This window comes from Taudactylus pleione, unplaced genomic scaffold (assembly GCF_031769625.1).
Source record: "Taudactylus pleione unplaced genomic scaffold, aTauple2 ptg000333l, whole genome shotgun sequence".
NCBI lineage: Eukaryota > Metazoa > Chordata > Amphibia > Anura > Myobatrachidae > Taudactylus > Taudactylus pleione.
In genome coordinates this window covers 2,201,160-2,323,562 of record NW_028284734.1, presented here as the reverse complement: position 1 = coordinate 2,323,562, position 122,403 = coordinate 2,201,160, and the positions used below count along the sequence as shown (strand labels likewise).

The 122,403-nt window shown below is 44.4% G+C and overlaps 1 protein-coding gene across 5 annotated transcripts; it reads right to left on the bottom strand.

The window, feature by feature from the left end:
- Nucleotides 1-4,177: 4,177 nt before the first annotated feature.
- Nucleotides 4,178-69,162, bottom strand: POC5 (POC5 centriolar protein). 5 transcript variants are annotated; one of them, XM_088443685.1, is made up of 13 exons: nucleotides 69,096-69,162; nucleotides 65,726-65,809; nucleotides 53,675-53,819; nucleotides 50,080-50,193; nucleotides 47,206-47,414; nucleotides 44,220-44,396; nucleotides 20,180-20,284; nucleotides 17,737-17,916; nucleotides 17,232-17,394; nucleotides 14,173-14,318; nucleotides 11,699-11,812; nucleotides 6,016-6,195; nucleotides 4,178-4,639 (listed from the first exon to the last, which is right to left on the bottom strand). In XM_088443685.1, the coding sequence occupies exons 2-13, from the start codon at nucleotides 65,807-65,809 to the stop codon at nucleotides 4,496-4,498; spliced, it is 1,761 nt and encodes a 586-aa protein (XP_088299811.1). In that variant the 5' UTR covers nucleotides 69,096-69,162; the 3' UTR covers nucleotides 4,178-4,495. The 5 variants fall into 5 exon arrangements, with proteins under 5 accessions (XP_088299811.1, XP_088299813.1, XP_088299812.1 ...); XM_088443687.1 differs by having other exon boundaries at nucleotides 14,173-14,315; XM_088443686.1 differs by having other exon boundaries at nucleotides 47,206-47,411.
- Nucleotides 69,163-122,403: the final 53,241 nt, after the last annotated feature.

The window sequence follows — 122,403 nt, the reverse complement described above, 5'->3', positions numbered from 1 at the left end:
CCCAGAATTGTACTTCTCAACAACTTTGTCCCTGACTTGTTTGGAGAGCTCCTTGGTCTTCATGGTGTGATGCCTCTTGCTTAGTGATGTTGCAGCCTCTGGGGCCTTTCAGAAAAGGTGTTTATACTGACCGATCTTGTGACACTTAGATTTCACACAGGTGGACTTCATTTCACTAATTGTGACTTCTGAAGGTAATTGGTTACACCAGAACTTTTGAGGGGCTTCATAGCAAAGGGGGTGATTACATATGCACATGCCAATTTTCGGAATTTTATTTATAAAGATTCTTTTTTTATATATATTTTTCTCATTTCACTTCACCAAATTAGACTATTTTGTGCAGATCCATCACATAAAATTCATAAAAATAATAATAAAAATTACAGGTTGTAATGCAACAAAAAAGGTAAAAAGCCAATGGGGGGTGAATACTTTTGCTGTCACACAGCAGGCAGCAGCTGCCCGTTAGATTTGTTACGAGGGAAAAGCTTTGATATATATTATTTTGATACCTAGGCCCTCCCTTCCTCTTATCTCCATTTTTTTTTATTATTTATGCATTATTTTTCTCAGCTGATTTCTTGATACCATTAATCTCTACTGTAGATATTTAAAACATATACGTACTGTATGTCTGAATGCCGGTGATCCATACTATATGTGTCACATTGCAGTTATGAACAGTATGTGAAATATTTTCAACCTACCCATCACTTCTTCTGTGACCTATATTTGGTATACTTCCCATACTCTGTGACATATACCCACATTGTCAGTGCTGGTGACACTTCCAACTCTCTTTTTGGGACCATATATGTCACACATATTTGATCTTGAGAACTGAGCGCTTTATCAATGTTATTGAACACCGGTGGAAATCGGCAGATGATTGGAGATTGCTTAATGAAAAACACACAGTACAGGATGATTTGTTGCTCCTTCTTGTACAAGGTTTACAATTTTCTTTTTTTGATCCTTAGCAGGCAAGACATGAAGAAAATGGAGGGAAAACTACCTGTACCCTCCATATGATCGACAATGGATCAATCTTCTTTCTCTGTAACTTGCTGTAGAAAGAAGCATGTTGGTACTTTGGCATTCTGGTCTGTTGCCTTAATGTCCATCTGTGGCAAACCAATTCTTTCTATCAGCAACTGGAAGACTTCCTAATGTAGAGCCCATTATCCTGCATTCATTTGCCTGCTGGTTAGGAAATCTGACAGACCATTTTCCTTGCCAGCGACATGGAATACTTTTCAAGTATATTCCTTTTACTGCTTTCAATGTCACAATTCTGCTTCAGGAGTCTACCTGGTGACTTGTGAAGACCACCACTGGTATTCTCTGCTGATGAGAATACCAGCCTTATAGGTTTACACAGCTTTCTCTTTGGGAAGATGAGCTTCTTGGCCGGTAGCATTGGAGGCTGCTGTCAGAGTATGTCGCTCTCCGATCCAGAATGGATAATACAGAGTCCTCAATGCTGATTCTGACACCACATTGACATTTCTTGGTAATTCTTGACAGGATGATGTTGTAATATAGTGAACCCTGTATGTGATCCCATAGAGAAAACATTTCTAGCTGGAGACTGCGCATGTGTGATCTTGCTCAGGGAACTATTCCTATGGTGGAGAATATTCCCAACAATTGAATGACTCTCCACACTGCTGACCAGCATTGAGTCTGTACTCGATGCACCAAGTGCTGTTTTTTTTCTTTTTAATTGGAGTATTCAAGAAAACTGGAGAAAATAAAACCAAAACTCAGCAATCAATGGTAAGGACAGTGGTCACGGTAGAGAATTGTAAAATAGTAATATAAGAGTGAGCAGTGCAATATAGAAATGGACAACACTCCATTACAGGCCCAGGTGTGGCCAACATATCTGCAGTAGAAGAGAGGAGAAGCAGGTGGAGTGTTTAAAAGTTGACAATAACTAAAAGAAGAAAGCAAGCTTCTGGGGTTGTGTCAGCCTCACTACAGGAGACACATCAGGCCCAACTATGACTGGAGGACTGTATAGAAATGAAGTTTCAAAAACATAAATAGAATTTACATTTTAAGAGTAATTGATAACATATCCATAATGCTTTTCCAAACTGCTTCTGTGTGAGATTCTTTATACAAAAAGCATTCTATCCAATCCAAGGCATAAAACACCTTGAAAGAGATGGTGGCACCTGGAGGGTTGAATAAATTACAGTGCTCACTAGGTGCATTTCTTCTCTTACCTGGTGCCTTTTGTCCCTAACAGATGACTTGTGCACCCTGACTGTACATAAAGATGGGATTTCCCCTTCATGCTTACTGGAGAAAATGAATCGTTGATTCTACTGTATTCAGAACCTCGCTGATGGTTCTCCTTCCAATAGTCTATTAATGTGGAGGTTGTTCCAATCTACACATGTGCCTCTGCTTCACGTCCTAATAAGTCTAACTGGGAGATCATGAGACAACTGGGCAATGTGATGCTGTGGTATTATGGACCAGATTCACTATTATCAGGAATCTGTGCGTGCGCTGGACCCATTCTGCGAGGGTATGCAGTCGAGAAGCCGGCGGACGTAGGTGGCAGGGAAGGGGGGGTTAGGTTTAGGCACTTAGAGGGGGGATTAGGGTTAGGCACTGGGGAGAAGGTTAGGGTTAGGCACCCCTAAGGAGGGTTAGGGGGGGAGGTTAGGTTAGTAAATACTTACCTGGGGACGATCGGAATTTTCACCCATGTCGGGCAGCCGCTGTCGAGATTTGAACCGATTCATTTCATACCGATTCCTTCTGCAAGTGTGTAGAATGAATCCTGTGTAATTGCACGCAGACCCTTCTATGCCTCTGTCTGATTGACAGGCAGAGGCATTTAAGTGGCGGTGTGGGGGCGGCCGGTGTTCCCGGAAACGGTGGTGTGTCCGCCTAGTTTTCCGGCAGTGGTAAGAACAGGGACTGCATCAACGCAATCTCCTGGGCTCCCGAGCCGGCCAGCCTGAATAAGCTTTGGCTTACTCAGCTGGCTGGTGGCCCGGCACCGTCCACCTTCGCGTGTCATACACCTCCTGCTGCAATTGCATAATAGCTAGAACTTAATTGCAAAGCTGCCTGCGTGCATATATCATATACTGTATCTATAGCCTGTGTGCATATATCATATACTGTATCTATAGCCTGTGTGCATATATCATATACTGTATCTATAGCCTGTGTGCATATATCATATACTGTATCTATAGCCTATGTGCATATATCATATACTATCTATAGCCTGTGTGCATATATCATATACTGTATCTATAGCCTATGTGCATATATCATATACTGTATCTATAACCTGCGTGCATATATCATATATTGTATCTATAGCCTATGTGCATATATCATATACTGTATCTATAGCCTGCGTGCAGCTTTGTAATTACGGTCCTTGCTGAATCACTCCCTATGAGATTTCTCTTCTGATGATCAGTTCTGGTATATTTTATTCCTCTGAATGTACTTTTGCAGCGCTAGTTGTGCAAGTATTTTTCTTTCCAGAAATTAAATTGGAAGCAGATTTTCATACTATAAAAGGCACATGTGTTAAGGGTTAACTTTGATACCTACTGTTTCATAAATGTAATTCGTGTTTTCTCTCAGCCCTACACTTATACTTATCCATAACTGTGAGAACATCCACTACGGTAACACTGGAGGGCACATTAATGATAATTGTTATTAGCAGTTATAATGCATAAAATATATTTTATGGTTAATGCTGTTTGTAATATTATAACCTGGCTCGTAGATTTTTCACCAAAGTGTTATACTTTAGATTGTGTGATCATATAGTGTAGCTATAAAAGGTAACAGATATACGTATAAACCGACTATATAACTCATAGTCTAAAAAAAAAAAATGTATTATGGTGCTAACTAAACCAAACCCACTTCTTGTGTATAAACATACATTATGGAAGATGCAGAACAAAAACCATAATGATGTTAATAGTATAGAGTACAAAGAAGCATATTCCTCCTAAATACGGGACATGGCAATGTTCCCCCTTGTTGTAGACTATCCCTAGAAAATGAATAAGGACTTTAACTGTATTTACCAAGCAACCACCATTTGTCCCACATTCATGTTAGCCTTTCAATTTAATGAAAACAAACCTTTTTGAGTATATAATTGTTTTTATTCTGTAAAACATGTAAAAAGGTGTACAAAAAAGTTTATAAAAATAAAATCAATGATAAATACTATACAACCCATACAAAACACATTAAGGCTTTTTTTTCCACTGCACTCTATGGCAACATGAAAACTCTCTTCCACAGTTTAGGATCAGCACACGTCCAAAAGGTTTTGTTGTACTAAAAATCTGATTCAGACGTAGATAAGTTCCATCTAGAATCAAGGCTTTAAATGATCCCAAAATGGTATAACTTGCATTGCATTGTGCTGAGAACCCCTCTTCTTGCTGACTTGGCTGTGAGTTTATAACAAATCAACCAGAGCAGATCAGTCGACAACTTTTATTGAATGGATGCCGGTGTGAGCATGTGATGTTCTAGCGTTCTGTCCGGTGCCCCTGCCACTGTGGGAGCTGGCACTTGGTTGTACTGAACGAGGGTATTTTGCAGCTGTGGCTTGAGAGATTGTTTGCTTTAAAGACATAATATATGTATTAATGAAACAGTGAAGAGGAATGAAATACAATGCTCTTCTTGACCCTTTTTAAATAGCACAAACAACTTATATTAATTAAAAAGACAAGTCTTATTACTGTATGTTAGAGGAAGAATACAGTAAGGACAAGTCCAGGCATTTCAAAGTCTGTAGCATCCCTCCTTCCTCCGGAGAAAAGCTCTGTAGCATCCCTGCCTCCTCCAGGGAGAGGCTCTGTAGCATCCCTGCCTCCTCCAGGGAAGAGGCTCTGTAGCATCCCTGCCTCCTCCAGGGAAGAGGCTCTGTAGCATCCCTGCCTCCTCCAGGGAAGAGGCTACTGTAGTATCCCTCCCTCCTCCGGGGAGAGGCTCTGTAGCATCCCTCCCTCCTCTGGGGAGAGGCTCTGTAGCATCCCTCCCTCCTCCGGGGAAGAGGCTACTGTAGTATCCCTCCCTCCTCTGTGCGTGGCTCTGTAGCATCCCTCCCTCCTCCGGGGAGAGGCTCTGTAGCATCCCTCCCTCCTCTGGGGAAGAGGCTACTGTAGTATCCCTCCCTCCTCTGGGGAGAGGCTCTGTAGCATCCCTCCCTCCTTTGGGGAAGAGAAAACTGTAGCATCCCTGCCTCCGCCGGGGAGAGGCTCTGTAGCATCCCTCCCTCCTCCGGGGAAGAGGCTACTGTAGTATCCCTCCCTCCTCTGGGGAGAGGCTCTGTAGCATCCCTCCCTCCTCCGGGAAGAAGCTCTATAGCATCCCTCCCTCCTTTGGGGAAGAGAAAACTGTAGCATCCCTGCCTCCACCAGGGAGAGGCTCTGTAGCATCCTTCTCACCTCTGCGGATAGGCTACTGTAGCATCCCTGCCTCTGCCGGGAGAAGGAACTGTTGCTTGGATGATCAGCATATTAATTGACCCATCTAACAGAAAAGCAGTCACTGCCACCGCTGCCTCCTGCTTCACACCAATGAGAAGTACTACTGAGTATCAGGGAGGAAGTAGGGGAGAGACTCTGCTTATCTCAGCATGCTGTTAGGCTACTGAGAGCCGATGGAGGATGACTGCACACAGGCCAATAGTCACCATCTTCCAACTACATTCATCAATATGATCAATGATCTTAGCAAAATGGTCAGGATTTGTATTATTAGACAATGTTGTTGTTTTGGGGCCACATACACGGCTATAACAGGCCAACTGCTGCCGAGGGAGTTGCTAACATTACACTTTGCCCTTAGCAGCTAGGTTGTATACAGGTAGGGCTTACATTCCCAGCTTTGGCAGCAGAATAGTTCAGGCTGTTAAATCAGCATTTTTAAATATTGCTGGGTATTTCTGACACCCACATGTATCACAACATTACTGAGCAAATAGACAGTTACCTGAGTTACTGGATGATGTTTTTCAACCACAATGGAACTCATTGGTGGTGAAACCCCCATGGAGCCAATGTTACCACCAGTCTTACTGATCTTCTGCGCTAGATCAGAGCGCGCTGTGACGCGGGCGGTTATAGTCCTCCCAGCCTTCTGCTGACCTGATGTTAAAACTCTTGTCATTGGCTGCAAAATAAAGAAAATATGAAATGTATCTGCTAAACAGTGAGAACGTCTGACACATTACAAGTAGAGTGAATGCTGTTCAGCATTTATAGAATCGTGTAATGTAACTAATCTGACTGCACTCACATATACAAATAAAAAATGGTCTTTTTAACTTTCATACTAGTAGTGTATACGAGATGTTTCTGACTTACCAAGGGAAGAGCAAGAACACTTTGCCATGCACAGCAGACGTTCCAGAGCTCCGCTAAGTAATATTCTGCTAGAATGTATAACTTATAGATTTCCACCCTAAACTTGCAAAATGTTTGATTTTCTAATACTTGTGCAATAATTTAATAAAGTTTTATATATTTAACAATCATATATAACTAATCAGTGGATATAGCGGAAACACAGTTTCCTGAGGCTGCAGCATACAGTATACTGTACAACCTTGTGACTGGAATGACAAATATCGTCACATTACAGGACTAGATTAATTTGGCCTAAAGTTGAGTCCATTGTCAAACCTAGTCCATTCCATATGGCTCACAATGACCCTGCTCCCGGCATATACCACCCTCCCGTCACAGCAGGGCACAGGTCCTGCCTCCCTTACTCATCTACTAAAGTACTTTCCTAATACTCGGATTGGCTACGGTAGGTCTGTCCTTACCCAATTCATACTGGGAACACACAGATTGTGTCTGATGCTAGGCAATGACACTTAGAAGTTTAGTTACAAACATCCTGTACACAATATTGCTCATACAATGAATGGGATGCAGTTGGTCTAAATCCCGACGAGGGGAAGCCCGACACGGGACTTAAGATAGGCGTCAGTATTTCGACGCCTAACTTAACTCCCGACGCCGGAATCCAGAAGGTCCCATCCCGAAACAGGTAAATCCAGGGCATCTTATCTGTCAGCAGCCATTGGGGGAGTTATGGTTTAGGTAGTGGGGTTAGGTACCCCTAGGGGGGAGAGTTAGGCACCACTGGGGGGGGGGGAGGGTTAGGCAATAAGGGGGGGGAAGGGTTAGGTTTAGCCACTAACGGGGAGGGTCAGGGTGCGGGGTCGAGAGGATTAGGTTTAGGCTACAAGAAGGGAGGGTTAGTATATTTACCCGACCCCTGTCGGGATACCGACCATCGGGATGCTGCTGTCGGTATTTTGACAGGAGGCACCCAGACTGTCAGGATTACATACAGATTCCCAATGAATATAGTTTTAGATCACAGTTGTGATTGTATTAGTGTAAATCTCAGTTTCAGGCCATATATGTGTACGTACTAAGATGCAATACTGAGGAAAATGTAAGCAGCATAGCAATTGATACTTGTGGGTCACAGCAGGCATCTCACGCCATATTGCACAAAATTAATAGGTGTATGATGACATGTGTACATCAAGAAAAATAGGTAAAGTAGAATAAATTTAAAGATAAAATGAAAATAATTATGGTTAACAAAACAAATCTATTACACTCACTCAAATCTACATATAGTATCTGTTCTCTAGGGCTGCGAGTACAGGACACCCTCTTTAGAGCTCTAGTGCATACAATATTGTGTAAAAGGTAACTGAATCTAGGGTTGCCAGAGTTATTGCCTAGTGAAGAAATCTTGCTGAAATACAATTTGTTATTCTTTTAACATGTATTTATATAGCACCAGCATAGTCTGCAGAGCTTTACACTTTGGAACAATAAAGTTGCACTAATATCACCACCAGGCTGGGTATTTATGTAATAATAGTTAGATACATGAGGTTAAGACCAAACACTGCATATTAGTCAGGTCAGACAGCAATGAGAGAAAGTTCTTAGTGGGTCTATAGCAGGGTCTATAGCAATGAGAGAAAGTTCTTAGTGGGTCTATAGCAGGGTCTATAGCAATGAGAGAAAGTTCTTAGTGGGTCTATAGCAGGGTCTATAGCAATGAGAGAAAGTTCTTAGTGGGTCTATAGCAGGGTCTATAGCAATGAGAGAAAGTTCTTAGTGGGTCTATAGCAGGGTCTATAGCAATGAGAGAAAGTTCTTAGTGGGTCTATAGCAGGGTATATAGCAATGAGAGAAAGTTCTTAGTGGGTCTATAGCAGGGTCTATAGCAATGAGAGAAAGTTCTTAGTGGGTCTATAGCAGGGTATATAGCAATGAGAGAAAGTTCTTAGTGGGTCTATAGCAGGGTATATAGCAATGAGAGAAAGTTCTTAGTGGGTCTATAGCAATGAGAGAAAGTTCTTAGTGGGTCTATAGCAGGGTATATAGCAATGAGAGAAAGTTCTTAGTGGGTCTATAGCAGGGTCTATAGCAATGAGAGAAAGTTCTTAGTGGGTATATAGCAGGGTATATAGCAATGAGAGAAAGTTCTTAGTGGGTCTATAGCAGGGTCTATAGCAATGAGAGAAAGTTCTTAGTGGGTCTATAGCAGGGTCTATAGCAATGAGAGAAAGTTCTTAGTGGGTCTATAGCAGGGTCTATAGCAATGAGAGAAAGTTCTTAGTGGGTCTATAGCAAGGTCTATAGCAATGAGAGAAAGTTCTTAGTGGGTCTATAGCAGGGTCTATAGCAATGAGAGAAAGTTCTTAGTGGGTCTATAGCAGGGTCTATAGCAATGAGAGAAAGTTCTTAGTGGGTCTATAGCAGGGTCTATAGCAATGAGAGAAAGTTCTTAGTGGGTCTATAGCAGGGTCTATAGCAATGAGAGAAAGTTCTTAGTGGGTCTATAGCAGGGTATATAGCAATGAGAGAAAGTTCTTAGTGGGTCTATAGCAGGGTCTATAGCAATGAGAGAAAGTTCTTAGTGGGTCTATAGCAGGGTATATAGCAATGAGAGAAAGTTCTTAGTGGGTCTATAGCAGGGTCTATAGCAATGAGAGAAAGTTCTTAGTGGGTATATAGCAGGGTCTATAGCAATGAGAGAAAGTTCTTAGTGGGTCTATAGCAGGGTATATAGCAATGTTGGTTTAGGGCTCAGTAGGTGGTTTGGGTACAGACACAGAATAGAGTACAGTGTGTACTATGTAGTGGGGTGGTTATCTGGTAGAATACACTAGTGATGTAAGGAAGATAGTTTGAGAAATGTCATAAACTTGCCTGAAAATGGCTACGGATCCCCAGAGAGGGTGCTGCTTACAAAAAACATTGTACTATAGCTGTAAATAAAATCTATTTAATTCATTACAGTAAAGGAGAAAATGTACTATAGGTACAGGTAAAGCAGAACAACTGTAGGGGAATGTTTTTCAAGAATAAGTAGTCTAGACGCTGTGCAATAGGGGGGATTGTAGGGGTGAAAAAGTCTGATTCGGGGAAGTCAATGCAGATTAGCAAGCACTAAGGGTTTTGCAGTGACTTATAGGAGATGCATGCATAATTTGTGGATGTTGCTTAAACAAATGTAACAGAATTTGGTGCAAGGGCGACACCTAGATTTGTTATTATTACTAACATTTATATAGCGTCACCATATTCCGTTGCGCTTTACAATTGGGAACAAAACAGTAATAAAAAAGACTGGGTAATACAGACAGACAAAGAGGCAAGAAGGCTCAGTTAGCAAGCTTACAGTCTATAGGGAAATAGGAATGTGATACATGAGGATCAGTGCTACATATTGCATATTGGTCCAGCCAGATTGCAAAGGTTCTTAGTGGGCTACATGATCCTGTCAAATAGTAATGTTTGCCTGGGCTCACTGGGATGTACGAGTGTATTTGTAAAGTTGTGTGTGGACTGTGTGTAATAAGTAACATTTTCTAAGCAGCAAGTAAAAGGGGTAGGGGTTCTAGGCAGCCAGCTTGAGGGGTAGGGTTTCTAGGCAGCCAGCTTGAGGGGTAGGGTTTCTAGGCAGCCAGCTTGAGGGGTAGGGTTTCTAGGCAGCCAGCTTGAGGGGTAGGGTTTCTAGGCAGCCAGCTTGAGGGGTAGGGTTTCTAGGCAGCCAGCTTGAGGGGTAGGGTTTCTAGGCAGCCAGCTTGAGGGGTAGGGTTTCTAGGCAGCCAGCTTGAGGGGTAGGGTTTCTAGGCAGCCAGTTTGAGGGGTAGGGTTTCTAGGCAGCCAGCTTGAGGGGTAGGGTTTCTAGTAAGCCAGCTTGAGGGGTAGGGTTTCTAGGCAGCCAGTTTGAGGGGTAGGGTTTCTAGGCAGCCAGCTTGAGGGGTAGGGTTTCTAGGCAGCCAGCTTGAGGGGTAGGGTTTCTAGGCAACCAGCTTGAGGGTTAGGGTTTCTAGGCAACCAGCTTGAGGGTTAGGGTTTCTAGGCAGCCAGCTTGAATTCAATTAATAAGTGACTGTACTTGACAGTTTTATTATATACAATTTACATAATGAAAGTTGAAATGTTGCTAATGAAGTAAAATGGCTGTAATTGAGAATAGCACCAAAGAGAAGGTCAATGTTATAGATCAGGTTTTCAGTCTAACTGAAAAAATAAAGTAACAAAACCCAAATATTATACTCCATAATTACAGGGGTAACAACAGTTCAAAGTGTACTTGAAATGTGCAGTGTATGTTAAATGGTATAACTATTATACATTTTACTATATTAAAAAAAAAACACCACAATTATCCTGTAAGACACGTATACATTTGTTGCATATGCAGTTGTCGCTATATACTGTACTATGCTGCCTGAGATGACAACTGAAGAATATATTGCTCTATAACGCACCATAAAACTCTTCTCATCTCTACAGAGACATAATTCATTTATTTTCTGCAATTTATGTGAAAATGCATTTTATTTTTGAGTCTTCTTTATGCAAAGATAACGTAACCCTTTCAGAACCAGACATTTACTGCATCCCAAAGTATGCGTCCTAATCCCAACAGCCGACTTCCCGACCGTCATATCCCGGCAAGGGCGCCGATATGCCGACGATGGGCGCCAAGCGGAGGGGGAAGGGTGTGTTAGGTTTAGGGTTCCCGGAGGGGACTTAGGGCTAGGCACCCCCCCGGGAGGTTATGTTTAGGCTAGGGGAAGAGGGGAGGGTTAGGTACCCCCCCGGGGGACTTAGAGGGGGATTAGTGTTAGGTACTGGAGGGGAGGTTAGGGTTAGCACCCCTAAGGGAGGGTTAGGGAGTAGAATTAGGTTAGCTAATACCTGAGGACGATCGGGATTTCCACTGCTGCCGGGATTCCAACCGCCGGACATGCGTCCGGTGGTAAATCATACCGATTCCCATCCCAACAACCCTAAATGCTTAATGGATTAGCTTCATCGTATAGATTGGCAGAGGCCTCGACTATTCATGTTGGGGCAGGCAATCCATAATCCTCCCTGTCTGAAGACTTGTTATTGGGCTGCACTCTAATTTCCTATATAAGTACATATAACTGACTGCAGGCCTATACCATGTAGCCCTGTGCTACTTAAAATGTAACTTTTATTTATAATCAGAAGCCCTACTAATCTCTTCTATAGTAATCAAATGGACAAATACTCTTCTACTTCTATACAGGTCTCCTCTCTAATTGAAGTAGTGTAGCAGTCATTATATTACAGATCATGTTAGTAATTACCAGGTTCTGAGTTGATAAAATACTTGATCCTGATGTTGTAGCAGATATTACAACTGGAGTGCTCACATCATCTTTACACTCGGAAGCAGTTGATGGACCAAACTGAAGCTTAAACTAAAAGAAAAAGAAATAATGTATAAAATAAATGGAAACAGATGAAAACATGCACAATGTAATTACCCATGAGGATACGTAAACCTCTGAGGGACAATTAAATAAAAACATACACATTGTCTAAGGCATGTAAATTAATATGTACGAGTTCCAAGTACTTGTGCCCTGCACAAACTGAAAAATAGTATAACCCACCACTAATACCCCCCCACCCCATGGTGTATTCCTAAACCCGGATCTCTCCTTACTTATGGTGACTGTGTTATGACTGTGCTTGCGATGTGGAAGTACTTGACTAAGCTCCATCCATGTAGAAAGAATGAGGCATGAAGTTTTAGTACAAATTGCACCATGCTTCCTCATAGGTGGTGTAGTGTGACAAGAGCCACTTAATGTACAGAAAAGCACAGATGCACCAACATACAAATTATTGTATGTTGTGAGATAATAACTAAATACAGTACACGCCATCTATGCAGGTTGTCCAGGTTTCACTTTCTCCATCCCTGTGACTGGTATTCTCTGTACTATTATTATAGTCATGCATTGCACGCTGATAGGGGGACACACTGACTACACAATACATGCTGGAAATTTGTAATCATCACATTAAGCTCACAATAGAGCCATTGCTTTGCTCTCCCTTATACATTTATTATGCAGCGTTCCTGAGGACAAAAGGTCACTGTTATAATTTAATAATAGCGGCATTTAGCTGCCTATAAATAAATAAATTCCCCAGCTGTGTCTATTTACTACATTTACCTTACATGGTTTAAACGCCCACAAATGTAGGTCAATGTTTGCTAGGTTACAGCATTCAGCTTGCCATGTAAGCCTTCCTGATTTGTGACACTATAGTTGTAAATTATCACTATACGTTTACATAGGCATTGTGGAAAATACTTGTACTATGATAAGGAGCACATTTTATAGCTCTCTGTAATGATAGCAGCATAGCACTATCTCACAATTACTTATTTCAATGTAACATTATCGAGCGTCTTTTTGCCACTTCATCTTGGACGTCATCCCGCCACCTAATCCGCAATCTGGCTGGTCCAATATGCCATAAGTAGCACTATACTAGTGTATCAAAGCCTATTTGCCTACAGAGTGTAATCTTGCGAGCAGGGTCCCTTACCACTCTGATATTATACGTTATTACCGTTTTATTATTGCTTTGTTTCCAGTTGTAAAGTGCAACAGAGTATGCTGTCCCTATATAAGTAACTGTTATATAATAAAAGTAACCTGCAGAGTGAGCAATATGGCAGCTGATCACGGATATGGCGCCAGCTTTCTACGGCAGAACCACCTCACTCACAAAAGCTTATTGAATTAAGTGCAAGCATTCCGAGCAAATGCTGTTCTGGGACATCCTACAAATACAGTCACGTAAAAGGGTAAATGCCTGCGTTACATCAGCAGATTACACCACCTGGTGGGAGGAGCTGGATGGATCGGAGGCTTCATTGCTCAGTGTGGGGTAAGCAGGAGGCGCGCATCTAGTTTTACACCTCAGTGCAAAGACAAAATGGAAATTTTGAGGGATGATTTTATTTATTTGAGCTGGTGGTGGGCATGGAGAATGTGCATTTAGGGAGGTGTTCCCAAATTTCTGAATAAAAGCACAGTTTTGTAGGCCTGTAAGAGTTAAAGTCCTACAAGGGCTGGTCAGAGATGATGGAAACACAACGTAATCTCTGTAGTTATGATGAGAGGCATTTTAAGACCACAGGGAATCTAATTTCTAGACGCCCTTGAAGCAATGCAATAACTGCCTACATGAAAGTGACACAAGTAATAAATACAGTTCCAATGCCCTTAATTATCATCACCATCATTATTTAAGTAGCACAACCAATTAGGCAGTGGTGTACATAGACAGTTCGTCATTCACATCAATCCCTGCACCCCTGGAGCATACATTCTAAATTCCCTACCCCATACACACTACGGTATGCAGCCAATTATCCTGCCAGTGCGTGGGGAAACCGGAGCACCTGGAGAAAGCCACACAAACACGGGGAGAACATACAAACGCCATACAGATAAGGCCCAGGTCAGGGAATTAAACACATGATCCCAGTGCCAAGAGGCAGCATTACTAACCACTCTGCCACCAAGTTTTCCTACTTCAGGATATAAAAGGAGTAGAAATAGGTTGTAGTTTTAGCGACATTCTACAAATATAATGCAAAAATGTGAAGATTAATTATTTACAGGGGTGGTTCCAAAGACTGGGAAGTGGTTGTGGACTTTAGTGCACTTAGAAGACAAATTGGTTCATGTGCGCAAATAGCAGATACAAGCCACTGTTCTACACAAATATATATTATATATTTGTTTTCACTCACATTTTGCTCAGACATGACGGCTGGAGTGTGGACGGACGTCTGAAGATCATGTTGGGAGGAGCTCAGAGGAGCAGAGGTGGTTGGCAACTGCTGAAATGTTACTGATGGGCTAGAACCGTGGTCTTCTCTCCTGGGTGGATGATCTGCTATGGATTATGAGGTGCAATTACTATGTCTGAGCAAACTGCAATCTTCAGCAGTGTGACACAGGAAAAATATCAGTTTATTTAACAATGACAGTTGAAATTACAATATTAAAGAAAATCTACTAATAATCCCTAAAATTCTAAAAAAAAAAAAAAAAAAGTCTCCCATATTCACATTATATCTAAATAAAAGGACTGAATGAATCATATTTTCAGTGAATAGGAGAATGGGTTAATAGACTTGGAAACAAGATAGTAATATGTAACTGAATCTTCCTCCAGTAGCTACAGTCAGAATGAAATATGAATTCAATGTTACAGTGCCATCTTGTGGTCAGTTTGGTATCACACGCCCACCATCACCTATATAAAAGGTACATTTTTTTAAACAAACTATTAGGGAAAATATCAGGTCCTGTAACCTAACAACAAGGCAGGTGTCACCATCCATTTGGTCTGGCAATATAAAACTAGTAAAAGCTGATGTGTTTGTTATAGACTCATCTGGTTTCTTGTTTTGTATTCCAAATGGAGAAAACCATCAGATAAATAGTATTGAACTCTACTCTACTGTCCACGAGGTAGACACAGCAATACATGCGTGTGGATGAGCCCTATGTGATAGAGCACACTATTACCTTTGCTAATAAATACACTACATTTCAAAACATACAGTGCTGCCGATATAAACAAAAGCTAAATATACAGGGGACACTAATAAAGAAATTGTTTATAGCCTAATGCAGTGGTTCCCAAATGTTCTATGACCGTGCACCCTTATTGTCTCAGAATTTTTTACAGCACCTGTAAGCCAAGGGGTACATTCATTAGCATTGAGTAGGGATGGGAATCATTTGATGCTTCATCTGAACCATCGGTCGGATGATTTACGATGTTTGATGTTTAACCCTGCAATGGTGAGGATACAATGTTTCCTCGCCATCACTAGATTTCTCCCCCGATGTTTTACACTATGTGGCTGTGGGCAGCTGCAGTTACGGTGTGTGTTATGCTTTGGGTTGCTGGCTGGCTCTCTGACTGACTGTTCAATACACAGTTTACACACAATGCTGCTGTGTGGTGCATGCTGCTGAGGGATGTGGCTGGCAGTGAAAGACACTCTGGACAGCCAATCAGCAGCAGCACATAGAATAGTCCTGCCCCCAGCTCATTGCCATTGGTGCTGTTCATAGTGAGACACTGGCTGCATGTGTGCTGCTGGGGGTGGTGGCTGACAGTGAAAGACACTCTGGACAGCCAATCAGCAGCAGCACATAGAATAGTCCCGCCCCCAGCTCATTGCCATTGGTGCTGTTCATAGTGAGACACCGTGTGCTGCTGGGGGTGGTGGCTGACAGTGAAAGACACTATAGTCAGCCAATCAGCAGCTATTGATAAATGAACAGTGAGTGACACTGTCCCTCACTGCATGTGCAGTATATATATATAGGGTTAGGCACCGGGTAGGGAGTGTTAGGTTTAGGGTGCGGGGAGGGGAAGGCAAGGGGGGGGAGGTTAGGGTTAGAAAAATACTTACCTGTCTTCCCTATGGGTGTCGGAATGCTGCTGTCGGTATTCTGACCAGCGGCATCACGACAGCTGGCATTTCATACTCAACCCATAATATATATATATAAGAACACACGAGGCGGCACTCAGAGACGATCCACATAAAGGTAAACAAACGATGTGGTTTATTGTGTAGTCATCGTTCATATACCTTACGTGGATTGTCCCTGAGTGCCGCCTTGTGTGTTCTTATATGGTGGGGACGCCGTTCCCTGTAAGGAGGGCACCGGAGCAAGCAGTACACATTCACAGATAGTGCGTGCCGGATCACTGTTTTTATATAATTTATATATATATATATATATATATATATATATATATAGATATAGTGTCCACTCTAGCTCCGGCGGCATACAGGGCGCCAGAGCTAGGGAAGGTACTTACACGTGCGCCGAAGGTGGGCGTGGCCACTGAAAGGGGGCATGTCTATAAGACATGTCACCTTTTCATCACTCTTGGGGGCGTGCCCGGCAGCCCCCAAGCGCTGCTGACAGGGAGAATAGATGCTGGGTGCATGCGCCCAGCGTCTATTCACCAGCGATGACCGGGTCACCGCACATTTCCCCACCCGCAGGACACTGCAACCCGCAGGTGAAGACGGCAGGGCGTAGCACCATGCTAAAACAGCTTAGTGGGATAGATATATATATATATACATGCACATACATACATACACATACACACACACACAGAATCAAATGGTCCGGCACTCCCAACAACGAGCCACATAGATTCCATACAATATGACAAAGGTGCGGCACTCGTCTATAACAAACCACTCGGCAAATCAGATGATTATCATCAGCCCCAGCAGTTAGTGGATTTTCTTACAAGGCACTATAAGCATATATTTCTTCAGTCATTCCTTTGTATTTGTCTAATACACTTTTCACTGGGACATTATTCCCTCTAGTAACTCTTCTGCCAATCCTACTGAAGGGCTTGGGTATATGGCCTAATGGCATGGCATATGTGTGATGTCATTGGGAGGGAGTGTGAGGGGAGGGCACTCATTGGATCCACATAAGGGATAACATGGCCGAGTCCTGACAGATGTGACTATATGACAGAGAGCAGACAGAGACAGCAGACTGAGAAGACAAATACACACAATTTCTTCAGACCTTTTCAATGTAACTTCTTACATGGACAGCTTTGAGCATCTCTTCCCACAATAGAAGTATTGAATACTGCTAAAGTGATACAATATTACTCAGTAGCAGCTACTCTGACACACAGGACACTACTAATAGCCAGCACAGGGGCATCCGATGTCTAGTATATACTGTGCATTCTTCTGTGCTAAGCCCATTTATATAATTAGTGGTCCTTTACGTTACCAACCTTGATCCATCCGGCTCTCTCTCCCCTGAAACATAGACATTGCCTCCATATTTAATGCACAGACACCACGCATGAACGCTTTCTTCATGGAGCCCTCAAACTGTCCTCTCTCCGCATGAAGTATTTGCACTTCTGCTCTGGCTTCTTCCAGGGCTCCTTTCAGCTACAAAGGACATGAAAAAGTCAGAGTACGAGTAACAAGAAAGCAAAGTTATCTCCTAATAATCAATGGAAGTAAAGGAAGCATGTGCACTGCTGCTGTAGCTTAGAACCGTGTGTCTCAAACGGTTTTCTGCCGTGACACACTGAAGAGTGACATCTACATACATGACACCAAATGTTATAGATATAAAAGGACAAATAGATGCAATGATTACACAATCATATCCTGGCTAGACACACCCGATGGAAGACACAATATTACATTAGGTTCACTGATCATTAGAGTATAACTAAGTATTCTGCCATACATAGCTATGGTTACACCACAGATGAGGGACTGTACCTGGGCAACCTTAGATTCATAGTCATTAGACAGCTCAGTACACACTTCCTCAGCTCTGGCTCGGCAGGCCTGCTCCACCTTATCCTTCCAGTTTAATTCGATAGCTGAGTGCCACGTTCTCCACATATTCTTCATCAACATCTTTCTGTAATGTCGATCGGCCAGATTGCACACATAATCCTAAAATGGAAACATTAGATGGTTTACTGAGCGAACAGATTCTGCCTTTATATTATTAAGGGGGCGAATTCAATCAGCTGCGGTAATTCACCGCGTGCTAATAGATCCCCCGGGGCTATTCATCTAGCCCCAAAGGCAGCACTTAACGGGGATTTATTTTTGGGTCTGATCAGAGACGAAAATAAATCACTGATAACTATCGTGTTATCAGGTGCTGAGACCCTGTTAGCGCATAGGTCCATGTACTTTCCATGTACTTATCACGGATTTTATGGGGGGTATCCAATTAGCTCCAAAAATTTTCGGGTGTAAAAACCGTTTTTTTTTTGCGCCGGTGTTCGGGTATTTGTCGCAGATTTTTTTTACCGTGCTATCCAATTAAACCCCGTTTATTACGGCCGATAATGTTCTGTTTTTCTCACGAAAATACATAGGATCCGCGAAAAGTCGTGGACCTATGTATTTTCTCTGCCGCGATCGGCAGAAAAACACCTTCTCATCGGAGATTTAGTTTCTCCTGCCTCCATAATAAGTGCCGGCTTCAGGGCTAACTGGATACCCCCTATGTGTTAATGCCCGTTAACACGTTAATTTAATGGGCGTTAAAAAGGGGCTGGGTAAATTAACGTGGCAAATTGAATTCGACCCTAAGATTGTTTACTAAAGAAATGCGTTTGCCTGAGATTATGCAACTTTATATTACAATAGAACATGAAACAGATCCAAAATGATAATAGAGGGCTGTTCTGGGGATAAGATGCATAGGAGAATGCTGTGCAGTAAGAGCACGGCAGTGTGACTTGTGTCGCCCCAAAACGTTGTGATGTCATGATGTAATGCCAAGTGGATGGGGCCACATGCTCTAGGTAGAGGAGTACTACTCCACAGGCTGCAGGGTGCCTGCAGGCACCATTCCATTCCAGGCACCCTGCAGGCCATATGCAGGTGCCATGGGGCAGCGACAGTGCCACCCCCAGGGCCCTGTGCGACAGCATCTCTCACACACCTCTAGTGCAGCCCTGGGGGAATGTTCTCCACAAGTGGCAAAACTGCAGTAACACTTTTCTAGCACCAACACCACATTTCTGGTGGAAAGCGCCTGGGGCACTGTTACAGGGGCAAAGCGCCTGGGGCACTGTTACAGGGGCAAAGCGCCTGGGGCACTGTTACAGGGGCAAAGCGCCTGGGGCACTGTTACAGGGGCAAAGCGCCTGGGGCACTGTTACAGGGGCAAAGCGCCTGGGGCACTGTTACAGGGGCAAAGCGCCTGGGGCACTGTTACAGGGGCAAAGCGCCTGGGGCACTGTTACAGGGGCAAAGCGCCTGGGGCACTGTTACAGGGGCAAAGCGCCTGGGGCACTGTTACAGGGGCAAAGCGCCTGGGGCACTGTTACAGGGGCAAAGCGCCTGGGGCACTGTTACAGGGGCAAAGCGCCTGGGGCACTGTTACAGGGGCAAAGCGCCTGGGGCACTGTTACAGGGGCAAAGCGCCTGGGGCACTGTTACAGGGGCAAAGCGCCTGGGGCACTGTTACAGGGGCAAAGCGCCTGGGGCACTGTTACAGGGGCAAAGCGCCTGGGGCACTGTTACAGGGGCAAAGCGCCTGGGGCACTGTTACAGGGGCAAAGCGCCTGGGGCACTGTTACAGGGGCAAAGCGCCTGGGGCACTGTTACAGGGGCAAAGCGCCTGGGGCACTGTTACAGGGGCAAAGCGCCTGGGGCACTGTTACAGGGGCAAAGCGCCTGGGGCACTGTTACAGGGGCAAAGCGCCTGGGGCACTGTTACAGGGGCAAAGCGCCTGGGGCACTGTTACAGGGGCAAAGCGCCTGGGGCACTGTTACAGGGGCAAAGCGCCTGGGGCACTGTTACAGGGGCAAAGCGCCTGGGGCACTGTTACAGGGGCAAAGCGCCTGGGACACTGTTACAAGGGTACTTTTAGGACCTTTTTTTTTCCCATATACATTTGAAAGACATTCACCATTCACTAACAAATACACATTAACCAGCGAAGAGGAGAGGAAACGGCTAAAATAAAACGATTACATTTAAAAATGTTGTCAAACTAGTTACCATGTAAATGACGGTTTAGAAATTAATCTTCCCTGTATATTGTAATAACCCAGATTCATCACAGTTTACCTACAACACTAAGGTTTAATCATTCCATTAGAAATCCACATCAAGCAATAAATAGGTCAAAGGGCGCCCTGTCCAAGCGCAGCTCTGGTTGTGGAACAATGAATCACATGTCCTGGTCTTTACCTCTTGACTGGCTTCTATTTGCTGAAGTCGCCAGTGGGTAAATGTCCGCATTAGTTCGATCTTTTCTTTCTGCTTCTCCAGTGCATGGGTCAGGTTAGAAATCACCTGGGGGAGAACATCATATTCTGGCTTTACGGTTATGTCACAGGATCTATTAAAAAACATTGGGCAAGTTTGCTAAACAACTGCTACAGGAATGACGACTAAATGGACATATGACAATGCTTTATGCAAGGAAGTGGACAGACAGATCGCATTATACAAACACACTATATAATATACAAACATATCTGCATATTTATCCCTCGCTCTCTCTATGTCATATACATGCTCATTTCTGTGACCTAGATACATTTACTGGTAGTTCACAAAGTATTCAGCTGTCAGTACATAAATGTGATATAGTTGTACTCTCATTCAGTGTTTGTGTGTCTGCTGTCATTAGGCTGCCTGTAGTCCAGCAGGGCTCGGAAAGATCTATGGCGGAAGGGGGAGGGTGGCAGACAAGGGTGACAGGTACTGCAATAATAAAACTGATATGAATCGCGCCAACCAGGATTAAGTAACTGTCATGTTCATCTCAAACATCTGTAGCTTTCAAATTAGTGCTTCAACAACCAGAGAGTCCATATTGTAAAAAACAATAAAAATACGATTATTCATAAACATATCTAATGAATCAGCGCAGTCTGCTGGTGCGTCCTAGTCGCATCGTGAGTTAGGACGCATTTTATCTGCAAAAAAAAAAATACGCCTGACGCTCGCAAAACGCACTGCGTGGCGTATAAAGGCTAGATGTATGAGGACACATCTGTATTTTACACTATGCAAATAGGGATGTGCAGAACTTAACATGAGCCCTTCAGTCCTTCTACAGTTCATGTCTTTAAAGGGACTCCAGGATGAATGAGTATATCTCAGCTCCATAGCTTACTAAAAAGTGAGGGTAGCTATTCTTTTCACTAGAAGATTACAATTTTGTGTTCTTGAATCTCTTTTAGATTCGGAAAGCATATACATCTTATTACATTTACTTATCACTTATATTCACACTAATATATACATATATGCTACAAAAACACCTAAACACAGGTAGTATGAAGAGTGATCATAATTTATTTTTACGAAAAAAATCACTACAATGATTTGTCAGTGCCATTAGCCGATGGTCAGCTGCCGCATTACATTCACAGGTTTATAAAACCTCTCAACTTGACAACTATGTAGTTTCAAACCAACTTGAAAATGTTTTAAACCGGATGTTTTCCCAAGCTAGACCACATAGACCTGGCCAAACCGTCAGAATGTGGAGCACTAGTTTGACCCATTTGTGTACTGGGAAACATAAAAAGCTCTTTTGCAGAGCAATATCACAGCCCATCAAGCTAAAAATTAGAGATTATTTAGCAAAATAGAATACTTTGCACTTAGATAGGTCCAAAACTTTTGAGGATTATATTGACTAATCATACAGGCATTTCAATATAGTTTTATACAATGCAAGAAAGGCATCTCTTAGAAAGCTTCCTGCTTTCTAATGCCTAAATAAAAGTGGATTACACAAAGAATAGAATTTATAGTTGGTGAATTAAGGCTGAGAAATATGACTAAAATTATACAAAAAGAGAAAGCAACATATCCTAGAGTGACGGGCATTGGAACGAATGTCCGTCAGTGATTGTGCGTTAAACACTGGACGACTTTAATGAACATAACGATCACCATTACATCATTCATTAACAATGCACTGGCCGCTAACAATATACAGGGCCTCATTCAGAGGCGATCGTAGGATGCAAGCGATCGCTCAGAAACAGGGTGGCCGCTTGCATCCTGAATGGCCGCCTCCATGTCGGTCGTTAGGCTGTGGGTTAACACCCACAGCTCTAACGACCGCTAAGGGAGATGGTCGCGATGGTCAAGACCATCGCGACCATCGGGGCTTACGACGAGACCCTAAGGTAGGGTCTCGTCAACCTTAAGCCCCAGGGAGCTTCCTGCTCTGTTTGAGCAGGAAGCTCCCCACTGACATCACTGATGATGTCAGTGGGGACGCCCACAATACAGCAAGCGTTCCGAAAGGAACGTCTCCGTTTGGCCGGGCACGCCCCCTGCCCGCCCAGCAAACGGAGCAAGCTGTCAATCAACATCGACAGCTTGCTCAGTCTGCTTCGAGCCCGCTAGCGACGGGTGATCCGTCGTAAGCGGGGGCTCGCGCATGCGCACGACGGAGCAGTCTCCGTCGTGCGCATGTCCTGTGGACCAACATCGAGTCGGTTGCGAGTGCTCAGCGCTCGCGACCGACTCTGAATAAGGTCCACAGTGCATCCGGAAAGTATTCACAACGCTTCACTTTTTCCACATTTTGTTATGTTACAGCCTTATTCCAAAATGGAATAAATTCATTTGTGTCCTCAAAATTCTACACACAATACCCCATAATGACGTGTTGATTTTTGCTAATTTAATTTAAAAAAAAAAACCCACTAAGAAATCAAATGTACACAAGTATTCACAGCCTGTGCCATGAAGCTCAAAATTTAGCTCAGGTACATCCTGTTTCCACTGATCATCCTTGAGATGTTCCTACAGCTTAATTGGAGTCCACCTGTGGTAAATTCAGTTGATTGGACATTATTTTGAAAGGCATACACCTGTCTAAGGACCCCAACACTTGACAGTGCATGTCAGAGCACAAACCAAGCATGAAGTCCAAGGAATTGTCTGTAGACCTCGGAGACAGGATTGTCTCGAGGCACAAATGTGGGGAAAGGTACAGAAAAATATCTGCTGCTATGAAGGTCCCAATGAGCACAGTGGGGTATTATGGGGTACTGTGTTTAGAATTTTGAGGACAAAAATTAATTTATTCCATTTTGGAATAAGGCTGTAACATAAGAAAAAGTGAAGCGCTGTGAATATTTTCCGGATGCACTGTAAGTATTCACAACCTTTGCTCAATTTGTTGATGCACCTTTGGCAGCAATTATAGCCTCAAGTCTTTTTGAATATGATGCCACAAGCTTGGCACACCTATCGTTGGGCAGTTTTGCCCATTCCTCTTTGCAGCACCTCTCAAGCTCCATCAGGTTGGATGGGAAGCGTCAGTGCACAGCCATTTTCAGATCTCTTCAGAGATGTTCAACTGGATTCAAGTCTGGGCTCTGGTTGGGCCACTCAAGGATATTCACATGGTTGTCCTGAAGCCACTCCTTGATATCTTGGCTGTGTGCTTAGGGTCATTGTCCTGCTGAAAGATGAACCATCGCCCCAGTCTGAGGTCAAGAGCGCTCTGGAGCAGGTTTTCATCCAGAATGTCTCTGTACATTGCTGCAGTCATCTTTCCCTCTATCCTGACTAGTCTCCCAGTTCCTGCCTCTGAAAAATATCCCCACAGCATGATGCTGCCACCACCATCGTTCACTGTAGGGATGGTATTGGCCTGGTGATGAGCGGTGCCTGGGGTCTTCCAAACATAAAGCCTGGCATTCACGCCAAAGAGTTCAATCTTTGTCTCTCATGGTCTGAGAGTCCTTCAGGTGCATTTTGAGAAAGGAGTGGCTTCCGTCTGGCCACGCTACCATACAGGCCTGATTGGTGGATTGCTGCAGAGATGGTTGTCCTTCTGGAAGGTTCTCCTCTCTCCATAGAGGAATGCTGTAGCTCTGATAGAGTGACCATCGAGTTCTTGGTCACCTCCCTGACAAGGGCCCTTCTCCCCCAATCCCTCAGTTTAGAAGGTGGCCAACTCTAGGAAGAGTCCTGGTGGTTCCGAATTTCTTCCTTTTATGGACGATGGAAGCCACTGTGCTCATTGGGACCTTCAAAGCAGCAGATATTTTTCTGCACCCTTCCCCGGATTTGTATCTCGAGACAATCCTGTCTCGGAGGCCTGCAGACAATTCCTTGGACTTCATGCTTGGTTTGTGCTCTGACATACACTGTCAAGTGTGGGGACCTTAGACAGGTGTATGCCTTTCAAAATAATGTCCAATCAACTGAATTTAACACAGGTGGACTTCAATTAAGCTGTAGGAACATCTCAAGGATGATCAGTGGAAACAGGATGTACCTGAGCTAAACTTTGAGCTTCATGGCACAGGCTGTGAATACTTGTGTACATTTGATTTCTTAGTGGCTTTTTTTTTTTAAATTAAATTAGCAAAAATCTAACACGTCATTATGGGGTATTGTGTGTAGAATTTTGAGGACACAAATGAATTTATTCCATTTTGGAATAAGGCTGTAACATAACAAAATGTGGAAAAAGTGAAGTGTTGTGAATACTTTCCGGATGCACTGCAGCTAGGTTTGATATGTAGCACATCAAACTGGCTACCGTTGCTAGCGACCATGGGAGCGTTCAAACATACGTAAACACTGAGCGATGTAGGAGATATGTAGTTACGAAATGGCATATCAGCCAGACATCGCTCCAGTGTGAACCCAGCTTAGTTAATAAATATCAACCAACTAGCGAGAAAAGAATATTATGGCAAAATTCCAAATCTTTTCTGAAAGATTTCTATGCAGATACCTCTTATAACCATTCCTTACTTACACCAACTACCGATGGAAGAGGGGACATTGCCCAACTTAACTTCTGCACAGAGTTAATCTGACTGCAGATATTATCTGATGTTAGCTTTGTGATTCCTGCTTTACACAATAATAAATATTCTGATTCCAACTATTACATAAAGATCAAATCCCATTTCCCAGTTCGTAAAGTACAGAATAGATCATATTTATTTTGAAACCCAAGAAAACCCCTGAACTTTTTGTTTACTTTTGGCCAATAACTTAACCACAATGTCCACCAAGATGTTGACTAAGGTCATTTGCTAACATGTTCCAACACATTTTGCCACAACCTACATACTTCTCCTGAATTTGGACTCACATACGAGAAATATTCTGTGATAGAGGGAAGTAATGTCGTAGCAGTACTACCAAAAGCTTCATTTCAAAAATGGCTCAAGACTAGATGCGGAGAAAGTTTTTCTCTCAGATCCACCTACAAAGGATATTTGATGGAAGGGCATTGGGCCATACCTTTCCACAATATATAGAAATGTTTCTAATGACTAATCCTGTTACAACACTGCCAATCAATGATACATGGGAATCTGTGGTCATCCTGAGTAGTAGAACACAGTTTCTACTTTCTCTATAGTTATTTAATACTAGTAGTTTGGGACCTGTCATAAGTCAGGTCTGGTACCGCCTGGTTATACTTACCCTGTGCCGACGCTGCAAGGTTCTCTTCTCCTGGTGTGTGCCGTCTCCGTTGCTTCGGTGGGAGCCGATGGGAGGGCTCCCACTGCGCATGATGGAGATGGGATAGATTCATTTATTATATAGATAGCTCATGAATACCTCTGCTTTATACTCTACAAACTCAGCAACATTTTACATGTGTACAAGCAGGCAATATCAAAATGAAAATCACTACATTCGCCAATGATCTTATTAAATATTTATTGTGTTGTATCAAGATTCACCATCAATAAATTGCTATGTTACTGGGTATTTGGAAGTCACTTAAATGAAACAATTCTGGGGACAGATCCATGCATTTGCATATGGCTTCTGCCTATTTATATAATTATTATTATTAAAGAATTTCTACTAATCCACTGGGAAAAAAATAAATAAAAAAAAGAGTATAAAGCCAATCTTGATAATACATTTAAAAAGGTTTAGGGGCACACTCTCACATACTTTCAGAAAATAAGCACATGAGAGGTCTACAGGATTTAAGAACATGCACATACTAAGAAAAACAAATAATGAATAATAGAAGTATTTCTATACATCCTCTTACAGACATAGATGGCACCTGACCTTTCCTAATCGCTGGAGGTGATGCCAGTAACCCCTGCAGATAGGTGAAGTGCCATGGGCTTGCTGCTCAGTCACCGTAAAACCAGCAGGTCAGTTGCTCAGTAGCATGATTGCACTGCTGTTATTGAGTAATTATATTTATTATAATGAGAGTGATTGGGTGGGGGTAGGGGGGAGAGCCATACTAAACTGGAATGACGATACCAACAGATAATTACATGCTGCAGGAACATGACTCAGTAAATCAATCATCTCTTTAGCTCTCCTGCAACTGCAATACACAGGTACTGTTCCCACACAGACAGCAGGAGCAACACACAGACACAGAATCATCTTTCCACAGAACAAATAAGATCATTTAGTGTGTATGCACTGAGCCATAGCATAGTACATGAAACTATCATTATATCTATGACTTTATAATCTATTACTTGTGAGGCGTAGTGCATATACATACACAATGCTATTATGTAAATGTGTTATATAATATATACTTGGACCATCTTCTTATGCTATCACAGTTCTACATCTCATGGTGCCTGTCCTAGATTTATGCAGTACAATGGGGGCGAGAAGTCATACTTACTCACTTACTACAGTAACCTGGCACATTAATCACTAACCAGTCTAATGTCTTCAGAATCCAACATATTTTCAGGTCTGATTCGGCAAACTTCTCATTATAGTAACCACCTTTACATCTCAGGGTGCGGTACAAATGTCGACATTCCTAATGCTGACATTGTGAATGTAGACAGTTGGCATAGGGTTTTTTGTCCATTTAAGCCTAACCCTATCATGATCTGTTGACATTCACAATGGTGACATTATGTCAATGTTGACATTTTGACTGTTGACATTCTGGGCCAAATGTAATAGGGTGTTTGTTTTAGTAATAGTACAAGCTCGCACTTTCTCGCACTTTTAAAAAGTGCGAGTTTGTACTGAAACTCGCAAATTCAATAGCCTGCGAACTTTTCAGCTCGAGGCTACTGCATTTGCTAGTTTAGGCCTGACACCTTTTAATGTGAGTAGCATTAAATGGTGCGAGTTTTAGAGAAGCCATCACAGATCAGTGAGATCCGTGATGGCTTCTGTATGTGTTTAAAAAAAAAAAAACGTGCACCCCCTCCCCAAAAGCATAACCAGCCCCGGGCTTTATAAAGCCTGTTCTGGTTCTAAAAATACAGGGGCCAAAATGCGTAGGGGGCCCCTGTATATTAAGAACCAGCACAGGGCTTTGTTGAGCTGGTCCTGGTTCGGGATAATCAGGGTACAAAACGAGTAGGGGTCCCCTGAAAATTCCAGAACCAGCACCAAACTCTTTCTAGCGGGGGGATAATGCCACAGCCAGGGAAAACCTTTCACCGGTTTCCCCGGCCAAAGCATTATCCCCGACCGCTAGTCAGTCCAGGCCGGGGATCCCTGGGGAGTTGGGTACCCCCCCAATAAAGGGGTACCCCTCTCCAGGGCACCCCAGGCCTAGACTGATAGCCCGGGGCTATCCCCGGCACCCTATGGCAGTGGGTGCCGGTTGATAGTGTTAGTGTAAAGTGTAAAAATAAAGTTTCCATATTGTCTTTAGTTGTAGAACCACAAGTACCAGCAAGCCTCCCCTGCATGCTGGTATTTGGAGAACCACAAATACCAGCATTCGGGGCATTACGGGCCCGCTGGCACTTGTAGTTCCACAACTAAAGAAATACGTAAATAAACAAACGTACACCGTGAAAGTAAAATTTTAATACTAAATACATGCACACTCACACATACTCACCTAGTATCCGAAGTAATCCATAGGCGTGTACCTGAAATAAAAAATCCATACTGACCTCTCCTATGCGTTGATCGCGTCCACTTGTCCAAGTAGGCAATAAAGGGGTTAAAATAACAAACACATTAACCTGCCAGCTGACAGCAGCATTAGAGAACCTACTGGCCTGTCGATTGCCGCGAGCATCACCAGCGACTGACAGCCCACTGTGGGACCAGCACCCCCACCACCAGCAGCTGTGACATCACCTGCTGCCCCCTAGCAACCCCTGCAGCAAGCCACACCTGGGAAGGACACTTAACATACCAGGCCAGTCGTAAGCACGATATGCAAGCGGCTAGTGGCGGTGGACAGGGTAAGTGGACCCTTCCCTCACGCGGAGCTGCAGGCATCTAGGTGACTGGCACTCTCGAACCGTCACAGGCTTGTGGAGTTCAGTATCTCACGCACGAGGCCCACCTGACACCAGGGCACGGGACCTACATCGCCATTGTGACGACAGGGCGCACGTCCACGCCAGGATACAGAGACACCTACTCCAGCACAAGGGACTGATCGGCCACAACATAAAATATCCAACACTCCTACCGATAGGTAAGACCTGCTACCCCATACCAGTGCGGGCCGCTTGCAACCCATACACCCATCCAGTGACATTGTGACTCAGACTGCTCATAAGACTGTTGCCCATAGGTCCAGCAGGGAAGACATGCCGGTCAAGAACCGCACGATAAGGAGCCACCTGAAAGGGTCCACAAACATTCCCCCCTGAACAGATCCACCCCACCACACCCGGGCCGACACCGCTCCACATACTATCCATACATTTCCACATAGCCACTAACCACCTGACACCAACCTGGAGCAGCATTGTGACCACTAAAATGGTTTGGCCTCAAAACACGAGTGTCCGTCTTTCATTACCACAACTCGCCTATACAAGACACCTCAACCTCCTTCCCCGCACAACTATAAAGAGCGCACCCGACCCTCCATTTCATTATTAGCAGAGCAAGGTTGACCAAGCTGCAATGACAGACATTCCAATGACAAGCTGACCACACACGTGTAAGGGGACAGATGGTTCATGTGCAGCTACAATTATCAGATTTATAGGCACACTGCCTGTAATATTTATTAGACATTATTGAGCGAGAATTTTCCATCTTATTTAATAATATATTGATTCATTGTATATTCTAAATTTGTCTTTATATATTAAGAAGTAATGTGTCATGTGCATTGTATGCTAGACTCTCTAAGGTGGCGGATTTTATATTAGGGCCGAATTCAATTAGCCACAATAATGTGAAAACGAACGTGTGTTACGTTTTTGCACACTTCAGGACTTTTTGTGAGATCATTTTGTATCTTTTGCCTAAGCGCGCTCCCGTTTTTCGCACAATCCAATTCCAAAAGCCGTGATGCAGCATTCACCCGAAAATTGTACGTGGTGTAACTGGCAAAAAGTACAGCAGACAATGGGGAAATCTGTCTGTACCCCAAAAAAAGGCAAACGGAGATAGGAAAATATTATAGAAGTGTATTAGTGGCCCTAATAAAAGTATTTGGGGGTTCTTAAATTGTGTCAAATGGGTGTTATATGCATTTTGCTATAACAGTGGAAAAATGATAGTAAGCAATTTTCTTGGGGCAAAATAAATACTGCAGTGAAATTAGGGGTACATTAAAATGGGTGCAAGTATGTTTGTGTCATTTTAGGGCACTTTTAAAAATACACCTGGTGCAGCCACCTGCAATGGTTTAAAACACACGTCCCATCCATACAGCTCCCCAAATACCTGACCCACTACTTTAAACCCATTTTCCATCAATTTTTTTTCTTTTACCCCAAAAATGACGTCATTATTGGCCAAATAAAGCTAAATAAAAGCTTTTCTTTTCCCAAATTGGTCATTAAGAGGGGTGTCCAAGGGGTTCTGCACCAAGTCCCGACATTTTTACCTTAAAATAGTTGTTTTGGACAACTTATCACCTGCGGCACTGGAGAAAACTTTTTGCTGCTTTTGGCTATGGAGAATTTGCAGATGGGAAAACAGTGGCTAATAGGATTGCCCAATGAGTATAAATTCACACAATAAACTGTTTTTAGCTGAAAAGCCGCTTATCGCAGTTAATTGAATTCGGGCCTTCTTCAATATTGTTGAAATGACACAAATACAGAAGGACTTGCTAGTTTCAGTTTAGAGGGAAAAAGACAGAAACAACAGATCAGATTAGACTCCACTAGACACCTGTATAATACTCCCTTTGTGGTGGACATAAAATGTCTGCAAGGAGGCGATAAATAGGTGCCACGTCCTAACACGGGTCACCGTTGTGCTTCAGATGCCCACTAGAGCTACACTGAGATGAATGCCCAAATGTAACAACCAGCAAATTGTGGTCACCGCCGTTCTTCTAGCCAGATAGCCGCTAGATTTAAAGTGCCAATTAGATTTAAGACTAAACCAAATTGTTTTTCCTGAAAACCATTATTGTTTTAAATCTAAAGGCAATCTAAATGGAATAGTTTTTGCCTTTGGGCCGATATGTGCCTCCTTCAGGGACAGGAGGGATTTAACTGAACCCTCTTCGTTCTATGGCCCACACATTATACATGGGCATGAACATGTGTGGCAGGGACTTTCTATGAACTATTTAAATAAGAACCTAGAAGTAATTTATGGGGGAAAAAGGATGAATAGATTAACTCCAAAATTAGCCTGCATTTTCTCTGGAGTATGTTGCGGCTCTCAGGTCAGCTTTCCTGCCCCATAAGTGCACACAAAGTAGAGTAACTGGAACACAGGAAGGCCGGGGAGTCAGGTTAAGCTGCCCATCCACCAGGCGATTAAACCGTCGTTATCGTTCAATCGCTTGGCAATCGCCGCAAACCGTGCAGTTTAATGTCTAATACGACCGCTGGTCGTATGGGTCTCCAAAAGGGTGGCATAGGATTTATTAACATCATTTACTTAATAAGTTACAGTAGGAGAATAGAGCAAACATTAATAAAATAGGAGCATAACCTGAAAGAAAGGCAACAGCAGTATTCTCCCCCATGCTATCTTTCTTGAGCAGTCTCCCCAGCAGCCTCTGCTACAATTCATAATTTCATATAAAAAAAAAAATAGGTAAGTTGTAGAAAAGGCCTCAGATGCACGCAGTACGCAATAGCCCAGCAAAGTGTCCAGGTAAATGGGGCAGGGCTTTGGGGAGCTGATAACCCCACAGATAGTCAGGATGAAGTAAGCGAATATAGAGAGGTGTAGTGGAGGTGTTACATACTGTATCTACAGGAGTTCGGGAAATGGGCAGTAAGGTCACAAATAGACTTCGTTACAGAGCACAATTATAGTGCGATACCTTCTGTGGGTATATAGGTGGACCTACAATAAAGAGGCAGTGCCTTTAGGTCAGATTCCCAATTATAAAATAAAACAAACAAAGCAAAAGGAATAAGCTAAATAATAATACTAATAATAATAATTAAATATGTATTGATGAGAAACCAACAACACACGAACAGGAACAAAAGGTGGTGACATATATTATTATTAGTCTGATTAGTCTGGATCTCAGACACATAAAAATGACACATACTGGCTAAATCAAACAGCGTACTGTACATGACACTACCATAGATTTAAAAATACAGAAGAAACAAACAACTGTGACAGATGACGTTACTACAGCCATCAATATGCTACAGGAGACATGTTCTAACAATGAATCACTTTTCGGTCATTTAGTTTGAACATGAGGGACAATCAGCTTCTACTTCTTCAAACTAAAAAACAGAAAGGTACACGCAGAGGGAGTGAGTGATGATTACACACTCTTGTTCCAGTCTCCAACATAAGGGACATTTATATTTTATTGTAGTAATATTTTGATAAAATTATCTAGCAATATGGGCTACAAAATGATACAAACATTCATTCATAGAGATGTGTCCTCCATCTAGCCTCAATACGCCATGTGGCGGGAGCCAGCTGCCAGCTCCTGTGCCACTCAGCTTGCACCGAGAGTCTTTTCCGCCCGAAAAATGCGTCTTACAGCAATCTAATGAGACAATCCGCTGCATGAGACTTCACCATTTCATTTGCTATGTGACACGTTTATATCTGTGTGCTTCTGAGTCTGTATACAAAGCACAATGGGAAAAAGCCGCGGGCGCTGCATCACTGCGCTTTGTATACAGATATACAAGTGTTGCATATCAACTTAATCAGCGCAGTCTCATGTAGCCGTTTGTTGTATCTAATTGTAACAGCTGCATTTTCTGACGAAAAAGATGATGATTCGCGTGGGACATGGCAGGCTGAGGCCTGTTTAGCGCGACTGCAGCAATAGTGGATGAGGACACATCTGTATATTACAAACATTTTTCTTGAGTGCAGCCATTTGTGCTTTGCTAAAGGCAAAAAATGCCTTCTCCACCACGCCAAGTCTCTACACCAACACACAATAGGCCTCACTTATCAATACTGCACTTTGGTTGCAATGGTTAAATGCACGTTTTCCACCAAACACTTGCTTTCATTGTAGAACGTCAACTACATAGCTAAAAGAGAATTGCTGATTGGTTGCTGTGGTTAAGTGGAAATGTTGCCATCAAATAAGCGTGAAAAAGTCCAGACGTGGATGAAACGTGTTGCTATCCTATATTTTTCCTTTCCTGTGTCCAGTTTGCCGAGAAGTTTGTCTACATTAAATATCGGCGAAAGGAATTGAGAGACCTCCACTATAGCCGGCGGGTCTCTCAGTAGAAGTAAGCCACTTAGAGACCGAGGAAACGAACATCCAAAAATCTGACAGCTGCCGCAACGCTACCAATACCCATGGCCAGCAGATCTCCCAACTGATGTAAGCCGCCCAGGGACTGAGGGGACAAGCAGCTTGAAAGCTGACAGCTACCGCAGCGCTATTACTTCCTCTAGCTTAATGAGCACCTTACAGCTCCAGCTTGCTGCGCATACACCGAGTTCCGTAGCAGCCCGGTTCTCTACCATCCATGGCTTAATTCTGGAGAGCAGACAAATCAATTACATATATGGGACCTTTGACTAGTATACGGTCAAAATAATTCTGAAGGACAATTTAATCCTTTGAACATCGGACATAATTAAATACTACTCCTGCTTCCATATTTGATGTTTTTTTTATCTGGACACAGTATACAAATTACAGAAAGGATTTGTACTATTTTGTCAGACACAAATAACCATGACAGTTTAAAGTGTGCATTTATTGTATATTGCCATTTATTCTTGTATGTGTTATATGTTATGAAATAGAATTGATACATTGTATCTATTGTTTTGGCTAGTCTCTTGTTTATGCTGGGCATACACTGCCAGATAAAATGTCTGTCAGACGGACAGACATTTTATCTGGCCGGCTGCCAGCCGCAGATGTCCGCGGCATACACTGTGAGAGAAATCTCACAGTGTATTAGCCCGACATCTGCGCTCCGCCACCGGGGGAGGAGAAATTTCCCTGTTCCTTCCGTAGGAAGGAACACAGGAAATGTCTATCTGTCGGCTGCGCTGGGCATACACTGCCCGATGCGGCCGACAGTTTACCGGGTAATATCGCATCGGACAATCCAGCATGCCCGACCGAGCAATATTTAACCCTCGGTCGCCCCCCCCACGCTACAATTATCGCAGCGATCCGCCGATATCGGGCGGATCGTCCCGATAATTGTAGCGTGTATGGCCAGCATTAGAATGCAGCTATATACAGTAGCTGGAAAATTTAATAAATCTAGATTGTTCTTATGTATTGACTAAACTGTAACTGATCAGCGCAGTTTATTGGTTAGATATATTGTTTGTGGGGTTACCAATTCTCCCCTTTTTAAACTGCAGCAGGTATCCCATTTTTTTACCATAGGTGAGATTCTTGAGTAATGTGGTTTTCTTGCTAAAAAGGTAAAAAAACACCTTCTCTACACCAACACACAATAGGGCTCAATTAGTAATACTGCACTTTGGTTGCAATGGTTAAATGCACATTTTCTACCAATCAACCACTTGCTTTCATTGTATAATTTCCATTATATATCTAAAAGCGAATTGCTGATTGGTTGCTGTGGTTAAGTGGAAATGTTGCTATCAAATTTTGTGGGCAGTATTCAGTAGAATGCGGCCTATCAAGACACCAAAGAACTTGTACATTCTTGAATAATGTTAAAGCCAACAAAACTACATAATGGAATGAATAACTGGCAGTACAGAAAACAAAAAAAACATATCTTTTTAATGGGAACTGTTACAAAAAAGTCTGGCATACTAGGCCCTTGTCCGCAGAGAGCAGGGACTGTCCCATCAGTATTGCTAAATTACAGCACAGTGTTTTTGGGTGCACGTGATGTCAGCTTCTGGCCGAGGGGCTATTTAGCAGTCTAGACCTAACCCTGAGTTTTCAAACTTTTAGACTGTGCTGTGTTATAGGATCACTTCACACAAGCAACTAGTATGCCATACTTTACATTTTTTAAGTGTAGGAATTAATAATATACTCTCTATTTTACAGATATTTAATGTCAAACCCATGAGTCTGTTTATCTGAATGTTCTCCACACTGATCAGAACTGTACTCATCCAGAGACCGATCACAATGTGAGCACATTAATCATAAGTGGTATGTCAAGACAAAGATAAATGAGACACAGCAGAACACCATTAGTACAGCATGTTCTTTTAATTTTAAAGAATGTTCTACCTCATGTCAAAATAATTTGCTTTACATTAATACGTACAGTAGATATACACATTTTTGTGTACACACACTGCTATTACAGAAATCACTGCTACTGAAATCTCAGGAAAATGCCTCAAAAGCTTATGGGGCCCATACATCTAGCCTGTATCCGGGCAATTCCCTGTTCTGCTGACACTGGAGGAATTGGAAAGATCAAACATGCTGGATAATCTCGGTTCCCCGATTCCAACCCGAAAAACGGTCGCTGTGTTACAGCTGTGACAACCACTGACTAGGACGGCTGCCGTACACGGTTCCAGTTTTAAAGATTGAAAAGAGATTGAATCACACGGCAATTACATGACACACGGCACAAAACCGGTGTGTGAGAAAGGGACTGATCGTCTGGACAGAAAAAAGTAATTTTTTTTTTTTCATAACAAAACCGTTTTGTGTGAAAAGAGCCTCTCTCTCCCTGGCGGCGCCTAACCCTAACAGTCGGCATGTCGACATTCTAGTCGACACATTTTACCACATTGACATTCTAGTTTTGACATGGTAGCTATCAAACATGTGACTGGATACCTTCAACAGATGTGTGTCTATTGAGCTGTGTAGAAGAGCTATGGATACATGCACTCTCCAAGCCTTGACCGCTCATGGTTGAACAAGGCTTTTGGTAATGGGCTGTTTTTGGGAAAGTGATCCCCATTTCTTAACTGCTACATATAATAAGTAAGCTATAACCCATATATGATCAGTTTAAGGCCCTTTATTCTTACTTAGATGAAAAGATTAATACTGCTAATGATTCTTCATCAAGAAGATACCTCTCAGATTACAAGTAACTGGCTTGTTGCCAAATACGGGAAGTGGGTTTACATGTGACTTACCATGGGAATGTTATAAAACAAAATGTTACGCCAATAGTAATCTAGTCCCACAGAGGTTAAGGTGACAATAATAATATAGGCCCCCTTGAATTATTTTAGAGGCTATTAGTAGGCAGGATTCATGTTCCAAACACGATGACGGTGCCTTAACCCTTTATTTGGCATTGTTGCTCTAAAGCAACATGAATTTTGTGCTACATTTATGCAAGTGTTTAACTTTGCATGCTGTCTATGACAGCGATGCTCTCTAATTGCATGCTTTTGCACCAGTCAGAAGTTAAGTTAGTGTCTAATGGGGCGATGTATCATTATCAAGTAGTGAAAAGACTGGAGAAGTGGACAAGTTGTCCAATGCAGCCAATCACCTGGAAGCCACTTTTTTTTTTCCCCCTCACATGCCTGCATCACATATCTCACTGATCCGTCGGCTATCATTAGATCTTGCACGATAGTTCTTATGTCAAAATGTGCTGTTGAAGCCCCATATTGTGTCCTGGAGTGCCGGGGAGAGTACAAGGGAAACTGTTCACGATATCGCATCGTGAGCACATCGTTCCGTGTGTAGGGGCCTTAAGAAGCAGTTCAGGGCAGGGACAATTAGCACCAGTGAGCCTCTCTGTCCCCCACTTATGCCCCTGTGCACTGTCCCACTGCCCGGCAGGCCTGCAGCCTGCCCCCTGCAGCAGTCTCTCCCTCTGCAGCCCCGAAACACCTCCTGTGTGCTGTCCCTTACACCACCAGTGCTAGTGTACCATTTTGTTGCCCTTCTCCCCTGCAGGTGGCCCGGTTTGCTGCTCCCATCACTGGTGGTTAATAAATTATAAAAAAGCAATCAAATTTCATAGACCAAAAACCTTACGGTTTCACTTGTCCCATTAAGGCTTCTTAGACATAAACTGAAATTTCACAATATACTAAATTTCTGCCACTCAAACTAAAAAAAGCAATGAAATTTTGATCATTAAGGCTGACGCCTTAATGGATGTGTTCCTTGCGCAATACAGGCATTGCATGTCATCACACCCTGTGGTTAACTGCAGATTCAGCACTCTCAGAGTGAGATTGCTGTCACTCGCAAAATAGTGGAGCTGCTAATTCACAGAATTGTGTGCTCATTCCAATACACACAATTCATTGCTTTTTTAAGTTTGAGTGGCAGAAATTCAGTAGGTTTTGTGAAATTTCAGATTATGTCTAAGAAGCCTTAATGGGACATGTGAAACCGTAAGGTTTTTTGTCTATGGAATATTTTATCTATCTATGTACACTGATCAGCCATAACATTAAAACCAACTGTGCAAGTCCCCCTTAGGGAGTCAAAACAGCTCTGAGCCATGAAGGCATAGACTCCATAAGTCCTCTGAAGGTGTCCTGTGGTATCTGGCACCAAGATGTTACCAGCAGATCCATTAAGTACTATAAGTTGCAAGGTGGGGAGTCCGAGGCTCGGACTTGTTTTTCCAGCAAATCCCAAAGATGTTAGATCGGATTGAGATCTGTGGAATTTTGAGATCAAGTTGACACCTTGAACTCTGTCATGATCCTCAAGTCATTCCTGTACAATTTTTGCAGTGTGGCAGGGCGCATTATCCTGCTGAAAGAGGCCACTGCCATCAGGGAATACCGTTGCCATGAATGGATGCACGTGGATTACAACAATGTTTAGGTAGGTGGTTTGTGTCAAACAACATCCACATGAATGCCAGTACCCAAGGTTTTCCAGCAGAACATTGCCCAGAATATCACACTGCCCCTGCCAGCTTGAACGCAATTCATTAGACCAGGCCAGCTTCCATTGCTCCATAGTCCAGTTCTGATGACCACTGTAGGCGCTTTCGGCGTTGTACAGGGGTCAGCATGGGCACTCTGGCTGGCCTGCGGCTATGTGTATGTAAACTGTGTGTGCTGGATACATTTCTCTTATAGCCAGTATTAACTTTTTCAGCAATTCGTGCTACAGGAGCTCTTCTGTGAGATAGGACCAGATGGGTTAGTCATCGATTTCCATGTGCATCAATGAGCCTTGAGCACCCATGATCCTGTTACCGGTTCACTGGCAGGAACGCCGAGATAAGGGAGGAGTGGGTACTAATTACCCTCGGAGGGTCTCAGCTGTGGCCTGGGTCAGATGCCGCCCCCCCTCCCTCCTACCTGTCAGCAGCCCAGTGCACACTGCTTTGTGCTAGACTGCAGTGGGACCAGGGTGGTTCCGGTTGCTGTGCAGCAGCAGCAGTCCCCTCTCCTCTGCCTGTGCGGGGGGAGCGATCACACTGATCACGCACAGATTAAGGAGCTAAGAAGTATATGCATCTATTACTAGATTAATACATTACTAGAATCATTTACCAAAGTTAAGCCTAGTAGTATTTTTTTTTGTTAATTTTTGTTTTTAGACACATCTAGGGATTGCCCTAAGCTTCACGAGCTGCCCGCTCCCAAGATATGTGCACCCTTGCCCTATTTTTCAGCATGCAAAGTAGGTGGTCACTGACCTACCTTACGACAATGCAATTTGCTCTACAATATAATCTCATTTTCCAGGAATAAAGTAATGATAGATATTCAAATATTCAAAAACATCACTACTATAAAGGCAATAACTATAAAAAAATATGAGCTATGGTAAGAACTTGCCTTTGTTATCTCTATTTCTACGAAGTCCATAGGGTTCCACAGGATACCTTGGGGGTATAGGTGATGACATCAGGCATCGGGCACCATAGAGTTAAGTTTTCAGTCCTCCCAGGATGCACTAGGGTCCCCCTCCTATACCCCGCCCCCGAGCCAAGGCATCTCAGTTAGTTACCAAGCCATAGGCTGGAGGAGGAGAAGAAAGATCTGGACACACACAAGAATCACATTCTCACCAGAGGGAGACGGAAAAACCGGTGACCAGAGTAAAGCCCATCTGCAGCACAGGTGCGACAGGGCGGGAGTCCTGTGGAACCCTATGGACTTCGTAGAAATAGAGATAACAAAGGTAAGTTCTTACCATATCTCATATTTTCTACTTCAGGGTCCATAGGGTATCCACGGGATACCTTGGGGATGTCTCAAAGCAGTATCCTTTAAGGGTGGGGACGCTCCTGTGCTGAAAGGAGAATCCGCTGCCCAAAGGAAGCATCCTGAGAGGCGAAGGTGTCAAACCTGTAATACCTCACGAAGGTATGGACAGAGGACCACGTAGCAGCCTTGCAGATTTGGACTGCAGAGGCACCACGTCGAGCTGCCCACGAAGGACCCACAGACCTAGTGGAATGAGCCTTCACAGAAGGAGGAACCGGCAGACCTTCATGAAGATAAGCTTCAGAAATAGCCATACGGATCCAGGCTGCCAAAGTTTGCTTTGAAGCAGGCCAACCCTTTTTACGGAAGCCATAGAGGACAAACGAGGTGTCCGACTTCCTAAACGAAGAAGTGCGGTCAACATAAGTCCTTAAGGCCCACACAACATCCAAAGTGGCCTCACCCACTGAAAGGCCAGGTGAGTTAAAGGCCGGAACAACTATTTCCTCGTTAACATGAAACTGGGAAACAACTTTGGGAAGAAACTCAGGACGAGTGCGTAGCACTGCCCTGTTGCCATGAAAAATCAAGAAAGGGGGTCTACAAGAAAGAGCCCCTAAATCAGAAACACGTCTGGCCGAAGCTATGGCCAGAAGGAAAACAGTCTTAGCTGTTAGCCATTTAAGATCCACTGAGCCCAGTGGTTCAAACGGCGGTCCCTGGAGAGCCCTCAGGACCACAGCCAAATCCCAAGGCGGCACAGGTGGAACAAAGGGTGGCTGAATGCGTAGAACACCTTGCATAAAGGTGCGCACATCCGGGATTGTAGCAATCCTACGATGGAACCAGACAGACAGGGCCGAAACCTGCACCTTCAAAGAAGCAAGGCGAAGCCCATGGTCTAGTCCTGCTTGCAGGAAGGCGAGAATCCGAGACAGACGAAACTCCCGCGGTGCATAACCTCTCGGCCGACACCACTGGAAGAACGTATGCCACACGCGATGGTATATTCTCGCGGAAGACGGCTTCCGAGCTCGTAACATGGTACGCACTACAGAGCTGGAAAACCCCCTGGACCTTAACATGGCCGTCTCAACAGCCACGCCGTCAAAGACAGCCGAGTCAGGTCCGGGTGAAGACAAGGACCCAGTGACAGAAGGTCCGGACGTATCGGCAACCGCAGAGGACTGTCCACGGACAGACCCTGAATGTCTGAGAACCAGTGCCGTCTGGGCCATGCGGGAGCTATCAACAGGAGCGTCCCTCCTTCTTGTTTGAACTTCCGGATTACCCGTGGAAAAAGGGAAACCGGCGGAAAGAGGTAAGCAAACCGGGCCGTCCACCGGACGGACAGAGCATCCACCAGAGACGCCTCTTCGTCTCTTGTGCGAGACCCGTACACCGGCAACTTGTCGATCTCTGGAAGACCCCACCTGTCCACCAGCAGTTGAAAAACGTCCGGGTGCAGGGACCATTCTCCCGGATGAACGTCCTGGCGACTGAGGAAGTCCGCCTCCCAGTTTAGCACTCCCGGGATGAAGACAGCTGATATGGCCGGAAGATTGCGCTCCGCCCATACCAGGATCGAGACACCTCCACGAGAGCCACCCGACTTCGGGTTCCTCCTTGCCGGTTTATGTAGGCCACGGTGGTAGCATTGTCCGACTGGACCTGCACTGGGTGACCTTGGAGAACCCGACGTGCCTGCTGGAGAGCGTTGAACACCGCTCGGAGTTCCAAGATGTTTATTGGAAGCTCCGCTTCTGCCAGAGTCCACCTGCCCTGGAACAAGTGTGGACCCGAAACTGCTCCCCAGCCCCGAAGACTGGCGTCTGTCGTCAACAGGACCCAATTCGCCACCCAGAACGGACGACCCTTGTTGAGATGGGTCGTCTGTAATCACCAGGCAAGGGACAGGCGAACCTCCGGAGTGAGCACTATCGTCTGGGATTTTAGAGACTGAGGCAGTCCATTCCACTTGGACAGGATCAGGTGCTGCAGAGGTCTGGAGTGAAACTGGGCATATTCCACCATGTCGAATACCGACACCATGGAGCCAAGTAACCTCATCGCCGAGTGTAGAGACACCCGGCGGCTCTGCAGACAACTGCGCACCCTCGACTGTAAGGCAGAGATCTTTTCCCCCCGTCACAAAGATCCTTTGCTGTCCCGAGTCTAATAAGGCTCCGAGGTGCAGAATCCGCTGAGACGGGACCAGGGTGGACTTTGGCCAGTTTATTAACCAGCCGTGCCGTTGCAGTAGCGCAATGGTCAGGTCCAAGTGGCGCAGAAGGAGCTCCGGAGATCCTGCCACTGATAGAAGGTCATCCAAGTATGGCAACATGCGGACCCCCTGCAGCTGCAGGGAAGCCGCCATGACCGCCATCACCTTGGTGAAAACACGTGGTGCTGTCGCCAGGCCAAAAGGTAACGCCCGGAACTGGAAGTGGTCGCTGCGGATTGCAAACCTGAGGAACTGCTGATGGCGCAAAAGAATAGGGACATGCAGGTAAGCGTCCTGTATGTCCAATGACACCATGTAGTCCCCAGGTTTCAGCGCCAGAATGATGGACCGTAGGGTCTCCATCCGAAACTTCGGTACCCGCAAAGATTTGTTGAGAGCTTTGAGGTTGAGAATCGGACGAAACGACCCATTGGGTTTCTGCACCAAAAAGAGATTGGAATAGAAACCCTGGCCCCTCTGGGAGAATGGAACAGGCACTATAACTCCAGCCTGGAGCATAGTGTGCAAAACCTTCCGCAGCTCCGTGGCTTTGTTCCGGTCTGGTGGTAGACCCGTGGTGAAGAATCGAGCCGGGGGTCTGTGCCGGAAGGAGAGGGCATACCAGTGTGAGACCACCTCGAGAACCCAAGTGTCTGTCGTGGTGACCGACCAACACCGGGCGAACTGCAGCATGCGGCCTCCCACTTTGTCATCTGGCTTAGGGACCGGACGTCTGGTACTCCAGGCCTGCTTCCGGGGCTTGGCCGATTTTTTGGGGCCAGCCTGACGGGGAAAAGACTGTGCTTTAGGCCTACCCTGGGCCCTGTAAGCCCGAAAGGACGATGTACCTGAACCAGAAGGAACAGCAGCCGACGGGAGACATGCTGATTTAGCTGCCGCCAGCGTGGCTATAATCTTGTCCAGGTCCGGACCGAAGAGAACCTCTCCGTTAAAAGGCAATGCCTCCAAACCCTTTTTGGAATCAGCATCCGCCTTCCAGGATCGCAACCACAAAGTGCGACGAGCAGCCACCGCTGCCGAAGAAATTTGAGACGCCAGGGTACTAATATCTAAGGCCGCTTTGTTGATATAAGTTGCCTATCAACTCCGCCTGCTCAGCCGAGCAGTCGGGATCGAAGGACGCCTCCAACGTATCAGCCCAGCACTCCATAGCTCTGGCGACCCAGCAAATGGCCATAGCTGGCCGTGCTGCCCCCCCTGCAAGGGAATAGACGGACTTCAGGCAGATCTTTACCTTGCGGCCCGTAGCATCCTTAAGGGAGGACATGGATGGCATGGGTAACGTGGCACTACGGACAAGGCGTGTCACATGAGAATCCACCTGTGAAGGTGATTCCCACTTAGCAAAATAATTGTCCGCAAACGGATACGCCACTGCTAAACGCCTTTGAGGCTGATATCGTTTGCCTGGCTGTTTCCACGCTTCCTCTAGGTGGTCAACTAACTGTCCCGAAAGAGGAAACACTGTGGCATCTCCTTTAACCTCTTTGAAAAAGGCGTATTTGGACTTAGATACCGGAGGTTCCTCATCCTCAATAACTAAAGCAGTCCGGACTGCACGAATAAGGCCAGGTATATACTCCTTAGACTTAGCGTCCGACTCTTTAGGACGGGGAGGTTCCTGGTCAGAAAGATCCAGAATTTCCCCATCATCGGACGTCCCGTCGTCATCCTCATAAGGAGCGGACTGAGACGCCACCGCTTGTGGGGCCGCATCACAGACTCCCCCTGCAACACGTCTGACAACTGCTGTACAGAGCTTGTTAACGAATTAACACACGCAGGCTCATGAGAGACCAGAGGAGGGGAAATAGGGAGACCGTGGGGTACCATTAATTGTCTCGGGAAACCCTGCATGGGTGACGACACCACTGACTGCTGGGACAATCCCATCTGAGTGAATGGAGGCTGCGGAGCTAACTGGCCCACGAGGGTAGTAAGCGCCTTGGCGAAACAAGCCCAGGGCAGCTCCTGTACCGGTGCTGTGACCGTAATAGGTCGCGCCAATAAATAACACGGACGGCATAGCCCTTCCGCGCTACCCTCCCCCTACGCTATAGGTGCATTGCACGTAGCACACCGAAGCTGTACAGGGAAATCACTCTCAGACATAATAATAATATGTGAACCCTCTCAACAATACTTGTTCTTATAGTGAGAGACCACCCTGCAGCACCGCATCACGAGGGCTTTAGCAGAAAGACAGGGACAGTAATAAGGCTGACAGTAATAGAAGTAAAGTACAGGCAGCAGCGCTAGCACAGTCACATACAATGCAAAGAAAAATCAATTCCTGCACTATCAGCGCTGATTCTCAACTACCTAGACACAGAGTCCGGTAGGACACAGCGCTGCATACACAGACCTGACCACAGCGGAGGAGAGGTATGCGGGGGGACCAGACCACGATGCCTCTGATTCCAGGCTTCCAGCAGCGTTCACCATGCGGTTGTGAAGATGGCCGCCGAGGAGCTTAGAGGAGGCTGGCTGGGGGAGGAGCGCTGCCACAGGGCCAGTCGGCGTGTGCAGAGGGCTGTGTGCAGCGGGGGAGGCGCCGGCTGTGAGACAGGGAAGGCGCGCTCCCCTGGCATGCATTTAACCCCCGGGACGCCGCAGCGCTACCGCTCTGCTGCGGTCCGCTGTCCTAGGGGGGTAGTGGAAGCGCAGGTTATATACCTGGCTCCACGCTGCAGCCAGTCCCCAGGGAGCCCCCTGCCTGGGGACTCTGGACCATGTAACAGCGGGGACCCACCGCGGGACCCCGCTGCTTACCTTGCTGTCCCCCTTGATTCCGGCCATGGTCCTGAACATCTGGGGTCACCGCTAGCTGTGACCCCAGATGCCTACCAGCATCCCCGGATCAGTACCGGCGTTCTGGTACCGGCGGGGGTGTAGGGAAGACAGCATGGACGTCAGGACTGACTGTCCATGCTGTACTTCCAGATGTGCAGCCACAGCTGCTTGAAGAAAACTTCAGGGGCTCTTCTTAGCCCCCACTCCAACAGGTGCATCCGACTCCGGCCGGGCACCAAACTAAACTGAGATGCCTTGGCTCGGGGGCGGGGTATAGGAGGGGGACCCTAGTGCATCCTGGGAGGACTGAAAACTTAACTCTATGGTGCCAGATGCCTGACGTCATCACCTATACCCCCAAGGTATCCTGTGGATACCCTATGGACCCTGAAGTAGAAAATAATAGAATCATCAATGCCGGTTATTGCAGAGACTATCGCCAGATTATTAGAGCATATTGTGCATTTTAATACCAGTCTGGATGTGTCACAAACATATAAACTGAATTCATGGTATGCGACTATATGTGAACTGTATTTGCAATGATAAATAATTTATATGGCAAACAAACTAGTACATATGGCAGAGGTTCCCAAACGCAGTCCTCAAGGCATCCTCAGTCCAGGTTTTAAGGATATCCATGTTTGAACACAGGTGACTTAATTACCTCAGTCAATTTGATTTAACCACCTGTGCTCAACCATGGATATCTCTGAACAATTGGGGTGCCTTGAGGACAGAGTTAGGGAATGGTCGGAAACACATTACCTCGTCTTTCCTGTGTATGGAAGTCTCATAGGTCTGTAGTAAGCCCTGAAGGTTGTCTATCTGGTTGCTGAAATGAGTAATGTGCTCTGCATGCTTCTCACTTTGCTTTTTCATCTCCAACTTGTGCTTCTCAATTATTGTCAGTCTCCAATTGTTTAATTCAGCCAGCACATTTGTCTAAAGAAATGTATATAATTAAGTTATAAAAAGACTGAGGCAAATGTACACTGGAATTACAGCTTCAGTCAGAGAGGAGCAGGCTATTTAGAGCCAATAACCACGGTTGGATGATCATGCCCACTACTAGGTGGCAAGGGTGAGCTGACCATCAAGGACTGACATATACACACACTGCGATGGTGCTAATCACTTCATATTATAAATGTGCCAGTCTAAGGGGGACGCTGACAGCTATCATTAAAGATAGATTCATACAAGAAAATAAAACAATTCTCAAACAGATGTCATCAGCCCCCAGACCCCCCCATACCCCGCGCAAATATATCAAGACTCAGAGCTACTCCTGTGTGACGGGTGTTGGATCACGCAGTATGTCAAAATAAATAGTGACCCATGTGTACAAACTGTCTACAAAGGTTTAACTGAAGACGTAGCAAATTTGCTAAAGATACTACGGGGATCCATATTTCTACTAGTCAGGTGCATAAATATTGGGACATTGACAGAATTTTCATATTTTGGCCTCTATTCACCACCACAATGGCTTTGAAATTAAACAAACAAGATGTGCTGTAACTGCAGACTTTCAGATTTACTTTGAGGGTAATTACATCCAAATCAGGTGAACGGTGTAGGAATTACAACGGTTTCTATATGTGCCTCCCACTTTTTAAGGGGCCAAAAGTAATGGGACAAACTAAACAATCCTAAATCTAACTTTCACTTTTTAATACTTTGTTGCAAATCCTTTGCAGGCAATTACAGCCTGAAGTCTGGAACGCATAGACATCACCAGACGCTGGGTTTCATCCCTGGTGATGCTCTGCCAGGCCTCTACTACAAATGTCTTCAGTTCCTGCTTGTTCCTGGGGCATTTTCCCTTCAGTTTTGTCTTCATCAAGTGAAATGCATGGTCAATCGGATTCAGGTCAGGGGATTGACTTGGCCATTGCATAACATTCCACTTTTTAGCCTTAAAAAACTCTTTGGTTGCTTTTGCAGTATGCTTCGGATCATTGTCCATCTGCACTGTGAAGCGCCGTCCAATGAGTTCTGAAGCATTTGATCAAATATGAGTATATAATATTGCCCGAAACACTTCAGAATTCATTCTGCTGCTTTTGTCAGCAGTCACATCATCAATAAATACAAGGGAACCAGTTCCATTGGCAGCCATACATGCCCACGCCATGAAACTACCACCACCATGCTTCACTGATGAGGTGGTATGTTTTGGATCATGAGCAGTTCCTTTCCTTCTCCATACTCTTCTCTTCCCATCACTCTGGTACAAGTTGATCTTTGTCTCATCTGTCCATAGGATGTTGTTCCAGAACTGTAATGGTCTTTTTAGATGTTGTTTGGCAAACTCTAAATCTGTTCTTCTTGTTTTTGTGGTTCACCAATGGTTTACATCTTGTGGTGAACCCTCTATATTCACTCTTGTGAAGTCTTCTCTTGATTGTTGATTTTGACACATATACACCTACCTCCTGGAGAGTATTCTTGATTTGGCCAACTGTTGTGAAGGGGTTTTTCTTCACCAGGGAAATAATTCTTCTGTCATCCACCACAGTTGTTTTCCGTGGTCTTCCGGGTCTTTTGGTGTTGCTGAGCTCTCCGGAGCGTTCTTTCTTTTTAAGAATGTTCCAAACAGTTGATTTGGCCACACCTAATGTTTTTGCCATCTCTCTGATGGGTTTGTTTTGATTTTTCAGTCTAATGATGGCTTGCTTCACTGATAGTGACAGCTCTTTGGATCTCATATTGAGAGTCGGCAGCAACTGTTTCCAAATGCAAATGTCACACCTAGAATCAACTCCAGACCTTTTACCTGCTTAATTGATAATGTAATAACGAGGGACTAGCCCACACCTGTCCATGAAATAGCTTTTGAGTTGATAGTCCCATTACTTTTGGCCCCTTAAAAAGTGGGAGGCACATATAGAAACCGTTGTAATTCCTACACCGTTCCCCTGATTTGGATGTAATTACCCTCAAATTAAAGCACATCTTGTTTGTTTAATTTCAAAGCCATTGTGGTGGTGAATAGAGGCCAAAATATGAAATTCTGTCAATGTCCCAATATTTATGCACCTGACTGTATATCACAACAAGGTACCCAAGTCCAACTTTAACCCTAACACCGCACAATTACAACTGTGCACAGACTGTGTATGGCTGACCATTGTGAACCACTTCAGAGGAATTGAGGCCATTATACACAACTAAATGACTAGATAAAAATGGCACCACTCGGGTCAAGGTTAGTGTAATGTAACGCAGATTAACCAAAACATTACTCGAACATAAACAATGTAGTTTGTTGCTATCTTGGGATGTATTATACAGATTGTATTATTTTACACTATTCATGCTTAACTGAATTTCTGTCATGTGTACAAAACTTTATTTACTCTTAGCCAAACTGTGTATCGGTTATGAAACCTCCTCTCTTAGTCTTTCTACCATCTGTTTTGATAATTTTTTTACACAAAAAGGTTTTCGGGAATGTAAAGGAAAAAGCGTTATTGAAACTTAGGCAATCTTCCTCCTCATTAATCATTTGTTTACGCAAACAATATACAAAATAAATAGGACCCTGTACAGCTCATCAGCTGCTAACCCCTCTCAGTACTGTACCCGAAAAGCAGACTGATAAACAAGACAAATGAAGACTGTAGGAGACCAGTAGTAATACGCAATGAGTTCTGCCAAATGGAAGTAAACTTTACACTATACTGTTTATAAACAAAATCATAATGAAATAAATTCAACTAAAACTAATTCCGTATTTGACACCTACCTTCAGGTTACTGCTCCATAGATCAAGTACGCCCTCAACCTGCTGCATGTTTTCAGGAGGGACAGGCAGCTCTGTGACTCTGATCTGTTCCATCTGAGATCTAGAAGAGGCCGAGGAGGACGAGCCATGGAGGGACAGCTCTGAGGAATGAACAGGAGAGAAAGCCTCCATGCCCGATGCAAATGGTGACCTATCAAATGCTTGTTCTTCTGAAATAAAAGGCGCAAATCAAGACAACTTTCCAAAGAAGCTCCAAATTACTTTATATATTACTTCGTATTCACTTGTACTTTAATGACCACACACGTTTCTCCTTTTAAATATTTCTCTGCAACATGAGAAGCACAAAGATTTGTAAACACTTTTATGAGTGGCAAATATAATTATTCTGTGTTGGGAGCAGCAATCGGATAAAGTAGCGGGACCAACCTAAACTAAAGTAATTAATATCCATTTTTATTTTTAATATTTGTGAAAAGATTTTTCAGTGGAAAATGCCAACATTAAAATGATCAAGATGATCTACCGTGTATGGAAGACGTAAGAATCATTGAGTCGTTTCAAATAAAAATGTTTAGAAAATATTCTTCATTCCTTCTTCTTCATGAAAACAGTTTTTGATAATAAAACATTTTACAGCAAAGGGCTGATTGAAAACTAATGAGACATGGCAACTCTAAACTGGTTATTGTAAAGCTCATACATCGCGATGTGTCTGTCTGAACCTAAACTTGGAAAATGCGGAAATGACACTCATGAAATGTTACGGCAAGCTTACGGTGGAGAAACAATTAGCCATGCTGCAGTATTTCTGTGGTGGAAGCACTTCAAAGAGGGTAATATGCGAGTGACTGACGAAGTGCGTTCTGGGAGACCATCCACCGCGGTTACAGAGGTCATCATTGCCAAAGCTGTGGAGATGTTGCAATATGACAGAAGGTTAATTTTATGCAAAACTTTCTGCTTCACTTGGCATCTCATTCTAATGGGTTCAGCATATTGTGACAAAAGAACTAAAAATGCATCATGTGTGCCAGGTGTGTACCCAGAAATCTCACAGAAGAGCAGATGCGAAGACGAGTTGAATCGTGCAAGAACACCGTTCGAATGTCGGAGAGGATACCAGATTTCCTGACATCGATTGTGACGTGTGACGAATCATGGATTTGTCATTATGATCGGGAATCCAAACAACAGTCCAGTGTATGGAAAGACACGAATTTGCCTACGCCCAAAAAATTCTGTGTGATTCCTTCGGCATGTAAAGTCATGGTTCTGCTGTTCTTTGATGTGCACGGTATGAGCCTACAGCACTGGGTTCCCCGTGGACAGACAATTAATGGTGACTACTATGCAAACATCCTGAAAACCCATTTGCGTGGAGCCATGAGGAAGAAAAGATCACATTTTCTGAAGAAACAGTGGGCCTGATTCAGACCCGCTCGCAAGCGGGTCGATGTTGGCCAAGTGCGCATGCGCACTATGGAGGCGGCTCCGTCGTGCGCATGCACGAGACCCAAATAACGACGGCCAAGCAGTCGTTATGGGTCTCGCACCAAAGGGGGCGTGCTGTCGATGGTGATTGACAGCACGCCCCCTTTAGTGGGCGTGCCGGGGGCGTGGCTGCCCAGACGGAGGCGTTCCCATGGAAACGCCTACCATCTGGGGCCGGCCCCACTGACATCACTAGTGATGTCAGTGGGAGTGCTTTTGGCTCTGATAGAGCCAAAAGCACTCCAGGGCTTGCGGCAGACGAGACCCTACCACAAGGGTCTCGTCGCAAGCCGGATGGTCGCAATGGTCTTGACCATCGCGACCATCATTTTGGCCGCTCGCTATAGCTGTGGGTGGTCACCCACAGCTATGCGAGCGGCCAGGAGGCCGCTCTTAAATTCAGAGGGACGGCCCTGATTCAGAGCGAGCGCTCTGTCAGAGCGTCCGGCTCTGAATCAGGGCCAGTGTTTTTTGCTACAAGACAATGCCCGACCACATGTTGCTGCTGTTGCATTGGCAGCACTGACTGAAATGAATGGGACAGCACTGGAACACCCTCCATATAGCCCGGACTTAGCACCCTGTGAACTGGGTACTCCCAACCCTGAAAAAAAAAAACTGCACGGAAAGAAGTTCTCAACAGATGATGGTGAAAAATGCCACAGCTGCAACTCTAAAAGTGATGTCACAAAACAGTCTACTGCACGGCTTTGAATCATTGTTGAAACGCTGCAAAAAAATATATTGAATGATAAGGACGCTACTTTGAAAAAGAAAAATGTTCAGATCCTGTGGAGTCATCGGATTCTGAATGAAAAAAATCAGTCTGATTACTTTTCAAATCAGCCCTCATACAGGTATAGGATATATTTTTAGACAAGGGGAAATTAATACCAGCATCTCAATGTGATGTTTCAATAACCAGTGTAAACCCCCAGGGATAAAAAGTTATACACATTTTTAAAATTACTTCTTAACAAAAAAATCAAAAAACAAAAAGCACCATATAAAATGAGGGTTACCTTTTTTGTGAAGAAAACGGAGTAGATTTATTGGAGCAAAATATTTTTTGTTTCAATTTGACATTTATATCATATTTTGAAAGTAAAACAAATATTAATCAATTTAGTAAAGACTCCTATAGTAATAGTATAACAGCGCTACACACATCTGTCTAGTCACAACTGTGAGTGAGTATAGGAATTCCTACCAAGCTCTGATTGATATATTTGTTCCTTTTGAGAGAATACACACTTACATTAAAAGTAACATTAATCTGCTCTAATAAAACAATTGTAAGGTTCTCAATTTCGCAATAGTTGTCCTTTAACCATTTCACGGAGTGGTCTGAAGGACTAAAAGCAGTGGATTTCATGTTACCTCTCTGATCGCCTAAGACGGATGGACGAGGGTTACATGCGTCAGAAATACCTCTACGAAGTTCAGCTTCTGAACGGTTAGGAATTTCTTCTCTTGATGTAGTATGGCTTCTTTCTATAAATAAATATTAAATGAATGCATTAAGATTAACCATGATTGAAGTCTCATATAGTAAAAAAAAAAGTACAAAACCATCCTAGGAGAAAAACTATGTACTGTTCATATTTTACATATATATTGTTTCCAGCCACCATCACAAATACAAAAGTATTAAAAATATTATGGAAAATAATTATTCAAGTATTTATTTAGGCACAACAGGCTCCCTCCCTGCTCTGCAAAACACCTATCTGTAATTGGAACACTAACTTCTCCCTAAAACCAGCATGACAAACTCAAATTTTACAGATGGTGAGAGTCTGATTAGTTCTATGGAGAGCACACACTCCACTGCATATAGAAGGTTTGATAAGCTTATTGATCACTTCTATTTCCTCTGACGAAGGTACAGTGAGAGTAATGAAACGCGTTAGTTTTGACATTGCCGACTGTCAATTTACTTGGATCAATTGGGACCTCACCCTGAGCTATTGTTAATTTTTTTTCTGGGAGATCTTAAAGGGGTTTCCACCAAGGTTTCTTCTATGTGGCAGTCTTCTGACCAGACCATCATGTCGGTCATCCCACAATCGGACAGTGGCCATACTAAACCTTGTTAATGCTGAATGCTCCAAGTGTAAGTATTGGATCTGTTCACGGATATTTGGATTTAAGGGGTCTATTTACTAAGCAGTGTTTGGAGACAGAGTGAAAAGTGATAAGGTGCCAGCCAATCATCTCCCAACTGTCATTTTTCAAACACAGCCTGTGAGATGGCAGTTGGGAGCGGATTGGCTGGCACCTTATCACTTTTCACTCTGTCTCCTAACACTGTTTAGTAAATAGACCCCTAAGTGAGTTACAGCTCGCAATACTATGTGCACTACATGTTATATATTTCAATAGGAGTTGATTATTTTCACGTATATATGTAATAAATGAGTTTTATTCAATGATCCACATTGTATTTTTTAAATGAATAAATGGACAGATTGTGTAAATAGGGGAGTCTATTTATATAGCAATGGCTCCACTTATTACTTCTATTTTTATTGACTGAAATGGTCTTTAGCCATCTTCAGTTTTATAATAACTAATTGCCCACCAGCAAAATAAACCACATGTGATCCCAAATACTAGTTTGCCATTGCTTTCATAGGACTCCATCCTCATTAGTTAATTTAGAATGCTGATGTTATGTCTATAGAAGAGGCAGAATACTTTCCAAAATAAAACAAACAATGACTAGACAGCAAAGTAAAATAAGCAACTGAAAAAGGAATCAGATTATTATAAAGAACTAGAACAGGAAGCGGAGGATTACATGTCTGCGATTTACAAAGGTCATTGATAAGAACTGGTGTACAGTATTTTAGCCTTCAGCTCCACAATTTTAGAATATAAATAGCTGAGAAACTGGCAATGTTGCTTTAATCCTCCTAATCCATATGGTGAAGGTCGGTGGTGCTGACCAAAGAACGGTTTTCTCTTGTCCGATCTCAACTGCAGTGGGCTCTGTTATTTGATTTGAGATAGAATTTATGTCGCTGTCTGCAATAGTATGTGCTCATCCTGGCGGATTTATTATTACCACACTGATAAATATACAGAATATTTACAAGTATACTTATTGGTGTGATAACATAAATTGGTCGGGATGAGCACATAAGAATCACCTCTGGCACCCCACAATGATGTGTTGACTCAAATCAAATAAGAGTACTTCATCATTGAGTTAGAGGAGTCCTCATACAGTACATCTAGCCTCAATACGCCATGCGGTGCGAGTGAGCCTCCAGGTCCTGTGTGGCTCAGCTTGCATCAAGCATCTTTGCATCCAAATATGTGCCTTAGTCACAATCAGATGTGACAAATCGCTTCATGAGACGGCACTGATTTATTTGCTATGCGACACTTGTATATCCAAGTGCGTCTGAGTCTGTATAAGAAGCACAATGGGACTAGGCATGAAACGGAAAAAAAAAAAAAAACAGCGGCCGCTGCATAGTAGCACTTTGTTTACAGATTTACACTCAGCCGCGCACAGATTTACACTCAGCCGCGCACAGATTTACACTCAGCCGCGCACAGATTTACACTCAGCCGCGCACAGATTTACACTCAGCCGCGCACAGATTTACACTCAGCCGCGCACAGATTTACACTCAGCCGCACACAGATTTACAAGTGTTGCATATCAAATTGATCAGTGCAGTCTCATGAAGTGACCTGTCGCGACCAAGAATCAATTTTGGGGCAAAAAACATGCAAAAAAGACATTCAGCACAAGCTGATGCACACTGCACCTGACGTGCTGACAAGGCCTGTTTGGATCGGTTACAGCAATAGTCTATGAGGATACATCTGTACAGAGAGGCCTGATTCAGAGCTGGACACAGTTACAACTGCGATTGCAATTTTTTTTTGTGATCGCAGTGGCGGTAATATGGGAATGCTAGGTTCAGCATTCCTCTTGTGCACTAGCATGAGCCGAAGGACCCATTTCCACTGCTCGTGGACAGTGTAACTGTGTGCCTATGCTACTGAACACTCCACCATCACATCCAAAAGCCTATGGCTGGCGCAGGGTCTCCTTCTGAACTCCGGCTAAACATGGTCTCTGTGGTTGCGGTACTGTGTTTGGGAATGCAGTTACAACCTTTTTTTTGCGTTCACTTCAGGTCACCTCCGAGAACACCATCCAGGAACACTTATGGTTTTACTTCGCAGGTTCTGAAGCCAGCACCTTCATACACAACAGCAGACTCCATGGACAATCAGAAGAACGCATGTGTCGTAGGTTTTTTATTAGGACTTTTTGTGGATGCGCAGTAGCAAATAATCGGTCACCTGCGCAATCAGCAGCATTGCGCGCACTGTTGAATCAGGCTCAGAAGGTATAAAAAGTAATATGCATAGAAAAACAGATTTATATAGTCATATCAAGAGCTGAAACCTACAACATTGTGGTTATGACAATGGTGTCAAAACCTGTGCAGTTCCTCTTTTCTGCCTGGGGTGTTGCTCTCTTCTCTGGTGCTTCTAGCACACTCAGCTAATGCATCAAACTGCTGAGATAGACCAGAGTGTGCTAGAAGCACCAGAGCAGAGAGCAACATTCCAGGCATGAAAGATAAACTGCACAGGTTGTGACAGGTGCAGGGTGCTAGAATGAACACTTGATATACCACCAGTCACATCCACCTCAACTTGGATCTGTATCATTTTAATTTCAAACGCATATTGACCAGCCAGCGTATAAGCAGAAAGTACTTATCTGTTTGAAAACACAGTTGTTATAAGCCTGGAAATATATTAGAGTATTCAAATAGTTTCTCCTGCTACCCAGAACACACACACACAAAAAAATATATGAATATATATTATAAAAAAAGGACTCAAATATGAACATGTATATTTCGAGGATGCTGAAGAACACCTAAGAAGCAGTGTATTTATGTAGCTGTTCACTCGGGGATTTGATGCCTGTCATTACCTGGAGTTGGCTCCCGCGCTGCTTCCTGGGGACTTGGAAACCTGTCACTTGTGGTTTGTTCAGCAGTCAGTTGATACTCCCTGAGAAGATGAGGCCCAAACTTTGGAGTTACCACAGCATAACGGAGGAGCTCATCATATTCATCCTGTCACAAAAGAGCCGGAATAATAGGACCTGCTTAACCGTGTAATGAAACCAGGAGACGGATGTCATTTCCAGGACGGGGGGTGCGGCTGTAACATGGGTTCTCCCTTCTTTTCAAGAACATGTTCACATTGAAAGCATACATTATACAAGAAAGCTCATGCACAATCTCACAAGATGCACAGATGACAGATTGTGGCCAAGGATAAAAAACATACATGACAGGTAGATCACAATGCTGCCTCACAGCAGTTTATATACTGCTTAATTCATTTCAATAAGTTCCTCTAAAAGATTTGAGCAATGTTTAATTAATGTTCTGAAAATGCAAACATGGCCTCATTTATTTTGGCTACATAAATACACAGCTTATGTAACGTCTATTACTATATTTACAAAAACCAACACCAACAATAGAATTAAACTGCATTGCATGGAGAACTGCATTATCTGACACTTTCACCGAAGTCACTACTATGGTGCACACACACTATTTCATATGACAGGCGGTTGGTAGTATAACTGATCATTGGGGTCTACTTAGTAGAGAAGCAGTGCATTTCCATTATTATGCAACATCTTTTGTTGCCAGCACATATAAAAAGGACAGTACCACACCGATGACTCAGAAGTAAAATATATACAAGGCAGTATGTACTACTTACCTGTCACGTACCGCAGCATACATTGCTCCCTCTTATAAAACATCTTTACATTTAAAGTAATTTCACTTGGAGAAATTGTGAAAGGCACAGAAATAGACAAATCTCAGGTGCACAGCTCCAAATTATTGATAATATATAAATGCAATACAATTTTGCAATCAATAGAGGTTTTTAGCATAATCATGGTCAAGGTTATGGGCCTACCCACCATATCCAGGTAACCTCTTTAGGGTAGGTCACTATCATACTAGGGTTCAAATACAGAGCGCAGGACCCCCCCCCCCCAAACTGGCCCAGCTAAGCTGCCCCCAGGGCACCGCCATAGTAAGAAAAGTGCAGTGTAGAAGAGATAGTTAAGAGCAGCCAAATTGTGAAAGGCGACAGACACACACATGGAGGATAGAATGGATAAGGAGGACACAGGCTGTAGGCCTAGTTTTGGCACCTATACAGTGCATCTCTCAGACTGGCAATACGTATTAATTTTTGTCATGGCAGCCATGAGACAACTTCTCTTATTATCAACTTTTGGCAGAAAGATAATATAGGCTTTACAGACGGCCTCTTTCTTTACACTTGTAAATGTGGCTCCAAGCTGCTTATGTGCCAGAGAAAATAAAAAAATACAGACATTCTTCACTTAACGTCCGAGTTCCGTTCCTACGACTAGGTCGTTAAACGAATTGGTCACTAAACGAGGAACCAGGAGATAATAATTTTTATGTATTCTGAATAAAGAAAAGGTCTAAAGGAAACTCAAACTTGATACTATAACTGTTTTACTTTGCCTAACTTTTACATACTGTACAGTACAATTAAAGTTATTAAAAAAAAAAAAAATCTTCAGAATAACATTTTAGTCATTGTACTATGGGTTCCAGCTGGTCAGAGTGCTGGTCTTAAGTCCGAACGGTTGTTAAACGAGTAGGTTGTTAAGTGAGGAATGTACTGGTGCAGCCAATGTCTACGCCACATGAACGCCTCTGTGCTACACAGGGAGGTCAGGCATCATAGGGAGTACACTATGCTGTCCCTCCTTCCTCTGCATGGTATGGCCTAAGGGCTCCTGCAGTAAACCTAAGTAGGGAAAGTGGGAGGGGCTGATGGGCACACGTGAAGGGCGGCCGATGGGCACACGTGAAGGGCGGCCGATGGGCACACGTGAAGGGCGGCCGATGGGCACACGTGAAGGGCGGCCGATGGGCACACGTGAAGGGCGGCCGATGGGCACACGTGAAGGGCGGCCGATGGGCACACGTGAAGGGCGGCCGATGGGCACACGTGAAGGGCGGCCGATGGGCACACGTGAAGGGCGGCCGATGGGCACACGTGAAGGGCGGCCGATGGGCACACGTGAAGGGCGGCCGATGGGCACACGTGAAGGGCGGCCGATGGGCACACGTGAAGGGCGGCCGATGGGCACACGTGAAGGGCGGCCGATGGGCTCACGAAGGAGTCAGACAGCCGGGGACAGGTCTGAGGAGAATGCCTTTATTTTAGATGTAGTTAAAGTGCCTAATTCAGAGTTGAAAGGAAATAGAGCTTACAGTCAGGTCCATAAATATTGGGACATTGACAGAATTTTCAGATTTTGGCCTCTTTTCACCACCACAATGGTTTTGAAATGAAACAAACAAGATGTGCTTTAACTGCAGACTTTCAGATTTAATTTGAGGGTAATTACATCCAAATCGGGTGAACAGTGTAGGAATTACAACGGTTTCTATATGTACCTCCCACTTTTTAAGGGGCCAAAAGTAATGGGACTATCAACTCAAAAGCTATTTCATGGACAGGTGTGGGCTATTCCCTCGTTATTTCATTATCAATTAAGCAGGTAAAAGGTCTGGAGTTGATTCTAGGTGTGACATTTGCATTTGGAATCAGTTGCTGTCAACTCCAATATGAGATCCAAAGAGCTGTCACTATCAGTGAAGCAAGCCACCATTAGGCTGAAAAATCAAAACAAACCCATCAGAGAGATAGCAAAAACATTAGGTGTGGCCAAATCAACTGTTTGGAACATTCTTAAAAAGAAAGAATGCATCGGAGAGCTCAGCAACACCAAAAGACCCGGAAGACCACGGAAAACAACTGTGGTGGATGACAAAAGAATTATTTCCCTGGTGAAGAAAAACCCCTTCACAACAGTTGGCCAAATCAAGAACACTCTCCAGGAGGTAGATGTATATGTGTCAAAGTCAACAATCAAGAGAAGACTTCACAAAAGTGAATATAGAGGGTTCACCACAAGATGCAAACCATTGGTGAGCCACAAAAACAGGAAGACCAGATTAGTTTGCCAAACTACATCTAAAAAAGCCATTACAGTTCTGGAACAACATCCTATGGACAGATGAGACAAAGATCAACTTGTACCAGAGTGATGGGAAGAGAAGAAAAGGAACTGCTCATGATCCAAAACATACCACCACATCAGTGAAGAATGGTGGTGGTAGTGTCATGGCGTGGGCATGTATGGCTGCCAATGGAACTGGTTCCCTTGTATTTATTGATGATGTGACTGCTGACAAAAGCAGCAGAATGAATTCTGAAGTGTTTCGGGCAATATTATATGCTCATATTCAGTCAAATGCTTCAGAACTCATTGGACGGCGCTTCACAGTGCAGATGGACAATGACCCGAAGCATACTGCAAAAGCAACCAAAGAGTTTTTTAAGGCTAAAAAGTGGAATGTTATGCAATGGCCAAGTCAATCCCCTGACCTGAATCCGATTGAGCATGCATTTCACTTGATGAAGACAAAACTGAAGGGAAAATGCCCCAAGAACAAGCAGGAACTGAAGACATTTGCAGTAGAGGCCTGGCAGAGCATCACCAGGGATGAAACCCAGCGTCTGGTGATGTCTATGCGTTCCAGACTTCAGGCTGTAATTGCCTGCAAAGGATTTGCAACAAAGTATTAAAAAGTGAAAGTTAGATTTAGGATTGTTTAATTTGTCCCATTACTTTTGGCCCCTTAAAACGTGGGAGGCGCATATAGAAACCGTTGTAATTCCTACACCATTCACCTGATTTGGATGTAATTACCCTCAAATTAAATCTGAAATTCTGCAGTTAAATCACATCTTGTTTGTTTCATTTCAAAGCCATTGTGGTGGTGAATAGAGGCCAAAATATGAAAATTCTGTCAATGTCCCAATATTTATGGACCTGACTGTATGTGCTTCCCTACAGCATGCACTGAGATAAATGTGTATATTAATCCGCATGCAAGGCGATGCACCCGTCCCCTATTTGAATACTTTGTTTCCTATTAGTCGTCGTCAGCTGTCTGTACTTGCAGCTACTGTCCCCTGTACTAGGAGCAAAATATACACCTGAAAACCGGCAAAATTATGCTTACGTCCAGTCTGAATTGCCTGCAACTCCATCTAAATGCCCTTATTAAACATTGCTCACTTGAAAACGTCCCATTATACCTCTTCAATCATAAGTGTAGGTGCGTTCAAAATACATAAAGTACACAGAGTCCTGGAGCATTAACAGTGCGAACAGAAATACAATATGCCCTGCCAACAGGCGCGCGTTCATCAGTCCCAAAGCGTTGTAAGGAGACACCGAGCTCAAAGGCGGACAAAATTCTAATTTGTATAGGTCATAACATCACTTAGATTAATAATAATAACAACAATAAAAAGACTAGGTAAAAAAAGGAAGATGAAAACTAAAATAAATTTGCTTCACAATTAGAAGCAAAGTTAGAATTTGTTTTAGTTGACCTAGCAAGCATAAATTTTAATTTTTTTGTCATGTTTGCAATCCTGTAACATGAACACAGTGTATCACTGAGGGCTAAAATTTTAAATATGACAGTTACTTTATGCCATCTACCATCCTACCAAATTTCACGAAAATCTGAGATAGTCGGGTTGAAAGTTACTATTTTTGTGATGATTTGGCATGGAACGACCCAAAAGGTTTTTCATAAAATTCTACAGAAAGTACCGTTTCTGCATAGTTTAATATCCAGCTATGTAACAACAGCCTAATGCAGGAGATTTCACAGAAGTATCCTCCAAAAGGCTCCCTACAGCTGCAGACCCCATTATAATCAGTAGGGCCATGGTCTCACCCCTATGCACCAAACTCCGAAAATCATAGATAAATAAAGTAATAGAGAGCTCAATTGTGAAGAAAGGGCCTGATTCAGAGCCGTTCGCTATTTGCGGTCGTTCGTTCAAAAACAAGGGGTGGCTATTCAAATGATCCGTTCGCAAATTGCAGTCTGTTCACACCTCTAAGTCTGAACGAGCGAGCAAAACATAAGCTCGTTTATTTTTTAAAAACGCCCCCTGGCCGCTCGCACCATACGTCATGTCCGCTATTTATTAGATTAATCGAGTACATCGACCAGCGTATGAACTGCTCGCTATTCTTGTGGTTGGTTTTTGCTACCACAATCTTGGGAGCAGTTCTGGCTATAAAATAACCCAGTGACGTGGTCAATGACGCTGCTGTATTAATTATGCACACCCATAAAACGCCCGTTTTGACCTTTAAGCACGCCTGCGTTCTGATCTCCACTCCCCGTTTTCAAGCACCTTCCCCTGTTACCACCCACATACGCCTCATTCTGTCACTCAAAATAGCAGGCATTCGCTATATTGCGAGCACATGAATTTCGGCCGCACTGACTGGTTCGCGCATGCGTATAACGATCCGTACGCATGCGCAGATGTGCGAACATCGCTCGGAACGAGCGTACTGCCGCTAGCGAGTGGCTCTGAATGAGGGCCAATATCTGCAATGCACTATAAGGTTCAAACAGCCTTAGTAGATGTTGCTACCAACACTGGATCATTAAACCTCAAGAAATTGTAGAGTGAGAGAGATTGAAATGAACATCTACCCATTGATAGTATGAGAGCAGGAGTCTGGTCAGAGGCAGACAGCAGTCCATTCTGTAATTGTGACTGCAGCTGTTAAATACACACTGAGCAGGTGAAAAGGTATGGGAAATGTCTGGAGACAGTGCAGAACCTCTGGTACACCCCTCCGAATGAATAATCATGCACTTGGAGGGGTTTAACTAGCATAATTTGGCCAAAAAAGACATATGTTTTCAGGTGAATTTCTCTAAAAAGTTAAATGGGTTAGTAGGACAGGTACGGAGAGGTATAAGTGATGTGGGACAGGTACGGGGAGGTGTAAATGATGTGGGACAGGTACAGGGAGGTGTAAGTGATGTGGGACAGGTACAGGGAGGTGTAAGTGATGTGGGACAGGTACAGGGAGGTGTAAGTGATGTGGGACAGGTACGGGGAGGTGTAAGTGATGTGGGACAGGTACGGGGAGGTGTAAGTGATGTGGGACAGGTACGGGGAGGTGTAAGTGATGTGGGACAGGTACGGGGAGGTGTAAGTGATGTGGGACAGGTACGGGGAGGTGTAAATAATGTGGTACAGGTACGGGGAGGTGTAAATAATGTGGGACTGGGACGGGGAGGTGTAAGTGATGTGGGACAGGTACAGGGAGGTGTAAGTGATGTGGGACAGGTACAGGGAGGTGTAAGTGATGTGGGACAGGTACAGGGAGGTGTAAGTGATGTGGGACAGGTACAGGGAGGTGTAAGTGATGTGGGACAGGTACAGGGAGGTGTAAGTGATGTGGGACTGGGACAGGGAGGTGTAAGTGATGTGGGACAGGTACGTGCAGGTGTAAATGATGTGGGACAGGTACGGGGAGGTATAAATGATGTAGGACAGGTACGGGGAGGTGTAAATGATGTAGGACAGGTACGGGGAGGTGTAAATAATGTGGGACAGGTATGTGGAGGTGTAAATTATGTAGGACAGGTACGGTGAGGTGTAAATGATGTAGGACAGGTACGGGTAGGTGTAAATGATGTGGGACAGTAACGGGTAGGTGTAAGTGATGTGGGACAAGTACGTGGAGGTGTTGTATTGATGGGATAGATGTTATAGAACTTGAAGATGAGAGCTAAAAGTGTATTTAAAAATTTACAAACTTGTACAAAAACACTGAAATCTACTATACAGATATTTTTCTGTACCCCTAGATGCTGGAAAGACTTTAATATGCTGAAAAACATTTGTTTGCTATAATTTTTCCACCATTAATAAAAAAATCACTAATTTGACTCCTTTTAAAACCCTCCAGTACTTTCCTTATTGCCACTAACAGCCTTCTATAAGGTCCTGCTATCGCAGTTGTTATTTTTTGGGGGTCCAGGATGGTTTCCGCACTTTTTCATGCACGTCTCCCAGGTCACATTTTGTAGAAGAGTCGCTGACCTTTGCAGCAACTACTGTGACCTAGTATCTCTAATTGGATCTCGCATTTCTCAGGTGCGCGCATTTGTGCAATGTATGTGAGGTTCATGAAACAAACTCCCTTTCGCAAACTCTCACCTAATTGGATTGAGCCCCGACAGTTTAATATAAAGATTTAAAGAGTCTGCACAATAAAGTAAGAAATATTCTAGACAAATGAGAGGCAATAGATGCTGCTGGATTCAGTCAAATTAAATGTGCTCAGATTGTTGAGAATCATGCACATCTACAGATAAGCATCATGAAAGTGGGTTCTTCTTTCAAAAGGTGTATAAGAGCATCAAGTTTGAAAGTGGAGGACATAAGAGGAATATAAAGACTAAATCATGGTAGACACCAAAGAGCCAGCCTAGTTAATATGGTTACGCCCCCTCCCCCATACAATCTGACTTCCTGCCTCCAAATTAGTAAAGTTATTATTGTAGTCATTACAGTGGTTAATATAAGACTAGAAGAAGCTGGTTAATAGTAACAAAGGGGAAGATGTATTAACGTGGCACTTACCATGCCGCTATAACTCTTGCAATAACATCGATACGTTTTAGCATCTCTAACCCCGGAGTGGGGGAGAGAAAACGACGCTCTGCAGCGATCTCTGCAAGTCCTGCAGCACTTCAGCCTAGTCTTGTACCCTGGCCGGCCCCACTGTGCATGTGCGAGAGCTGGCAAACATTGTGGGGTCTGCTGATACTATTTTTTAGTAACATCTGAATTATTTTAAAAATCGTTAGATGTTTTTCGATGTTATGTTTCATACATCGGGCAGTACAACCAAAGGAATCTATCTACAGTGGGAGTGATAACCCTAAATAACTGCACACATACTATGCAATGATAAATGGTGGCAGTAGATACACCTGGTGTGTTGGAAGGAATATTCACCAGAAACGTATTTGCCATCAGCAACCATACATTGAGAGACTATCAGTTGCCAATCATATCTGCCACTGGTACATCTGTTCTGCAGATCCAGGATTAGCCATATGGAGAACCAATACAATTACATTCCGGCAAGTCCCATGTGGCCCTTGATCAAGTGGCATCGGCTTGCCTCCAGGCAGAGCATGCACCACACCCATGGGAATGAACACCCCATAACAGTGTTTAGCTCATGTCATAAGGAGATCAGACACATACTATTGGCAAGAACATTGTGGCTCCCATGTGTCTGTATTCACTTACTATCAGGCTATAGGCTTTTATTATGCCAAACCAAGCTCCTTCTACTAAGGACGCCATTATATATATATATATATATATATATATATATATATATATATATATAATGCATACCAGCTTACTTAACCTGTTGCACATTCAGTATGTGAATATCTGTTTTCCAAGCATTATATTAGTCATTACAAAGTTTAACAGCATATTAATTTTATTAATTAATATTAATTAAGAAATGTTATCAATGAAGAAGCTTTATTCACATATATGCATCATGGGTATACTGTACATACAGAGGTGGAAGTCACCGGCTGCCGAACAGTTCGTTTCAACTGTTGCTAGTTTTCTTCAGAGGCTCTGAAGAAAACTGGCAACATCTGAAACAGACCTTTGGGCATCCGGTGAATACCACCTCTGTGTGTATACCCATGATGCATATATGTGAATAAAGCTTCTTCATTGATTCAAGTGAGTGCTGGTTCTGTCTTATCTATTTGGATTGAGTGAGTGTCTCAATGGATCACGTTTGAACCCTGCACCATGCGGTTTTCAGTAGTATTGAGTGATGCCTCATACCCCATGTACTAATATATCTATATAAAACTTTGTAACCTTTCTGGCTGCTCAACTTTTCAACATGGTATTATTGCTGAACGTACACTAACTGCAGTGATGTGCTGTTCCTACAAGCTCAGCAGGTCTTCTACACCGGTACCAGCAGGGGCGTACAGACATGATTACATCAGGTAAGCTTCCCCTCCCTCTCCCCACTCTCCCCTCACTCCACAAAGGCCAGGAGGCAGGGCAGGTGGGTGGAAATTTATGTGCTGCTCCCTGCACCTGGCATGTCGCCCTACACGCCAGTGTACTGTGCGTAATGGTCAGGCTGACGCTGACTACCAGCAATATTGCCACTCTTGGTGCACCATAGGCTTATTTATAATGGGTGCAGGGTGTGCAATGCACATGAGCCCTTGGGTCCAGGAGAGTCCCACGTCACACACTCTGTACTCAGAATTCCTACCTGCTACCAGCAACTGGGTCCTCCCTCCTCTAAGAGGAGCTGTCTTCCCAGTGACATTTTTGGAAAGATGGCGTTGCGCAATGAAAAGCGACCTTGTGCACAAGCGCCATCTTCTTGAATATCACTGGGAAAATGGCACACATGTAGGTGGCTGGACCCACTTGCCAGGCAGGATGTGGAGGGTGGTGGCACAGGTGTCTAAATGTAAGTTTTTGTATTCATATATATACACACTATATCTGCAACAGATCTTTTTGCATTTTTTGGCCTGACAGGGCACCATTTACAGAACATTGTGTTACACTGTCATAAGCCTCTTACTTTAAATATTAGAAATGATTAATTTTAGTGAGCAAGGTATGTCTATGGCTGCATTTACAATTGGAAAAGGTCGTTTTCCGCTTTATATACAAACATACTCTCCAGCAGGATTAGCACTAACTGAATTACGTTGCAATATAACTTCAGACACATTTACATGAAGGATTTACTAAGTACAATTGTGCACTATACATAGATTAAAAGCATTACATTTGTTGCAGTTTTCATTGACAATGTTTATTCATTCAAGTCTATTTGACATTAGTAGATATTATTCAGGAAAGTTTGTATTAAAAGTTATTTGGCCAATAAACTTTTCGGGATACAGCCGGCATCTCGGTGTGTGGGATGCCGATGGTCTCAATACCGGTCCCGAAATCCCAACAGGTCGGGATCCCGGCACCAGTATGCAGACTGCCGGCATCCCGAAGGTAAGTATAGGGATGCTAGGGGAAGGTTAGGGTGCGGGGTTAGGCACTAGGGGGAGGGTTAAGGGTTAGGCACCAGGGAGGGAGACGTTAGGTTTAAGCACCGGGAAGGGGGTGTTAGGTTTAGGGTGCAGGGAGGGGGGTTAGGCACCAGGGAGGGGTTAGGAAAACACTCACCTGTCTTCCCTATGGGTGTCGGGATTCTGGCTGTTGGGATGCCGCTGTCTAAAAGGCGTTTTAGAGATGTGTGTTCTTAGCATTCCCGCTAGGATGGATCCATCCACAGTGACCACGGTGCTTGGGGGCTGCCCGGCATGTCCGTAAGTGCCGGGCACACCCCCAAGAGTGACGGAAAGGTGAAGCGTCATAAAGACACACCCCCTTTTCAGGTACACGCGCTGAAGTGCCCTTGCTCTAGGTCCAGCGCCCTGCCTGCCTCCGAACCTAGAGTGAACACTACGTTCTCATAGAAAAAGGTTGCACAGTTGTTTTTTTCCTACTGCAGTGCATATTTTAAATGACTATTAATTTTGATAGATTGCTGCTGTTATCATGGTATTTTTTTTTTTATTTTCCTTTATTACTTTTACTAGTAGTGTAATTGCTGCCTGTCTTATTATGCAGTATAGTGCTGCTTGGTTTTTCGTTGACATCACTTGCGCTGTTAATGACAGTAAAGTATTATCTATCTATTCTGACCAGCAGCATCCCGACAGCTGGGATTTCATACAATATAATTCATGAGGCTATCTTTTAATAGCATACATATTGATAGATCAATATAAAAATGAATAATTTGTGTTTATATGTGATATATGGCTCATAATGTGGCTTGGAGATTGTTATGACTTTTAATTAAAAGGCTATTTTATTATATTACTATTCATATGTTTATGGAGTACAAATTAAAAAATAGTTTTCTTATGTGAATGTGCACAGATTAGCAAATCTATCATCTGAATGTAATTATGGTGCCATTATAGGAATTAAATCTTTATGCTTTATAGTAAGAATTTGAATGGACCTGGGCTTTTTTCTTTTGACATATACAATATTAACTGCATCTAAGGTTTCCTCTGTTGAGTTTGTAACTGTGGTACTGTAACGAGTTTAGGTGGAGATTTATCAAAGCTTGAAGAGAAATCAAGTACCAACCTATCAGTATCTACCCATCATTTTTCAAACAGACTGCAAACTAACAGTTAGGAGCCAATTGTAATAATAATAAAATAATAAATAATAATCAAGTCATAAATACACAACAATCCAAGAAGGGGGTCAAAACTAAATTCAAAGCCCAAACAGGAACAAATCCGTAAGAGTGTTTCTTAATCAGCAGAGAAAAGATACGTCATAGCATACCATAAAGAAATGAACTGAGGGCAGAAAACAGAATAGTGGCTTTATTAGAACAAGCTCATTAGAAAAAGCAATATACACTATGCTGAGTGGCAGTATGATAAATGGAGACCTGGAGCTGTTTCACGCGGTCACGCAGCTTTCCTCAGGGCGAGGCACAATATTTAGTAACTGTAGTTTAGCAACTTCTCAGTGTCTGCAGCTAAACGTACATGAAACATAAAGTACTGTATGAAACGCATAACATCGCCCTAAAATATTTTCTTGACTCTCTCACTGACCTGCATGTGGCAGAACAAGATATAGGAAAGCAAAATCAATTAAAAGAGTTAATGTCCTTAAAACCGGTGCGGTTTCACTGTAATTATACTAATAGCGCCTATAAAGTTTTGCGTTTTTGCTTCTGTGTGGGAAAGAAATTGCTAATAAATATGTATTATTAGGAGTACTTTGTAGCTGCACACAATATGGGTTACTGATCCAGGTAACATGAGCCATGTGCTACAGTAGTCGCTTATTGCATAAAGCAGCTAGCTACAGAGTAGAATACGCTCTATAGAGCAAAAGCCTCAACTGGTGTCTATGATATGTTGATATGTTTGTGTTTTCTATGTATTACCTGGAAATCTGAAGACACTGAACTGCCATGGTCTGAATCTTTTGGTATGGCAGGGCTTCTACTGCGCTCTTCATCTGAAGACATCTGCACAAAAACATCACACCTCATAATACTATTTTAATATAGGAGAGAACACAAATCTTTTTCAATGCATCACTGCAAAGCAAATGGAAGAGCAAATAAACCACTAATGGATAAATAGGTTTCGTGCTGTGAAGACGGCAGGAGGTCTTCTTACGACTCAGGAATTGGGACAAACAGCAGCTTGGGGACCCGATTAAATGGATCTTGATGATTGCTGGGTTTGAACGCATAATCACCACCAAGGAAGTCACAGGAAGTTTGCGGGGGAGTAACAGACTCGGTCTTAGCTTCTTCATCCATGTGAGCAGTTTTTCACTCTGAGACCTTGTCAGACACTTTTTTTTTTGATTTTGTATTTGTTAACAACCGGTCTGAACGTAATAGAATACCTAATTTAACATAACTGGCTCTCTGACCAGGAAATATATTATAAATGAGAAAATAGAGAAATGTTATCCCAATGCCTCAGCAAACTCATAAGTGCTCACTAATGGTGCGTACACATGGTACGATTAAAATGGACGATATGAACGATAACGATATTGATCATATGGTTATCGTTCATATCGTGCACTTTTCGGTGCCCAACGACCTGCGATGACGTATGGACGATATCGATATCTTCCATCGACCGTGCATGCAGGCCAACCTGGTAGATATTGACCAGGTTACTATAGGGACAAGCAATCGTTGATCACGGATCACTATAGACGTTGGCGGTGTGCTAGATGATCGATATTGATCAACCAGCACACCTGGGAGATCGTACAACGATATCGTTATCGATCGTTCCATGTGTACACACCATAAGGTAAAAATAAAGTATCTTTTCCCTGCATGTGAAAATGACCAGATTTGTATCTTAATGCTTGCTGTACACTGTACTATGTAGACCACGATCTAACTGACGGGTACGAGGGGATAAACGATCACTGTGTGCCTTGTATGGGCACAATGTTAATTACTCTGCATGAACTTGGCAGAACAACGGTCGGGACGATCGAAAAAGTTTGAAAACCAAATTGAATGATCATGACCATTTTTATGCCGTTTTCAGCATTGAACAATTATTGTTCATGTATATAGACTGAATGATAATCATTCAGAACTGATGCATATTGGCGGATTGAAGCAATTGCTGTTCAGTGTATGGCCAGCTGAAGTAGATGAAGAATAGCATGGACCTATTCATACATGAGAAAGTGATGTAGGCATGTGACCAATTACATTAGCAATCTACAATCTCAACCTTTGCTGACAGAGGCTACAATAGTCTATTTTAAAACTGTATTGTATATAGGCATCATGCCTACAGTATCGAAGGTCGGATACACACTTGTACGACAGGCAATCATGCCAGTGGAGGGGGCAATTACCCTTCGCCCCGCTCCAAAGGAGATTGCCAGTACACACTTAAAGGATGGTGATCATTCCGTTGTTCATTAAATCTTTTATTAGTGCAGCACGGTCAATCACACTACATCACGTGACCCGAGGGAGCGCGCAGTCGGGCATACATTCACTGCACGATATGCCAGATTTATCATTCAGATTTCTCCAAATTGAACAGATAATGTGCAAATGTGTACCCACCCTAAGTTTTTTTTATCTTTTTCCCTCAAATAATTTCCAACTGCAACTGAACTTTATCATTCACAAATGCCACAACATCTAAAAGGTACCATACACGGTGCGATATAGCAGCCGATCCGATGCATTGGTACGATATCGTTGCCATATCGTACCATGTGTGGGCATGGCGTACATCGCACCTCCAGATCTTACTGCATGTTCACTTGATCTGGGGACGCGATGTACGAACTCATACAGCGCTATGCGTGTGGAGTAGGAGGTGCCGGTATATCGGGCAGTCGGCCACCCGATCGCTCCGTGTGTGGGGACCACCCGATATCGGCCATCAGATCGCAAGTCGCACAGCAAGGTGCATATCTTAAGCTTTCGGTACTTGTTAATTATACAGGGGACACTCTCTCGTAGGCGGATTCCAATCCTCCTGCTCTAACAGCCTTATTAAACCCAGCTCAATAGATCTAATCCTGGTTTCTACGCTGTCACAGGCAGACTCAACAATTCCAATCCTGGCTTTCAGGCTTCCACAGACTGCCAAGGTAATCCCCATCCCAGCTTTCAGTGAAGAATCTGTTATAGAGGAGATCTCTCTTTCCTCCAACCATCCAACTAGTTGGTTGGTTTTAAATAAAAATGTGGTAATATATGGGAGCAATGACAATCAGCCATTTGCTCCCAACAAACGTTACGTGCGAATGCCCTGCTGCTACCCAGTAACGTCCATTCAGCCGTCAGTAAAAAGTGACTTAAATGCGCATGACTCAGTCACTCATACCTGCTCTTAGAGGAGTGCACAGTATGCTTAAAAAAAAAAAAAATAGTGACATTTGTCTGCATTCTGACTTACGTGAGACTCAGGGGTATATTGACTAAAGGGAGAGTTTTTAGAAGTGTAGATGTTGCCCATAGCAATCAGAGTCTAGCTATTATCTTCTGGAAAGTGCTAGTTAAATGTTAAGTAGAATCTGACTGGTTGCTATGGGCAACATCTCAATTTCTAAAAACTCTCACTTTAGTAAATATACCCCTGAATCAGGCCCCACGTGTGAGTTGTCATTGAATAGAACCCCCCAAGATGACACTTCCGTTACCGTGTCCATTTGTTCCATATATCAATTTAAACAGGAACAATGAAGTGGATACGGTTTTCTTTGTAACGCAATAATAAAAATTAGTAAATTATTTACAGAGAGTCCATGAATAATACATGACACCAGACTGCAAGATGTCCATGAAGACAAAATACCTAAACACTGCAGTATAGGATTCCATATCACAGACGCATACTCTGAAATAACACTAAGCAGAGTACTGTAACCTAGTATACAGTAATAATACACTCACATAGGTGCAGAAAGAAAATATTTTGTGTGTGTGTGTGCACTGTGTAGCATCCGGAAATATACCACTAGATCAGGCCTGGCCAACCTGTGGCTCTCCAGCTGTTGTGAAACTACAAGTCCCAGCATGTCTTGCCACAGTTTTGCTATGAGGGAATGCTAAAACTCTGGCAAGGCATGCTGGGACTTGTAGTTCCACAACAGCTGGAGAGCCACAGGTTGCTGGGACTTACTGCTCCACAACAGTAGCAGCAGATGGCATATCCTGGATTGTACACAGGACATACTATGTATGATAGTTACAGAGACAAGTAAGACAACGTCTAGCAGGATGTGCTCGGCCACCATACACTTACCTTGCACTAAGTTCGCGGCGTTACTGTTGAATTGCTGAATGTGTAACGGCCGGATACTGGAGACCGGAAGTAACGGCTGCCATGGTAACAGAACACAGCTCCTGTCACCGGCGCCCAACAGCCTGGATAGAGCGCACCAATAGCAGCGCGTTCGGAATTGTCTCTCACACACAAGGAGGCCGTCGGTGATTGGCTACAAGAAGACACTGCTTAGGAGCCGTGCATTTGCAATATAACGCAATAAGGGGCTTGCTATACAGACTGTATCTCACACTCAACTGGCTGCAGCGCATCCATGCAGCACATACATTCCTCCTCAGTCAATCCACTGTGCTACAATGTGGACTGAGGAGGAATGTATGTGCTGCATGGATACGCTGCAGCCAGTTGAGTTTGATACAGCAGCTGGTTTTAGGGTACCTGTGTACATATGGCTGCTAATACATGGCAACCAGAGCCATAAGTAGACTTTTTGGTGCCCTGCGCCAGACAGAGCATTGGTGCACCCCCTAGTTTTTAAATAGGGAGATACACCCGAAAAATGTGGCCTCATGGTGAAGGGCCAGGGAAGAGCTAGGGGGGCCAGGAGCTGCTGGGGATAAAAGAAGAGGAAGCTACAAGGGAGAATGATAATAAATAGAAATTTGACAGACCCGAACAGCGCCCCCTGCCCCTCGGTGCCTAGGCACAGGTTGCACTACCCTAGTTACGGCCCTAATGGCAACAGTAGGCGTATGAGTGATGCACAACTCAGAAAATATACACAGAACAAGAGCTTATGTAGAGTTGGGCGCAATTTGGGGCAAGAGTATAGGCACCCATAAAATGCATATTACATTAAATGTGTATTTTACGTGCGCTAATCTCCGGTACATAGGTTAGTGGTGTACTGTACTTCCTCACCCACCCTTGTTTGCCCTGGCTAGACTTTGGGTGCCCACATAAGTGATTAGAGTGATGCTGCTAATATTGCACTAACTTTCATGTGTGGACACAAAGGTGCCATGGTGGTGGTGGCAGTGTAATGCAATTGACGAGGAGGGAGTTGACGGTGTGGTTTGCAGGCGCTTGGATACAACAGCACAAAGGGATTTAGGTGTCCCTGGACTACTTACGGTCTTAGCCACAGTTTCTGAACTTGGTAGGAACTTTTTATGAATGCGCTGCAGGTGACGTATAAGGGAGGATGTTCCTAAGCGGTTAACGTCCTTACCCCTATTTATTAAAACTTTACATAAGCTACATATGGCAAGACAGTAGTTGTCCGGATTTGGACTGAAATATTTCCAGACCAAAGAGGTGGACTTTTTGGTCTTCTGCCCAGGCATGACCATGATGGGCTTTTTCATCCCATGGATTACAACTGTCTCCCCCGGTGCCTAATTTAAACAAAAGACATGACCATCAAAATCTTCCTTATCAACTTCCTCCTCAGCGCCAGCTACACCAATATCCTCATCCTGTTGTACTTCAACAATGACATCTTCAATTTGAATATCAGCAACTGGACTGTGGCTGCTCCTTCCAGCACTTGCAGAGGGCGTGCAAATGGTGGAAGGAGCCACCTCTTCCCGTCCAGTGTTGGGAAGGTCAGGCATCGCAACCGCCGGTGCCGACACACTAGGACTCTCCTTGGGGATTTGTGATATCTTAGAACGCACAGTTCTTTGCTGTGCTTTTGCCAGCTCAACTCGTTTCATTTTTCTGGGAGGATCAGGGCTTCCCTCGTCATGTGAAGCTGAACCACTAGTCATGAACATAGGAAAGGACCTTAGCCGTTCCTTGCTACTCCGTGTCGTAAATGTCATATTGGCAAGTTTATGTTTCTCCTCAGTTGATTTAAATTTATTTGTTAAGGTCATTTTACTGAAATTTGGATTTTACATGCCCTCTACTATGACACTGGGCATCGGCCTTGGCAGACGATGTTGATGGCATTTCATCGTCTATGTCTATGTCTGGAGGAAGTGGTTCTTGATCTTTCCCTATTGTATTTTTATCCTCCAAATTTTTGTCCTCCATTATTTTTATGGAGTGAATATCCCCTGCAAAAATTATTTGTAAGAGCGTACCCCTACAGCAGACAGGGCACCCCCTATAAAAATTATTTGTATGAGCGTACTGCTACAGCAGACAGGACAGCCCCTGTAAAAATTATTTGTATGAGCGTACCCCTATAGCAGACGGCACCCCCTGTAAAAATTATTTGTATGAGCGTAGCCCTACAGCAGACAGGACAGCCCTGGACAACACAGCACTACAGCCAGCCAGCCCCTATGGACAGGACAACAGCCATCCAATATATGGACAAGGACAATAGTAGCCAGCCAGCCCCTATGTATATATGGACAACAGTAGCCAGCCAGCCCAGATTTTCACACTGGGGATGGGTGAAGATAGCACCCCTGAAGGACAGAGCACCCCCTGGACAACACAGCAGTACAGCCAGCCCCAATGGACAGGACAACAGCCAGCCCCTATATGGGCAAGGACAACAGTAGCCAGTCAGCCCCTATGTATTGTATATGGACAACATTAGCCAGCCAGCCCCTATGGTCAGTGTCAGCAACAGCTCCCTCCCTCTTCACAGTAGCCAGCCAGCAGTACTTTATTATTTTTATAACAGTCTAACACACTGAGCTCCCAGCTCCCTCCTAACTCCACAGCCGGAATGAAAAATGGCGGCAATCACGGGACCTTTATAGAAACCAAAACCTGCGAGAATCCGACAGCGGGATGATGACGTTTTGCCTCGATTTCAGATCCGAGCCAGGCGGAAAAACCCGAGCCTGACTCAGTTCCCGGCTCAGATCGGGGGGGCTAGGATTTCGGAAATCCGAACCTACTCATCCCTACTTATAATCTATGCAAGGCAATTATACTAATGGTTCCATTTGAAAGTATATCTATATACTATATCTATATTTATAGCTTCATAATGGGGGTAAGGTGCAATCAGGGAGATTACTAAACTTCATGGAGTCAGGGAGATTGCTGCTAATTCAGGGAGTCTTCTTGACAATCAGGGAGAGTTGGCAAACATGCCCTACAGCAGGGGTCTTCAATCTTGGCCCTCCAGCTGCTGTGGAACTACACATCCCAGCATGCACTGCCACCTTTTTGATATAACAGCATGCTAAAACTATGCCAGTGCATGCTGGGATGTGTAGTTCCACAGCAGTTGGAGGGCCAAGGTTGAAGAACCCTGCCCTACAGGAACAGGGACATGTTTCCTCCCCTGTGAAGAAATGTAGATATGGTGGCTGTACACTGATATATCTCACAGTGTAAGGCCACGATATCTGATTGTTTCAGCTTGTCAGATAACATTTTATCTGACAGTGTATGCCCAGCATTAGTCTCTCTTATACCCTGCACACACTCCTTACTGGGTTCAGTAGTTCCACAGCATTTCATTCCACAAGACTCTTCGGGTACCATCTCGTCTACCTAGGGCAGTGGATGATTACCTCTCCCTTACAGGCAAGCAAGCTGTCCAAATAAAAGGTTTTATTTAAATTGCCCCAAATAGTGTTGATAACAGATGAAACTTATTGTGGCAAAACTGCATTGGGTTTTAAGACTGAAACCGGAAGATACACCAACAGGTGAGAGATTATAGCAGAGCCTGAAATAGAAGCTGGACCTGGCAGTAGGTCTGAAACATTTTTTTAAACTCATCTCTCAAGGAAACGTGGACTCAGAATCAAAAATTGTCAATGGCCCATAATTCTTATGGCTGGCTCTGCAGTAAAGTGGCCCTTTAAAATTATTATAAAATATTGCCAACTATGCACAAATATTGATCACATCTACTGCACGTGCATGACAAAATCACTGATCTGCAAGCAATTTAGGCCCCCATTTAACAACGAAGCATAACCCCTTTAGCGCTCGCTAAAGGGGTTATGCCACTCTTTCTGGATTTAACAACAGCGGTAATCTAAGATTACAGCTGGTTGTCAAGCATCGCTCTCACCGATGCACTCCCCATTGCCAGCTTCAGCGAAGGCTTCCAGGCACTGCCGGGTCCCCTTGTCATGCACATGCGCAGTACACCGGCGCTGGCAGCCTTAGTCTGCCAGTAGGTGAGCGGAGGACCCCGCCGACGAGGAGGACTTCGCGGGAAGGGTAAGTATTGATAAATACAGTGATATTAAACAAAAATTGCAGCTGGTATTTTCGTTCGTTTATAAATTGGGCCCTTAGTTTCAGAGATCTCATCCTGCATCCTATACATTATTAAATTCTATTCTGTATTTAAAGTTATATTTTTTATATAAAACTAGTAAAGTATTCACTGGACAAATACAAGACGTACAGCTGCCTTCTTATGCATCACTCTCAGCTGTCACGATTTTGGCTGGACAGTCTCATTTTTCAGGCACTGCCCCGCAGGCTGCAGTATCCTGTGGGAAGGGGCTTTTGGGGGTCACTCCTGCTGCTCTTCTTGGCAAAGCAGCGGGGAATAGATGCCATGGGTATGCATGCCTGATCTTATCAGTGTAGAGAGAAGCTGGGGCCAGAGCTACATAGGGGGTTGTGATGAACAGTGCGCGCACAATGTCCTGACTCTCCCAAAATGTTGAGAGGTATGGATGGGTTGCCAGTGCTCAGGATCCCGGCAGTAAGAACCCCGACGCAAGCATCCCGACCGGGTTAGGATACCGGTACCCTGACCCTCTCCCTATCCTAATCCTCCGGTACCTAAACCTAACCTTCCCCCTAGTGCCTAAACCTAACCTACCCTAAACCTAACCCTCTCCTCTTAGTGCCTAACCCTCCCCCTAGTGCCTAATCCTAATGCTAACTCTCCTCCTAACCTCGCTACTAATTGGAATTCTGGCGGTCGGAATGTTGGTGCTAGGATCCTGACAGGTGTTGGGTTTCCAGCGCCAGCATTCTGAGTGCCGGAATCCCCGCGGTCAGGATATTGAACGCATCCCGGTATGAATATGTCATACCAACTAGGTGCATAAATAAGAATTGAAGGTACAAAGCAGGTGCAACTTTTTGCTATTCAATAATAAATTAACATGGATCTCAATGGGCATTTAGCTGAATTTTATTTTCTAGTCTGAGAAGGTGAAGTAGGTAAAAATCTTTATTTGAAGGTAAAAATGTTGGGACTCTGGGCCTGATTCAGATTTGGATGCAATGCCGATAGTTACGTAGATTGAGCGATTGTTTGCCTTTGCACATGCGTGTAAGCGATTGAATTGCGCATATGCTCACACAGAGAATTCACTCGCAAAGTGAGTGACAGGTAGTCAGCGTTGGATGCAGGTAACGGGGTGGCTATAAAAATGGGAGAGCTCTCTGCGTGTCTGGAGACTTGCGATGTCTGCGACAGCTTAAGCTGGGTACACACACGGTACGATCTGCACAACCAGCGATATCGCTGAACGATTTCCCTTGAACTTTTCTGTAGTGCAGGACAAACGATAATTTGTGTGCACACTGATAGATATCTATGATAGATATCTTTCAGTGAAGTCATCCTGCAACATCTCTGAACATGCAAATTGTGATGAAATCGTCCAAGTTGGCTTGCATATATGGACAACCATAGATATCGTTATCATCCATGCGGGAACGTACATCGTTGGTCATTCGCTGCATAAAAATTAACGATATGAGTGATTTGTCATTGAACAATATCATTATTGTTCATATAGTTCATTGATATTGTAACCGTGTGTACGCACCTATAGACTTAGAAGGCTGGTGGCCACCTGATCTGCGATCAATGTTTCCAATATTTCCAGATTTGGCGTTAGTGGCGAATGTGAGATGCTTTCAGCAGGGGAGCTGGGGGTGGCGGGTACTAATTACTGATTTATGAAGGAGCCCGGCGGGGGAATGGGTCCGCTGCCCACCTCCCACTCCCTTACCTGTCACTCCTCCCCTTATATTTTCCACAGCGTACGTAAACTGTTTTTTTTAAGGAGGCATGGCCACAACCCAAAAAATAACAGGGCCGTCAATCCTCACTACGGCAATGCTTCCAGTGGGTGTCTCTAAGCACTGGTCGGCGAGTGAGTCATTAGCATATGTGGCCGGAGGCCGACCACACATGATTAAAATGACTACCAAGGCATTGAGGGGATTAACCCTCATGCCATCGCGCCATTTTTAAAAGGACAGTGTAAAAGCACACTGCACATGGTTTATAATAAACTGTATTAAAGTATATATGTATTGCTGTAATGCACTGCAGCTGATCTGCAATGCATTAGTGCATGAAGCAACGTATATTTAATAGGCTATGCACTATATGGTTTAAATGTATATTTTGTAGAGAAAATGCACTTATAAGGAATGTATAAGTTGTTTTGTTTTAGAAGGCTGTAATATTTAAGTCAAATGGTTATGAGACACTCTCACCTCCTGACATGTGGTATGTTAATTGTCCTGACCTATGCTAGTGGTCAGACCCATTGTGTAACAAAGCTTTCTTTGAAGTGCATTAGACCTGGCTGGAAGGTTTCTGTGTGGTGTGAAGAGAGGCAAATGGCCTGAGACTATCTCTCCTGTGTGTGTGCACTTCTGGGGGAAAGAAGTGTTTGTTTTTTTCATGATTATTGCAGGAAGACCAAAGTGAATATTATTGCTGGTTATTCTACATAGATATATTGTCACTGTGTAATACATGTATCAAAGGATGAGAGTAAATTACCAGTTCCTGTGGGATGTGAGTTGTAATTACATTTGGGATAGATGGTCTGATTGGTTTTCAAGACCAACTGTGGGTGGATTTCACCATGCTGTATTATGTGCTCTGACTATATATACAGGGCCTGTGAGCCTCTGTTTTGGTGGTACAACCCTGTAACTTCTTTGAGGAGGAGAATTGCTTGTTAAGATTTCTTGTATGCGATGTACCCCCGATACTGATGGTAGAGTGTGGTGGTGGCAGCATCGTAAACGCCCATGGCGCAGTGGGTGGAGTCAGTGACAGGCGGTCACTGACGGTGAGTGGGAGTCCAAAAGCGCTAACCCATGACCAGGGCCGACCTAGACGAAAGGCGTCCAGTCACCCGACGAGAGAAGCCGAGTTACTCAGGAGAGGAGTAACTGCAGTTCAGGAGAATGCGCAGGATGGCTGATAACAGCGGAATGGAGTTGCATCAGACGGAGGTGGAAAGTGCGGCCAGCGTAACAACGGACGCCCTTCAGAACGTGGTGAGAGCAACAAGTCCCGCCCCCTGTCACAGCAGTTATGTTTCTCAGCATTCCCAAGCATGGCAGGGATCCCAACATCCCAGGGGGGAAAGAATGGATTCCCTAGCTGAGCAGCTAGCGGAATTGGGAGAAAAGGCAATGGAGCAGGAGCGTCTGCTAATCATTCGGATGTGGCATGACGAGTGGGCACCACTGGCTGTGGTACCCCAAGCACCATTGCAGACTGCTCTATCCAGATCAGGACGTATACAGTTTGCCAAGTTTGCAGACAGTGATGGAGACATTGATGGACATTTGCAAGTATTTGAAAGGACTTGTAAACTACACGATTTACCCAAGCAGGAGTGGGTCAGACACCTGGTGCCCACACTGCACGGAGAGGCCCTGGAGGCATATCGAGGAGTGGCCACCGAGGACTGCGGTGACTATGACGAAGTCATAAGGGCCCTCCTACAGTGATACTTTGTCACTCCTTAGTCCTACAGGAAAAAGTTCCGGGACTTACCCAAGAACCCTACCAGCACCCATGAGCAGTTCGCCATTCAGTTGAGGCAGTACGTGGTGAAGTGGGTGAAGGGATCTGGTGCCACTACCTGGGACGCACTGATTTATCTGCTATGCCAAGAGCAGTTCTACCGCAGGTGCGCCCCAGAGGTGAAGGAGTGGGTGCTAGACCGGTAGCCACCAAGCTTGAAGATGGCGGCCCAGTTAGCGGACAAGTATGTGGCAATTGGGCAACAAGGGCAGAAGCGCCCGACTAGTAGCCGACCCCAATGGACTGTACAACCAGGGGAACACCCCTCTTCTGCTCATCACCCCACAAAGCGGGCATCCTCCAACCCGGGTGCTCTTGACCAGTAATCGCCCGCCCTGTCCCTGCAAATCATCAGAGACCACTGGGGCCCCGACTGGTCAAGAAGTGTTATGACTGTGGGAAAATCAGATATCTAAGGATGAACTGTCCCACACCCCAACCCCAAGCACCCCAGACTCGTGCCCCAATACTTTCTTTGAAGTACATTCCAGATTAGACCTGGCTGGAAGGTTTCTGTGTGGTGTGAAGAGAGGCAAATGGCCTGAGACTATCTCTCCTGTGTGTGTGCACTTCTGGGGGAAAGAAGTGTTTTGTTTTTTTCATGATTATTGCAGGAAGACCAAAGTGAATATTATTGCTGGTTATTCTACATAGATATATTGTCACTGTGTGATACATGTATCAAAGGATGAGAGTAAATTACCAGTTCCTGTGGGATGTGTTGTAATTACATTTGGGATAGATGGTCTGATTGGTTTGCAAGACCAACTGTGGGTGGATTTCACCATGCTGTATTATGTGCTCTGACTATATATACAGGGCCTGTGAGCCTCTGTTTTGGTGGTACAACCCTGTAACTTCTTTGAGGAGGAGAATTGCTTGATAAGATTTCTTGTATGCGATGTACCCCCGATACTGATGGTAGAGTGTGGTGGTGGCAGCATCGTAAACGCCCATGGCGCAGTGGGTGGAGTCAGTGACAGGCGGTCACTGACGGTGAGTGGGAGTCCAAAAGCGCTAACCCATGACCAGGGCCGACCTAGACGAAAGGCGTCCGGTCACAGCATATTTTTGCAATTGCGATCCATGAAAGATTGCAGCTGCATTGGCATTTGCGTCCATCTCTGATTCCCTCAGTGCAGAACCTCTCATACACCCCTCCCCAATGAATCGTGTACTTTCTGTAAAAAGTTCAAAAAAGTGTTTCATTATGTAGGACATGTTTGTTAGTGTGATGTATAGATGGGAAATTAGTTTTTGAACTTGCAGAAGGGAGCTACAACTATTTTTTCCAGTATTTTTTCACATTACAAAAAAATTTCTGTACCACAAAATAATCTAGAGCCTTTAGTTTGGTGGAAAACACTTACTATCGTTATTCCACCATTAATAAAATAAGCTTAAACAATACTTGCCTACTTTTAAAGTCTCCTCTCTGGGAGAAGCCTGGACAGAAATGCAGCATACCACTTTAGGGGGTGGGGCCGGACTCTCATGTCATTAGGCCCCACCACCGTCAAGGCAAAATGCTGCAAATCACAGCAAGTCTGTGCGGTGGGGGCGGAGTTAAAATTATGTGATTCGTGTCATTTAAACCCCACCCCCTCCCTATGGACCAGGGATTCCCAGTATTATCTCCTAATCTTTCCCACTTTACTAGGAAGTAGGAAGCATGGGTGAGATCTGGAGGTGCGGGGGACTACCTGAAAAATCTTGAGCCTCTCGTATATTACTACCACCGTGTCCCTTTGAATCCACTTCAATTATCTTCTAAAACATTATATAAATATACTTGTAGCAAGGGTCTCAATGTGTTATATCTAATCAGTATTAATGGTGCTTTGTACCCTTTAGTATAATGTTAACCCGCACTGTTCACATAGGCTGTACCAGCAGATCATAACCCTGGAGTTACATATATTGGGTATGTGAGTATATCATGTACATAATAAATATATCACTCTTATGTTCACATATCATCCCCTATAGAGGTATAAACCACTCAAGTGTAAGCTATAGGCCCTTAGAGTTAATATGGGGCTACAGCGTGCTGAATAGCGTCAGGCGGCTGTCAGCTTATCGAGGTGTAAGCCTCTGAAGTGTAAGCCAGTTATAGTCCCTTAGAGTTATTATGGGGCTACAGCGTACTGAATAGTGGCGGGCGGCTTAAAAATCAACTTGCCGCAAGCACCTGCAATCAAAAAAACACCTGGGGCACACTTGGGAACTCTTTATTCTTTATTTCTATGTGTATATTTTGTTGTGTTTTTTTAAATCTTACCACTAAGGTGGTTATTAAAGTAACTAATAAAAGTTATATTTTATGTTCATTACTGCGAGACCTTGTGCACTCGTATAGGGATCTTTTTTTATGGTTTGAGTATGGTATTGATATGTCCCTGAGTTGCACCCCTGTATGCGACGTGATACTGAGACGTATATTGACTATAATCAGGGTTATCTTGCATGGATAATAGTCTTTGTGCTTCCTCTTATTCCCTAACCCCATTCCCCTACTAATATATCTTTTGGGGGGTGTCAGGCTGATTTCCCCAAAAATGACTGGACTTTTCGCTGATTTCCTTTTCGCCGGGTCACGTTTCGCCGATTTGAAATTGAATACGGGGAATCGTGGGGACGAGCTCGATACTTTTTCGGGCTGGAATCCAGCGATGACGGCGAGTTCAGGGAGGACCGAAACCTCCTGTGGAGCCGAAGGGCAACGGACTTTTCGCTCCAAATTGAATATGCCCCATAGTGGAGAATATCAACCTCTGAATCACACACAGTATGTGTCCCTTGTAGAGAATATGCAAAAAATCCAGAAGATTCTTATAACTGTGTGGACAGAGAAAGGAAAGATTTCCCCATTGCCAGATCGTACAAATTGTGTAAGCACCAACAACCTTCTCTATTTCATGTTTGGCCCCCTTTGGTTATGCTTAGATTAATTTAGCATTAAACTGGCTTATCAAGGGTCCTTTTCCACAAGACTATTCCCAATATATTGCAGGAATGGATAAAGATGAAAAAAACAAAACAAATCTAGTGCATTACCCTTATACAAAATAGTTTTCAGTAATAGGATGCACTTACAAATAGAAAAATATCACTTCAACATATACCCATAACAACATACTGTAGAGTGGCACTCAGGAGCATTCTTTCTGTCTACCAGATGGAGGAGAATAACAGGCACATCACAGTTCAGGCAAATCTCCAGATGATTATCCTGGCTTTATTGATGTCAACTCTCTGTGGGTAGCAGCAGAAGCATTAGTGTTCAACGACGTATTTCAACTCTTCACAAAGCCTTTTCAAAAAGAATTTAATTTAAAGTGCATAAAGGCCAGAAGAGGCCATAGGGAGGTAAAGGCAGGCAGACATGTCTGCCGCAGGAAAGGACTTGGTAAAGCAGTGATGGACGACATTATATATTTCAAGAACCGCACATTACTTTTACTTTCGAAAATGAAAAAAAAAACGGACCAATATAATTTATACAAAAATGGCAATCAAAATCCCATGTACTTGCCACGAAATGTACCCATATGTACTCCAAAATACCAATCAGGACTCCTCGCATATCCAGACTTTTTAAAATACCCATCTGACATAATCACATTACCCTCAAACCTCCACACATGCCACCCACCCAGACCTTGTCACATGCCTTTCCATCAGGTCTTCCCCAGGAACACTGGAGCTAGGAATGAGACCTAATACTCTGGCACTTGTCTGTGCTTCAGAGTCTTCCTTTTATAAGGAGGAAATTTGAAATTGGCACCGAACTTGACATCACGTTCAGTGCTGATTTCCTCTTTAAATGTTAAACAAGTTGGCGTGTGAGCTCCTATGGAAGCCACACCCACCTGCACTACACAGTGGGGGGAACCAACAGGGAGAAGGAACCAGCAGCCTGCATGTCACTGCGGCTGGCACTGCGGGAGACCCAGCCGCAGCAGGGACGTGCCAGACCTGGGAGATTAGCGCAGCCGGACCTGGTAAGTAAGCTCGGGTGCTCTGCTACACCATGTTCTTAACATACTCTGCTGCATTTGACTATATTATGGTAAATTTACCACAGCTTAATAAATCGTCACAAAAGTAGAATTTTTTTTTCTCAACTACAGCAACAGAATCAGGTAAACACAAGGAGTCTGATTAAGAGGCGCACGCAATTCGAGCACACTGCTGATGTTCACGTAGCTGATAAATTATTTGCAACTGCGCATGCTTGAAAACTTCAAAAAACTCCTACGACGCATGTGTTACACAGAGTGTGTGCATAACAGATGCTACCGCGCCCAGGACAGACTGTATCAGATATGGGGCGGCAAAGTGATTGGCGTTCCTGGACGGTGACTAGGAGGCAGCCAAAAGTGAGCGTAAAAAAAAGGCCATCTCATGGGCGTGTCTATGAAAGCGGCTGCGTTCTCCGACACTGAGCCCCAGCCACAAAGGTCATGTTCAGATAGAGAAACCGCCTGCTGTAGGGCTGGTGCAAGTGTTGGTGGTGCACATGATGGTGTGCCGATGGTGGCGGGTCAAGACTCACTGTGTTGCAGCGTGCAAAGATACTGAAAGCGGGCGTTTCAAGGCTTGCTTATTCAGGTGCAGGCGATTACGCCAAGGGAAGGCTGATACTAGCATTTGTGTATAATCGCTCCTAAGACTCCGGCAACAGACGTTAAGAGCGGACGTAGCAGTGATCACATTTGAATCGGGCCCAAAAGGTGCTTGATGTCTTTAGCAAAACACACCTAAAATGGCAGTTGCGTAATTCCACTAAATCTCCCTCACTATTGCCCCCTTCATTTACTACATGCAAAGAGGCTTTATTATTCTATTTGTTTCCTTTATACATGAACTCTGAGTTCCGCCAGCAGAACCATGAATACAAATGACATTAGCTTAAGTGCTTATGAGCTTATTACTTTATTGTGAGACTTTAGAAATACTCACCAGAAGTGTTGCCCTGTATTATGTGCTATTTATTCTGTGGACATTGATTTTTAAATTTCACAGTGCTGTAAACCTTGAGTTCTGGCCAAATTCAGATAATTTTTTTTTTGTTATTATTTTCTGTCTCAAAGTTAAGAAAAATGTAAGTTAAGACTTATTTAGTACTTTTGGAGAAGCCCAGAAGAGATATGCAATTGAATGGAGCTGGGAGCAGGGCCCGGTACTACGCATCAAAAATATTTTTATTATGGCCACTAATAGACTTCTGTACTGTTATCCAATATTAGTTTGTCTTTTTTTTGGGTAGAGGCAGATTTCCCCATTTTCAAGCTATACTAAGTAAGTGTAAAACCAGCAAGAATTATCAGGTGAAACACTTACCACCCATTTTCTCATTGGATTGCATGATAAGTTAACACCCACAGGGCTGCCATCAGAAACTATGGGGCCCGCGACTGCCAAAATAAGCAGGGCCCCTCCACAACCCCGGACACTTACCTTTGTTACCTCAGTCATCTTCTTATTCTATTCTAGCTGCTCCCCAGTCCTTACATTCCGCGGCTCCTCTCATTCAGTGGCGCGGCGTGACGTTATGACGTCCCGTTGCGCTGGCTAACTAGAAACACTTTATTGTACAGGACAGGCGTGACATAGGTAGGAGGCGGAGCAGGAGGGCGGCCCTGGGCGGCTGAGTGAGAAGTGACCCACGAGCAGAGGCGGATGCAGAACAAAATGACAGGAGGAGCACCATGATGGAAGGGGAGATGGCTTTTTTGCGCGTGCCCCTGGGAAAGAGGGTGTGGCCTCACAACAAGGGGTATGGCCTCAAAGGGAATGCTGTATCCACAAGTCACGCCCTTGTTGGAGAGGCAGTGGGTGACGCCAGGGAATGGGTGACAGGGAGAGTCAGAGGGTGACGCCATGGGGTCGCAGTGGGTGATGTGGAGGATGACGGGGAGAGGCAGTGGCTGGCAGGAGAGATTGGTGACTGGTAGAAATAGTGGGAGATGAAAAGGTAGTGGGTGACTGGAAGAGGCAGTGGGTGACGGGAAGAGGCAATGGGTGACGGGATAAGGCAGTGGGTGATGGGAAGAGGCAGTGGATGATGGGAAGAGGCAGTGGGTGACGGGATAAGTCCGTGGGTGACGGGAAGAGGCAGTGGGTGATGGGAAGAGGCAGTGACTGGCAGGAGAGATTGATGACTGGTAGAAATAGTGGGAGATGAAAAGCTCATGGAAGATGGAGAGGTAGTGGGTGACGGGATAAGGCAGTGGGTGACGGGAAGAGGCAGTGGGTGATGGGAAGAGGCAGTGAGTGATGGGAAGAGGCAGTGGGTGATGGGAAGAGGCAGTGGGTGATAGGGAGAAGCAGGTGGTGAGAGGGAGAGGATGTTTATTATAAGGGGTGGGAACCTGCGCTTCACTAGGATATGGAGTGCTTGTTGGTCAGCTGCACAACCTTGTAGGGTACCCTTTCCCTACTTTTTCAATAGAAACCTGCTCCTCTAGTGTGTCAGTGTGCGGAGATCGTCACACTGACTGGGAGCAGTGTCCTGACCTAATAGTTTCAATTAAGAGCTTTTGAGACTCCCTAAATTGATTATAATATATATAATAAATCAAACAGATTATCGGAAGGTCTTGATATTACTGATTATTTATAAAGAGGGGTCAAAACCAATTATATAAAATAAGTTATTGTGTTTACATGTTTACATCACTAGCAAACTGCTACATACAGATAGATTTGAATATCTCTACTTATCACAATACATACACATAATAAGACTAGTGCAGACCTTTATTGTATGTTTTTAGGGAGAGGATGTTGCCTTATAGAGGGCAGAGGGTGACAGGAGAGAGAGGGTGATGGGGAGATAGTGATGCAGGGGGGATGCAGAGGGTGACGGGGAGAGGGTGACAGGGAGAGGCAGTGGGTGACACCAGGGAATAGGCAATGGGGGAGTCAGAAGGTGACACCAGGGGGTGGCAGTGGGTGATGTGGTGGATGACGGGGAGAGGCAGTGGCTGGCAGGAGAGATAGGTGACGGGTAGAAATAATGGGAGATAGAGAGGTAGTGGGTGATGGGAAGAGGCAGTGGGTGATGGAGAGAAGTAGAGAGTGACAGGGAGAGGGTGATGCCTTGTAGAAAGCAGAGGGTGACAGGAGAGAGAGACGGTGATGGGGAGATAGTGAAGCAGGTAAGAGGCAGTGGGTGAAGCCAGGGATAGAGGACCTCATTCAGAGTCGGTCATTGCGGCCGCACGGTCGTAAGGTAAAAGGGGCCGGATATGCAAATGAAGCTCTCGCAAGTTGCGTTGTTAAGATGGGATCGTTAGCTGGACGAGCGAGGGGAGGATGTGGCCGTAAGACTAAAAATACACCCCCTTCTCGTTCCCATTACACGTCATCTCCGGGCATATAAGGATTAATCGACACCATCGGAGCTGGTCGTAGACCTTAAGGTTGACCATACCCTCTCTTAAGCACTACGATCAAGTCAGTGTAAAACCTCCCATGTCACATGTGCCATGACACTACTTAGTTAATTATGCACTCCCATAAAACACCGTTTGCATAGTCAGGCACGTCTGCGTTCGGATCTCCACTCCCCCGTTCACAAGCACCTTCCCCTGTTACCACCCACAAACGCCTCATCCTGTCACTCAAACTAACGACCTGGCCAAGTTGAAGGAGAGAGCAATTTCTGATCGTAATAGCTAGTTTGCGCAAGCGCATTGCGAATTTTACGCATGCCCAGTTTAGCGAACATCGGTGGCGTACGACCGTGCGGCCGCAGCGACCGACTCTGAATGAGGTCCAGAGTGTCAGATAGAGGCAGTGGGTGACACCAGGGATAGTGTGTCAGATAGAGGCAGTGGGTGACACCAGGGATAGAGTGTCAGATAGAGGCAGTGGGTGATGCCAGAGAGAGGCTGACAGGGAGAGGCAGTGTGTGATGTCAGGGATAGAGTGTCAGACGGAGGTAGTGGGTGACGCCAGGGATAGGGTGACTGGCAGTGGGTGACAGGGAGAGGCAGTGGGTGATGCTGGGGATAGGGTGACTGGCAGTGGGTGACAGGGAGAGGCAGTGGGTGATGCCAGGTAGAGGGTGAAAGGCAGTGGGTGACAGGTAAAGGATAATGGGGAGAGGCAGTGAGTGACAGGTAGAGGATAATGGGGAGAGGCAGTGGGTGATGCCAGGTAGAGGGTGAAAAGGAGAGGCAGTGGGTGATGCCAGGTAGAGGGTGAAAGGCAGTGGGTGACAGGTAGAGGATAATGGGGAGAGGCAGTGGGTGATATATAGGAGGCACTGGGCTGGATGGAAAGAGGGCAGTGAGATGGTGATGGAGGAGGGGAACATTAGACAGGAGAAGGGGTACACCGGGCTGAATGATGGAGGGACACTGACTGGACTGGCTGGGGGGGTCCATGCTCAGGGGCAGGTAGATGGAGACAGTAGGCTGGTTGGGTAGGGAAGGGGTAGACACTAGGATGGGGGGGTCAGTGAGATGGTGGGGGGCACTGGACAGGATGAGAAGGGGGATCACTGTGACTGGACTGTTTGCATAGTACCTGTGCCAAGTAGAATTGCACATGGCACATGTGCTGGGGTTTTGGAATTGTAGAGAGAGAGAACAGAGCAATGATATGCAGCACAAAAGATGTAATCTATGAAATTGCTTTTCTACATCTATTGTTTTGCAGCTCATTGGACTTTCTGCAATTCCAAAATCCTGGCACATGTACTATGTGCAATTCTAATATATTTGGCACAGGCACAGGCAGAGCATGTGAATATGAAATAAAAAATACACCTTACCTTACCTATATGGTGGCTTCTCTGTGATGGGGAACCTCTTAAGAAATTGATCTTCCCTTGGCAGATGGTATCTTCAGTCGGTATTCACTATTCATGTAGGAAATCCTATTGTCCGGAAGATGCCTGTTTGTGTAGGAATATAACTAATGTCATTATCATACAACAAAGGTTCAACCAGACTCGCTACCTGTGTCCCCTCCAGCCTGCTGCCCATGTGTCACTCCAGCCTCCTGCTCCATGTCCCATCTATCCCTGTGTTTTTCCAGCCAAATACCCCATGTCATCTCCAGCCTCCTGCTCCCTGTGTCACCTCCAAATCCCTGCAACATTCCAACTGCCTGCCTGGTCTCCCCTCCAGATCCCTGCATCATTCCATCCTCCTGCCCTGTGTCACCTCCAGATGTCTATGCCATCCCAGCTTCCTGTCCCGTTTCCTTCAGCCTCCCACTCTCTGTGTCACCTTCAGATCCCTGCAACATTCCAGCTTCCTGCCCTGTGTCTCTTCCAACCTTCTGCTCCCTGTGTCACTTCCTGCCCCATGTCCCCTCCAGCCACCTGGGTCTCTCCAGCCTCCAGCTCCCTCTGTCATCTCCAGCCTCCTGCCCCATATCCCTTCTAGCCTCCTGTATCTCTCCTGCCCCCTGCCCTGAGTCATCTCCAGCTCTCTTTCACCTCCAGCTCGCTGTGTCATTCAAGCCTATTACTCCGTGTCATTCTAGTCTCCTGATCCCCATGTCACCTCCTGCCCCATGTCACCTAAGCTTCCTGCCTTATGGCATTCCAGCCTTCTGCCCCCTTGTCTTTTCAACCTTCCACCCCATGTCTTTACAGCATGCTGCACCCTTGTCTTTCCAGCCTCCTGCCCCTTGTTTTTCCAGCCTCCTGCCCCTTGTCTTTCCAGCCTTCTGCCCCTTGTCTTTTCAGCCTCCTGCCCCCTTGTCTTTACAGCCTCCTGTCCCTTTTCCACCCCCTTGTCTTTCCAGCCTCTTGCCCCCATATTTCAAGCCACCTGCCCCCTTGTCTTTCCAGCCTCCTGTCCCTTTTCCACCCCCTTGTCTATCCAGCCTCTTGTGCCCATATTTCTAGCCACCTGCCCCCTTCTTTCCAGCCTCCTGTCCCCTTTTCTTTCCAACCTCCTGCCCCCTTTTCTTTCCAGCCTCCTGTCCCCTTGTCATTCCAGCCTCCTGCCCCTTTGTCTTCCCAGCCTTCTGCCCCTTGTCTTTCCAGCCTTCTGCCCCTTGTCTTTCCAGCCTTCTGCCCTCTTGTCTTTGCAGCCTTCCGCCCCTTTGTCTTTCCAGCTTCCTGCCCCCTTGTCTTTCCAGCCTCCTGCCCCTTGTCTTTTCAGCCTCCTGCCCCCTTGTCTTTACAGCCTCCTGTCCCTTTTCCACCCCCTTGTCTTTCCAGCCTCTTGCCCCCATATTTCAAGCCACCTGCCCCCTTGTCTTTCCAGCCTCCTGTCCCTTTTCCACCCCCTTGTCTATCCAGCCTCTTGTGCCCATATTTCAAGCCACCTGCCCCCTTGTCTTTCCAGCCTCCTGTCCCCTTTTCTTTCCAGCCTCCTGCCCCCTTTTCTTTCCAGCCTCCTGCCCCCTTGTCATTCCAGCCTCCTGCCCCTTTGTCTTTCCAGCCTCCTGCCCCTTTGTCTTTCCAGCCTTCTGCCACTTGTCTTTCCAGCCTTCTGCCCCCTTGTCTTTCCAGCCTTCTGCCCCTTGTCTTTCCAGCTTCCTGCCCCCTTGTCTTTCAAGCCACCTGTCCCCTTGTCTGTCCAGCCTTCTGCCCCCTTGTCATTCCAGCATCCTGCTCCTGTCTTTCAAGCCACCTGCCCCCTTATCTTTCCAGCCTGCCACCCCTTGTGTTTCCAGCCTCCTGCCCCCTGCCCCCGTCTTTCAAGCCACCTGCCCCCTTGTCTTTCCAGCCATCAGCCCTCTTGTCTTTCCAGCCTCCTGCCCCCTTGTCTTGCCAGCCTTCCGTCCCTTGTCTTTCAAGCCTCCTGCCCTCATCTTTCCAGCTTCCTGTCCCCTTGTCTTTCTAGCCTTCTGTCCCCTTGTCATTCTAGCATCCTGCCCCCTTTCTGCCCCTGTCTTTCAAGCCTCCTGCCCCCTTGTCTTTCTAGCCTCCTGCCCCATATCCCCTCTAGCCTCCTGTATCTCTCCTGCCCCCTGCCCTGAGTCACCTCCAGCTCGCTGTGTCATTCAAGCCTATTACTCCGTGTCATTCTCGTCTCCTGATCCCTGTGTCACCTCCTGCCCCATGTCACCTAAGCTTCCTGCCTTATGGCACTCCAACCTTCTGCCCCCTTGTCTTTTCAACCTTCCACCCCATGTCTTTACAGCCTGTTGCCCCTTGTCTTTGCAGCCTACTGCCCCTTGTTTTTCCAGCCTCCTGCCCCTTGTCTTTCCAGCCTCCTGTCCTCTTGTCTTTTCAGCCTCCTGTCCCTTTTCCACCCTCTTGTCTTTCCAGCCTCTTGCCCCCATATTTCAAGCCACCTGCCCCCTTGTCTTTCCAGCCTTCTGCCCCCTTGTCTTTCCAGCCTTCTGCCCCTTTGTCTTTCCAGCTTCCTGCCCCCTTGTCTTTCAAGCCACCTGCCCCTTGTCTGTCCAGCCTTCTGCCCCCTTGCCATTCCAGCATCCTACTCCAGATGCGCACGGCATCTGTTCTCACATGTATGGACTGCCTGGGAGCTACCCAGCATCTTGGAGAGTGCTGGGCACGCCCCCAAAGTGACAAAACGTGGGAAGCCGTGGTGCTCCGCCCCATTTTCCATAGGCTCCACCCCTTTTTGCATAAGCCACGTCCCTCCTTGAGATGTTCAAATGTTGGGAGGTATGGCAGTGTCCCGCGGTGAGGGGGGAATTTGGAGGGAGCACATTTTGCTGCTCTGCATGCGCACGGTATCTGTTCACCAGTGTAGGGAGAGCCTGGGAGCTGCCCGGCATCTCAGAGAGTGCTGGGCACGCCCCCACGTGCCGTGAGGCTCTGCCCATTTTTCTAGAGGCTCCATCCCTCTTCCGTGAAGCTGCGCCCCCTTTTCTGCGCACGAACTGTCCCTCCTCAGGGAACCTAAAAGGTGGGAGGTATGTTTGCATAGCCAGGTAATATGTTGAATGAGGTTATTAATATAATGTGGAAGTTGGTGGAAGCTCAGTGAGCCCAGGCCCGGGTAATTTGTACCAGCCCCCCCCCCCTCTCGGTGCCCCTGTGTATTGGCATGGGTGTTGGATACCGCCTCACTTGCTTAGAAAGGGAGAGTTGGCCCTTGCAAGTATTTTATTTCTCACTTACTTTTAAATTGGGATAGTCGGCCCTGGTAAGTTTTGGACATCTTTTGCCTAAGTCAAGTGGGTGCCGCTGGTTTGACGTTCTTTCCTCTGCCACCATACTCATTATTGTAAAATAAATAAAGCTGACCTATTTTTTGAACGGCATAAACTTGGTCAGTGTCTTTATTTTAGCAAATATGGTTTAAAAAACGTATGGTTACATCCATCATCTGACAATGGAGAGTTTGTGCTTCATTAAATAGATAAGCCTGTTATATCTCTTTGTTATGCTTATGTTGTACAAAAGTGTGTGTTCACTGCAAGTACCAGTACTCTGAAGCCAAACAAAGGCCCTCATTCAGACCCGGGCGCAAGTGGCCGTTCGTACGTTCGGCGTACGTACAGAAATATGTTAATTCAAGTGCTCGCTCGTAATTTCGAACGCAGCTAAACTTCCTCCCCAAACTCTACTGACCCCTCCTCTAACTAACGAGCGTGCCAAATAGCGAGCGTACATCCCCAATGTGGCTTGCAGGGAACGCACGCACAAGTCCAACCCGGAAGTGGGCCTGTCAGATTCCGATTACCTGCTCCTTTATTCTGCCTACCTCCCTCAATCGTATCATGCCAATCAATATATCAATTATCTTAATTGCTCGTCAATTTTAGTTTTTTTTTTTTTTTTAAATGCAATAAACTTTACTCTTGTCCGTGTTTGTGTTTACCCGCAGAATACGTAAGGCTTAAACATTCGCTTTTATTTGTCAAAATACATGTTTGAGGCAATTATCCATTTGTTTTCTTTGATTTTACCCACGCATATTTTACTGGGTTCATTTCTTTATTTAAATTAGCTTACGCATGTCACTGCATCAAGCCTTTCATAACTCTCAATAGATTTGTGGCCCTGTCGAACACATGACTCATACACTAACCAATAGAATTTGTCCTGTTAATTACCCAAATACATTAGCCAATCAAATTTTTTTTCGGGTCTTTATTAAAATTGTTTTATTTAAAATACACCATTGCCATCATGAGAGCCTCGGCATTCACCAGGCGCGAGCTGATGGTGTTAACCGAGGTGATGGACAGGCGGATCACCAGCCAGCCTCCCCCCATCACCAATAGGGAAAAGCGTTCCGCATATGCGGAGGTACGTGGCCGCCTGCGTTCCTTCGGCTCACGCCGCCAGATCGGCCAGCTGGAGCGCAGGTGGTCCGACCTGCAACGGCGGACGCCCCGCTTGCTGGCATGCTTTCGCATGCAGATAGCGGAAAGTAAGTTTTTTTGACTGTGGTTTTCATGTTTATCTTTGTGGCCCTAACTGCATGTGCATGTTTTCATGTATGGCCTATTTATTCTTTGTACTCATATCTGCATGTGCATGTTTTCATGTATGGCCTATTTATTCTTTGTACTCATATCTGCATGTGCATGTTTTCATGTATGGCCTATTTATTCTTTGTACTCATATCTGCATGGGCATGTTTTCATGTATGGCCTATTTATTCTATGTACTCATATCTGCATGGGCATGTTTACATATTTTGGGCGTAAAAAATTGGCGTTTAACAAGGTGATGTTCTAAAATAACCACAATTTGTTTTCCATCATTTAGGGGCAGAGCGAAGACTACGGCGTGATCGCCGTCAAAGATGGCGCTCTCGGCCCCTCTCTCCAACCCCCAGCCAAACATCCTCACCCCAAAATACCCTAAATTCCCCCTCCCCAGCCTGCACAGACCTGTGGCACATCCGTCTGGGCTCCTTCCCCTCCATCCCAATTCCCCCTCCCCTCCAACCACCCCTCTCGTAACTACCCCCTCCCCTGAATCCGAAATCACCCCTCCCACCTCGTTGGGGAATGTTGCCACCTCTGAGGAGGACGAGGGAGTTGGTTCTGGGCCAGGCGTCATTTTGAATGGTATGTTTCCCTTTTATCCTTTTTTGTGTTTTAAAATGTTTGGATCTAATCCTGTGTCTGTGCCTTTTACTTTTTTTGGTTTGTCACAAGTTTGGGTATATTTCTGTTTGTCTTTACCTTTTACTGCTGATTTCCCCATACACATATCCCACATGGCAAAATTTTTTTTTTTTTGTGCAATTTTTTGGGTGTCCATTTTTGTGTCCTTTGGTTTTTTCGGTTAAATGTGCTTTTGGTCACAATATTGTCATTTTTGGATACCTTTGTTTGGCTTGTTTTTTCAGTGGGTTTCATTAATTATGTATTAAGCCCCACACTTTTCTAACCCACAGAGGACCAGAGGCGTTTGGCGGACCTAGCTGGGTGCGTCCAAGTGATGCGGGGCCACGTGATCGGCCTGCTGGTGGTCCTTGACCGTATGTCTGGGATCCTGCGTCCATAATCTTTTATTTTCATTTAAAAATATTTTTCGTAATAAAAATTTTAAACTTAGAGTTCAGTCTCATTCCTTGTCTCCAAATCTTAGCCCTTAACCCTTAAGCAATTTTAACGTGGGTGAACCTGGTTACACTTGCTTGCAATGGTCAATAAAATTTGCAAAATTACACTCTCAAAAAATGTATTCAAAACATAACTAAAAAACCAAAGTGTTGGCTCACAAACAATACACACAGTGATAACAAAAAATACAACCCATCAAACACCATATGAAAAAAGTAAAGAAAAATCAAGAACTGGTTGACGAATGAGCATGCCAACATGATTCCACAAATGTTGCGTTTCAATATTGGTTCCAGAATATATATCCAATGTGTCCCCATGAAGGTTTGTTTTGGGTAGCAGGAAGTAGTCATCGTTTCAGTCCCAAAGATTATGAAATCAAACAGAAGATGGGAAAAAATAAACAAATTAATTAGATGGTCTCCAAAAATCCTTACCACATTGTGTCAAATAACTTCTTTTGTGCCAATAATTACCTAAAATATCTGGCCACCACATCATCGTGTATGGCCCCCCCACATACTGACCTCCGACCAACCTCGGGGGGGCCATCCTCAGGCAAGGCATCCTCTGGCTGCATTGGGACACCACTCCTTATGGCGATGTTGTGAAATATCCCACACAGGACCACAATTTTCGAAACCATATCCGGCAAATACATGAGCTCGCCACCAGAGCGGTGGAGGCATCTGAATCAGCCTTTTAAAAGGCCGATACAGCGCTCCCCCACTTGCCTGGTGGCTGTAAGTGTGGAATTAAAATTACTTTGTGGCCCTGGTGTGGGAGCCAAATAAGGAGTGAGCAGCCAGGGCGTGCAAGGGTAGCCACTGTCTCCTGTGAAAAAGAAGTGACAACATCAGGATCACTGTGTATCAAGCTTAACATTGTTATGTACTAAAGGTCTCCACTTACCCAGAAGCCACGCATCACCAGCTTGTAGGTTGTTTAATTTGTGCCATATCCCTGATTGCCGGATGACGAATGAGTCATGTGCACTTCCGGGTAATTTTGCATTCAGGGACAGGATCTGGAGGGAGGCATCACATACCACCATTACATTCAGGGAGTGATAGTGTTTGCGGTTGCGAAATATGGCCTCCAGCCGTGCTGGAGGCTGAAGTGGTATGTGAGTACCATCCACAACCCCTATGATGTGTGGGAAGCCAGCTATTTGGTAAAAATTTTCCTTGGCCACACTAAGGGCACCCATATCCAAAGGCATTTGAATAAAATGATGGAGGTGCTTGAAAAGGGCCTCCATCACTGCCCTCAGGATCCGGGAAAAGGAGGATTGGGAGATTCCCGCCACTATTCCCACCGTTGTTTGAAACGATCCTGAGGCACAGAAATGTAACACCGCCATAAATTGCGTAAGTGGTGGTATTGCTGTAGGACTGTCAATTTGCCGCTCAAGATCACTCTCTATTAATGAGAGTGTCTATGATGATTTGGGGCGGAAGACGGTAGCGTCTTAACACCTCATCATCGGGCATTCCAAAAAGGGTGACACGTGTTCGATATATCTGGGGCCTTGCACGCCTACAATGCCTACGCCTGGGACGAGATTGAGGTTGGTTGGCTTCCGGGAGCATGGCCAGAACAATCCGACCAAGATCAACCTGAAATGGCAAGAATTGAATGTAAGGTTTTTTTGGACAAAAATAATTGAAAAATTACTTAGCTTGACGATACAATCCAATGATGCTTACATGCCGGGGTATTGTCATGATTTTCCCAACCTATAAATAAAAACAAACAAACAATGCAACAATTTAGGGTGGCCATTTAGGAATCTAAATTGGGTGCAAGACAAAACATAAAAGGGGATAAACACACATTTGGGCAAAGAGCAAAACGACAGTGCGCAGACTACCACAATTTGGGCCCAAAATTAAAATAAATTTGCTAACGGGAAATCACAACCAATTTCAAGTAAAAAAATAAGCAGATAAAAATGCGCTAATTAGTTTGCAAATACAAGACAAAAAATAAGCAGATAAAAATGCGCTAATTAGTTCGCAAATACAAGACAAATAATAAGCAGATAAAAATGCTCTAATTAGTACGCAAATACAAGACAAAAAATAAGCAGATAAAAAAGCGCTAATTAGTGCGCAAATACAAGATAAAAAATAAGCAGATAAAAATGCGCTAATTAGTTCATACATTTCGGAATCACAAAACCAAAGGTTAAAAGTGTAAGGTCAAACAAAGTTGCGTACAAAAAAACATGAACATTTAATAAACAAGTGAAAAAAAAAACTTACCAATAGAGGATATATAAGTCACCGGATAAAAAGGTCGTTGGGGCAGAGCCAAAAGAAACCTAACAAAGGAAAATTTGTAAAAATTTAACGACCCAAATTTTACAAAAAGAAGGAGACACAAAGTGAACAAAAGTAAGACGGCCAAAAACTTACCAAAATATAACACGACAAATAAAACAAACACACCAAAAAAAGCGAACGGAAATAAAAACTCCAAAAAGACAAACCAAAAACAACTCCAAACAACGCCAAATACAAATCCCGCCAACAATCCACTCCGACCAACATAACCTCCAACAACCAACACCCGCCACGTCGACTCGAGACGCCCCAAGCCATAAATAGTGTTTGTTTTCCCGCACAAATTAAGGAGGGACCATAGGAACGCACAATCAATGATGTGGTCGAAAAATAAGGACACATGTATAAATACGTCACGACCCAAAAAAAACGTTCTGGTGTATTTCTTGTTTGGAGGTAAGAAATGGCTACAGACCAGGGAAACAACGGCCAAGAGTCTGCCGGTAAGTATTTCATGCATTTCCAAACAAGGATTATTTTGAAACATAATATAGTGAAAGTTTGCAAGCTTAAATTTCTCAACGTTTAAACAAATAGGTGAGGAGGATGACATGGAAGAGGCTGCTGGGCCCAGTATTCCGGCCAAAGCAGGGAAAAAGAAAAGGCAGCCACAATTCATAAGAAAGGAGATGGAGGTTTTGGTTCAGAAGTGTGTGGACATCCTGCCACAGGCAGACAGGAATATGGGTGCAAGCCAGAAGTGGAGAATGTGGGAGGAGGTAGCCAGTGCTGTCAATAGGGTGGGTGATTATGTCCGTCTAGCCCGGGATGTCAAACGGTGGTAAGTAAAAACTTGACCCCCCTAAAACCAAAACAACAAAAAAAAACGGAATAATGGTTACTTTTTCACCCACAGATGGCAAGACTTCAAATATCGCCTGAAACAAAAAATGTCGGACAGGGCTAGGCATGCAAGGGGGACAGGTGGGGGTCCCACCCCTGTGTCATTGGAGTTGAATGATTTAGAAGAGCTGGCACAGGGGTGTGTGCAGGCTGTGGAGGTATTTGGCGTGTCCAACATGGATATGGACATGCCAGACTTTGCGGCTCCTCATGTTGTCCCAGGTAATTATTGTGATGTGACCAACTCTGAAATGTTATTGTGCCAATATGTAGATTCTAATGTGACTCTTTTCTCATTTTTCAAACAGAGACACAGGCGGATGAGTCTGCTCCAGAGGGGAGCCTTGGCCGCAGAATTTCTGCTGGCTCTGCAGGGGAGGAACCAGTACATCCAGCTGAGGACCCTGCAGAAGCCAGTCCAGGGCAATCCCCCTCGCAGGCAGTGGCACTCCTCACAGAACTCAATTTTAAATCGGATTTCCATACGGAGATTCTGCAGAGGATGGATGCCAGTCTGCTACGGGTGGCTGAGGCCCTGGAGCAAAATGCTGTGGCCAACGTGACCATTGGTCAGGCCCTGGCGGAAAATACCAGGGCCAACATCCGCATCGCCAATGCCCTGGAGCAGCTCGTTCGCCAGCACATGGTGGAGCCGACCTCCCTTCCTGCCGGAACATCAGGATCCTCCACCTCTGGCACAACATCAGCCAATCCTCCAAATGTACCTAGCCCTGTGCCTAGTCCAGAGGCCACAACATCTGCCTCTGGACAGGCCAGTCCGATGACATCCCGAACCCGGTCTGGCGCCCACCCTCCCCCAGCCAAACGGGGGAAAAAACGTTGACAGCACTGGCTACTTTTCCCACACTCCTTCTGTGCTTGCCCCCTATTCCTTTCTGGCCAAAACTTCCCTCTCCTTTCTTGTGAATTGTTTTTAATTTTTTGTTTTACGTTTCCATTCCTTTTATGTTTGCACAAAGTATACTTTTTTTTGGAATAACACTGCCAAAAAAGTTTGGGCCAAAAATGGGCCAGAAAATGTTTTTAGTTTCCAATAAATTTTGAAAAAATGTTCGACATTGTATTCTGACATTATTTTTGAAATGGTTTAAAGTTAATCCTGGCCCACAAGGCAAAAACGGCCTCCCAAAAAATTAAAAAAAAAAAAAAAAAAAAGGGCTCTTAAGGAACACTTTAAAAATTACATAAGGATGCAAATTCTCCAGACAAAAGCAAAATGGAAAAATACACACAAACATGATGACATTATTGTTACAATAGCACAAAAACCAAATACAAACAAAAAAAAACATACCTAGAAATGTATGCTAATTGATTGTGTAATCCTGAAATTAGCAGCTATGATTTCCACCTGCGTACGGTTTTGTGCTAACCAAAAAAACAGTTTTCAAAACACATTACAAGCTGGTTTTCAATTCAAAACTGATTGATTTTCTGACAAGCCGTGATTAATCGATGAAACATCGTGGAGGGCCCGGGACGGAGGAGAAGGCCATCGCCAATGTGGTCGAGTAATCCAGACCCCAAGCTGTGCGAGCAGTTTGAATGGAAAGACGATCATCCAGTGACGTATGACTTGGTACGAACACATTTGACGTTCGCATCAGATAATGTATGTACGCCCAAAAAACGCCTCGCCACGCCTGCGTTTTTCCATCTCAACCCCCGTCAACGCCCAAAAACGCCCTGTTCTGTCAATCACATTTGACATGTCACTTCCTGTACGCAATTTGACAAACGAGACAAAAAAAGCTTGCAATATGCCGCACGCACATGCGCAGTGTTACACCGACGCATGCGCGGTTTCTCAACATCGGAACGCAACGAGCGTACTGCTGTTAACGAGCGGCTCTGAATGAGGGCCAAAGTACACTTTGTAAGTACAATTAGACCTTATTCATTCAGCTCATTCCATGTTTAATCGCACACATGTTAGCATGCCGTTCTGTGGATATGCTATGGGTAAGGAGTAACTCAAATAAACTTCAACATTTAACTGGTAGTTCACTTATAATTGGTGACAGGTCTTACTACTTGTATAAATGCTTGTGAGCATTCTTTGAATGTAATTCTTAATCCTTTGGTGTGATCCAATTATTCAACGATTTCAGTCTTCACAGATAAATTGTCAGGATACTGACATGATATGTACAGCTGCTGCAAGAGTTGTGGGTATTCTTTGCAAAGTACCAAGGAAAAGAGCAACAGAAAATCATGGAGAGGGTGCATCACCCAGACTCATTTACCAACTGTTATCTCCATAAGCTGTGGAGAGCGCCTGTGACGTTGTAGTAATATCCTCTTTTGTAGACCACTTCTTTGTCTCGTTAAAACCTAACACGTGTTATTTAGTCCTGCCAGTGTTTTCTGTGTAAGAGGAAGCTTTTGCTCAATGTGGCTGATATCTCATGAGCAGTCTAGCGTTACTGCATAATTACTGCTTAATAATTTGTCTTGTATTATATGTTACACATATAATACAATATTACATGATAAAGGCCGGGATGTACTAAAGGAAAAATGTGGTAAAAACCCCGTTTTTGGAGGTTTTACTGCATTTTTATATGTACTAAGCCCCGACCACCCTATTAACAGTGCGGAGAGTAACGGCAGAAAAATCTGGCGTTACCCAATAGAAGTCTATGGGCTTCTTACCGCACCCTGCACCCGATGCTTTGCCGCCACCTCGGTGCCCTGCTGTCGCCCAGCAATGGCCCCCACTCACCTGACTCTCCATGGTCGCCGGCCGTGCTCCTTCTGGGTCCTCCGCTGCTGATCAAAACAAACACACAGCTGCGGGTGCCAGCGGCTGTGTGTTTGTCAATTGTGTAGCGCTGACTGAACTTCGTCCTGTCAGCGCTACACACGTGGTGCAGTCTGTGTCACAGTGACACAGACTGCCCGCGGCCCGTATGACGCTGCGGCCCGGGGGGCACATGGCACCCTGCCCCCCGTCCCAGCCCGCAACTGTGGGTGACACACGTGTGCACGTCATCCACATTGTGCTGAGAAGAACTGGGGTTTCCCATCAGTTCCTGGAGCGTTGGGCAAGCCCCCAGAGTGATGAGGATGGGGGTATGACATACAGTCATGTCCTTAAAATGGGACACCTGGCAGTGATGCTTTGCACGTGCGAGGCCATGTACCTTCAACGTGCACGAGGGGTCAGAGAGTGCCGTCTGGCCACCACTGCAGCTGTCCCCGTTGGCTCCTTCTGGCACCTGGAAGTGACCGCTATTCAGAGCAGATGACAGCTTCTGGTTTGTGTTCCATTGGAACGCAAATCCTGGAAACACACAGCTGGTGGATGTGAGCCGGTCCGGCGGGCTGATGTGAGCCTGTCCTGCCGGCTGATGTGAGCTGGCCAGATAGGCAGCCCAGCAGAGTATTGGTCGGCCCTATTTGTGGCACCATGCCCCCCCAGCCCAGCCTGGCCCTGGATATAGCTGAGGTTGGGGCAGGTGGCAGACAGTGCATCTCAAGGGATGTAGCCAAGGTCAGGGCAGGTGGCAGATAGTGCTTCTCCTGGGATGTAGCCAGGAATGGGGCAGGCGGCAGACAGTGCTTCTCCAGGAACATAGCCGAGGTTGGGGCAAGCGCCAGATAGTGCATCTCCAGGGACGCAGCCAAGGTCAGGCATGTGGCAGACAGTGCATCTCTTGGGATGTAGCCAAGGTTGGAGGCAGCAGACAGTGCTTTTCCAGGGACATAGCCGAGTTTGGGGCAGGCAGCAAAATGTGCATCTCCAGGGACATAGCCAAGGTTGGGGCAGGCGGCTGACAGTGCATCTCCAGGGATGTAGCTGAGGTCAGAGCAGACGGAATACAGTGCATCTCCAGGAATGTAGTTGAAGTCAGAGCAGACGGCAGACAGTGCATCTCCAGTGACGTAGCCAAGGTCTGGGCAGGTGGCAGGCAGTGCTTCTCATGGGATGTAGCCAAGGTTGGGGCTGGCAACAGACAGTGCTTCTCCAGGGACATAGCCGAGGTTAGGGCAGGTGGCAGACAGTGCATCTCAAGGGACCTAGCCAAGGTCGGGGTAGGTGGCAGACAGTGCATCTCCTTCGACATAGCCGAGGTCAGGGCAGGTGGCAGACAGTGCTTCTCCAGGGATGTAGCCAAGGTCGGGGCAGGTGGCAGACAGTGGCCCTGATTCAGAGCCGGACGCTCTGACTGACCGTTCGCTCTGAATCAGGGCCGTCCCTGCTCCTTTTTGGAGCGGCCTCCTAGCCGCTCGCATAGCTGTGGGTGACCACCCACAGCTATAGCGAGCGTCCAAAATGATGGTCGCAATGGTCAAGACCATCGGGCTTGCGACAAGACCCTGCGGTAGGGTCTCGCTGCCGCAAGCCCAGGAGTGCTTTTGGCTCTATCAGAGCCAAAAGCACTCCCACTGACATCACTAGTGATGTTAGTGGGGCCGGCCCCAGACGGTAACGCCTCCGTCTGGGCAGCCACACCCCCGGCACGCCCGCCAAAGGGGGCGTGCTGTCAATCACCATCGACAGCACGCCCCCTTTGGTGCGAGACCCATAACGACTGCTTGGCCATCGTTATTCTGGTCTTGCGCATGCAAGAGAAGAAGAGAAGAAGGAGTGTTCTCGCACATTGCCATTTACTCCGAACCAGAGGGACTGTTCCTTACACAGGAGCTTTGCTATAATGTAATTTGTTACAGGATCAGTAAGCCTTGAATATGTTGTTTCTTGAGTAAGGATCATTGTGTTTACTACTGAAGCTGACTCACCATTAAAAGGGTACTTTGGTGGTGAGTAGATATAAAATAACACCAAATGTGACCCAATCCACCCCAGCACTGTATGGCTGGCAAGTTATAATTTCTGGAGCATTCTAGCCATTGGTCCCACCAAGTAGTTTGGCATTAATGTCTCCATATGCATTCAATAGGGCCAGACCAAAGTCTGTGATCTTAACATGACCCTCTGTGGTTAGCAAAATGTTCTCCAATTTTAGGTCTCGGTGAATAATTCCTCTTGAATGCATTAACTGTAATCCACAAACCAGTTCAGCAGCTATAAATGTTATTGTGGTTAGGTCCACCAATGAGGTTATAAGAGGTTCACAAAATCGAACAGATCCCCTCCGCCAGCCAGTTCCATTACACAGTATAGATAGCTCTCTGGGCCTGATTCAGACCCGGTCACAAGCGCTGAGTGCTTGCAACTGGGTCGATGGTGGCCCACAGTGCATGCGCACGATGGAGCTGGCTCCGTCATGCCCATGCGCGAGACCCGGATAGCGACGGGCAATCCGTTGCTCCGGGTCTCGCACCAAAGGGGGCGAGCTGTCGATGTTGAGTGACAGCTCACCCCCTTTGGTGGGCGGACCAGGGGGGTGGCTTCCCAAATGGAGGCGTTCCCATGAGAACGCCTGCCGTTTGGGGGCGGCCCCACTGACATCACAAGTGATGTCAGTGGGAGAGCTTCCCGGCTCTGTTAGAGCCGAAAGCTCTCTGGGGCTTGCGGCCACGAGACCCTACCACAAGGGTCTCATCGCAAGCCCGATGGTCGCAATGGTCTTGACCATTGTGACCATCATCCTGGCCGCTTGCAATAGCTGTGGGTGGTCACACACAGCTATGCGAGCAGCCAAGACGCCGCTCCAAAAAAAAAAATCCCGGCCCTGATTCAGAGCGAGCGCTCTGTCAGAGCGAGCAGATCTGAATCAGGCCCTCTTGTGGTAGGCTGCATAACCATGGATCATAAAAATGCTCCCATGTGCCATTTCAAGTGCCCGACACTCAACCAATTTGTTCTCATGTTCTATTATTGCTCTTTTCTTAAAGATTTCAATTAATGCTCTCTTCTTTAAGATTTTCACTGCCACTCTTTCCCTACGAATAGCATCTGTTGCCAGCATCACTTTGCCATAACCTCCCTTTCCAAGTAGTGAGTAGAAAGTAAATTGTTCCACTGTTAAAGGGACAGTGGGCCTTATTCAGACCTGGTCTCAAGTGCTGAGCGCTTGCAACTGGGTCCATGTTTGCCCACTGGGTATGCGCACATCGGAGCCGGCTCCGACGTGTACATGCGCGAGACCCGGCTAGCGATGGGTGCTCCGTCGCTACAGGTCTCGCACCAAAGGAGGCAAGCTGTCGATGGTGATTGACAGCTCACCCCGTCTGGGAGGCAGGCAGGGGGTTGGCCGGCCAAACGGAGGCATTCCCGACGGAACACTTGCCTTTTGGGGGCAGCCCCACTGACATCAGCAATGATGTCAGTGGGGAGCTTCCTCCTCGATCAGATCAGGAAGCTCCCTGGGGCTTGCGCTTCCTGAGACCCAACTTTAGGGTCTCATCGCAAACCCCGATGGTCGCGATGGTCCTGACTATCGTGACCATCAACCTGGTCGCTCGCTAGAGCTGTGAGTGGTAACCCACAGCTTAGCTAGCAACCAGGAGGCCACAGTTCACACCACAAGTGGCCGCCCTCATTCAGAGCGACCGCTTGTATCTAGCGATCGACTCTGAATGAGGGCCAGTGTGTGAGCTTTGGTGGCTGGTGGGCATAGTGCAGCTCTTTTCTACAGTTTGCTGAACCAGTGGGATGCCCGGTTGGCCTCTGCTAATTGCTGTTATGAATTTTTTCTTCTTTTTTATAAATCCAGCAAATCTGTCCAAGCGTCTCTGTATAGCTGCATTGTCTGATTTGGTCATCTCTTTTTTGATAGATTTGTCTGGCCTGCCCAATGACTGCATCCCCCACCTGGATCTTCAGCAACATCAAAGTTTCTCCTGTGTCTCACTCGCCAAAATCTGGGACATCTGCTGCATGCTCTTATCAACTGATCTCTTTTCTTTTTTAGAAATCCAGCAAACCTGTCCCAGCCTCTCTGTACACCTGCAATAAATGTGTTGTTTATTCTCACCTCTCTCTTGGTTGGTTTTGCCTGGCCTGTCTGCTTTCCTCTGTGTCTCTCTGCTTTATTGGTCTGTTTTCTTTGGTTTTTCTTTCTCCCTGCTTTGTCTGGATTTTTTTTTCTCTTAATAGTTCCCATGTTATATCAGAAGACAACAATAGGGCTCTTAGCGAATAAAACAAACTTGTAATATCACAAGATGTGACTGCGCAGTTTGAAGTTCTGAAAACAGAGGGCCTGATCCAGAGCCGCTCGTTCGCTCCGAGCGATGTTCGCACATCTGCGCATGCATATGGTTTTTAGTACGTATGCGCGAACCAGTCAGTGTGGCCGAAAATCGTGTGCTTGCAAAATAGCGAATGCCTGCTAATTTCAGTGACAGGATGAGGCGTTTGTGGGTGGTAACAGGGGAAGGTGCTTGAAAACGGGGAGTGGAGATCCGAACGCAGGCGTGCCAAACAGTCAAAACGGGCGTTTTAAGGGTGTGCATAATTAACAAAGCAGCGTCATCGACGACGTCAGTTGGGTGTCTTTTAGCCAGAACTGCTCGCATGATTGCGGTAGGAAAATGCAACCACATGAATAGCGAGCAGTTCATTCGCCTTTCGAAGTACTCGATTAATCTAATAAATAGCGGAGATGACGTATGATGCGAGCGGCCAGGGGGCGTTTTTTACAAAAAAACTTCCGCATGTTTTGTTCGCTCGTTCAGACATAGAGGCGTCAACAGACCGCAAAGAGCGAACGGTCAATTTAAATAGCCAGCCCCTTTTTCTGGACGAGCGAGCGCAAATAGCGTCCGGCTCTGAATCAGGCCCAGAGTTTCATGGGTTTCAGCAGATGTACAAGTAGCTGTGTGATGTCATCAGTAATTATGATGTCACAAACAGCTTCAGTGTGCAGGTGAGTTTATTATTGTTATTATTATTATTATTATTATTATGGCAGTTGATGTATATGAAAGTTTCATTCTGTCCAATCTGTAAACAGTATTAGATATAGAGAAAGAGTCCTTATTTCTCCTATCTAGAATATACTTGTTCCCATGTTAAGACATTAAAATTATTAATTTATAAGAAAGTACATTTTGGAGGCGGAATTAGACTGTATTGATGATAGTATTTATCAGAATAGAGAAGCATTTCAAAGAGCCTTTTCTCTCAATTTTAGACAGTGGGTTACAGTCAGAAATGCCACAGACTGAACTTTGTGATGCTTCCTGCTATGTATTACAGAAAAAATACCAGTAACCTACCAGGCTTCATTTTCCCTTTAACAATTTGGGGCCTATTTATCATAAACCGCCTTTTTGTGGCGATATGTGAGACTTTTATGTCAATAAGCGTAAGATGTCTGCCAGACAGAGATGTGACCCCACAGACCAATAGGAAGCTGCAGAGAGATGATTGGTCTGCACAGTCACAGTTCCACCGGGTGCATATCCAGCACAGTAGCCCTAGGGTTGGCATAACAATGGGGCTGCTGGAGCTGCAGCTCCAGCCCCCATTGAAAGTAGGCCCACAGGAGACTGACAGCATTGACAGGAAAACCTTTTCTAGTCACCTCATACTGCTGCCGCCGAACACTTATGTAATTCAGTCAATTCAGTATTTGATACCCCTATGCCTTCCAAAACCAAACAGTAAATATATAAAGGGACTGGCACAATGTAGAAAAAATACTTGTCACCACATATTTTTCTACATTGTGCCAATACCTGGAGTGCCACCTCTCTCTGCTTTTACATATATAATGTACAGTATGTGTGTGTGTGCATATATAGTGACTCTTTTTTTTCCTTCTCACTATGGGGTATAGATCTAATATCTTCTTGGTATAGCTATTAATAAGATTAGGTCCTTTTTATATAGAGAGATGTCACATTCATGACCCATGTGCTCTTTACTAGGGAGGTTTCAAATTCATGTGATCATTAAGTGCCATTTTTCTTTTTTTGTCACGTTAATAAGGGGTATCTCCTTTTGTTTGTAGACTTTCACATTACACTGCTGATATACTGTAAGTGGAGTGGACAGTGCAATTTAGGTGATTGAAGGAAGGCACTAGCCTCATCCCATGATGCAGGCCACACCCCCTGTGCAGACCACACCCCCTATGCAGACCACACCCCCACAACACTGGTCATGCTGCATCACATCACTAGTCACACCCCCATACGGTGGCCCACAGGCCAATGGGGACCTTATTCTGGCACTGTTTAATACCATCCTGTTGAATTCGTCAATAAACCTTTTAATATATTCCTTCCTATAAACCTCTAAGATTCACCTGCCTAGAACCTCTAAGACAAAACCCTGCCTAAAACCTCTAAACAGAACGCTAATTGCGTACGCAGTTTAACTGCAAATAAGGACAGGAGTGGAATCTGTGTTTCCAACGCACAAGTATTATTCAGGTAAAAGTACAGTCAGTTACACGCAATCTATACATACACAAGTTAGGCGTAAAAGGAAATAATACAGACCCAAGTACGGTTATACATACGCTGCGCCTCTGGACCCAGAGATAGACTTCTGACTAGATATCCTCAGTTCACCCAAAATTCAGCTTGAACTGGCAAACCAGTGTTCGGACACATGTATTTATTCCCCCCCAGACTGAAACAGGACAAAGGGGGAACTTCCTGCTGATCTCATTGGTTCCCAGAGGAGAAGCATATGTAACGACACATTTAACAGGTTGTTTCAAATAGACTTTCCCTGCCTCTAACAGCCGGAGTCTTTCTGGTAACGCCTCCTGTAACATTCCATCAACTAAACATTTTGTTGCTTGTAAGTTCTGCGATCCGTAACTTGAGTTTGCATGATGCGATCTCTCCACTGATAACACTGGGATTCTGTAAAAAGCGTACGCATCAGAACGAAACCAAACACACCTTGCTTATCATGTATAATACCTTAGATATCAAAAACCTCTATTTCTTAGCATTTAAACTAACTTAACCAACTTGAATCATACAATTTGATGCTAATGGAACCTTGTGTGCGAATATGTAGTGTGTGAGTATCCGGGTTTGATATAAGGACGCTAGTTATTAATGGGTGAGATTTAAGTGCATAATTTCTCATACACGAAGTGAACATCCAGCAGTGTGGATGGCTGAGGGTTGTAGTTCTACATGCCCTCTGTCAGCAGGCCCCCACCTGTTGTGTGTTCAAAGGAAAACAAAACCTCTTTTGTTCTCACAGACTCTTGTGTGAAATGCAAATGTATTACCACCTTAAACTGTGGAATTTTGGGGCCATCCTGTCTAGGATTCAGACAAATCCAATTGTGTAGATATTATATTACAATTCCCACAACTATACTTTTTCTGCATCCAGGGATTCCCAATTTGTATGTAAAAATACCCATTGTCTCTTCTTATTTACTTTTACTCAGAATGCTTGTTTTTCCAGTTGCCCTTGGTAGGTTAACAAAAACATTGCCATCTGTTCTTAGCTCCTGAGTTATAACTTGAATTGACGCTGACCACAAAAATGGTGTCTTGCGATCTCATTTCCAAAATGGAGTCTTGCGGCCATTCGCAAGATGGCGTTGCTGCGATTAAATTTTAAACTGAACTTGTCTCAGCCAATTATTCAGCTTCGACAGTCCACCCTTTGATAGCAAACAACATGCTATCACAATCTGCTATTAGAATTTAATTTAGGCTTACATTTACATATTATATGGTGTTATTATGGGATGGCACAAGGTGGTTCTTAATCCATCAATAATGTGTCTCTAGACGGGGGCATAAAACTACTATTATACGCACACCGCGGATCTTGGGAGATCATGTGACAGATGTGGGAATGCACCAGTCTTATAACAGCAGTTTTGAAGGGGAATTTGAGACTTTACATTGTCTGGGTGTTCTATAAATAACATTTCAATAATATCTTCTATGCATGTCTAAATATTATACATTTAAATGATGGTACTTCCTAGCTCAGGGTTGTAGTGCAGCTCTGTATCTACCTCGGTATACATATTATCATTTCTGACCACCATCATAGTTTCATTCCTTCGTTTCACTCTGTTTTCACATTTTCCACACTTCAACACAATAGGAACACACCGGACGCATATGCCAATTACTATGATGACAATCAGTATAAGGATCAAGAATTTGCCTACGCTGGCGACCACTTCCTGGACCCACTCTCCTAGACCCGAGAACCATTTCACTGGGTTCAGCCATTACACCCATCCTTCTATTTTTTCCCCAGCTACAGCCACTGATGCGTTATGGTTCTTACAAAATTCCCACTTTAGCTGCAGAATCTCATCCATCTTCTGGTCTATCACCTCCTTAGGGTCGCTGATATCATTGGTGACATAAGTGCAACACTTTACTCCAAATTGGGTGGCTAACATTACGCAATACCCTCCAGTAACAGCAGTTAAATAATTCAACACTAGCCTGTGTTGCACTAGTTCTTTCTTGTACGCTTGCAATTCTCTCCCTGTGTACCTGAATGTGTCATCGTACATCTCGGTGATATTATCTATTAATTTAGCAAGTTCCTGGATATATCTAAAATTTAATGTACCCCTAGCAATTCTGGTGGGATCCAGGGCGACTAAAACTTGGAAGCCAGTTGTCTCACTGATTAACTGAGCGGCTTTATGCATATCACCAGGTATCATATTTCTCTTGCCTCTGTGTTCATATTGTGTGTGAAGATATGGTGACGGTGTGTTTTTATGTATTCCCAACATTTCAACATGTGTGAGGGTCATAACTTCTGGGACAACTCTTCCCAGATAACACAAACCTTCGGAACTCGGGGAAAGCCATTTATACGCTTTTCTTCCACATATAAAATATACATTATCAGGGAGAATATAAGGAATGGTATGCATCATTATCATTAAACACATTTCTCTTGCAAACAATCCTATCTCAGGCTCTTCCATCTGGTATATGCAAGTTTCTGGTTGTATTATTTTAGCACAATAACCATCTGGTACTTTACCAATCATTTCTTTGGTGGAACTCAATGTATACCGGTACCTAAAATATTTCCCACTTGATTTAATTGAGCGTAGCAGATCATAGTTTATGGACTCATTATCAGCTCTTTGTGAGAAGGTCATCGTCTGATTATTCCCTGTCACTTCCCAACCTCCGGGTTTATTGGGGTTGGTTATGTTTAAACACAAAAGTGATTTATCTACTTGAAGTTGATAGAGTTTGAAATGAGGCGGTTTGGATGAGAGGAATTTTCCATCCAATGTTTTCCCCTTTTGTAATTCTAAAATTTCCGTGATATTCATCGGAAATGGCACCAACCCTACATTATGCTGTCCCTGTAGCACATGTGAACACACCCAGCAATCGGTTTGATTTAACACTTTGCCTACCATGCTGTGATAATCCTCTAAAGGATACCCTCCCCAGTACGGGTTATATTTAGGTTGGCACCGTTGAATACAGTTCTCATCAACTAGGGACCCACAAAACTCACAAATACAGGAATCTTCAGACGATAACCTTTCACACCTTCCCCGAGTATCCGGAATGACAGCTCTCTTAACAATAACAGTACTAAGATTGGTCAGACACTCCCCTGATTGGCATTGCACTCCTCCTGACTCCACTCCATCAGCTCCGCCATCAGCTCACATCTCCTTTATCGGTCCCCCATCACAGACACTGAGTATCCCCAAACAGATCATCATGACAAAAACTCTGGAAAGAAAAAGAACTAGGATGACCACAGCAGACCACTCCAGTGCTGGAAGCACTGATCTACACATTTCTTTAGCTCAGATATCTCACCATCACCTTTTTAATCCTTCCGGCACAAGCTCGCAATCGACAGGTCCACGTTATCGGCCTTGTCTCTGCCTTGTATCTCCACCGGTTGGTTAACCTCCCTATAGTGAGTGGAATGGACCCACGTATCTTCCCCGGCCACCCTTTGAGGATGCTGTATCGTCAGATACGGACCTTTCCACCGATCAGTCAAACAACCTGAACTAAAAAATTTTGGATCATAACAAATTCTTCCAGATTTTGACATCATGACAGTTTGCATTAGACATGTTAGTTAATAACACTTTCAATTTCGGTTATTCTCATTCATCTTCGTGAGACCCTGCACAGTAACCTCATTATCATATTTTCACATGAGGCTGCCTGTTTGGACAGTATCTCAAAGGGGGGGCAAATAAAGGAAAAGACAATCTGGGATAATCTCATTGTTGTTACCCATCATCTTACACGTTCTTGGAAACGTCACCTATAAAATAAGTCCCCCTATCATTTTTAATAATTCTAGGGATATAGTATCTGCATACAGGTTCCTGCAATTAAATCTTGTTATCAATACCTACTGCTCTAAATAATGCCTGTGCCACTGGGTTGGATAGTATTCCGAGTAGTTGACCTCAGCCTGGCATGGCTGCCGTTTATCCTTAGCAACCTTGTGTCCTATGAGTGGGAGATAAAGCAAAACAGTTTAATATCATTTAAACATGCAACAATAAATTGTCCACATTTTTCATTAGAACAGATCCATTGATAGGTTGAAAAGATTGTAAACAGTCATATAAGGCCTGGGAGAAGATAGTGGGGTTACCTATGAACCCATGGGAAACTCGTGTTCCTGTGTGGTGTTCTTCACTTTGCAGTACTTACTTATGTGTCCCACTTGGTGACAGTTAAAACATAATTTTGAACGGGGTGGATGAAAAGATTGTTGTGGGATTTGAGCAAGAGGGAAAGGTGGTGGGTATGGGTAAGGATAGGGAGGGTAAGGATATTGTGGGGGATATGAGTATGGGACCTGTGGTTGTGTATGATATGTGGGGTAAGGATGTGTTTGCTGTGGTGTGGGATTGGTGAGGACGTGTAATTGTTCAGGTGCAGGTGTGTGTGTGGGTGCAGGTGTGTCGGTTGGCTGTGATGTTAACGTCATTCTCTCCAGAGCTTGTATACTGACAGCCATTAATTTTTCGCTCTGGGTCTCCCTCTTTTTTGAGATGTTTTTGTCATGTTCTATGGCAGACTTTATGAGGTTATCTATTGTAAGTCCCCGCCAGCCAGGCTGTGAGGTCTGAACCCGAGTCTTTAAATCGTCTTTCAGACCGTCCATGAGTACCGTGACTATCATTCCCCTGTGGTAAGTGCTATCTTTAATATCTTCTATCCCAGTGTACTGGGTGATAGCCTGCAGAGCCCGGTCGCAATATTCTTCTGCAGTTTCACTCTCTTTTTGTTTGATTGTGAAGATTTTGTTCCAGTTAACTACTACTGGAAAATATACACCCAATTGAGTCACAATGCGGGAAATGTTACCTTGGTTTACTTGGTCTGTTAAGGGAACGTCGCCATCCGATACACAGTCCGTGATAAATTTTGTCACGTCGGTATTGCGTGGTAGACAGGCCCTTAACACCACACGCCAATCTTTATTAGTGGGCTCATGAGAACTACCCAAATTTCTCAAAAATCTTTGACATTTGGCTAGTTCCTTTTTGGGATTGGGGAAATCATTTATGATGGAATTCAGTTCTGCTCTTGTCCATGGACAATGCATTACGACTTCCCTCGTGGGCACTACACCGTTTGCATCTGCATTTCCATTTGGAACAGTTATTGTCCGAATGGGATGCAGACCGGCAGCGTTGCTACCTCTGACCTGGTTACCTGGCTGGGAGTTTAATCTGCTGCTGCTACGTATGGTATTAACAACTTCCTCAATGGGTGCCGAGTGTATTAACACTTCCCCTGCTGTTACCGATGGAGATGGCGGCACCACCCGTGATTGTGGTGATGCAGCATCTATCATTTGCACAGCATGGGAAATGGCAGACATTACAATAGGCTCATCTTCTACATCATAAACATTTTCTTTATGGTTACTTAAGAGGGGGTACAAATTACTTGTTACATTTTTATTGGTATTTTTGGTAACTGTACTTGCACCTCCATCCACATAAGGTGGGGGAGGTGAGCGTGAACTGCTGGCAATACTCTCCATGACGCTACTTTGCCGCCCGTGCACGCCAATTTGCGGCTCACCCGTATTGCAACTCAGCGTCGCGGATGTATTTTCTGGCAATGCGTTTGCAACGCTAGTTTGCGTCGTTTGCACATTTTTAAGCCAAGCATCCCCTTCATGCTGCCATATTTTTAAACATTCAAAATACTTAATCTTTTTCTCTCGGGATCGCACCATACTGATGTGATCCTGGACATTATCTAACTCATTTTTGTCAAAACTACAAATTCTGGGAAACAGTCTAACACTCTTTCTCGTCATATTAAACCATATATCACAATACCTTATTGCACTTAGTATGCATAATACGACGGGCTGATCCAATCGGAACCTCCATTAGCAGCACATCATTGCTTAACATTTCTACCGTTTGCGTGGCTCCCATTTTGAGACAACTCCTACGCTTTTCAATAAAAATTTAAACTGGTGAAAGACAATCAAGATACTTTCACTTACCTGTGAACGATTTAAGTCGGCGGCGCCCACACACCTGGATAAGATTTCGTAAGGCCACTTCCACACCTAGATAAGTTTTGAAACAGGCAACTTCCAGACCCGGATAAGCTTTAGTAAGGTAACTTCCAAACCTATGAGAGTTTGTATGTCGGCCACTCTCACGCACCTCTATACAACAAAGACAACATGTACACCTGCTACTGTGTTTAGAACGGTAAAGCTGCTTACCGAGCAACTAGGCTAACCCTTGCACCTAGCCCTTAAGGATCATACGGTACCCTTAACTTTAGGGAATAAATTACCCCTACTAACAATACACACACTGTTACACACTTTTTCTCTGCGCAGAAAATAAACGTTTAACCCAGATATTGGTAGATAGAAAAAAATGTAAACCTCAATGGCTTTGTTCAAACACGTGGCAGCAGAACCGGAAATGCGTATATGCTTATTGTGCGACCGGCCGCATACACAATTATGCGACTACCACACAAGCGTATAATTACTTTTTAACTGCGTATGCAAAAATGCGTCTCAGCCGCATACTCAATACTGCGGCACCCTCTAAAGGTAAGGTTCTATTAAACAGAGAAAAAAAAACTTTTTTTTTTTCTCTCTTGACCCTGGATTCTGATCAGCGCTTCCTCTACACAATAACCGGCAGTACGCTCTCAGCAACACTGTGGTAATGAAAGACTAATGCGTCTCCCAAAAGGCGCCTCCACCCTTTTGCTGAGAGAGGACTGACCGAGTGTTATCGTGTATCAGATAGTGTTATAAACCGATGAGCCCCCACTGTTGAATTCGTCAATAAACCTTTTAATATATTCCTTCCTATAAACCTCTAAGATTCACCTGCCTAGAACCTCTAAGACAAAACCCTGCCTAAAACCTCTAAACAGAATGCTAATTGCGTACGCAGTTTAACCGCAAATAAGGACAGGAGTGGAATCTGTGTTTCCAACGCACAAGTATTATTCAGGTAAAAGTACAGTCAGTTACACGCAATCTATACATACACAAGTTAGGCGTAAAAGGAAATAATACAGACCCAAGTACGGTTATACATACGCTGCGCCTCTGGACCCAGAGATAGACTTCTGACTAGATATCCTCAGTTCACCCAAAATTCAGCATGAACTGGCAAACCAGTGTTCGGACACATGTATTTATTCCCCCCCAGACTGAAACAGGACAAAGGTGGAACTTCCTGCTGATCTCATTGGTTCCCAGAGGAGAAGCATATGTAACGACACATTTAACAGGTTGTTTCAAATAGACTTTCCCTGCCTCTAACAGCCGGAGTCTTTCTGGTAACGCCTCCTGTAACATTCCATCAACTAAACATTTTGTTGCTTGTAAGTTCTGGAATCCGTAACTTGAGTTTGCATGATGCGATCTCTCCACCGATAACACTGGGATTCTGTAAAAAGCGTACGCATCAGAACGAAACCAAACACACCTTGCCTATCATGTATAATACCTTAGATATCAAAAACCTCTATTTCTTAGCATTTAAACTAACTTAACCAACTTGAATCATACAATTTGATGCTAATGGAACCTTGTGTGCGAATATGTAGTGTGTGAGTATCCGGGTTTGATATAAGGACGCTAGTTATTAATGGGTGAGATTTAAGTGCATAATTTCTCATACACGAAGTGAACATCCAGCAGTGTGGATGGCTGAGGGTTGTAGTTCTACATGCCCTCTGTCAGCAGGCCCCCACCTGTTGTGTGTTCAAAGGAAAACAAAACCTCTTTTGTTCTCACAGACTCTTGTGTGAAATGCAAATGTATTACCACCTTAAACTGTGGAATTTTGGGGCCATCCTGTCTAGGATTCAGACAAATCCAATTGTGTAGATATTATATTACAATTCCCACAACTATACTTTTTCTGCATCCAGGGATTCCCAATTTGTATGTAAAAATACCCATTGTCTCTTCTTACTTACTTTTACTCAGAAAGCTTGTTTTTCCAGTTGCCCTTGGTAGGTTAACAAAAACATTGCCATCTGTTCTTAGCTCCTGAGTTATAACTTGAATTGACGCTGACCACAAAAATGGTGTCTTGCGATCTCATTTCCAAAATGGAGTCTTGCGGCCATTCGCAAGATGGCGTCGCCGCGATTAAATTTTAAACTGAACTTGTCTCAGCCAATTATTCAGCTTCGACAGTCCACCCTTTGATAGCAAACAACATGCTATCACAATCTGCTATTAGAATTTAATTTAGGCTTACATTTACATATTATATGGTGTTATTATGGGATGGCACAAGGTGGTTCTTAATCCATCAATAATGTGTCTCTAGACGGGGGCATAAAACTACTATTATACGCACACCGCGGATCTTGGGAGATCATGTGACAGATGTGGGAATGCACCAGTCTTATAACAGCAGTTTTGAAGGGGAATTTGAGACTTTACATTGTCTGGGTGTTCTATAAATAACATTTCAATAATATCTTCTATGCATGTCTAAATATTATACATTTAAATGATGGTACTTCCTAGCTCAGGGTTGTAGTGCAGCTCTGTATCTACCTCGGTATACATATTATCATTTCTGACCACCATCATAGTTTCATTCCTTCGTTTCACTCTGTTTTCACATTTTCCACACTTCAACACAATAGGAACACACCGGACGCATATGCCAATTACTATGATGACAATCAGTATAAGGATCAAGAATTTGCCTACGCTGGCGACCACTTCCTGGACCCACTCTCCTAGACCCGAGAACCATTTCACTGGGTTCAGCCATTACACCCATCCTTCTATTTTTTCCCCAGCTACAGCCACTGATGCGTTATGGTTCTTACAAAATTCCCACTTTAGCTGCAGAATCTCATCCATCTTCTGGTCTATCACCTCCTTAGGGTCGCTGGTATCATTGGTGACATAAGTGCAACACTTTACTCCAAATTGGGTGGCTAACATTACGCAATACCCTCCAGTAACAGCAGTTAAATAATTCAACACTAGCCTGTGTTGCACTAGTTCTTTCTTGTACGCTTGCAATTCTCTCCCTGTGTACCTGAATGTGTCATCGTACATCTCGGTGATATTATCTATTAATTTAGCAAGTTCCTGGATATATCTAAAATTTAATGTACCCCTAGCAATTCTGGTGGGATCCAGGGCGACTAAAACTTGGAAGCCAGTTGTCTCACTGATTAACTGAGCGGCTTTATGCATATCACCAGGTATCATATTTCTCTTGCCTCTGTGTTCATATTGTGTGTGAAGATATGGTGACGGTGTGTTTTTATGTATTCCCAACATTTCAACATGTGTGAGGGTCATAACTTCTGGGACAACTCTTCCCAGATAACACAAACCTTCGGAACTCGGGGAAAGCCATTTATACGCTTTTCTTCCACATATAAAATATACATTATCAGGGAGAATATAAGGAATGGTATGCATCATTATCATTAAACACATTTCTTTTGCAAACAATCCTATCTCAGGCTCTTCCATCTGGTATATGCAAGTTTCTGGTTGTATTATTTTAGCACAATAACCATCTGGTACTTTACCAATCATTTCTTTGGTGGAACTCAATGTATACCGGTACCTAAAATATTTCCCACTTGATTTAATTGAGCGTAGCAGATCATAGTTTATGGACTCATTATCAGCTCTTTGTGAGAAGGTCATCGTCTGATTATTCCCTGTCACTTCCCAACCTCCGGGTTTATTGGGGTTGGTTATGTTTAAACACAAAAGTGATTTATCTACTTGAAGTTGATAGAGTTTGAAATGAGGCGGTTTGGATGAGAGGAATTTTCCATCCAATGTTTTCCCCTTTTGTAATTCTAAAATTTCCGTGATATTCATCGGAAATGGCACCAACCCTACATTATGCTGTCCCTGTAGCACATGTGAACACACCCAGCAATCGGTTTGATTTAACACTTTGCCTACCATGCTGTGATAATCCTCTAAAGGATACCCTCCCCAGTACGGGTTATATTTAGGTTGGCACCGTTGAATACAGTTCTCATCAACTAGGGACCCACAAAACTCACAAATACAGGAATCTTCAGACGATAACCTTTCACACCTTCCCCGAGTATCCGGAATGACAGCTCTCTTAACAATAACAGTACTAAGATTGGTCAGACACTCCCCTGATTGGCATTGCACTCCTCCTGACTCCACTCCATCAGCTCCGCCATCAGCTCACATCTCCTTTATCGGTCCCCCATCACAGACACTGAGTATCCCCAAACAGATCATCATGACAAAAACTCTGGAGAGAAAAAGAACTAGGATGACCACAGCAGACCACTCCAGTGCTGGAAGCACTGATCTACACATTTCTTTAGCTCAGATATCTCACCATCACCTTTTTAATCCTTCCGGCACAAGCTCGCAATCGACAGGTCCACGTTATCGGCCTTGTCTCTGCCTTGTATCTCCACCGGTTGGTTAACCTCCCTATAGTGAGTGGAATGGACCCACGTATCTTCCCCGGCCACCCTTTGAGGATGCTGTATCGTCAGATACGGACCTTTCCACCGATCAGTCAAACAACCTGAACTAAAAAATTTTGGATCATAACAAATTCTTCCAGATTTTGACATCATGACAGTTTGCATTAGACATGTTAGTTAATAACACTTTCAATTTCGGTTATTCTCATTCATCTTCGTGAGACCCTGCACAGTAACCTCATTATCATATTTTCACATGAGGCTGCCTGTTTGGACAGTATCTCAAAGGGGGGGCAAATAAAGGAAAAGACAATCTGGGATAATCTCAGTGTTGTTACCCATCATCTTACACGTTCTTGGAAACGTCACCTATAAAATAAGTCCCCCTATCATTTTTAATAATTCTAGGGATATAGTATCTGCATACAGGTTCCTGCAATTAAATCTTGTTATCAATACCTACTGCTCTAAATAATGCCTGTGCCACTGGGTTGGATAGTATTCCGAGTAGTTGACCTCAGCCTGGCATGGCTGCCGTTTATCCTTAGCAACCTTGTGTCCTATGAGTGGGAGATAAAGCAAAACAGTTTAATATCATTTAAACATGCAACAATAAATTGTCCACATTTTTCATTAGAACAGATCCATTGATAGGTTGAAAAGATTGTAAACAGTCATATAAGGCCTGGGAGAAGATAGTGGGGTTACCTATGAACCCATGGGAAACTCGTGTTCCTGTGTGGTGTTCTTCACTTTGCAGTACTTACTTATGTGTCCCACTTGGTGACAGTTAAAACATAATTTTGAACGGGGTGGATGAAAAGATTGTTGTGGGATTTGAGCAAGAGGGAAAGGTGGTGGGTATGGGTAAGGATAGGGAGGGTAAGGATATTGTGGGGGATATGAGTATGGGACCTGTGGTTGTGTATGATATGTGGGGTAAGGATGTGTTTGCTGTGGTGTGGGATTGGTGAGGACGTGTAATTGTTCAGGTGCAGGTGTGTGTGTGGGTGCAGGTGTGTCGGTTGGCTGTGATGTTAACGTCATTCTCTCCAGAGCTTGTATACTGACAGCCATTAATTTTTCGCTCTGGGTCTCCCTCTTTTTTGAGATGTTTTTGTCATGTTCTATGGCAGACTTTATGAGGTTATCTATTGTAAGTCCCCGCCAGCCAGGCTGTGAGGTCTGAACCCAAGTCTTTAAATCGTCTTTCAGACCGTCCATGAGTACCGTGACTATCATTCCCCTGTGGTAAGTGCTATCTTTAATATCTTCTATCCCAGTGTACTGGGTGATAGCCTGCAGAGCCCGGTCGCAATATTCTTCTGCAGTTTCACTCTCTTTTTGTTTGATTGTGAAGATTTTGTTCCAGTTAACTACTACTGGAAAATATACACCCAATTGAGTCACAATGCGGGAAATGTTACCTTGGTTTACTTGGTCTGTTAAGGGAACGTCGCCATCCGATACACAGTCCGTGATAAATTTTGTCACGTCGGTATTGCGTGGTAGACAGGCCCTTAACACCACATGCCAATCTTTATTAGTGGGCTCATGAGAACTACCCAAATTTCTCAAAAATCTTTGACATTTGGCTAGTTCCTTTTTGGGATTGGGGAAATCATTTATGATGGAATTCAGTTCTGCTCTTGTCCATGGACAATGCATTACGACTTCCCTCGTGGGCACTACACCGTTTGCATCTGCATTTCCATTTGGAACAGTTATTGTCCGAATGGGATGCAGACCGGCAGCATTGCTACCTCTGACCTGGTTACCTGGCTGGGAGTTTAATCTGCTGCTGCTACGTATGGTATTAACAACTTCCTCAATGGGTGCCGAGTGTATTAACACTTCCCCTGCTGTTACCGATGGAGATGGCGGCACCACCCGTGATTGTGGTGATGCAGCATCTATCATTTGCACAGCATGGGAAATGGCAGACATTACAATAGGCTCATCTTCTACATCATAAACATTTTCTTTATGGTTACTTAAGAGGGGGTACAAATTACTTGTTACATTTTTATTGGTATTTTTGGTAACTGTACTTGCACCTCCATCCACATAAGGTGGGGGAGGTGAGCGTGAACTGCTGGCAATACTCTCCATGACGCTACTTTGCCGCCCGTGCACGCCAATTTGCGGCTCACCCGTATTGCAACTCAGCGTCGCGGATGTATTTTCTGGCAATGCGTTTGCAACGCTAGTTTGCGTCGTTTGCACATTTTTAAGCCAAGCATCCCCTTCATGCTGCCATATTTTTAAACATTCAAAATACTTAATCTTTTTCTCTCGGGATCGCACCATACTGATGTGATCCTGGACATTATCTAACTCATTTTTGTCAAAACTACAAATTCTGGGAAACAGTCTAACACTCTTTCTCGTCATATTAAACCATATATCACAATACCTTATTGCACTTAGTATGCATAATACGACGGGCTGATCCAATCGGAACCTCCATTAGCAGCACATCATTGCTTAACATTTCTACCGTTTGCGTGGCTCCCATTTTGAGACAACTCCTACGCTTTTCAATAAAAATTTAAACTGGTGAAAGACAATCAAGATACTTTCACTTACCTGTGAACGATTTAAGTCGGCGGCGCCCACACACCTGGATAAGATTTCGTAAGGCCACTTCCACACCTAGATAAGTTTTGAAACAGGCAACTTCCAGACCCGGATAAGCTTTAGTAAGGTAACTTCCAAACCTATGAGAGTTTGTATGTCGGCCACTCTCACGCACCTCTATACAACAAAGACAACATGTACACCTGCTACTGTGTTTAGAACGGTAAAGCTGCTTACCGAGCAACTAGGCTAACCCTTGCACCTAGCCCTTAAGGATCATACGGTACCCTTAACTTTAGGGAATAAATTACCCCTACTAACAATACACACACTGTTACACACTTTTTCTCTGCGCAGAAAATAAACGTTTAACCCAGATATTGGTAGATAGAAAAAAATGTAAACCTCAATGGCTTTGTTCAAACACGTGGCAGCAGAACCGGAAATGCGTATATGCTTATTGTGCGACCGGCCGCATACACAATTATGCGACTACCACACAAGCGTATAATTACTTTTTAACTGCGTACGCAAAAATGCGTCTCAGCCGCATACTCAATACTGCGGCACCCTCTAAAGGTAAGGTTCTATTAAACAGAGAAAAAAAAACTTTTTTTTTTTCTCTCTTGACCCTGGATTCTGATCAGCGCTTCCTCTACACAATAACCGGCAGTACGCTCTCAGCAACACTGTGGTAATGAAAGACTAATGCGTCTCCCAAAAGGCGCCTCCACCCTTTTGCTGAGAGAGGACTGACCGAGTGTTATCGTGTATCAGATAGTGTTATAAACCGATGAGCCCCCACTGTTGAATTCGTCAATAAACCTTTTAATATATTCCTTCCTATAAACCTCTAAGATTCACCTGCCTAGAACCTCTAAGACAAAACCCTGCCTAAAACCTCTAAACAGAATGCTAATTGCGTACGCAGTTTAACCGCAAATAAGGACAGGAGTGGAATCTGTGTTTCCAACGCACAAGTATTATTCAGGTAAAAGTACAGTCAGTTACACGCAATCTATACATACACAAGTTAGGCGTAAAAGGAAATAATACAGACCCAAGTACGGTTATACATACGCTGCGCCTCTGGACCCAGAGATAGACTTCTGACTAGATATCCTCAGTTCACCCAAAATTCAGCATGAACTGGCAAACCAGTGTTCGGACACATGTATTTATTCCCCCCCAGACTGAAACAGGACAAAGGGGGAACTTCCTGCTGATCTCATTGGTTCCCAGAGGAGAAGCATATGTAACGACACATTTAACAGGTTGTTTCAAATAGACTTTCCCTGCCTCTAACAGCCGGAGTCTTTCTGGTAACGCCTCCTGTAACATTCCATCAACTAAACATTTTGTTGCTTGTAAGTTCTGGAATCCGTAACTTGAGTTTGCATGATGCGATCTCTCCACTGATAACACTGGGATTCTGTAAAAAGCGTACGCATCAGAACGAAACCAAACACACCTTGCCTATCATGTATAATACCTTAGATATCAAAAACCTCTATTTCTTAGCATTTAAACTAACTTAACCAACTTGAATCATACAATTTGATGCTAATGGAACCTTGTGTGCGAATATGTAGTGTGTGAGTATCCGGGTTTGATATAAGGACGCTAGTTATTAATGGGTGAGATTTAAGTGCATAATTTCTCATACACGAAGTGAACATCCAGCAGTGTGGATGGCTGAGGGTTGTAGTTCTACATGCCCTCTGTCAGCAGGCCCCCACCTGTTGTGTGTTCAAAGGAAAACAAAACCTCTTTTGTTCTCACAGACTCTTGTGTGAAATGCAAATGTATTACCACCTTAAACTGTGGAATTTTGGGGCCATCCTGTCTAGGATTCAGACAAATCCAATTGTGTAGATATTATATTACAATTCCCACAACTATACTTTTTCTGCATCCAGGGATTCCCAATTTGTATGTAAAAATACCCATTGTCTCTTCTTACTTACTTTTACTCAGAAAGCTTGTTTTTCCAGTTGCCCTTGGTAGGTTAACAAAAACATTGCCATCTGTTCTTAGCTCCTGAGTTATAACTTGAATTGACGCTGACCACAAAAATGGTGTCTTGCGATCTCATTTCCAAAATGGAGTCTTGCGGCCATTCGCAAGATGGCGTCGCCGCGATTAAATTTTAAACTGAACTTGTCTCAGCCAATTATTCAGCTTCGACAGTCCACCCTTTGATAGCAAACAACATGCTATCACAATCTGCTATTAGAATTTAATTTAGGCTTACATTTACATATTATATGGTGTTATTATGGGATGGCACAAGGTGGTTCTTAATCCATCAATAATGTGTCTCTAGACGGGGGCATAAAACTACTATTATACGCACACCGCGGATCTTGGGAGATCATGTGACAGATGTGGGAATGCACCAGTCTTATAACAGCAGTTTTGAAGGGGAATTTGAGACTTTACATTGTCTGGGTGTTCTATAAATAACATTTCAATAATATCTTCTATGCATGTCTAAATATTATACATTTAAATGATGGTACTTCCTAGCTCAGGGTTGTAGTGCAGCTCTGTATCTACCTCGGTATACATATTATCATTTCTGACCACCATCATAGTTTCATTCCTTCGTTTCACTCTGTTTTCACATTTTCCACACTTCAACACAATAGGAACACACCGGACGCATATGCCAATTACTATGATGACAATCAGTATAAGGATCAAGAATTTGCCTACGCTGGCGACCACTTCCTGGACCCACTCTCCTAGATCCGAGAACCATTTCACTGGGTTCAGCCATGACACCCATCCTTCTATTTTTTCCCCTGCTTCAGCCACTGATACGTTATGGTTCTTACGAAATTCCCACTTTAGCTGCAGAATCTCATCCATCTTCTGGTCTATCACCTCCTTAGGGTCGCTGGTATCATTGGTGACATAAGTGCAACACTTTACTCCAATTGGGTGGCTAACGTTACGCAATACCCTCCAGTAACAGCAGTTAAATAATTCAACACTAGCCTGTGTTGCACTAGTTCTTTCTTGTACGCTTGCAATTCTCTCCCTGTGTACCTGAATGTGTCATCGTACATCTCGGTGATATTATCTATTAATTTAGCAAGTTCCTGGATATATCTAAAATTTAATGTACCCCTAGCAATTCTGGTGGGATCCAGGGCGACTAAAACTTGGAAGCCAGTTGTCTCACTGATTAACTGAGCGGCTTTATGCATATCACCAGGTATCATATTTCTCTTGCCTTTGTGTTCATATTGTGTGTGAAGATATGGTGACGTTGTGTTTTTATGTATTCCCAACATTTCAACATGTGTGAGGGTCATAACTTCTGGGACAACTCTTTCCAGATAACGCAAACCTTCGGAACTCGGGGAGAGCCATTTATACGCTTTTCTTCCACATATAAAATATACATTATCAGGGAGAATATAAGGAATGGTATGCATCATTATCATTAAACACATTTCTCTTGCAAACAATCCTATCTCAGGCTCTTCCATCTGGTATATGCAAGTTTCTGGTTGTATTATTTTAGCACAATAACCATCTGGTACTTTACCAATCATTTCTTTGGTGGAACTCAATGTATACCGGTACCTAAAATATTTCCCACTTGATTTAATTGAGCGTAGCAGATCATAGTTTATGGACTCATTATCAGCTCTTTGTGAGAAGGTCATCGTCTGATTATTCCCTGTCACTTCCCAACCTCCGGGTTTATTGGGGTTGGTTATGTTTAAACACAAAAGTGATTTATCTACTTGAAGTTGATAGAGTTTGAAATGAGGCAGTTTGGATGAGAGGAATTTTCCATCCAATGTTTTCCCCTTTTGTAATTCTAAAATTTCCGTGATATTCATCGGAAATGGCACCAACCCTACATTATGCTGTCCCTGTGGCACATGTGAACACACCCAGCAATCGGTTTGATTTAACACTTTGCCTACCATGCTGTGATAATCCTCTAAAGGATACCCTCCCCAGTACGGGTTATATTTAGGTTGGCACCGTTGAATACATTTCTCATCAACTAGGGACCCACAAAACTCACAAATACAGGAATCTTCAGACGATAACCTTTCACACCTTCCCCGAGTATCCGGAATGACAGCTCTCTTAACAATAACAGTACTAAGATTGGTCAGACACTCCCCTGATTGGCATTGCACTCCTCCTGACTCCACTCCATCAGCTCTGCCATCAGCTCACATCTCCTTTATCGGTCCCCCATCACAGACACTGAGTATCCCCAAACAGATCATCATGACAAAAACTCTGGAAAGAAAAAGAACTAGGATGACCACAGCAGACCACTCCAGTGCTGGAAGCACTGATCTACACATTTCTTTAGCTCAGATATCTCACCATCACCTTTTTAATCCTTCCGGCACAAGCTCGCAATCGACAGGTCCACGTTATCGGCCTTGTCTCTGCCTTGTATCTCCACCGGTTGGTTAACCTCCCTATAGTGAGTGGAATGGACCCACGTATCTTCCCCGGCCACCCTTTGAGGATGCTGTATCGTCAGATACGGACCTTTCCACCGATCAGTCAAAGAACCTGAGCTAAAAAATTTTTGGATCATAACAAATTCTTCCAGATTTTGACATCATGACAGTTTGCATTAGACATGTTAGTTAATAACACTTTAAATTTCGGTTATTCTCATTCATCTTCGTGAGACCCTGCACAGTAACCTCATTATCATATTTTCACATGAGGCTGCCTGTTTGGACAGTATCTCAAAGGGGGGGCAAATAAAGGAAAAGACAATCTGGGATAATCTCAGTGTTGTTACCCATCATCTTACACATGTTCTTGGAAATGTCACCTATAAAATAAGTCCCCCTATCATTTTTAATAATTGCTAATGGAACCTTGTGTGCGAATATGTAGTGTGTGAGTATCCGGGTTTGATATAAGGACGCTAATTATTAATGGGTGAGATTTAAGTGCATAATTTCTCATACACGAAGTGAACATCCAGCAGTGTGGATGGCTGAGGGTTGTAGTTCTACATGCCCTCTGTCAGCAGGCCCCCACCTGTTGTGTGTTCAAAGGAAAACAAAACCTCTTTTGTTCTCACAGACTCTTGTGTGAAATGCAAATGTATTACCACCTTAAACTGTGGAATTTTGGGGCCATCCTGTCTAGGATTCAGACAAATCCAATTGTGTAGATATTATATTACAATTCCCACAACTATACTATTTCTGCATCCAGGGATTCCCAATTTGTATGTAAAAATACCCATTGTCTCTTCTTATTTACTTTTACTCAGAATGCTTGTTTTTCCAGTTGCCCTTGGTAGGGTAACAAAAACATTGCCATCTGTTCTTAGCTCCTGAGTTATAACTTGAATTGACGCTGACCACAAAAATGGTGTCTTGCGATCTCATTTCCAAAATGGAGTCTTGCGGCCATCGCAAGATGGTGTCGCCGCGATTAAATTTTAAACTGAACTTGTCTCAGCCAATTATTCAGCTTCGACAATACCTCCCAACATGACCCTCTCCAG

Coding starts and splice junctions, on each gene's coding strand:
- POC5 (XM_088443685.1), bottom strand. CDS start 65,809: ATGTCTTCAGATGAAGAGCGCAGTAGAAGCCCTGCCATACCAAAAGAT. Junction 53,820..65,725: donor CAGTGTCTTCAGATTTCCAG/GTAATACATAGA, acceptor CTTTTGTGACAG/GATGAATATGATGAGCTCCT. Junction 17,395..17,736: donor ATGAATCTAAGGTTGCCCAG/GTACAGTCCCTC, acceptor TGTCCTTTGTAG/CTGAAAGGAGCCCTGGAAGA.